This window comes from Puntigrus tetrazona, chromosome 13, assembly GCF_018831695.1.
Source record: "Puntigrus tetrazona isolate hp1 chromosome 13, ASM1883169v1, whole genome shotgun sequence".
NCBI lineage: Eukaryota > Metazoa > Chordata > Actinopteri > Cypriniformes > Cyprinidae > Puntigrus > Puntigrus tetrazona.
The window spans coordinates 6,765,340-6,900,999 of record NC_056711.1 but is presented as its reverse complement, the minus strand read 5'-3'; the positions used below and the strand labels follow the sequence as shown (position 1 = coordinate 6,900,999).

Here is a 135,660-nt window from a genome sequence, read left to right as displayed (position 1 = left end):
TATATAATATTGGACTATATTATTCCAGTCATACAAAGTGTGTTGTCTAAATTATGGCTGGCTGCGGTAATGATGTCTTTCAAAACACAAACTCAATGAACTAGTGTTAGAAAGCATACCATCAACTTAGGCAACATATGAGAAGAGTGACCACGAGGGCAGTAGACGAGGCGAATCAATATGGCAACACATGTGATATATTTAGTGAAGCCATTGTTTATTTTATTTAGGGAACGAATCGAGGATTTTCCAAACAGAGAGGCCCCAGAGATATTTTATCAGGTGTACAGTCCTGCCATGTGGAATACATTAGTACTTTAAAGGAAATGTCTTCATGCAGTATTTTTATTATTATTATTATTATTGTTGTTGTTGTTGTTGTTACAAAGCGAACCATAAACCAACATTAACTTGAGATATAAGGAGCACGCTTTGCACTTGCACTCAAAACGCTCCGCTTTGACTCCTCCACATTAGCTAAGACTCATGATTTATGGAACAGGCTACATTCCAAAAGCTGTAATGACCACAACACTAACGCAACACTTTCAAAAGGCGCGCGTTGCGTTCAAATGCAAAATTATTAAAGCGGTGCACCTGGGAACTCCAGGGTGAGTTTAGTTTTAATCCACTGTGTGAGATGGCCGGGCTTGTGCGGGAGATCCCAGACACTTCAGCGAGTCGACCGACCTACACCGTGCAATCGCAGTGTTAAAACCCCGTTATTGAAGCGCTACAGGTCTGTTTCCAGGCCTCCGATCTTTGCGGTCTGCGTGTGCGTGCGTGCGTGCGTGCGCGCGCTCTCCTCTCGCGCTCCGTCTGCGGGAGCGTGTCTTCAGGCACCGAGAACATGTACAAGTGAGTCGTCTGTTTGACAACAGACCATCGGAGATATTGTTCATTTTAAAGCTACATTTACAGATTTTGGTTAGGATTAGTGATTTTCTGTCCTTTTACAATATCATCTTTTTGTGGTCTCTTTTACTTTCCAATAAGCGGTAGCCTATTAACGTATATGGCGTTGAGCTATTGAGGTTATTAATGTAATGGTAAGACGCAAGTTGCACATAAGCTACTTAATGCTTATAATGTTCACCGAACCAGCACCTAAAACGTTCATTAATTAAATAGAAAATCACTTCTTAAGTCTGTTGCGTAAACGACGTAAACAAATTATTTCACGCACGGCTACTGTACATTAAAACATTTTTAATACAGGCTATGAATTTAAAAGTAATAAGTGCCTTTTAAAAGGAAACTCTGCAGTCTGTACACGCGCTTGAAAGGTCTAAATACACGACATGCGATGAGGATAAACTTTATAGGTCTGTTTTAACAAGAATAGCCATTTAATAAGAAACCAAACATCAGTTTCATTGACCAAGTTCACGAAAGTCATTTAAGATTCCCCACGTGCTCTTCTTCTCACAAAACCTCTCCAGTAGCCCAGTCTGTATCATGGTAGCCACATATAGACTAATCGCAATTATAAACGCGTTGGGTCTGTTGTCAGCCAAAAACCCTTAATCATGACCCACAATGCGTGCCGTCCCGTTAGGTTTTGTTACTTGTCTCCATGTCGTTGAGGCACGTTCACTCATCTACAAAAAAAAATCAGATCATTTCTATATGAAAAGAATAGTCTTCTTCGATTAGGCTACGAATGATTTTGATGTTTAGCTGGGGTTTTTCACGATGTAGGCCCACTTTATTGGGGTCGAGGAACCGTTTTGTATCTGACAGCCGCAGACAAGATAGCCTAAATAAGTTACAGTTCTAGCCTGATACGAAAACACGGGCTCCTTATTAATGCGTTGACTTTTTCTGGCTACTGGTGATTTAAAGGTTTTCGTCCTGTGCTTTCTTCTAGACAAATTCCCAGCGTCGCAAAGAAATAAAACGAGGCGATTCTACAAACAACAACATAAATGCGTTATTATTATTATTATTTTATTTTTATTTATTTCATTTATTATTATTATTATTATTATTATTATTATTATTTATTTATTTATTTATTTATTTATTTATTTTAATGTTTTTGGTTTTGCAATAGTATTGCAATAAAAACGCTGCCATAAAGTTTTCATCACCGTTAACCAAGAGAAATGAGAATAGACGTTTAAATGCGGATGGAAAAGTTTTTAAAACTGCTGTTAAATTTGTAGATGTAGTGGCCTTTCGAGGCAGCAGTTGTTACCCACGCTTTACCTCTGATCCATTGATATTTGTGTGTTTCAGTGAATGGTCCGAGTGGATTCAATGCACTTGACCAAGGCTACAAAAAAAAAATGAATTGAACGCAATCCTGGTCTCACCACGTCGTGAAGTTATCACTAAATTTACTCGAGCGCATTTCTCCAGACCAGGCTCGCTTTTACAATGGAAACTCTCAGGGCTTTCCTTCGTTAATAATAAAATAGTGGATCTAAGATGATATTTAATTTGTAACCTAAATTATTTGAAGGCTGATTATTTTGTAATTGCTCATTAGTCTTGTATATTTATCGCTGTACCTTATGGCAGGACCGCGGGAATCGTGGGGTTGGGGGTCATTCTCCCGTTACAAGGATCGGTTTCAAAAGCAATTTGTGAAACAGGATAGATTGTGTTTGTCGTGACGTCACATTACAGTCCGCGCTATAAATATCTCCCAAAAACCAGCTTCGGTGGCCAGTTGCAACTGGAAACGCAGAGCGTATAAAGCAGAAGCCAGCCCGACTTCGGACCGAAAGACATGTGGCATGTTTCTCGAACTCTAAATAAATCGAAGTGGAACTTTAATCTCCATCGCACTTTTTTTTTAAACGTTAAAAGTGATCTTAGACCATTACGGTGCAATACGTTAGGCGGCATAACTTTATTTTGCACGGCAGTCCAGCCCGTCCGGTGTACTGTAAAACCGCCTTTTAGCAGGATCAGCGGACGTAATTAAAGCTAGTAATTGCAGATTAGAGGTTTTGGGTCATTGGGGTTATTTGATAGGAGGCTGTTTAAAATGACGGGTAATTATTTAACATCACTCGTACGGCGCAGGTTTTTCACCTGGGTTTAAAACCCAGACCTCAATTTCAGAAACCACTGCGAGCATTTGGAAGCTACACCAACTTTTTTTTTTTTTCCTCTTCCTCGCTGTATGATGAATCACGGCGAAGGCCCTCCGTGATTGATCGTTTTCCCCCTGCGTAAGCGTGGCGTTGTTGAACGTTTAAGTTAATGCCGCTTCTGAAACAAGTTATCGCGGCACGGGGTAACCCAGCGGGTCAGAAGGTTCTCAATACAGCGAGTCCCATGGCCCGGATGCTTGTTTGGAAAAGCAAATCGATTAATAGGCCTGGTCCGTGCAAGGTCGAAGTCATAGCCCAACGCTCGCTGTTTGGGGTGAACAGAGATCGCATCTTTCGGCAATATTTGAATACATTAAACAGGCGAGCTTAATGCAGTGCTAAATCAAATCCGTGTCATATTATATAAACAGCTACGTAATTAAATTAAACATATATGCGTGCTTTAAAACCTGGCTAGAAAATATCGCATCGAGTGCATTCGGGTTTTCTAATGCCCTTGCATTTTTTGGTCTTCATTCAGCACGCTAACTGGGCCTTTAAAGTTAATTTAATCTTCTCGACTCAAATAACGTTAACAAATAATAAAAAGTTTCTAAGCCTTTTCCGTTTGGCGAAATATAATTCCCCTTCTTTAAATTCAGATAATTGTCCGGCATTAAATGCAAAACACCAGGCGCATTTGAATCGGCAATGCAAAATTAATAAAGGGGAGCGCGCGGTAACGAGGGGGTGTCCTGTCTTTTGAGGCACGACGGAGGGAGAAAGTGCGCCAAATTTGTTTGCAGCGGATCAAGGCTCACCGCCTTCACTGCACTTTCTTTATCTTAATTCCAACTTGAAAAGATATAATTATCTAGTTTGAACAGGGCTGCTATCAAATCCTTCTTTAGGCAGGGTAGGGAACAGCTCGAGTGGATTGCGGGCTCTGAGCCGCTCGGTGTTGCCCGAGATAGGAGTAATGAAGTTGTGGAGTCCGGAGATACAAAGGGCATTAACCTCATTAGCATGAAACCTTTTCTTCTAACTATTGTGGGACCCTTTCAGCCTTCTAATCCCTCTATTTCAAAGCTGGGTTTGTAATAAAGCTTTTAGGGGTTTTTCAAAGCTAATAGTATTCTCCGCAGATTTTTTTTATTACCGTTATAGTCCACAGACTGTTCAAAAATCCCTTTATATATAGTATGCGCATGTATAGTCCAATGAAAATTTTAACCTTTATCAAACTCCGATTAAAAAGTTTTGGGGACAACACGAAAACGCCCGGCGATGGTTTTTCTTGGGATTTCGAAATATTTAGTCATGCGTGCTATTAAAATACAATGCGATTATATATATATATATATATATATATATATATATATATATATATATATATATATATATATATATATATATATATATTTATGCATGGCGTGCTTTTAAAATACAAGTTAATGCACGTGTTTCACACACGCATATAAAAATCATATTTGCGTTCTGCAGCCCAGCCTATTATTCGTGGCAGGATGGTGCGCTATGATAAAACACAAGAACGGAGAACGAAGGCTAGATGCATTCCAGCCGTCGCCGCCGACAAGATTTTAAACAAAGCTCCTATTTTGCGGCACATTGCAAACCTTCTCTTATCGCGTTGTGAGAGGTAGTCAGATTGTACTAAATTATGTCCAACCAGGCCCCCTTGGATCCACGGATTAACAGATTAAAGTGGACCACTGGGCAATGCATCCCCTTTCCCCCACATATTACTCGTATGATAATTGCCTAAACTGATTTGCACTTTCACAAAAGCTCGCAGGACTCTTTGTAGCTTGAACAGACCAGACGCTGCTCTTCCACCAATGGAAATAAAACTGGTTAACGCCAGTCTATCGGACCGAGCGGCAAATGAGGCAAGGGAGAGAGAAAAAAAAAAAACAAGCACTTCGCTGTGGAAAAAAAAAATCGTTGCAGGCTTTCTATTTTGCGTTACATTTTAACCAGTCCGTTTCCCCGCTACATTCCTGATACGCTCAGATCGATTAGAAATATTCCATTGATATAATAGAGATAATTGCGATGACACCAAAGGAGCACAAATGCCAGAGCAACCCCATACGGCGCTGTCCAATAATCGTTTCCCAAAAAAATAAAATAAAATAAAATAAAATAAAAGGACGCACGCTAAACCACTCTACCGGACAAAACTGTCATTTCGGGTTTTTTCGCAAAGCAAAAAGGCTGTAATTTTATTCTGAGCAACATATTGATAAAACTTTATTGACAAAATATTGACAATTACATACTTCTTGGAAGTATACTTTGTGTTAAAATTGTAGCAAACTTAACACAAACACAAAATTATTTACATTCTTGTAAAAGACGATTTAACATAAACATTAGCTTTTAGTATCTCTATACATGGAATACGCTCAGTGCTTGAAGTTTTGCTGCCTAGGCGGCCGTCAATTCTTGCATTAATCCTTCGAGGCAACTCTTTAGAGGAGGGGCGAGTCCCGATCATATATTCGCACCAAGATTACGGAGTCATGGTAAAGCTTAATTTTTAAGGAATGTCATGGAGAATTTTTCGTTAGAATTACTTTTGCACGTGGTAAACTTGAATAAAGTTTTTTATTTTATTTTATTTATTTTTTTATCATCTGGGTTTTTAATTTGCCTTACTTCTTAAAAAAACACTATAACGCAGCACTGCTACTTCATATTGTTTTCACGATCACTTTAACACGAGAATCATAAATTCAAAGACTGCACACTGTTGTAAAAAAAGAGAGAGAAGCACACAACATTTCTCAGATTAAAAATAGAATCAAAACAAATTTACTTTGAAAAAAAAAAAAGAAGAAGGTCAAATTAATTAATTAACCTACCAAAAAAAAATCGTCGCTCTACCATGCAATTCGAGTTTTACAAAAAAAAAACAAAAAACAGTATATTTTGGTATCTTGATGTGGAAGGTTCACGTCTTGGAAAAATAAAACGAGAGGGGGATACAAAAAAAACACCCCTCAGAAGTGCAAATGTCCTATGCGCATTTGAGCTATGTTTTGTGATAGTGGTGACGAGGTGGTGCGGGTGGTGTGGTGGTGGTGGGGATGGGGGGGCTGCGTGTAATACCTGTCAATCACCTTGCCTTGGCAACGTGAAAATTATTGACAGTCCCTTGTAGTGACAGCAGTGCCACCAACAGGATCTCTCACCCTCAAGCTGCCGATCTCGAAGAATCAAAATGTGATATTGGCTTTCCCCTCTCCCTTCCGTCGGCGCACGGCGTCCTTATCCGTGACATCCTTCAAGCCACGCCGCTGTCCCGGGTTCAAACAGTTTAAGTCTCTCTCTCTTTTTTTTAATCGTCTGAGGTGACGTCGATTTCCTCGGGGCTTCCTTGTTTCGTGGCCAGTCTCCATCGGTTTATGTGATGAGTTCCTTTCTTTTTCTGTTGTGAATCCGAACCTTCCTCCTCCAGTTTCTGGCGCTTGAACTTCGTCCTTCGGTTCTGAAACCAAACTTTTACCTGCGGCGGTGGAGGGGGGGGAAAGACGAAAATAATCAGCGTCGAGCGAGGGCCTTTTCCGCCGAATAAAACGCTTCGAACAAAGAGAGCTGGCCTGACAGGAGGTATCGCTGACGGGCCTCGAGAATAACTAGGGCTGGGAGGACAAAGAAGCGCCAGGTATCTCGCGGGCAATCTAGTCGCGAGAGCATCGGTCGACTTTCATTTAGTTTCCCCGGTCGGCATAAATTAAAACGACATAAAGAATTTAAACGAGGTATTAAATACATATCACTGATAAGTGGGGACGGGGTTGGGGAAGGAAGGCTGGCTGGCGTGCACCTGACCTGTTTACGAACGACAGGTTGCATCCTCGCTATCACTAACCCTGCTGCTCCTTCAGACTCAAACTAGTCCGCGCCAAAGAAGCAGCGTATAATAATAGCGGTGTAACTTCTCCGACATTGTCGCTTATTATCACGGATCAGCGTGTTAGCTGGCCTATTTACAATTCACCCCCTCATTATCGCGTCCCCGCATAAAACCTTTTCTATTAGCACACGTCGGTAAAGTTCAGTCTTTAGCTTAATTCATCACCTTTATCATTCATATCATCCGTAAAGCTCACAGCCGACAACTTGGCAAGTGAGGCACATTTAATGTGCTTTCAGAGAGCTAATTGAAGCATTGAAGTGGCTCGTAGTCCATTTCTCTCTCTCGCTCTTCTGAAAGGCCGGCGTTTAGAAAAGGGCCGGTGCTGTCACCGGGACAATAGGCTCCGACCGGGCCACCGAACGATACGCGCAAATACGATCTTAAATACGGTTAGGGAAATTCGCGGAATCCGCCTCGTTCTTTTAAGCGTCCGTTTAAAACGGTTAACCGGTTAACCGCCGAGCGTTTTCCACAAGAGCCCTCCGCTTGAAACGGAACCGCTCAGCCCTCCTCCAAAAAAAAAAAAAAACCGGGGTGAATTGGAAACGGTGGGTTTAACGTTGCGCTTTTAGAACGACGCGGTTTACGCGCGGGGGTCCCAACAAAACCAAACGCTGAATAGGCACAACAGCAGTGAAATAAAAAATAAATGTTAAAAAAGTGGCCACATCTGTGCAAATAATAATAGGTGCACGTATCGTAAGAGGCCGACGTGCATCGCAGCTACGTATATGCAAATGAAGCGATTAAAGGTTGGGAAATATTTACATGGATAATTGACATTTTAAAAGTTTTTTACCGTTTGTCAAATCGCGTTTTTGTTACGCAAACGTCGCCCGCGCGTTTATATTTCGGGTACAGTCTAACCACAGTATGTAAGCGTTTCGAGGACGGCTGGGTGGTTATTTAGGCCGCGTTATATCCATGGCGGCACGCGGCTCAGCGCGCTAATGAAGACAGGTAAACTCCGTCTTACCTGAGTTTCTGTGAGGCTAAGGCTGTGAGCGAGCTGTTTTCGTTCCGCACCGACGACGTAATGGTTTTTTTCGAAAGCATGTTCAAGCCGCAGTAGCTGTGATGGCGAAAAAGCTGTACGGATCCTTTTGGGCTTTCTCGCCAGCGCATTGTGCAATAGGAAGCTTTCCGGACTCGTTTCGTTTCCTGCAACGAAATTAGTGAAAATTAAAACCCATCGTCTGCCACAATATAAGCAGCCTGCCCTTCATCGGCGTTAGACTTCGTTCAATTTGTTCTCAGCTATTAATTCGACCTCACATTTTAAAACAGTACACAGCATGCAGCATCTTACTAAAATATAATGCACAATAAGGTCACGTCAAACAGAAACAGGGCAGGGCCTATATAAAGATATTTTTCTGTTATCTTTTTTTTTTTTTTTTTTTTTTATAGTTACTCGCCAGTAGCCATAACGTTCCCTGTAGCCAAGTAAACTTTTGTTGCAAATTCAAGTCTGAGACTAAATAATGTTAATTCACATGTGATCATTTAAAACATGATGCCTGTATATTTTTGGCGTTTGTGAATGAAACGCACGGCTGTTTTTATTCCGCGACTGAACTGTGCACGAATTAATTCAATGGCTTTGAGTAGCCCGTCTGTACTAGTGGGGAATACATTTTCATTAGCAGCGTTTCGGGCAGAAACAACAAACGCTTTCCCATAGCGAGTAATATAAAAAGAGCCCGAATTTTTTGCTTTACCGTTTTTACTGACCCGATAGCGTGGCGTGTGTAATAACACGATAGCACCGCACTTATTAACGTTTCTCAGCGTTCGTTTTAGGGTCGCTTTTGCAGCATTGAGGAGCAGGCAAATGCACTTTCAGATAAAGGCGAAATTCGAGAAATTTACGATTTAAAAAAAAAAAAAAAAAAAACAGTCGAACGGAAATTAAAATTACGTTCAGTTAATAAATTATTTCGTCGCTCTCAAGTTTTTTTTCTGGCAACGTGAATGCGTGTAATTCGCAATAAAAGTTTTTCATATATATATATATTTGACTATGTTACGCGGCGATCCATGGATTTTACGTCGATTAATTTCTTTCTATCGGTGTAACGCGTTTACGCTAAACAAATCATCTAAAACCTAAATAATTAATTTAAAATAAAACATCGAATGTAAAAGTCATTAACACTTTATTGATGAGTTTTAATCCATCTTATATATATATATATATATATATATATATATATATATATATATATATATATATATATATATATGTGCATATACGGCATAACTGCACATTCCTTTCTTCCAGCTATTTACTGATAACCGTTGTGTAATGTCAGCAGTCGAAGTGTCTTGTTATTTCGATACAATATAACGGTTATAAACTTTTTTCGATTGCATTCATTTCACATTTTTTTATTTTGCACGAAAGGCGCATTTAACTAATTATCAACGAAAACCCGCCGCGTCCTTGGGCCGTGTGGGCCTTTTTTTTCCCCCTCTCTCTCTCTCTCCCCGGCCGACTGGTCAAAATAGAAGAAAATATCGAGCAGGAACTTACCTTGAAATCTGTGACCCAAGTATCTATATCTATGTATCAACCACGGGTAAAAAGTTGAAGGGTCCCTTTGCTGGCTTGCGAAAAGAGGGTGCGGACTGTGCGAGGACGACAGTGGGTGAGCAGCCAAAGCGTGAGGAGGAGGTACTGAGTGGACTGGGACGGCGGAGTTGGGAGGATGTGAAACAGCCTCAGCGAACACCAAGTCCGGGTTTGAGTAGACGCCCCTGCCGCTGGAATGAAAGCCGTTTAAAAATGGGTTCATCTGGCTCGAGTTTGCATAGCTGAGAGCCGCCGGTCGTATGGGCTCCTCGGATCTCGACGCTGGCAAAGGATTATCCTTCGCTACCAAAGACTCTATGGTGAAACACCTCTTCGGTGTGGGCTGAAACATGGTTCACCGGTCAAGATCCCCCAGTTTAAGTGAAAACGGTGCACGCGTTAGCACTAAAAAATACTCCACACCCAAGACCAAAGTTTTGTCGGCAAGTTAGCGGCGGCTAAAGAAAGGGTAAAAAAATGAGTCAAAAGCGCACAGCTCAACACATCGTGAGAGAGGCGGCCGACTTCTCCAGACAATCCATGAATGTGATCGGTTCCTCACCAGTTGTGCTAGCGATTTGTTAGTTCATGAGCCTAATTAGCTCTGGAGTCACATAAACAGTTTCCTCTGAAGCCTGTAATGGCTTGGTGATTGGTCGCTGCCGCTCGCCTTAAGGTTGAGGGAAGAGTCTTTAAGTGCGTCAATACGAACGAGCACGGAGAGGCGGATTCAAGCAAAACGGAACGGATTCGCCCAGAAACAGAGCTGCGGAGCAATTTACATACGCAGCTGATCCCATTGAGGGACTCGAGGTACTTCGGCGTGTATTTGTGTCGCGCGCGAGGGCATAACGAGGCTTTTTACACGCCGTTGCCGCGGCGCCTCGGCGCTCAATCACCGCGCGTTTAGACGCACGCGCGCGCTCGTTCGCGCCAGGCTGCAAAAAAAAAAAAAAAAAAAAAAAAAAAAGGAAAAAAAGTACAGATTCGGAGCGTCCTTTAAACAAACGACCGTGATCGGTGAAACTCCGTCGGGGCGTAATCAAAACGATAAACTCGTGAACTTTTGAATGTTTTTCTCTCTCCGGGCGAGCGGCGGGCCTGTTTGACGCCCACCTCTGTATTGTCTCTCCACGTTTTCATTTTCTCCGATGGGTCTGTGATTAGTTTAGGGATGAGAGACTCTCTTTCTCTATTGGCCAGGAGACAAGGATGAGGCTTATTAGACACAGACAATATTTTCAGCTCTGTTTGTTTGTCGTATGACTACAAGAGTCTATTACCCTCTAACTGCTCATTAAATTAGCCGAGTTCAATCCCATTATGGGTTGCTAATGTACATACCGCATCTCAAAAGTTCAGGTATGCTCAGAGATCTCCCGGGCTCTGTGATAGGCATTTAAAAAAAAAAAAAAAAAAAAAAAAGGTTTTGTAGCCTGTTTACTTTTGCATACTTTCAGGTACATCTCACACGCTGCAGCATACGCCACGCAATTGCTGAAGGCAGTTTTCCCGGACGCTTAGCGCAGGCTGCACATACAAATGGACAATTTTAGTTACATTTCCGTTATTAAATATACCAGTAAAATACGCACGCACGCAATCCAGCCAATCCATAAAATGCATTCTGTTCTAATTAACGCACGAGACACTAGCACGCGCCTCGTGTCGTTTTAAACCTGGGGTGTGTTTTATTGGCGCTGCAAGTGAACGCGTACGTGCAACTGTTTACAAAATAGGTCCACGTTTATCAGGTTGATTTTGCTCTCGAATCGTTCTGCCCGCAGCTCTCAGCACCCCACATTTGCTGAAATAAATGATCGATATATTAGCTGCTGGTTTAAGGTGCGAACGCATCGTGACAGTAGGTTTAAGTGGTGCACTTTCCGTGGATTACTGCACTGCGTTAAACGGAGGGATTCGTTTTAAATACGATCCTTGCCATAGCTTTTCTTGCATTGACGCGAAGTGCGTTACCAAGTCTTTAATTATTATTATCATTAATAATAATTATAATCATAAATCATAATATATAGGCTGAAGGTATATTTATTATTATTGTTATTTAGCTTGCGTCTAAATTAATAGCAATTTAATAGCAAAAACACTAGCCTTCTTGTTTTGTTCCCTTGCTCAGATATTCAAGTGATTTCTTGATCCCAGGAATTTTCACGCGTATGGCAGACATAGCCTACATTAACTATTATCAATTCAATATTTAATTCGCACGAGGCTCTTTTTCAGCTCTTCTGTGCGGTAAACGTTTATAGGTAGACTGCAATTTGCGCGTTACATATTAAATATTTGTGATCGCGCTTTTGGTAGCCTGATTTTATTTCATTTTTTTTGGTAGCCTAAATTTATTATTATTATTTTTCTGACAGCCTAAAGGTTTTTCTAACTTCATTTTACACGTGCATATCGTTCACGTGTAAACAAGCCACTAGGCTACGTTTAGATTTTTAGACTTTGAAGAAAACGTCTGGCGAGACGAAACAAACCGCTCTCGTATTTCGAGAAGACGCGAGCAAATAAATTGCCATTGTTTTTTTTTTTTTTGTTTTTTTTTTTTAATTTTGTGAATTTGCTAAACGAGGTAGATTACGCAGGTATGTGATTGTTATTTGTGAAGTGAAGAAGAGACCACGGAGCGCCCTGCACGCGCTGGGGTCCGAGCACCGAAGAGTGAGGAGAGTGCGACACCAACCGGTGCTTTTACGAAACGCACTTTTCAGACGGTTCCTGGACGTGCACGGAAAGGAAAAGCGCGATTACCGATTGCTAATTACTTTTTGTTCTCTGCGTTAAATGACTTTAGGCTACTCTCGGGGCACGTTTGCACGTTTTTTTTTTTTTTTTTGGTGTCGAAAACCTTAATCATCGTGGTTCATGATGCCACCTGCATTTAAGTGCTCTTTCTATAGCCCTCCGCGGACAAAGACCGACAAGCTCGAGACGAGCCTCGCCTGTGTGGCGAAAATAGCTTATTAAAATCCCGCAATTAATTTCACTCGATTAAACTCAACGTAAACATTTGCCCCACTTCGCGGGCCCAGAAACTAAACGCGCAAATAGATATAGAAACGCGATCGCAAGGCCAGGAAACAACAGCAGCGACATTAATAGTAATGATAATAATAATAAACGATCGGTTCGTTAACTTTAGTTCCCGCCATTTTCACGTGTCGCGTTTATCTGTGACGGTGTCGAAATTAGAGTTTGAAAATAATAATTTGCTCTGAGCTATAAAATAAAAAGCACTAACGCTTGATCGATACCGGTGTATTGATTTACAGTCTCCCAAGTGATTTTTCTTCGGCGTGAAAGTGAAAAAAAAAAAAAAGACAAAAAGGTCCAAAAGTCGCAGCCCTGGATTCAGAAGACAAAAAGCACATCGAGCTTCATTCGACTATTTATTTTATCCATCCTTCAAAAAAAATGTGTCGGATACGCAATAATTAAGTGGATGGCTTTTGAAAAGATGTTATGAAATGTAACTGACGCCCATGAACAGCTTTTCGAAGAGCTTTGCAATAGAAATGTCAACCGAATTATGTTATATCGTCAAACTGCAGGATTCACAATCGTGTGCTCGGTGTGCAGGGCCTATCAGTTTCAATACGAGAAATTACCTTTCAGAGCTTTTCTTTCCACGCAATAACTCTCGAGCACAAACAGGGCTTCGCGCGGAGCAGTCGAAAGGAATTATTCTGGTATTTATTAAAGACTTTCTACTAGTATGCCGGCATATACCGACGCGGTTTTTGTTTTCTAATTAATTGCATTTTGCTTTTGAATTAAGGCATTTTAAAGCGCGGCAACTGTAGGGTAGTTAGCCAGCTAGTTAGTTCGGAAACCGCACTTGTTGCTGCAAATTAAACGAGCGTTTAGCTCAGTAGGCTGTTCTGTAAACATTCTGTAAGAAATATAACGGAATAAGTTTCCGAATGACGCAACATTCGAATCCCGCCACGAAATTCGATTCCTTAAACTCAAATGAATAAACAGCCTACGAAAAACGAGGCCAACCGGGCGTGTTTTTAGTCGTTTTCTCGTCAAACAATGCCCAAGTCGAGAAAGCCTTTGACTTCAGAGTTTTAATATTTCTTTCTTGCTCCACGTGTTTAAAATACACAGAGGCCGCAAGGCGTAAAAACATAATGCATTAAGCATCAAGCGTGATACACTTTACAAGAAACCATCGCTCAGTATTCAACATTTTTGTTTTATTTAATCTTAATCTTACATACCAACCCAGTTTTGAACGCGGACGTAGTTTTTATAGTTTGCTGCTATAATTGGTATTTAAACATTTGCCTGCAGAAATGCGTTCGAAAATAACTATTAAGAATTAGGCTACATTTAGATCTGCATGAATACATTTACCAAATGTGTGTAAGTAGACTCTGAAACGTTATTTCCAAATTCCAGTGAAATGACTGCAACCGGACTGAACAGGCTATAGGACGACTGGGCGGCAGATGCACACGTTAAAGCGATACGTGCCGTTTAAACGCATACATATATCTAACGCATAAAAGCGGCACCCCTCCAGCTCGAGGTCGGCGTGGTTTACTCACAGTGACCCGTGGTCAAACTTCACAAAGTAGGTCTTAGCAAATATAGGGGTCTAATCTAGTTTGGGAGTTCATAACCTCTTGCGTGGGAATTTGAGGCTCCAATTGCGGGATTATTGGCCTTAATTGTGGATTTTCCACTAGAATGCAACAAAGACCGTTGACATAATTGTTTCTTTCTTCTGGTCTTTTCTGCATAATGATATAATGCGAGCAAAAGTTTATCGCCCTCGCAGCGGGGAGAATCACGATCCAAAAGAAGCCGTTGCATGAAACTAAGAAGTCGCATTGATGAGGTTTACCGAGGATTACCTCTTATCAACGTGTGCGTGTGGTCCTCCTACCCCAGCTAGTTTAACCAAGAGCCGGGACGTCTTTAGAAAAAGGCGTCGCACCACCTAAAACTTCCCTGAAAGAAAAAGACCATCCTGATCGAGTTGGGAGAGACCGGATTATGCCATTGTTATCGTTTTCTTCTAGAGATGGAATCTCGCTATACTGAAACGGCGGCTTTGCTGTCAGAAGCATCTGCGTTTAGTCATATTGCCATGGAACGGAGGGAAAAATAAAAAATAAAAATCACAAAAGACTGCAATGTTTATTTACTAAACCTTTTAATGTATCAATCAGGAGGACCAACAGCAGCGCATTAAACGCTATTGTTTTCTACTAACAAGAGCATAAATTAATAGATTATAGGGATCCAATCAATTGTTCTTGGGTCATTTATGGAGAGAGGCGTCTAAAGCTTCAGAAAACCTTGCTGAGATTTTGGTGACCCCTAGCGAGCAAAGTAAGAGTCTGAAAACTACACAAGTAACCACTGATTCTTGTTCCAGACGGTTTCATTTGACAAAAAGATGTCTTCTGCTGTATAAGAACTGAAATTATGGTTCAGTTTAATGAGCAAACGACTTTATTAATAAAGGTTTTTTTCATATTTCTAGAGGGCATACAACCACAGCATAAGCAGCAACTACAGCATGGACACAGCTGTAAAGATAACCTGATGATTTCATCTCAAAACACCACTCGTTCATGTTCTACAACATCCGCACCTCAAAGAAAAAAAAAAAAAAACTTCTACTTAATTTTGCGTGACCAATTTAATCCTAAGCATGCATAACAAAAAGGAATGAGCTACTTTTCAAATGTAAGTTTTTAAAAAGGGATGAAATATAAATTGCCATGTTTGAAAACCCATTTTAAGTGTTGTAATTCTATGGCAAAGCTTTATGTATTTCATGTTAATGTAAGCAGTGATCTGTACTGATTAGAGAACACATCAAGGCTTAGTACACCATCAAGCAAAAAAAAAAAAAAACTCTGATGCTTTAGCATTAGCGGCGGACAGTGGTCCAGCCATCATCATCCGTCTCGTTCTTGGTCCGGCGCGGGTTTTCCTTATCTTTGTCAGAGCGCCAGGTGCTCTTCTCGCCACCCTCACGCTCCCGGTCACGTGGTCTGGGAGGAGCCTCTCTTTCATCCTTACGCTCTTCCCGTCGTTCTTCACCACCACGACGCCATGAGCCACCTTTGAGTTAAGAAACAGGATGTAAGAAACTGACCTCTAAGAGGCTCCTCAAGCACATTTCATTTCACATTTTCACTTTATACAGACACCTACCAAGTGCCATGGATGCCACTTTAGCCCAGAACTGCTTATTTAGTTTGAAACCAAACCATCAGTAACTTTAACAGTAAAGTTACTGGATCCAACGGAAAAGTTTCAAACTTTGTTGCAATTAAGTATTTGTATCAACAATGCTATGTTAGGGGCACTTTGGAATACTGTGGTATCGGTTCGTTCTTTTAAATGTACTTCTGTGATTGAGCTTTGGATAAGAGCCCAAAAAAAATTTTTTTTACTGTGAATTTACTGTTACATGACCCCACACCATTAAAACAGCTTTATCTGGGCCACTGATACATTACCTTCATCTCAATCAAATCTGTCAGAAGGCTCTGTGTGTGCAAACCTTAATGCAGTCATGTAATGTTTGCTCATTTAAGATGTACAAGGCAGATCATGAGACTAACCTTCATCAAGGTCTCTTTGGGGGGCTCTGAGATCACGGTCGCGGTCTCTGTCATCTCTGCGTTCCCTCACGTCACGGCGTTCACGACGATCATCACGGTCAAAGTCTTCACGACGAGAGTCACGCCAACTGCTCTGCTCCTCACCACCACCACCACCACCACTACCTCCTCCTCCTCCTCTTCTCCAGCCACCCCCTTCTTCCCTGCACATGCACACACATTCACATTAAACTCATGCCAACTGGATGAGCCTAGATAGTACAACCAATAGTAAAAGGGTGGATCTTAAAATTTGGAAAATGTATGCCGTGGAACCTGTTACAAATATTTAATTACACAGGCCTAGCGACCACAAGGGTTTATTAAGGCTTTCAAACAAAACAATCACTGTTTACAAGAAGAAGAAAAAATTAGAATAGAAGGGTTTTTTTGTTTTATGTATGAAAATAAATAAAAATAGGGAGGAAAAAAAAATGCATTAATTCAACACTACTTTAAAATGCAAATTCATGCACTCATACAACCAATTTTAAATCTAGAACACGACAAACATACGTGGCAAGCAACTGCATGGCATAAAATGCGCAGCATTTTACCTGCTCTGAAACCACAAGCCTATAGAATATACAACAGTGTCACGTCTTTACCTTAAAACATGACATGCTCACATAACACTCGCAACAAAAGCCTTCAGACAAAAGAGGAAAATGTTAGAAAAAAAAGGTGTGTTCTATTTTTACCTGGGAGGAGGACGACGATCTCTAAACCGATCTCCTTCTTGACGATCATCTCCCTCGTTCTCATCATCATCGTTGCCTGTTTCACGAGGAGGTCCCCAGCTTTCTTCCCGAGCCTTCTCTCGCTCTCTCCATCCACCTACAAAAAAGTTATATGGGGTAATTGAACGAGTTGAAAAGATGTGCACTGAGTTGATTAACTTTCCACTGATCAAATACAACATAAAAGAGGTAAAAAAAATAAAATAAAAAAATAGTAATTTTCTGCATACATTAGCGAATGATTTCCAACAACGACAGTAATAATTCCTTTTTAACCTTTTATTTTCCATCTGACCTCTGGAACTAAAATGGATTTTATTTTGCTGTTGTACCTTTGAGACCAAATCAATTTCTTAACCGCAATGACACTTTGCTGCACTTAACGAGCTGTGAGTTTAAACTGTCCCATGCTTCAATAACAGATGACTGGATCGCATTGCTTTGTGACAGGAAAATTAGATTCCTTGTGACATGAACCCTTTTAACACATATTTGGCAACATGCCCTCTGCAAGATAGAAACCGATATATCACACAAGCTCGCACCTGGTCTCCCAAGAGGTTTCCAGGGTCTGGAGTCATCTCCACGACGTGGCCCAGAGTCATCCATACCCCTGCGGCTTCCTCTCTCATCATCCCCTCCTCTTCTGGGGCCCCAGTCATCATCTGCCCCACGTCGAGGCGCTCTGGGTTCATCCATGCCTCTGCGAGGTCCACGGTCGTCATCGAAGCCTCTTCTTGGGCCACGGTCGTCATCACCTCGTCTGGGACCACGATCTTCGTCCATTCCACGCCTTGGTGCTCTGTCGTCATCAGCTCTTCGGTGACCTCGGTCATCGTCAAAGCCCCTCCTGGGCCCACGATCATCATCAAAGCCCCGTCTGGGTCCACGGTCATCATCACCTCCTCGGCGCGGACCTCGCTCCTCATCAAAGCCACGACGGAGTCCTCTGTCATCTGAACCACCACGACGAGAACTTTCTCCTCCTCTTCGGAAGGGCATTTCATTGTCACGGTCTTCTCGATCGTTGTCTTCACGGCCTTCACGCCCCTCCTGACGCCAGTCTCTGTGAGAAAAAACAAAAAAAAAAAAGATAATGAATAGCAATTCTCTGTATCTGTTTTTAATCTTTGTCCTTACGAATTGTGTTATCAATTAATGTAAAAACTTGTACCGTTCCCCAACAGTACGTCGCCAGTCTGACTCGCCCTCACCACGCTTCCTCCAGCCTCCTTCTTCCCGTTCACCCCACTCCTGCAAAGATAACGATTCAAATTTAGACCAAGAAATAACAATATCCATTATATATCTGAATTGTTGATAAAACAAATAAATAAACTATATCCTATTTGTCATCATGGTAATATTTTGGGAACTTCATACAGCCTACAATATAACTAGGTTATATGAAGTGGTATGAAAACATAAATTTTCTGCCCCCATTTTAAAGTTTTTTGATCAATTAAAAAGCATTTAATTGAACTGAATCATGCATGAAAGAAAACTTTCACTAGTCTAGACTTCTCGTAATGTATGCATGCGCTCTATAAAAGGTGTTTTTGAATGTTTTTTGCATTCAAATCGCACATTGTTAAAACAATAACAATATCACAGATTTGTTACAATATTCATGCTCTTTTAAACTTTTTACGCAAAGAAGCTATAGAATTAAAGTCAATAATAAATGTGGTCTGAGTTTAATCACACCACAGAAAAATTAACCACCATGCCAAATTTGAATGCTTAAAAAAAGCTAAGTAAATAAAAAGTATCAAAATAATAATAAAAAAAAGCCATCTCTGCTTTCAAATACTGGGGCGTGTCTGCATGCGGTGCTGAATCCACACCCACTCATAGCAAAGCTGCCATCTTTCTCAAGCAGCTTGATCATACAATGTAATGTGACAAAGGCATAGCTAGATAGCAAACTGTAAGATGTTGTATCTAACAGTAATGTCAGTAACTGAATGAACGGACAAACCCCTGATGCTTACACGCTCTAGTTACTGTGTGTGTTCGACTTGAAGCAACACTGCACAGAACTGTGAATTGCTCTCGCAGTAATTTGATATCAAACAAAACATAATGGGTGCTTGCGTCCTATTAGCTCTCATTGTACTGATGTCACACAGCGATCAGTCTGTGCTGCTTCAAGTCGTACACAGCTCTTAGTTTCGCAGGAGGAGCAGTGCTCGGTGGCTCCGTTGTGTCACGAGCTCGGATATAGACACGCCCAATAAATCCTGAGCACGAAAGTGGTGAAACTGTTTAACTCCAACATTAAGTTTTATATAGTTCACAGTCTTTGTAACATGTTTAAGCAATGCTTTTCTAACATTTATAATGCATTTACCAACAATTCTCAAAATTGACTTTACACTGACATTAAGCAGCCCAAAATCAGCATATTGGAAAGATTTCTGAAGGATCATCTGATACTGAAAACCTGAGTAACAATTCAGCTTAGCCATCACCGTAATTAGTTACATTTTTAAAATAATACAGCAAAAAGTAATAATAGGCTATAATAATATTTTCCTGTACTTTTATTTTTTATCAAATAAATACATGAATGTCACTATCGAAAGGTAGTGTACGGTATATAAGCACATTTGAAACAGGGTTCTTGTGATTTACCTTGCTGGGTTTTTCTTCTGGTGCCCTCCTCTCCTCCTCCTTGCGGCGTTCACGCTCCTCAATTTCCTGTTGTCGGGCACGCTGTTTTCTCTCCTGTTCCTCCAGTTTACGCAGGCGCTCTTGGTATTCACGCTCTTCCTCCTCTCTTTGCTCCTGCTCCAAGCGTTCACGCTCTTCCCGCTCTAAAACACACAAAACCAAACACCAATTCAAAAATGAAAAGTGGGGAAAAGATCATACATCAAATAAGATATGAACATTTTCGAAAATGCATTGCATCGAATCACTGTTAACTAAAAACAAACAAGCAGCAAATAAGAACCTTTCTTGAGCTGTTCCTCACGGATTCTCTGGGCCTCCTCTTCTTTCTGAAAATAGAAGGCCTTTCGTCTGTCCTCCTTACGCTGCTTCTTTCTGTCCTCAAGACGTTTCTTTCGCTCCTCGACCAAACGTTCTTGGAACTGCTTGAGTTTTTCCTGCGTGCGTGAGAATTGCTCAAAGCTTAGTTACCTAGACCATCAACATCCTAAACGTCAAGGATTTCATGCTACTATGAAAATGTCATGTATACTAGCTACTGAAAGCAAATCATCTTCAACTGAATAAGTGACACTTGAAACTGAAGTTTTGTTTACCTCATAAATGAAGCTTCGAGCAGCTTTAATTTTGGACAAGAAGTTCTCCTTGTCCTCCATCATCCTTGACATTCTCTGCTTGTGTTCCAGTGCCTTCTCACGCTCCATCTTCATATTGCTGATCTGAGCAACAGACAAAACGCAACAATATTTAGCTTTATTAAAAATATACAACATGGCCTGATTACATTATTCAACATGTCCTTCTTATTTACTCTTTAATAAATTGCTGAATTAAACTATAACCAGACAATGAGCAAGCATGGCCTCAAGAAATACTTTCACTTTAACTGTAGTTTGAAGTATTTTCAAGTACGTGGGGGATTGGATACTTTTTTAGGAAAAAAATTGAAAATTGAACCAGAGGGCAAAGTAAAAATCACATGTAATTCTAACAAGTGCAAAAAGCAGTATACGATTATTACCCTCTCTTCCTCCTGCAGCTCCCATAACTCCATGTCTTTGATGCGCTGTTCCTCGTAGGCTTTCTTGATCAGAGGAATCTCCTCAAGGCGCTTGGCTCTCTCAAAGTAGTCGATCTGGAATATGCATAATAGTATCACTCCAGTGTAATATTCCAATGCCTTATACTCAGCTGCATGGAATTAACCGTAATCATCTGGCATTTAAAACAGTTCACCAACATACTTATATTACACATTCATTAAGTATTTGGTTATTGTAAATAAGATATACCTTCTTTTCCTGGTTTTTGAGACGCTCCTGAAGTTCTTTCTTCTCTTTTTCTAGTTGTTCTACCTGTTTAGCCATGATGAAATCAGGGTCCAGCTCCTCCAGATCCTACAACATAAATTAAATAAAAAAAACCTTTACAACTGATAATGCAGCATACATTTCATTTTCCCAGGTAACTCTTCCAATAAAAGGTTCTAAATGTCCACCTCCTTAACAAGCTCAGTACCTCAATATCGATGTCTTTGAAGGCCTTGGCTCCAAGCTCAGTCTTCTTGATCTGCTCCAGTCGCTCACGCACGGTCTTCTTTTTGATTTGTTCGTGTTCCTGCATGATGCGCTCCTTTTCTCGCTCCTTGGCCTCTTGTCTAAGACGCTCCTCCTCTGCCTTGCGCACCTTCTGTAGCTCTGCCTCCCGTTGCTCCAGCTCCTCTTTCTCCCTCTGGATGTTGAGGCTCTCCAGACGCTCTTTGCGTTCCTCAATGGTTTGTCGCCGAGCAAGGATGCGCTGATGCTCTTTGCGGGCATTCTTTAGGTAGGCTGTGATGGCCTGTTGACTCTGCTCTTCATGTTCTTGCTGTGGGCAAAGTTACAGTTTGTAATGAAACAGAAATAACACTGCCCAGCATGGAGATAACTGATTAAACTTAGCCTGTGTCTTACCATTAAGGAGGCAGGTTTGATGACTTGGATGGCTTTAGCCAAGGAGGATGACATGGCAGTGAGCTGATTCCGTATCTGTTCAGAGGGCATGTTCTGTAGGAACGGACCTACTGGAGAATCTTCTTTAGTAGAATAGTTCAGATCGGAGCCAAAACTCAGCGTTCGAGATGTATGATCAATGCGCACCTGTGTAAATACACAATTATTACATCACTACAAAATTTGACAAAATGTAGAAGTCCATGTAATTAACTACCAAGATGCTTGATTTATAGACTATAGACTAAAAAACTTTTTTTTTGTATACCTGTAGGTCACAGTGTCGTGCTGCATCTACAATTGAGCGCTCCAGTTGGAAAGCATCTACAAATGGCACCAGAGACGCCAATCTGCTGAACTCGATGCTCTGGTAGATCTGAGCCACCTGGAATATTAAAACCAGGAAGACAGAATTTGAAGAACTGTAGAAGACTGAAGCAAGCACAGATTCCCCAAGTAATTATTAGATGGCTGGGATTTGATGATCATGCCAACCTGTTGTAGCAGTCGAAGGATGGTGTTGTTCTGTAAGTGAGGAACATACTGCTGCAGGTCTGATTCTTTCTCAGCTTGGTCCCTCACCCAGTTCAGCACCTATCACAGCAGCAGCAAAAACACAGACGCGGCAAGAATATTGTGTTTTTAGCATGCGTGTTGACATCAAGAACACTGTCACATTAAAGACGGTCAGAATGGTCCAACAAGTGCATCACTTCTTAATTAGATTTATTAGTTATTAGTTATTTATTAGTCAAGGTTTAAGGGATATTCCTCCAAAACTGAAAAATGTGTTTATGGTATTTATTTGCCCAGGACATCCAAGATGTAGTAGACTTTGTTTCCTCAAAAAACAACATTTTTTAACTCAAAATGTTGCAGTCTGTCAGTCATTTAATGGAGGTCAATGGGCACCAAATGCTCCAAAGCTCCAAAAAAACAAAACCACATAAACAGACAAAACCAAATTAAACCCTATAGCTTATGATGATACACTGAGCTGTTAAGACACCAAACGACTGGTCTGTGCAAAAAATGAACAGTATTTATATATATATATTTTTTTTTTACCTCAAACAGTTATTAATGTACCAGTTGTGAATGAGCTGAGGAGAGTCAGAAATTGTAGTGTATAAGAGGTAAAAAAAAATCTAAATACTCTTAGTTTGTATGTTAATTTGGTTTCGTCTGTGTATATATTTTTTGGCTCTCAGAACTTTGGAACGTTTGGAAGCCATTGACTACCATTATATGACAGACTGCAACGGTTTGAGTAAAATGATTGTATTCTACTGAAGAAACAAAGTCACCTACATCTTGTAAGCAGATAAACATCAAATTTATATTTTTGGGTGAACTATCCCTCTTAACTATTATTTTACTGTAGATACATAAATGAATCTTATAAGTGCAGAAGAAAAACTTAAAATCACAAAACAATGTAGCTAATAAATAAAGGGCCATTCACCTTAGTCACTCTTCCACAAAGTTTAAGAGGGTGGAAGTCCACCTCCAACCAGTTGTAGAGCTCTTTGACTTCAGGAACAACATACTGAAGCAAGTTGAACCTCACCTATGACAAAAATGAAATACTCAAGGCTCTCAATCTTTAATAAACTATACATTTAAGAGACTACAAAAATGACTAATTGACAGAATGGCTATTACCATGTCATTGATTAGACTCTGGCGGGTGGGTGGAGACTGAAGACCAAGTAATGTAGCCAGTCTACGGTGTTTCTCCACAATGATGCCATCCATGTCCAACAGCCGAGCGATATCAGTGCGCTCAGGGGTGATGGGAATAGACAAAGTGGCCAACAGCACTCGAGTGGACATCCTGAATAAAAAAAAAAAAAAGGAAAAAGAATTTAGTATTTTAAGAAATGGCTAAATGTAACTAAATGACAGCAAAACAAAAAAAATTCCACATCTAATTCAGAAATAAATAACTCTCATTCAATCTGATGTCTACTGTTATTTAGTGCTCACCTCTGCATCTCTTCTTGGGTGAGGTTCTTGCGCATTTCCCGGGAGAGGTGATAGAGTCTGTGTAGGGTGCAGGCATGGAATAAGGCATTGCCAGACTTCCAGAATACAGTGGACACCTTATTATAGTAGTTAGCCATAAGCTGGGGTTTAGGGGGCTTCTTCGAGAGGGCAAACAGTCCATGGATGTCTTCAACTGCTTTGAATGCTTCCTGCATGGATTAAAAAGAAGGTAAGCAACAAGTAAAACAAATTAAATCATTCATGCTTTCAAAACAAAGCCTGTTGTGCAAAAATATAAAATGTCTTTTTTTTTTCTTCTCACGAATGAATCCCAAAATTTTATTTTATTTCTGTAATCAATAGGGCTGCCCTTGACTAAAGATTCTTCCGATCAACTAGTGGTCATTCATTTTAAGCAATTACTCAACTAATCACAAGTCTATATTATTAATGAACCATATAATTCATAATAATAAACCCTTAATTGTCTATAGCCTATAATCACTCAAGCACACATAAAGCTTGCCACAGCGCAACGGCAGAAGTAATGATTATGAATGCCCCAGGAGAAACAAAAAGGAAGACTGCCTTGACGTTATAATAATTTATTGTTAGGTGTTTTCCGTATTGGCACAGACTCGCTATTTTCACAATGAACGGACGTTTTATATAGATTATTTCATCTGAAACTATGTTTTTGACAGATTTATTTTTCGTGTCTGTGAGGCAAACACAGAATTCAAGCTTACAGAGACCTAGACTGCAGAAAGTGTACCTTCTTTGCTTTCATTATTTTACAAACGCACAATGTTTTGTTGTTATTGTGAGTACATACAAATCAAAGTAGACCTTTCACAGCTTTGAAAGATGTATCACTTTCATATGTATGAACAAAAATGAAGGAGTATTTACGTCAAACTTAAATGATCACTCTGGCGCCTCCATGTAAACTGTCATGCAGTGAGTGCGCTACATTCAGCTTCCACACTCCGCACAAAAACGTCAACAGCACACATTTTTCTAGGTTAATGTTAGAGTGAGCGGCCATGTTACGTTCCTGCTACTTACACGTTTCAGATGACAAGCCACATTTGAGGTCGATGAATGAAACAAACATTTGGATGTCCTGACCGATGTACTGTAATTACCACATAGACCAGTTGTTAATGATTTGTCCGTCATGGACTACGTGACTTCGCCACCTCCTGTGGATTTTTTTTCCCCTACGATTTAAGGCCTGTTTACACCAAGCACGATAACTACAAAAATAATGATCAGGATATAGTTATAAAAATCATTCTCAATTGTAAAGAATAGCAGAGTTCACACCACAGGTATTACAAACAACATTGTTGGAATCACTTTCAGAACCATTTTTTCCAGTTGATGAACGCCACAGAATCCATCTTACTGTGATGAGCTTGAAAATTTAAAGTGGCAGACGCGCATGTGCTTAGAATATACGGTGTGAATGCTATGGTTATCTTTGTAGTTATCGTTCTTGGTGTGAACGGGCGTAAGCGACGAATAAAACTAATCGACCAAGCCTCCTCTGCTTAACTAAAGGATAGTCGACTATTAGGGGGCAGCCCTAGTGATCAATACGCTTGTGTTTTTTGTTTGCATGGAAAACACTTTCGCTGTAAAAAGGTTAAAATTGCAGTCAATATAAATATATTTATGTTATTTCATAAAATATATTTATATAGTCCGTTGTACAGTGGTGCCTAGTATGAAGTGCAGAGACCTGCCACAGCTCCATGCTAATAGCGCTGTCCAGCTGGACCAGACGTGTCTCGAGGTGCATGGACTGGCTCTCAGGATTGTTCAGGTTGATGGCAGTGCTCTGGTTGTGATGCCGTTGGATCTGTCCCAGGTGCATTCGCAGGTTGTCACACAGCTTACGGAATTCTGCTTTACGAGTGTACTGCAGGCAAAACTTGAATGCTGCAAGAGAAAAGTTACATTTCTTGTTAGAAACGTGCGCACAACCAAAGGAATTTACATTTTTGGTATCCTATAACATGATTGCAATGTGTAAATCTTATCTCTACCCGATACTTAAAGTCCCACAAATAAAGGTTTGCGTTATACGAGGTAAACACAGACCTTGCTGAGCAATGTCATGGTAAAGGCGCTCCACTTTGGAGTTATTCCTTAGCAGGTCCAGGCACTGGCGGTACGACTCCCACAAGAACTTGACCCAAGGCGTGAGCAGAAGTCTGTCAGTACGGTCTTGAGTGTCTTCACCACTAACGGCACTCAACAGAACACTGAAGATCGCAGAAAAAAAAAAATACAATAAAATAATTGAAAAGTATTCTGGTAAACACAGTAGGTTATGTCCATGACTAAGAAAGAAACCAAATGTGTGTCAACATTAGGTCTTAAAAAACACTTATTCTGTAAGCATTGTTGTTACGGTTATTACATTTCTGCACCTGAGTACTACTGTTACTGTCTTTATATAGTAATTAATTTTATGTTGTAGGGGGCCTTGAGCTTCCTGTACCTTTCTGGGGTCTGAATGTTGTCCAGATCCTCAATGTCCAGCACCATCTGCTGAGACTCCTCTTTTGCGGTCTCAGTCTTCTCCTCTGCAAGTTTCAGATAAGCACGGACCACATCCTCCAGAGATTTGATGTTCACCTAAAGCACGAGAGGCGTGTCCAAGTCAGTAATTTCATGAGAAAAACAAAAAGAACTTACAATTGAGATCAATTCTACAATAAAGTTACCATGACTTCTAACGTCGTATAAATTTAACCTATGACAACTTTAAAATAACACTGTAAAGTCAGCATAAAAACGACAAAAGCAACAAAACGTTTCATTCATATTGTGACGTTCATCCAAGTGTAACAGATTATTGAAAAAGGAAATACAGGTTTTACAGAAAAATATAGCCTGGCTTTATGCATCAGTCGTTGATTGGATTTTGAGATGCAAGCATTACATTCTAACTTGACATAAGTATGTAAGCAAGCTTTATTTCAATTTTGACATATTGATTAAACGCTCCAACAGGTCAAAACATTCAAAGAATAATAAATAAAAAACAAAAATGTCTCAAACCTGTTGACAGATGTTTTTGTACTGATACAGTCCCTCCTTTGCCAAGTGGCTCTTGCGCAGATCCACGCAGAGCTCCAGGTACTTGAGCATGATAGGCTCGTGTATCTTCTGCCATGTTCGATGTTTTTTGCTCTTGATGACATCGTAGAGCACATCCAAAGCTGGCTGCTTTTTACCAACTTCAAGAAACTCTGAGAAAAGAAACCGAAAGACTGTCATGACCACCACACCTTTGGGAATTCATTCAGGGCATACACAGCATCCAGATGGGACTCATTCCTTGAAAAACGTATCATGTTGCAGTATTTTATCAAATATCAATTTTAAAACAAATGGGTCCTTTACGGCTGGATGTAACATCGAATGAACATAGACAAGAAATCGTGTAACGTTAATCAAAACGTTATGTCAGGTGCGCACCATTTCATTCAGGTTTGGTTTTGTCCAAAATGATACGTATTTGCCTTCCAATCACGAACAAGCAATGCTGTTTTAGCTATAAGGATTTTCTTAATTCATACTGTTAATAAATCGTTAAACTCCGATAGTCTAAGTTGTCACTGCTAAGCTAACGGAATAGAAACGCTTGCTAACACGCATGGTAACGTTAGCATTAACAAAAAAGGTCTCAGTCTTTGTTCCGTTAGCAAGTACGTGGAGTATTAACACTTTATTTCCAATCACGGCCTTTCTTCGAGTACGCTAAAAAAGAGGAATGTACGAAACGGGGATAAAACAGATTTAAAACGCTGCATCATACATGACACACACACACAGGCCCAGCAGCTGTGACATCCGGCCTGCGCGGAACATGGCTACTCCAGCACGCGCCATAGCGAGCTAGCAGCTACAGACCTACGACTACAGCCCGTGAGACGACCACCTACAGCATTCACCCACCGTTTGCCCGCTTAAGAGCGTTCTCCGGTCTCTGGAAATAGGCTGGCATTGTTATGGCTCGCTAGCAGGCAGTTTTCAGATAGTCGAGGCTGTTTTATTGACTCTGCCTGTCCATCCGCGCCGTGACTTCTCGCCGCGCAAGCAAGAAAGGACTAGCGCACGTGAACTGCGCCGGCGAGAAAGACCAGAGTTCCCGTATGTACGCGCTTGCACATGGAAGCGCATATATTTATTTATTTATTTTTATTTATATAACAAATGCATTTTTATCCGTTGGCATTGTTACGGACGGCCTTATTATTTGACGTTTTAATATTTTCAATATTTTGTTCTCCCTCAGAAATTAGCTATAGAATACAAAAAGCCCTATAGTTATAGAGTGGGGGAAGATGAGACTCTTTTTTTTTCTCTTCTTCTTTTACTTATGTGGTCCTCGAGATAAGGGAAAATGAGGCAGCAGAAGTGCAATGCTGTGTGGGACGTTAAGCCAACCATGCTTCCTATCATTTTTTATTATGACAAATGGTTCTAAAGTCATGGCTTTTTATAAAAAAGTGTTCTTATAGCTCAATTTGACCCCGGTTTCACCATCTGGGTGACTCTGATTCAAACCCGTGTGGAATTTTAAAGATATTTTCCCTCTTTCAAAAAAACGTAATAATCAAATTTCATCTTACAAAATTATATTTGTTTCCTCAAAAGATTCTTTGCATGGTAGCTTTTCTGCAGTCTCTAACATTAGGGATCAGAGGTGGAAAGATGTATAGGATGCGATGTAAAGCATCTTCTGCTTCTACCTAATAATTAAACCAGTTGCACAATATCACATTAAAATATCACTTTATACTTCTGAAATTGTCTTATCTTCAGTGCCTTATGGTAGGGCAAGTTAGAGTACTGACTGGAATTAAAAAGTTTAGCTAAATATTGTGCGATTGACACACGACAGTAAATATACAGGGGGTGGCTCAACTTACCCCACTCTCCCCTGTACGTTCTGTCAGTATTGTCCCTCACATTGCTCCAAACGTTTTCCTGATTTTTATTATTCAAATGCAGACTTTTTAAGATGAATGATTCACTTGGATAATATTGGTTGTACGTTTAGTCAGAAAAGATGTCAAATGTGTTATTCACAGGAGACAAAAGGCATGGACGGCACGAATAACGTTTCAATATCACATTGTTAAGTTTTCACAGTGGTTTTACGAAAAAGCAGAGTTCACTTTTTTGTGAAATAATGTTTACAGATTGAGTTTTACTCACGCAAATGTAGAAAAGTTTACCCGAGCTTGAAGTCCTTAGCTTACGCCTTTAAAAAAAAATCAGTGTTGCTTATTTGTGTCTTATACTTACAGGCTCTTGATTAAATTGCTAAAATATTTATATTATTTTTGAATATTCTTAGAATATTTTTTTAATTTTGTGTTTTTACTCTTTGTAAGTTTATTTTTTAATTTATTCTACATTTATGTGTTTATTGTTATTATTATTATTTTATTTTTTAATTATTATTTTTATTTTTAGAATAGGTTTAAATAAGGTTTACAAAAAAGAAGCGTTTTTGCACCAACACACTAGATGTCAGTATGTGTTTGGATATTTTAGTTGAACTTGGAGAAACCCGGAAGAAGCGTGTCGATCACTTGACCAGTAGTGATTCCTACTGTTTTGACAATTTTCGGTTTTACGCGTTTGTCGTTTTTCTCTGTATTTTTTTTTTTCCGTTGCAGCACAAACTCGGAGGAATTGCTGCAACTCAACAGCTCCATTCCATGCACTGATAAGTTAAAATCCGCGTGATAATTGAAAGCGCTTCGTCTTACATGAGAAAACTCGACTGGGACTGGACAACATCAACATCTTTTTTTTTTTTGCAAGAACAACCGTAGCTTCTAACGCTATAATTGTTTTCTGTCCCGGCATATTCGACAATGGCCTGTGTCTGTTGGTGCTGACAGTTGCATGCTCTTTCCAAACTAAATGGTTAGAGGTATTGAAGTGCTAAAAACAGATTAACGTGGTTAAGGAATGGAAAATGGCTACATCTGAGATTATGCTAAGTCTTGGACTAATTGGTAAGATTAAAATCTTTTTATTCTTAGAATATTTTATGTGTTAAAGTGATAGTTTTGTAACATTTTGGAATCATTTACTTCTTATATATATATTTCAAACCTTATTTTCATTCAGTTGGACGCATGACAGCATTATTTGTCAGTCACCATTTACTTTCCTCGTGTTTTAAAATAATGCAGTGAAAGTCAATGGTGACTGAGACTGTCGGTTCCTAAAAGCATTGTGTCTAGCACAAAAAACTTTGCATTTTGTGGTCTGCAGAAGGTCTCCTCAAAATTTGTTCCTTTAATTACAGAATAATGTTTATTTTGTCAGTAACTGCATTCATTCGCCTTACGCAGAGAAGGATGTAAATGCAGACACGCTTTGGGTTTGGTGTTATCCTTCTATCAGTGCTGATCTGCGAGAGGTTCTGTTGAGAAAGTGTTGCCTGCCGTTGAACAACCAGGTGCTGCACACCTTTGTGTTTGGACAGCACTGCCGAACCTGGTACTACATCACCACTGTGGAGGTTCAGGAGCCATCCGCGCTTAAAAAGGTACAAAATCTAAATTCTGCCCTAATAATGCTACTACAGGAATAGTTCAACCAAAAAATGTCATTTTGATATGACCCCCAATAAACTGAAAAAACTGTCAAAATATTTCAGATGGTTTTGAATAAAATCATTCCAGCTTGCTAACTGACCGTTCGATTTCATTCGAAGGTGACGCATTTCTCAGTAGTTATCACAGCTAAGGACTTCAACCCTGAAAAGTACGCTGCGTTCAGTAGAGTTCTGTGCAGGTTTGTTTCATTCAGATACTAAACATTTAGTGCAGCCGCTTAGTGCCTGTGTTGACTTTTCGGAAATCGTTTTTGAGGATATACAATGAGTGTTCGTATGTCTGTGGCTTTGCATCTTCATCACCGTTTTTAATCAGGACGTATACCAAACATGGAAGTCCAGTGAAGATGATGGAGTGCTACATTGCTGTTCTGACCAAAGGGATTTGCCAGAGCGATGAGAACGGCTCCTTCCTTATCAAAGATTATGATATCAGGAAGGCCTACCTGGCCGGATCCTTAAAAGGTGAGTGGTGAACAAGCATTACATACTAACCACAGCAAGAACTGAGCAGCACTTTTAATATCATGGCCATTTGCTTCAGTTGGCTTTATGATCTGTACTTTGGAAGTCCTCCAATAATGTGTCTTGATTCTGTAAAATATATGTATTTTATGCAAATTGATGAGATATTTATTCTTTGTTGTAGATGTTGTGTCACAATTTGGTATGGAGACCATCATCCTGTACACAGCACTAATGTTGAAAAAAAGAGTGGTGGTCTATCACCCCCGGATTGAGGCTCTGCTGGAGTTCACAAGGTAACCACGGAAACGATCACTTAGTTGACATGAAATCAAAATGGACTGATGTTTAATTGTATATTCATGGCCTCAATGTTCTCAATTCATGATTATTTTTCATCCAAACCCCAAATATATATTGTGATGACAAAGCTGAATTTATCTAATCTTCAGCGTCACATTTTAATATCATAATTTACTGCTGAAAGAAACATTATCATGAATGTCGAAAGCAGTTGTGCTGCTTAATATGTTTGTAGTAATATAGGGGGAAAATAGTGGCGGAAACTGCATTTCACATTTAGTTCATTTAAATAGTTTTAAATATCTGACATTTATGTTTTTCAGTAGGGATAAAAAAAGTTGCATTTACTTCATTATACGTCATTATAAGTTGCAACTATTTAAACACAATTTTTAATTCATGCATGCTGATTAAAAGTATTAACTTCCTCAAAGAAAGAAATAATCTCACTGACCCAACACTTTTGAGCAGTATTGCATATGACAATGGCAACACACTAAAACGTTTGTAGTAACAGTGTTTTTCTTTTTAAAACCAGAGGTATTCCCGGATTGGTGTGGCATAGAAAAGACTGGTCCATCCTCCACCCTTTCGTTCACCTGGATGATAATGAGCTGGAGAACCTCAAGCTGTGTACAGGTATGGAGGATTTTCTCCTACACGCAAGCCAGCACTTGCTGATGCCTTTATGAATTTCCATGCTCTTTCTCTGTAGGGTACGTTGCAGGGTTTGTCGATCCCGAAGTCAGAGACAGATCGGATTTGTTTGATGTGTATGTTAATCTTCCAGACAGTGAAATCACCGTGTCACAAAACGCTAAAGGTAGGAGATGCAGTTTTACAAATTCGCTGGGGCTGGGTAGAAATGAGATGTGGATTTTTAAGTCACTGTAACTCGCTGTAATTTGTTTTCAGAGGCGATGGCTATGGGAAAACTTCATAAAGAGATTGGCAACTTCATTGTCCAGGCAGCAGAGGACACTGATCGCACAGATCCACAGGTTATTAAGGTACGAGTAACAACAGTCAAGTATCAGCAACACACAGCTTTAGCACAAGCTACATTTAAAGCATTTCAGCTTACCAAGACTTACAAATCCTACATGTGGTTTTAATCCAGCCCTCTTTTTAAATCTGTCCCCAGGATATTTCGGTAAAAACTAAGGAGATCCTCAGTAACCTGATGTCTCTTGCTGATGAAGCAGATAACTCTAAACTGACTTTGGAGTCTCTGAAGCAGAGGCACTACCCTCCAGCCACTGAAAACTTCCTCTTCCACTTAGCTGCAGCCGAGCAACTCCTGAAGATCTGACCAATCGGTGTATGCAACTGGCACCGATCGGAAAGGAAGAACAGCAACAATCTGTGTATAATTTCAGGGGTAGTGAACAGGGCAAAAGTTATATAAGAACAAAAATATATTTCATAGAAAGATATATAAAATGTAGCTATATAAAACATGATGGCTACACCTCATGAGTGTAAGTATGTTGAATGTAACATTTGTATGTGATAACAGGTTTGAGATAAATAACCTTTTGGTAACATATGGATTTATAATTTTGTCTCTGAAAACATTCCTGAGGTACTAATAATGTTCATAACCTTAATCTGGCATGCTCATAATTGCACATCAGTGTGAAAGGGTTGACTAAAGGACATTTATTTTGAAGGGTCCCATTACATTTCAAATGTAAAAAAAAAAAAAAAAAAAAAAAGTCACTTAAAACCAGTTTTACTTAACTATTGCGTGCCAAAACCTCATCTTAAAGTTGTGATGTTAATTAGTCTCTTCATGTCAGAAATCTTTTTATCTAATATGCTCAAGTGACAAAAGACATTCCCCATGTTAGATGGAAATGTGTTCCCACATTTTGCATTTCTGCAGTGATTGCATTCGTTTAATCTGCTTAATAATGTGACTAACCCTTGTTATCAAGGGGAAACCTTTGTGCCTAAACAGATCATAGAAGATATACTGTATGTGTGCAATATATCCTGAAAAAAAGAGGATGCTTAAACGTTCTTTAACACCATCTTCATCCTTTACATAGACTCATTCCTCAGATACTTTGTTAAATATATATATATATTTATGTGACCAATAAATAAACAAATATGTTATTGTGAGTGGCAACAGGACACAAGCACAGCGTTATTAGCATAACCTGGTAAAATCCACTTCAGTGCAGTGTTTAAAACGTTTTTTTAGCCTGACATGCAGCTATTAAATGAATATGAATTCACAGATCATACAGTTGTACTTCTTTCATTATTTAGCATTAAAGCATTGATTAAGAGCTCAAAAACCCTTCTGAGACAATAGTGTATGCTTTGAACAGGAACATTCCACTTTTTTTTTGGAAATGGGCTCGTTCTACAACTCCCCCAGAGTTAATAAGTTGAGTTTTACCATTCTGGAATCTATTCAGCCGATCTCCTGGTCTGGCGGTAGCACTTTTAGCAACTTAACTCTTCTGTATACTGTGTACGAAAATGACAAGTTGCAATTTTCTAGGCCGTTATGATTAAGAACTCTATTCCCATTCCGCCGTAATCAAGGAAGTTTCCTTTTAAAAAGTGGAGTGGGTTTCTTTAAAACCTAAAATAACCACCTTTTTAAAATGTTGAAATGGCCTGGATTTTAATATACAGTTTTTTTTCCAGTGTCAATAAAAGTCATCATCAAATAGTAAAGTTGGCAATGGCAACGTTACAGTCCTCTGTGGTAAAACAGTTCCCCATTACTGTCAAGTGACTGAAACTCCTCTTCTAAATTCTCCTTCTTTATCTGCAAAAATAAAAAAAACAGATTGGATCTGAATCACTACTGGAGATGGATAATGTGATAAAGTTTTGATTAATGCATTTCCAAAATTAAAATGATTAAGTATGACAACCTGGTTTGTTATGAATGCGTCTTACCTTGCCCAACTGTGGAAAAATACTGAAGGACACGGGAATCATCAAGCCAAAAGTAATGGCAGTACTGATGTACCGAATAGGAGCGATTATTATTGAGTTCCTTTGGACAAACTTTGCCCTGAAACATTAACAGCAGATTTCACTTCCTCGCACTATCAAATCTTTTAAGTAAAATGGAAAGAAATCTGTTTGGACTTTCTACCTTTTAAGAAGAGCCAGCAGTAAAGTGGGAACGGCTGCGGTGGTGCCAAAGAGAGCCGCTCTCGAGAGAGCCGTTTCCTTTATGGCCTGTGACCAACGTAAAAAAATAAAAAAATACATATTTAAACAGTTTAAAGATAAGGAGCTTTGGTGGCATAGGGTTTTATTGCAGTCTCACCTTAGAACCAGCTGCCTTCGAGACTCCAACGGCATTTCCGTTCGAATCAAACACTCGTATTCCATTATCAGCCTCTTCGCTTCTCACCACCATTACACTGAATGCTGCTAGACAGACTAGAAAACCACATGTCTGGTTCAGAACTTTCTTAAAGCCTACAATGCACACTATAGACTGGAATATGTATGAAATGGAGCAGACTTTAGTGTAGATGTATCGTATGCATTTGTTTTCTGGTGTTCTCACCTGAGAGAGGAATAGGCAACAAGGATCTAGAGAAGGTCTCAGCCGCTGCACCAAAACGCTTGAGTATGATCTGAGGAAGAGCCTGAAAAGAGAGCAAATTCTTCACCCTAAAATCTAAAAATAATATTTAAGTAATTTTAGTATTTCCCACTAAACAATTTTATTGCATCACAATAATGGTAATTTGTAGAATATGTCTCGGTTACATTGTTACCTTGCATTATTATTTTTGATACACATCTGAATGGTCCTAAATCAGGGTTTAATTTCTTTAAGATTAATGTAATCGCTCGTTTCTCTCTTTCTATGTTGGGAGGTGTAAAACGGCCCGGACATGAACTTTGAATCTTAACAGGTTTCATGAGATTCTCACACCTGCTGAACAGTACGTCAACAATACACCAAACATAAAACCATCAGACGAAAATGTTTAATGACCAAAAAGCCAGTACTGTGAAAAAAAAAAAAAAAAAAAAAAAGAAAAGCTCTCTTACCCCTGCAAAGGTTGAGTAGGAAACTGTTCCAACGATAAGAATGGACTGCTTCATTGACGTTTTGTTATCCTTAGCAAAGAAAAGTGAAATAATTGTGGTTAAAATAGCCTACCAAGTTACACAAAGCCTGTTGTTTTATATTATTTAAAATGTATTTAATAAAACTACCGTCTACCTTAGTTGCTGTTGTATTTCTGTTAGCATGGGTAAATCCCGTACAGTACGTCTGAAGCAAAAACTACAGCAAAAACTGTTAGTCGACAAGAAAAGACAAGAATGTAGACATCAGTGTAGAATGTACTTACTTGCCAGAACAATGCAGGTTTAATGCCTTTATGGGGCATTAAACTTGCAACAACCTGTTGAAATAAAAACAGATGGGATCTTTCATTTCAGCTTAAAATAATATTCCAAATGTACATCTTCAGCTCCTAATTTAGATTATAAGCACACTTTTATAACTCACCACGGGAGCAGATATAGGCAGCAAGACTGAAAACAAAAAAGAAGTAGACGTGTCATTAGATGGCCAAAATAAAATATTCATCTCACATGAATGCAAACTATGCCACATAAATGGAGAAATACCTCAAATGCATTACTGTACCTTGAGAACTAAACACTGGTGAAATTAAACCTCCAGTATCAGGATGGACTGATGACTAAAAGAGTGTAGAAATATGAATGACAACACAAAAAAAAAGTTTTAGTTTCAAACTACAGCCAAGTCATGACTCAAGGCTTTAACAATGATTGAGATTGAACAAACACATCTATCACGTTTACACAAATGTTTTATCTGAACCTATTTACATTTAGATAATTAAATGATACAATTATAATTAATTTGTGAAAGAATGCAGGGAGATTGCAGTAAAAGCGAACGCCTGAACACTGAACAAAGTAATCCAAAATAATATTCCTTTACTTATGTAGCCTATTTTGTTCCAATGTCCAAAGAATCAGTGACATCTACACATTGTTTGTCATGCTCACTGGAAAAATGTAAATCCATAAAAAAAAACTTACAAGAGACAGTAACCAGGCATTAGCCACCTAGAAAGGGAAATAAAGGGAGACTGTCAAGTTTTCCTATCTGTACTAATGGAAGCAAAGTTAAACGAATTAACAAATAAACACTAAACATATTAAGGAGCCTACGTTTTCCTTGTTTTGTGCATGTCCTTCATTCTGAAGAAGTATCCGGGCCTGCTCAATTTCAGCCTAAAGGAACAAATATTGGGTCTTTTGTTGTTATTTATTAATGTAAACAATGCTATAAGCAAGCAACAAATACGTTTTTTATACTGTGTGGTTCCCGTGATAATGTTAATATGGGCTTTGTATTAGAAGGCTGTACTGGTGAATCATGATATTAATGTGCATAAGTAACTCACCTGTGAAGACAACACAGAAGTGGGGTCAAGAATTCTGAACCAGAGACGCAGTCTGCTCAGAAAAGACTACAAAATTGTGATTTCGTTAATTTATTTGTCGCTGATATCACTTTCATTGATATAAATGAATCAAAACACGATTTTTACTGAGCACGCAAAGACACACAAGTACCTGTCCATTGCTTTGCCAGTACTGTAAGTTGGGGTCCATTTTAGCTTTTCAACGAAGGCTCTACAATCATTACCAGTTCATTATTTTTGTATACTACAAGATTAAATCGTGTAGGTCACGCCGCTGGGACATGCTTGAGCTCTGCTGAGAGCCTGCGACGCTTCCGCGTGTCACGTGCTCAGGCGTTATCCAATCACATTCTAGCACGACCAGCGCGAGAACTTTTTCACTAAAGCAGAAAAGCAAACCGTCTTGACCCGAATCTACCTTTAAAGCAATCCATAGCATGTTTTTAACCTTGTAAAAATTATTGGTGCTACATGTTGCATTGCAGTTGTGTAGCATAAAAATACATAGAAATATGAGAAATAGCCCCGCGTTGTTAATCTAGTATGACATAGGAGAATTGATACAACTTTCAGATTTTCATTTTTTGCGTATTAAGCTGCTCATTTTTGCCGTTAAATAAAGTGCTTTTTACTCCACGTGTGAGTTCCATATCCGCGCAATTTCATACGAGATACAAGATTTATGTATAAAATATATAAAAAAAAAGCATTGTTGCAAATTGCGTGCGCAACGCAATTTATGCAAAAAGAGTGCGCAGCTTTGACGCTCAAGGTATTATTTGCGCATTGCATTGAGCACATTGGCAAGATGGCAGCCACCATCGGCAGACTTCTCGGGACTTCTGTAAGTTTCATTTAACAGTAGCGCTAGTGTCGTTTCTGCTGCCAACGATTATAACGAGGAATAGATTTGATTTGAATTTCCGTGCAGATGCGATTAAGTTTGATTCTGTTAGTCACGGTTTAGTTATCAGACACGATTCGCGGTGTTTAACCTTTAAACTGCTTATATAATGTCCAACTGCCAAACTAATTACCAGCGCGTAAGCAATTGTTACGCATGTTTTGTGCAAATCTTTATTATTAATTAAAGTGATTAACAGTTTGATGTATTTTAATCTAGCGTGAAAAGTAGTCAGTTTCTGTTAGATAAATGTATATAAAACGTCCAATGTCGTAAACATTCGTGCAATGTGACTTTTTTTAATTCGGTGAGCCTTTTAAATCTTGTAGAGTGTGCTTATGGCGCACAGACACGGCGCTGTCTGTTGGATAGCGATAACAAACGCGTGTAACGACTCTTTCGTGCATGTCCCTCCCTTTTACAACAGGCAGGAAGAGCTGCGTTTAATGGAGTGAAAGCCTTGGCCCCTCACAGTGCAGCAGCTATCAGGGCTCCAAAACCCCTTGCTTACATTGCTGCACAAAAAGCTTGCTTCTCTATCAGTAGGTCTAAAAATGGAATTCATTTGATTTTTTTTTTAGGCCTTTAATTAAGTCTAATATCTTTACTAATCCATCATGTGTCTGTAAATATCAGGTGCTGCTAGATGGGCCCCGGCGGTCACTCAGCCAGCCCCTCACTTTAAAGGCACCGCTGTTCTCAACGGAGAGTTCAAAGAGATCAGCCTAGAAGATTTCAAGGGCAAATACCTGGTCATTTTCTTTTACCCACTAGATTTGTAAGCATACTTCTTTTTTAAACATTTTCTTCCCTGTTATGCACATGTACAATTGATTCGTATTGCTAAATCTGCTTGATGCATCTAATTTAGTCGTATTTTAAATTATTCAAAGGAAGTGGATTAGTATAGAACCCTAACAATTTTAAAAATAACTTATCTGAAAGAAACTCTCACCTGAATTGTGGAAATACAGCGTGCGCTCATGCTTAAGATTCAAATAAATATGTATATATTTTATCCCCATTTTAATAACATTTATAAATGCATATTTTGTTAATGCAAATTATCTACAGTAATACAAGTTACTTGTTTTTAACGCTTCTTAATTTCTTCCTACTTGGCAGCACATTTGTTTGCCCCACAGAGATAATCGCTTTCAGTGACAAGGCCAACGAGTTTCGTGATATAAACTGTGATGTAATTGGTGTGTCTGTGGACTCTCACTTCACCCACCTGGCCTGGACCAACACCCCGAGAAAGGTTTGCACTTCAAACAGCTAAAAACCGTTAAAGTGCACATTGCAAATGAACACATTACATGTTGCATTTTCAACACATTCTCAGTTCTCTAAATAGGATCAAGTTATTAGGAAACTAGCAACATAAATGCCCAATTCATAGCAAAATCTTAAGCTCCACGACTAAACTCTAGTTTATCTGTAGAGCGGAGGATTAGGGAAAATCCATATTCCCCTGTTGGCTGACCTCACAAAGCAAGTGTCCCGGGACTATGGGGTCCTGTTGGAAGGTCCTGGAATTGCTTTAAGGTAACAAAGTTGCTGCACTTTTATAAACATGTTCCTATATGTTTTCACGCATTCATATATACATCACGAAATGATGTTTCATGTTCATAGGGGTCTTTTCATTATTGATCCTAACGGAGTGATCCGACACATGAGTGTAAATGACTTGCCGGTTGGACGCTCTGTTGAGGAAACTCTCCGTCTGGTCAAAGCCTTCCAGTTTGTGGAGACCCATGGTGAAGTCTGTCCTGCAAGCTGGACCCCCAAGTCACCCACAGTGAGCGTTTGCTGTTAAACTACCTTACACTTTCTGTTCAGTTGACACGATTCATATGTAAACCAGAAACATAAATGCAAATCTTGCAATGTGTTGTCCAAGTCCAGTGACAGCAGCTTTAGCTTTGAGTTGTTGAGAACTGGTAGTATTTAGCCAGCGGCGAACTTAATAAGCCTGTCATGGCCATAGATGTGAAATATTGTAAGGGTTTGTTGATGTTTTGGCTTTGCATTTGTGTAATTGCCTTTTCTGTTTGTTTTAGATTAAGCCAACTCCGGTTGGCTCAAAGGAATACTTCGAGAAGGTCAACTGAAAACTACTGGTACTGACAGATCAAGCAGATCTTAGCACTTAAATCGAGCAAGCGCATAATCCGTGTCCAAAATGACTATTTATAGACTTATGTATCAGTATGTTGGCAGTTATTAGAGGGGAATTTGTTTTGATTTATGTATTTGTTATGCCGTTTAAATAAAAGCTGCACTATCATGGACTTGTCTTTTTGCCATAGCAGATGTTTTATTCAAAGTGCTTCGACAAGCAAAGAATATTTGACATTTTTATTAAAGATTGTGAGGTCCAATAAATAAGCACAGCAGCTTAAAAAAAGAACTTTTGTAGTAAAGAGGTTGAAGTAAATTTGAGGGCCTACGGGTAAGTTCTCTAAAAGGTGCAACGGTATAAATTCAGATTCTCAACCAAGACCGATCATGTTACTTTGACAAACACACATTATGTTGAAGACAGATGAAGCTGCCATCACACCGTTTGTTTATTCTACTGAAAAGTGCAATCAATTACATACCGATTCGTGTGTAATTCTTGTAGTTCCCATCAAGTACTCGGCTGTCCTTGGGCAGAATATTTAATTGACAACTTTTCCTTCATATATAAACCATGCCTACGTAACCTCAAAAACAATGTTTATTTTTTTTTCTCCTTTTTACAGCAAGTTAATATTGTGTTTAAAATGTCTCTTTAGACTTCACATGGAACATGACATGAAGAACCAGAAATCAATTTTCTTTTAAACTGGGAGGAATGAGGTTTAGAAAAAGGCTTTGCCACTTCTCAAACATTTTTTTTTTTAGTTACATACTGTATTTACACAATGGAACATAAGAAAAATAAGAACAACAGCTTGGTCTAAGTGTGTCTCCACTTAGTCACCATGAAAACATCTAGTAAAGTGTACAATAACTTCACTTTGTACAGTATGTCTGCAAAGATTTAGCATGTGTGCCTAAATTGTGTGACATTCACAATTTTGGTTCAGATCATGGATACAAAAATAAGTACGAGAGACGGCCGTCCGAGACAATGAATAGCCTTTCAACTCTTTAAATAAACCGAACATAAAATAAAAAAAGCTGATGACTAACTCCTCTATGAGCAGCACAAAGTCAATGAAGCACTTATTTTTGAGACCGTTCTACAAGATGCTAATGAACAAGGGTAGCGGTGGGGGTCGCCTAAAGTGTAATGATGCTTAAAAAAACAAATAGAATCTGATCGTATGATTTGGTGAAAAATTCATGCAATATCAGGCAAGATGTAACTGTGCCACCAAGCCCACCCCAACCTTCAAAAAAAAAAAAAAAAAACCTAATGAAAAACCTTAATCTGACTGTCCAAAAACAAAACAAAAAAAGAAAAGACACCCTTTAATAAATCTGTACAACCAAAATACATTTGGGATCTACATCTACAGTTACATTATTAAGGTTATATACATGGCCACCCCCCTCCATATATTATCTTTACGAGCAGACTTCATTCAAACCCAAACAACAACATAAGACTGAACTGGAAAAAGAAATATCACATCACACAACCCATTAAAAACAATCTGCCACCAAACCATCATTTCAGATCATCAGTCTCACTAGAATCTGCTGCGGATAGCGAACTCTGATGTGCCAAGCTCTATCCTGCTCTGGTCTGAAGATCTGAGCTACAGGAAAACAGACGCCCTGAAAAGGTAGAGCTAAAACCTGGCTGTTTCACATCGTGTTGGTTTTATCTATTTATTTATGAATGGGAAAAAAAAAATGGTATTTTGGAATTTCAAACCACATTATGCTTTTGGTGTCATTCATAAGCATGTAAAACAATACTATAACAATGGCATTGTACGACTCTGTAATACAAAACAGACAAGCAAGAGGATGGACGTAAACCCCACTCTCTAATATTCTCATATAATAGAACAAAGGCTCTCCATACACTTTGGCCTCTTCACTGAAGAGAGCTAGACTATTCCATCAATAAAGATCTGTTCAATGGTTTTTAGGTGGGATAGAGTTATAAGAAATAGGAGCAAAGCTGTGGTGTACTTTCTTTCCCCTTTTATCTGCCTTTACTGCCTGCATTTCCTCCGGAAGGAAAAAAAACGAAAAGCAGATTTAAAAAAAAAAAAAAAAAAAAAAAAAAATTATAATAAAATAAAAAGTCCTGTTTATTTCACCTCTCATTTTACCCTTGTATATGCTTCATGCCGCAACTTTTAATTCATTGAGAATGGAAAACTAGATTTTGTACAAGATACCACAATCTCTTCTTGCAAAATAAATGGAGACTTTGTGCCCGCTTCGATCGGGAGGAAGTGTCGGCTGATCCGCAGCGTCACCGCAGAGTTTCTAGTCGATTTTCACATTTGTGTAGATCTTCCTCACAAAGGCACTTGTTCCCATGTAACCCACGGCTCCTAAAAACAAAGAGATTAAGAGAAAACGATAGTTGAAAGTGTCAATCGCCATATAGCATCGTTTATTACTTGGAGAGGGGAATCGCCGTACTAAAGAAGTGATTTTGTTTTCTTCTACTCACCACACATGATTCCCAGAGCAGTACTGAACACAGCCATGTAGCCAAAATAGAACGATGTCTGAAATAAGCCATACATCCTGCACAAAATATGAGTACAAGGACAATTATTGGTATCAGATCCCACATCTACAATATCTAAAAACAAATGAAACTTTACTTTTTAAAATGTACTTTCACAACGTTTGCAAAGTAACTAAGTGATACTTAAAGTACGTTCCTCTCACAGATTATACTATTTATATGTTAGTATTTTTATCATTTAGATCTTGACATTTAAGAGAAAACGTTTTATAGAAAATCACAGCTCAAAATCCTGTAAAATATCTTCGTTATGGAGGAACGCATACATACTGAGTGACTGAGGCTGACTTAATCATTTCAAATTTACAGCATTTATATAAAGACATCTGAGGAAAAGGAACTAAAAACTCACTTTGTTTTGAAGAAATAGTAGTAGAAGGAGTACATGTAAACGTAAACTGCTGTTGATGCTGCAGAGAGAAAGCTTGTCCACTGCCTGAAAAACAACAACAAAAGTTCTAAATGATATTAATCTTAAAACAGTTAATGTCACTCAGTCTCATGATTTTGTCTGGTTATGCTGCATATACCACCCTACAAGACAATTAAATGCCTCTGTGGTCTGACCCCAAGGGAGGATGGATGTGGAAAACAAATTAAACTCCATGAGCAAAACAGCATTATAAATACAATATGGCAAGTAAATGCTCCTTACCATCTGTAGTCTTCTGCGTTGAGAAGAAAGTAGGTACAGACGATGGTAACGCAGACTGTAACAATACACAGGATCACCAGCACCAGCATCATAAACCCATACACATAGTAAATCTTGTACGCCCAAAATGATGTGAAGATGAAGTACCTAAAGGAAGAGAAGAGGCATTTTATTTTCTTATAGATATTCACAGTAATTACGGGTATAAAAATAAATCTAGACCCAATTTACAGACTTACATCTCAATGAATATCGACCCGAATGGAAGGATGCCGCCTAGACATACAATAACCGCTGGCTCCATAAACCTGCCAAAAAGAGAAACAACAATCTAATGTCTATTGACAATTACATTTCACACAGAAAATTAAACAACGACACGATGAATATGGCATGATATCAAGACAACTTGAGCATGTTTGAGGCAGTTTGTGATGTGTGAATAATGAATAAGGTTACCATTTCTTCTCTGGGATGGGTCTGGGTACAGCATTGACCCTACAAGGAAAATTGGGCTGGCCGGAGAGGTTCCTGCCCAGAATTGTCCCCACCAGGTTCAGAGGTAGAATTACAAAGAAACAGATGCAGCACACTGCAACCTGACCGAAGAAATGAGAAACGTAACATTTTAACAGATGAAACGAGTGCTTTATCGAGCAATTAATGCTATTACGTGTAATAACAAGTGGATTAGAAACTAAATAATGATAACAGTGTGTTTACAACCAAATTCTGTGCTCCAAAATAACATATTCAAGTGATTTGTCTTTCCTTGCTTAGCAGTTGATCCAAGTTATAAATCAGTCTGAGATTACATCAGTGTAAATGTAGGCATTTAGGATTCTGTAGGACACTGTATGCATTGTATAAGGCAGATGAGGAACTCACCATGGTGCCGAATGGGATGGCTCTGGAGGCATGGTAGTAGATAGCAATGAAGTTGATGAAGAATGCTGTGCCACACACCATGGCAGGAATCAGAAAAGCTCCTATGAACATCTGCTTTATCCATCTCCTCCCTGTACAAATAACGTAACATTTTAGAGGAAACATAAGAGACTTTTTGTCTTTTCAAGATTTATATTTGTCATTTTATTACTTTTTTCTTTATTCAGATAGGATAGTAGGTCGACAGGAAGCAAAGTGGGATGGGATCGGGAAAAGCCTGTGAGGTTTATGATGGCCAAAGTTCAACAGCACTATGTAGGTTCCCTGCATGAACCCGCAATGTAATGAAACAAGTTGATTTTCCTGATGGATCTCGTATCCAAAAGACGTTTCTGTGTGTGAGGTTACAAAGTATGTTCCTTTTCTATGTGCATCTCTCCAAAATAAACTTAACATGAATACACAACTATGCTACGCATCCTGGTTAGTTGAAAAAAAAAATGTGGGTCTTTTCGGGTCAGTTTGTAAACAGCACATTTATTTCAATTACGCAAGATCCGAGGCAGCTAATACCAAACCCCACTCGTGTCTGAGGCACTCATAGAAGTTCTGGACCCAAACCAGATTTTCAGATCCAATTAGACCTGTGAAATCCTCTATGAACACACTGGGGAGTCACTTAATAGTAGAAACCTGACGTAGTTGAATTGTAATTAAAACCTCACACCATTTCACATACTTCAAAGCAATCAACTGTGTAAAGTGCTATGTAAATAAGCGTGACGTGACTGGAGTGTTGAATTGCAGAGCTGAGTAAACAAATTTACGATAGCTATGATCAGATTCTCAATCTAGTAATTTTTGTTTGTGTTGATTTTGTTATTGAGAGGAAAGTGAGCAGCACATATTTGTATATTCATACAGACGCCCCTCCCAGCAATGTGGACGTCATCAGTATACGGCAGCGAAGTTATTTTGAGTATATCTGGGCCTAAAATGCTTACATTTATAACCTGTGTACAGCCAACATTTTTTTTATTATATTTGGAGCATTCCCTATTGCAACGGTTACATATTATTTTGCATACCTCCTTGTTTTGCATATAGACTTCCACCAAAGTACCCGTTGACTGGAGACGTGGCAGCATAAACAAATATGGCTGTACTCAGCATGGACCCTCTCCTACAGAGACAAGCATAAAATTCCTTTAATAAGTACTTGGGGAAATATGTTGACTACATGTTATATAGGACTTTAAGACCGGTTAAATGTCCAAAAGTGTAGGGTGATTAGGCATAGTAATTTTTGTTACAACTATTAAACAATACACAGGTATAGGCAAACAGTTTATGATTGCCCTGTAAACCATAGGTGAAACTCACTCTGTATACAAGTCCTCAATCATGGCCAAAATGATTACGATGAGGGAAACGGAGAAGATCTGACAGCCAGAGCCAATGAGGGAGGAGAAGATCAGCGGATGGCTGGAGGGCCTGAACACATCACCGTGAACCTGCTTCCATCCGTATTCATCACCAAGATCACGATCCTGATATTGAGATAAAGAAAAACACGATTAAAAAAAAAAGGAAAGATCAAGATGACATCCCTGAGAGAAAAGTAGCATTCATTTATGGGGCTGTTTTCAGAGCTGAAACACATCAGTCACTGTACGGTTGGGCATAAACATTCATCACAGACATGCATAAAATAAAAGGTGAGGGGGTTGGTAAAGCTCATTTAATAATGCATTTTTATAAATGATTACCATGTCATCCATTTCCTCTTCTTTGCTGTATCTGGCATAGTCTTTTCTTAATGTTCTCATCAAGATCATTGAAACAAGACCGACCAGGAAAATCACCATCATGAAAGAGTTAAATATTGAGAACCAGTGAATCTGTCAGGAGCAAAAACACACACACAAAATATATTCAGTGTATCGTTCAGCACATTTTTATCCACTGGGGAAATGTTATCAAACAATGTGGCACTTACTCTGTGTTGAAAGAAGGATGGATCAAGGTACTTGTCAAACCTATCCTCAAATTTCACATCAGATTTCTTCCACTTCACCTTTGAGGATCATCGAAACATTGTAATATTATACATATGGTAGACATCTAAGCAAACGCTGCCTTTTTACACAATAAGCAATAGTTACACATTTTCACCGAGTTCTCTCGCACAATAAGCATTAGACATTTTATGGGCAAACAGTTGTTACAAGTACAGGGAAAAAAGGCAACCTTTACAAAGCTAGATTTTAAGTGACAATATAACTAGTATTAGCAAATATTATCAGGTTTCTGAAGTTTAGGAAAGTTTTACTCACTGAGTATGACATGGGAATTCTTGTGTTTGGCACAAGTTTGACTTTCCCCTCGCTGGTCAGGTTAACATCCACAATTCTATTTCCATTGTGTCCGATCTCTAGCTTTTTGTACGTCCAGAGATAATAGTCCTCACCATTCTCGTCAGCTTCACCAACAATTCCTAAATAATAATCGCACAAAACAACTTTCAATAATGCCAACAGTATATTATCAGTTTAAGTAAACAGGGAATTAAATCATAATAAAATGAAATGAAAACAGACATTGAATAAACAATGATTCGGTTGCATTTCATCAAATGTAATAACATTCTCCGTTTCTGAAATGACTGGAATAACCACTAACATTTTACAATCCAGTCAAACCCTAAGAGATTAGTAGGCCTATGTATATTGTTTCCTCTAGAATTTTATTTTTTTTTATCTAAAAAGCTTCACATTACAGGCACTTCACGTTGTGGTTTTAAGTAAAGAACCCACAGAGACATCTTCAAGCTTTTGAGACAAACTTTCTATTATGCATTTCAGTTTATATGCAATATTTTATATCTATATTCAGACTTGCTTCAAAAATCATTGAATAAGCAAAACAGTCAAAGATGCACCGCAAAAACATACAGCTAGCTCACCTGGCGGTTAAACTCCAGTTTAATTTTCTTGCTATAATCAGATTTTCCTAAATAATTCATGAGCAACTATTGGAACACTTAATGATACTTTTAATACAATGATCACACCAAGGAAGTCACATTTCATTAGTACTGTTCAGTAATAATAACGGTTTATCAAAATGTCCCCTGGAGGCAAACAGCACCTTCAAAATACTTCAATAAACTGATTTCCCTTTCAAGCATTGAAAGGTCTGTTTTTGAGAATTGCATCTTGTTGAGTATTAGGTAATCGTTTAGTAAGATTACCTGAGGTACAAGATCATTTGGATAGACTAAGAAGATGGTCAGTGGAGGACAAGCTTCCAGAAAAATATAAAGGAATTTTGTCTGCTCTTAACAGACCTCAAAAAACTCTGTAAAGCATTTCTGTTACAGCGTCTCTGCTAGGAAGTTTCATTTGCCTAGTGATCAAAGTCTCGAGTGACAACAGTATCCAACGACAATAGAGCAGCAAAGACGACTAAATGTAGGTTCTCACCCCAAGGACTGGAATCCATTGCATCTTGTTGAAGGCGATGGATTGGTGGATAGTGTAAGCTGGGACGCAGCGCAGACACTAATAAAGTTGTTAACCTGCAGAACAGTGGCCCACATCCGGGAACCAAATGCTGCATTTTTTTCTATGCTTTCACTCAACTTCCAGCATTTTGATGACCTTCTCATCAGCCTCAAATGTCTCATAATGGACAAATCAATACTCCTCAGATTCATTCTTGTCGAAAAACCACCAAGAACAGAACGTCCCATAAGACCCTTAATACAAGCCCATGTACGTACAGATTTACTGGTGTTGCCAATTTCTCTTCTCTGAGAAGAATCTCAAGAACACCTCAAATATTAATGTCCAACGCATTCTCATCATCAGTGAGGTGTACAAAGTTAACCGTACCTCTGAGAGCTGTTGGTAACTTTGCTGCTGCACATTCGCACAGACACAATGGGCCCAAACGCAAAGAATGTCATACGCGCCACGGTTTCAATTAAATTTTGGTGAAGGTCATTGATGAGCAAATACCCTTGTCTAGTCTTTTTGATGACAAAAATGATCATCACAATAATGGCCACTATCCAACAACATTACAAAAGCCATATACACCTAGGATGGCTTTGGGGTGAGTAAAACAGAGCAATTTTAATTTCTGGGTGAACGATTTCTTTAAGCAAAAACATGTGGATTCTTAAAAAAATAAAAATAAAATTGTCAGGCAATGATTAATGTGACTTCACTTTTACTCAATAACACCACATACAAAACAAATAAAATCTGTTAACAGACCAATGGCAGGGTTTGGTACACTTAGGAAAGATCAGACTTGCCACCTTGGCATCCCGGTTACTCACCCCAGATGGGAAGGTCATCTATGTACATTTGGTACCAGTAGTGGTTCTTGATAGCGTAGACAAACGCATCTCTTTTAGGTTTGTCAAGTTCAATGTCACAGTATGTTGTCTGCATCACCTCATCTGTAAAAAACAAATCCACATTACATTCTTACAATCGCCAAATAAGCAATAATACTTAATGAGCAACAAAAATGTGAACGAGCTACAAATTTAATTTACGTAGTAGACCAGTATAATATTTGTGCCTTTGCTAAGCTTCATTTGAATAGGTTAACATGATATACATATTAAGGTACAACCATACCTTTGAACTTGATGTCCAGGCCGCTGAACTCCAATTCAACCCCCTGCAGCGCCTCTCCTAACGTCTCATGATAGTGACTAATAGTTTTCTTGGTGCCCACGCAGAATGGTAGGGAGAAGTACTTATAGGTCTCCTGTCGGTTGTGATAAGGGCCCACTGTATTCATCCATAGAACCACCTCCTCTTTATCTGTGTACTGCAAAAGAAAGAGAGCAGTCATCAGCTACCTGTTTCAAATATCGCATCAGCTTCTTTGTGATGTTAATTCAACTCCAGGATGTGACCATTTGAAAGACAAGGTTTTAAACTAAACAGAAACTGGCATGCATCTCGTTCTTAAGCAATTCTTTAAATAGAGCAAACTAGCAATCCTTCCTGAATCCGCGCACACACAGAGCATGCTGTCCAGGGCTCAAGCACACCCATAAAAATTACATCATTGATTCAAGATGAAGTCAGCTGGCAGAAAAGAGATTTTAAATTGAGATTGTGATGCTGCCAATCCCTCAAGCTAAAGCAAAATATAAAATAATCAAGAGACCATCCTTGATTAAAACTGCCTTAAAACTAACAAACTGCTTCAAAAAAAAAAAAACCACCACCACACACACACACACACACAAATACTGGTTAACTTGTTCCAGCATTACACTTCACTTAATACTTTGCATTAAATTCATGCATTCTCCAAGTGGACAGGCATGCTTATTTTATACAATAATGTTTTTAAAAAAGATAAATAGTTATAGATAACTGATTGTATTGCAATTCCTGCCATGCAATACAACATATTTCCAGCGGAGAAAACTCCATGATGCACTACATCAACAACACAGAAGCGTGCCTGTGTTAATTTATCATTACTGACAAAGGAAGATGTATAGATTGTTCATTGATACACATAAAAGCTGCTGCCAAACCAGTTTTTAGAATTCACAGGCTAAAGTACACAGAACCTATGACAGAGATGTTTGGAAGCAATGCTTTTGTAACATTTCTGTGGTTATTGGTATCCTATTGTATGTTTAACAGGTTTCTAATTCATAACGAAGGTCCCTTTTCTCTGGCAAAGAAAACGACATTGGACACAACAGGCCACCCACTAGGTAAAAGCCTAAATGTAACTGATCTAGGGATTTAAACAATTTTGATGCAGAATAAAAGATTTTATTTTGGGGGGTAAATTATTCTATTAATTCTTCCGATTACAAGTCTAAAGAATCACAGGAAAGACTGGGTGTGAACCTGAAAATCAGGTAGTGTTACACCATCCTTTTTGAATCTAAAGGGCAATACAGCAGTGGTGACATTGGATGCACCGGTCTAAATAAAATGAACATGAGAATTAGAGGAAGAGAAGACAACTGCGTGTGTGTATTCATGAAACCTTAAACCTCATCGTGACAGGTTATGAGTGGTACTGAATAATTTCAGCAATATTACGTAAGATATAAAAGGGGCTGCAATAAATTGGAAAGTTTGATCTTAGTAAATACCCATTATCAACTTATCATGCATCATACCACAGTTGAACATATTCTATTCAACAGCGAGAATATACCTGCCAAAACCCAAAACGCTTATGAATATTGGAAGGATTTTAAGACAGGAGAATAGCATTCAAGCGCACCCCAAAATGCTGTCTAAGTAGATCCTGAAACAAATTACATTTGGACACATTAGGGCATTTAAAGTCAAAGAAACAGAAATATCAGCAGATGTTTTCTGTAGAGTATTACATCTGAGTGTAACAGAACTGGAAGCAGGTTACTGAAAAAAGGTGTGGGGCGAGGTTTTGGTTCTATGTATGCTATCTGTTGTTGATTGGATTTTGAGATGTGGGCATTAAACTCATAAATGGAGATATATGAATGTGGGATCCAGTTATGAGATTTAGACTGAACTTTAATTCAGACACCAAAAATTTAAAAAAGAAGAAAAATGCTCAGATCAATTGTTCACAATAACATCTACAACATAAGACCTAAATATGCATTAGGTTCTTTTTAATGTTGAATTCATGCCGCCTTTAAAGTTGTCTCAAATCCAAATCAAACACCCTTATTATCAGGGCTACTGCAGACTGCATTTATATATTTTTTTCTATTTTTAGAGAGTCTAAAAAGCTACAGCAAAAACGTAATTGCTTAACTGTTAGCTGCCTTATAAAATCCCTAATTTTGAACTGTGCTTATGATATTGCTATAAGCGATACCCAGGGCTCTGTCATTGTGCAATTACTGATCTCAGAAATCTTGCGGACTTCAGTTGTACAACTGTACAGCAAGAAACGTTTTTATTAGCTTAGGCAGGCTGGCATATTGACATATTATGATTAAATATCATATACCTAAGAACTGCAAACTACAGAGTCACCGAAATCTCTTCGAACTATCATCCCGTCACAACAGTATATTAAAAACAGCATTCTAGTCGCCTTTACTACAAATGTAACCACCTTTTACAGCGTGTCAGTCAAAAAAGCCTGGAAGAACCGGATATATGTGTGTCCAGACGGACATATTTTAGCTAACAACGATTAGCCGACCCTTCAGAGTAACCTCACACATAAACAAAAGAAACACACAGTACACGAAACACATTGAGAGGTTATGCCTGGAATAGCATTATCCTTCTCGTACATTATAGGAGAAGACGAAACCGATGATTGCGAGCACAGCCCTGCTATCTGCACAACATAATGTAATGGGATAGCCGATGCTAAGCTAGCCACGTAGCTTCTGATGTGCTTAGCATTTCTAACACAGACACGGGACAATGAATCTGTCACCGAGTCCACTGTTTTGGATTTATTTCTGTCCTTTGCTGTCAGACACTTCTGTCGGAGCAACCAGCCTAATATCTAACGTCTCCCGAGACTGCACACACCGAGCACAGAGGGCTTCTCGGCCCGCAGTTTATCTTACCTTGTGGTCGTGTTCATCTGCTCGAACTGGCAGCAATGAACTAAAAACAGTCGTCAGGACAACCACTTCAATCGTCCACCTGCAGAGCCCCATGATTTTCTAGGGAAAATTCTGCGACTGATTTGAGATGGTATCTTTTTTGGGGGGCTATCCCACCTTCCTTCTTCCTGGTTCTATGACAGTGGTTGTCTTAAGATGCACACATACGAGTTTGTCGTAAAACTGTTCAGCGAGCGCTCAGCGCGATTCCCGCGGATTGGTGGGGAAAGGTCACGTGGGCAACGTTGACCTATCGCTGGAGAGAGGGATGAGTGAACGTTGAGGAAGGAAACCCTCCGCTTCGCCACCCATGGCCACGTCATCTGAGCGCAAACAGAAGCGCTGGAAAGGCCGGCTTTTTAGCAGGATGTAAAACCACACTACTTGAGTGTTCATTGATAGAAACTCCAAATAACTGCAGAGGGTTACGCCTAATCAGCAAACGTGTCACAGTTAGTTTAAAACTAAAAAAAAAAACATTACTAATTAAACGTCAATTCATTAAACACCATTGTTATTTAAACTGCTAAAATAAGACTAGCTTAAGTTACATTATTTGTAGGATTTCAGGCTAGGCTCTCTCTCTGTGTGTGTGTGTGTGTGTGTGTGTGTGTGTGTGTGTGTGTGTGTGTGTGTGTGTGTGTGTGTGTGTGTGTGTGTGTGTGTGTGTGTGTGTGTGTGTGTGTGTGTGTGTGTGTGTGTGTGTGTGTGTGGCTTAAGGCTTGAGAATGTGCCTCAGAATATAGCAGTGATCCTCAGAGTTCATGGTTCTCTGGTCTTATATATAGTAATATGGCAAAAAAATTGAATATGTTTTATTTAAAAAAAATCATTAATTACTCCCCCACTAAACCTTGGAACACACATTAAGATATTTTTGCTGAATTCCGAGAGCCCTGAGGCTTAAAAACATAGCAAGGAGATCAATAGAATAATATGTGACATCCGTGGGTCAGTCATAATTTTTACAAAGGTATGAGAATATTTTTTTGTCTTTATTCAACAATTTGTTTTGGAGAATATCTCGTAACGTGCGCTGTTCTGTGTCAGCTGCAGCATACGTGGATGCTCTGGTTGTTTACAGTTTGATCTGAACGTAAACAGCGTGTCTGTGTACATACGTTGCATATGTTGTTTACGTATGTGATACTTTTCAAATGGTGCTTAAAGTGATGCAGAGGAGAAGAATTGCTGAATAAACAGATGTTGGAGCATGTAGATCCCGGACAAGGCTGACCACTTTATTCTCACATTATTTCACAACATTATTCTCTCATTTTCTGTCTATTTATGCATGCTGAAGTCAAATTCTGTTAAATCCACATATAAATTAGAAATATTACACCGCTTAGATATTTTAGGCCTACTTTGCAGGCCAAATGTGTTTGTAAAGCAACCTTGTATAACGCTAAATTATAAATGACTGTAATTAGTTGGCCACACAATAAAAAACCTAGACCATCAAGAAAGTACATCTGGTTTTATTACGCTTTGTAAAATAGGTTTGATTGCGGAATTGTTTACAAATATTACCAAGAAAATAATTTTACCTTAATGTGGGCAGTTCTGTAAAATTTACTTCAGACAATGATTTATATCTAAGAAGTGCATACTGTTTAAAACTACTGAATATTATGGCACTAGTTTTACAGTTGTTTAGCCAGTTATTAGTTGTTGTGTAAATCCTTCTGTGTGTGTATCATGTCATCAGTGACTGCACAAACTTCCTGTAATGAAGAAAATAGGCAATTATTTTTCTTGTCATTATTTAATATTTGTTCTGTCATTTAGGCCCGGTTTCACAGACAGGGCCCAGACTAAACCATGATTAGGTCAGAGTTTAATTAGGACATTTAAGTAATTTTTATGAACATGCTTAGAAATTTATGAACATTAATGGTGAGCATCTTGAGACAAAAGAAAGGCACTGTTTCCTTCAGTTCAAACACTTCAGACTTCAGGATTAGTCTTAAGCCTTGTCTGTGAAACCGGGGGAAAGTGATATACGTCAAACATTAGCAAGATTTTTGAGGGTTTTTTTTCTCAAGAGCCTTCCACATCTTCAATGCATTAAAAAAATCTTTAAAGAAGTAATATTCAGATGAATAAAATATTTTCAGAAGGTGACATCACCTTATGATATCTGGCAAACCAGGATCTTTATATAGACCATTATGAAGATATCCAAGTGATGCATCAAATGGCACAAGCTTGACGCGCTCATCTGAATTTTGAGTCTTTTTTGCAATTCTGTAGATCTGAGAACAAAAAAAAGAAAAGAAATTTAAAGTTACATTTTTTTTTTTTTTTAATAAAGATAGGTTTTGTAATAACAAACCTCTTGAGCTGAGGCAAAGGGCACTAAATGGTCATCTTCAGCATGGAGAATCAAAAGGGGAGTTTGAATTTTTTGCAAACTATCAAAAAAAATCAGAAACGAAATGTTTACAATATATTTACATATTTGACATAACACACTAGCATACTATAATCGTATTTCTTCTCACATAGTTAAATAAATTAATTACCATACGTGTGAATATATTACAATGTGACATACTTCTCATCAGTTGGAAGGTTCAAATCTTTGTTTTTCAGTGGATTGAACAAGAAGTACTGAATGTATGGGAACTTCCAATAAAACTGGAGAAAAGGAAAAAGAGAGATACAAATTTCACCTAAAAATCTCAATTATAGCCTAATGTTCTGATGTTGGAAAGGAATTTTTAAAAAAAATATATATATATATATGTTCTATATATATATATAATGATTTATACCTATAAAAATATTGAACAAAAATAAAATGAATTTGTCAGACCAGTTGTTTTGATTTCACAGATCTCGAACATTGCTTACCCAAGTAAAAGGGTGTTTAGTAAGATTATTAGTTTTCATCCTCGCATTTAGGAATGCGCCTTCGAGTATTATTCCATCAAACTGTTTTCCTGTTAAGGCAAAATACAAACGCATGAGATCCAATGAGACAAACAAGAGCATGCTTGTTTTTAAATCAGTCGGATTCTTACCTTGTTCTAGTAATTTCACTGCAGTAGTACTCACAACACTTTTAAAAAGAATTTATAGTTATATAGTGCATTCTGTAGAAACTGCATTGCTTTTTTTACTTTCCATTAAATTGGTAGCTTTATTGTTTCTAAATAGATTTGAAGTAAACATGTCAAAAGTCAAATGCAAGTGATTTTACACACCCACTGCCAAGCGAGTGACCCCACACACACACCGGGCTGTTTCCACTGCGTGCTTTAACCCAGTGGTACAAGTACATAGCATCAGTAATCAGACCAGGCTCTGTAGGCTCTCCAGTGGAGTCCCCAAAACCTGACGGGTTTTAATGTATTTGATTAAGAAATAGAGAAATCATGCACTGAATATCAAGCTCAAAGAGTATTCCAATGATTACTGGTTACAGTGAAGTCACAACATTTTAACCCACCTCTGTAGTCCATCACCAAAACGTGATAACCAAGAGCACTCAAGACCTGCATGACCAAGACACTGCAGTCACTACCACAGTTCAAGTCCCTAGTCTTTCTTTGTAATAAAATAAGTGAGTTTGCTCACATTTGCAACTCCAATACGATGGGGTGCGGATCTGTTTATTAGGTAGAAAAATTAGAACGTCAAAAAGAAGTAGAAAGTTTTGAAAGCGCATATTTTCAGTATAATGCAAAATTTATAAACATTTTTTTAAGATCACATTGTAAATACAGCCTCCGACATAAGTACCTCCTACACCATATTTACATTTTTAAGTTGATAAATAAAAATAATGGCAGCGTCGCGTTGCGTTTGTCGTCATGAAATGATGTATGACTGTCATTACCAATCAAAATGACTGTTTTGTTTAAATGCAGTGTGTGGACTTTTTACACCGATCTCACGGTAAAACATAATTTACTGGGTTTAATTCATACTGATGACCGAAAATCTGGCAAAATCATGAATTATAGTGCATTTACGTTAGGTTCGAACTCTCATCACGTCTCATAGTTATACTCAATGCTCTAAACAGTAAAAATGTCCTATCTGCAGATAGGGGCGCATTTGTAGTATACGTTGAGATGGGTCGTATTTCAGAGCGTATTGGTTGGAGGGCATGTTGTTTAAATAGAGGAACTAAAAGTTTTAGGCAGTGTAAAGTTCAATGCACAAGTCAGATGACAGTACTCAGAGATAATGCAGATAATGTATACTGTAGGTTACTATAGGTTAGCAGACAAATATATTTTTTCCTATACAAAGAATAAAAGCCCTTAAAATTAAGATAATACAAATTTCTTGCCTGTTACCCCCATTGCCATGGAGGTAGATGAAAACGGGCGATCCGTCCCCCAGAGCACTCTCGTACCAGTCCAGATCTTTCCCCTGTGCCTCCTTCCATCGACGCTCAGGTACAGTGTGCCTAGAAACGTTTATAAAAGAAGGAGGAAAAAAATAAGATATTGAAAACCTGAATATTTATCTTGTTTTTTGTGTATGTGTGTCTTAAAACTAACCATACGCCCACTTTCACCCCCTCTTCGGGTTTGAGGTAGATATTTATAGTGTGATTGAGCCCTATATCTGAAGGCCGGCTCAGGTCAATAGAGTCTTGAGAAACACACAAATGAAATTAGGAAAAATTCATAAATTGTAGATGGCATCACATCAATATTTGGAACAAAAAATATTGTATACCAGAGAAAACATGCAGAAGAAGTGCTACTGATACAGAGAGGATGCAGAGAGAAAGAAGTGCCATTTTAGTCCAAGTACGTTTCCACTGGGATCACAAAAACAGAATTTTAAAGCTATCTTCACAGTGTCTACTTTTCACAATCAACTACATTTAATAAAACATCACTGTTAGACATTGCCTGATATTGATGCTTTTAATTTTTATGCAGTTGTTATGCAGCTGTCGACTGCAATGAATTACTTTCAAAGAAGTCAATGCAAACTTGCCTTGCATGCCTGTTTAAGTCCTTAGGTTTCTGACCGGTTGGTTGCAATCCTCCTGCAGAATGAAATTTTCTTTCAGATTTATTGATTCTTTTCGTAACTTTTGAAGAGCAGTGGAAGCTTTCTTCCTATTTACTTTGCACACAACTTGGTTAAGAACTGACAAACAAACGTGGATGGGTGTGAAGAGCAAAGGGCATGGACTGAGCTTATGTGCACACTTTTTTTTCCACTCTAGAATTCGCTACATCATTTTGGTGTGGTGTATGAGTACATATTGCTCCTGATATGCTTTATTTCTAAGATCAGTTAAGATAGTATAGTTTTTTTGTAATTGTTTTAAGCAATGTATTTCATGGAGAAAGACACATTTTACAGATCTGTGGCATTGACAGCACATTATTACATTTTACATTTTTGAAGCTCAATTTTTGAAAAAAAAAAAAAAAAAAATAAATTTGGTTCCAGGAAAATGTTTAGTTTTTGGCTCTCATAACCAGATTAACTAGAACCAGAAGTGTGCAATCTATTGTTGATTTTGTCTTCACTGGTCAAGGAAAACGGCACATTTTCATTCTTTCTTTCTTCCACAAGCCTCTTTTACACCTATTCACATCTTCAGTGAACTTCAGTATTCATCATGATTTGGAATAATAATAACTTTCTCAGATAGTGTCTAACATTACTATATTCACAAATACCTGTACATTGACTTAACATTAAAAATAGAGTTGCATTTTGTTATTATTTAAACATGTTTAAATTTGCTTCTACAGAGATAGATTTGTTTGCTGGCATTTAATATCTGACATGACATCTTAAGGTTTTCTTTATAATTTTACAGACTTATATGACAACCTTATTCTCAAAAATTTGATGAGGTAAAGTTCTTTTTACTATTCAAGACATCCTTATTTTTCATTGTAATTTAATGGTTTTCCACACTAAGATGCTTTGAGCAGCAACGTTTTATACAGAACCAGTTATAGATGAAATCTGCTTTTTTTTTTTAAATAGGCCAAATGTTTTTTTTTCCTTTTAGCTTTTAAGCCTACATGCAACATTGTGCTGACTTCAAAAGTGGACTTTAGACTTTAGACAGTAAAACGAACTAGGTGTTGAAAACATGCTCATGAATTATAACAGGTGTGTCAATTATAACATTTCTAAGCATTGTGACACTGTAATAGACTTTTTCTCATACAGTAATACAAATCTCTTTTTATTGTATTTAACATTAAAAATGTCATTTACATCTAGAAAGAAATTCATTTTACAAATATTAATGAGAATGGGAATTTGGAGGAAAAACATCAGACATTACAATGTTTTATTCAAGAAATGCATACTGTTTAAAACACCAGTTGTATAAAAAGCTATTTAGCTGGCTATTAGTTGGTGTGTAAATCTCTCTCTCTCATGTCATCAGTGACTGCACAAACTCCCTGTAATAAAGAAAATATGCATTTATTCTGGTATTATTCAACATGAGCAAGAACAGCCTACTCATACAGTTGTTTTTTTCTCTAAAGCCATTTTTAGAATTATATGAGCAACATTTAGATGCACAAATATTTTAAAAGAGTAAAATCACCTTATGATATCTGGCAAAGCAGGGTCTTTATATAGACCATTATGAAGGTATCCAAGCGATCCATCAAATGGGACCAGTCTGACCCGCTTATCCGAGTTCTGGGCCTTTTTTGCAATTCTGTAGTTCTGAGCCAGAAAAAATAGAATGTATTCCCCAATCATTTTTTTATGAGGTAAATCAACTTTCATATAAACAAACCTCTTGAGCTGTGGCAAGGGGCACTAAATGGTCATCTTCAGCATGGAGGATCAAGAGGGGAGTTCTAAGTTTCTGCAAACTATCAACCAAAAAAGGTTATAATATTGTAGTATATAACATATTGTAACACCGTAATGTAACATGATTTAGTGAAACAATATCACATACTTATCTTGAGTAGGAAAGAACAAAAAGTTGTTTTTAAGTGGATTAAAAAGGAAGAACTGGATGTAGGGGAACTTCCAATAAAACTGGAGAAAAAAGTAAAGGAAAAGAGATACAAATAAGGCTTATAAGTACCAAACTATGATTAACTACCCATATTTTTGTGTTTACATAGCTTGTCCTGTAAATTAACTTTACATTTTGCACAGTTAAATGAAATGGTCAGATTTTAAGTAAATTTAGCTTTGTGGGAAAATCCAGATTACAATGTTTTGATGTCTCAAAGGTACCTAATAAATAATACCTAATAAAATATCTAAAACAAATACAATTTTAAAGATCCTTAATATTACTTACCCAAGTAAACGGGTGTTCAAAAGATTGATTGTTTGTAAACTGTATATTTCCGAATGCACCCTCGAGTATTATTCCATCAAACTGCTCTCCTGTCAACAAGAAAAGAGTAAAGAGAGAAAAGCAGTCAAGAAAACTATGTGAAGTTACTACGCCCTACAATGACAACTCTTAAAGTCAAACATAAAAAGCGAGAAAGCAACGAAGAGCCACTGAGACAAACAACAGCATGCTTGTTTTAAAACCAGCTGAATTTTTACCTTGCTCCAGTAGTTTCACTGCAGTGTTAGTTGTAACACTATTGAAAAAAAGGCATGCTGTACAAACTATAGAATATTTAGTATACATTTTTTTTCTAATACATTTGTAGCAAAAGTCGTTTACACACCCACTGCCAAGCGAGTGACCCCACACACACACCGGGCTGTTTCCACTGCGTGCTTTAACCCAGTGGTACAAGTACATAGCATCAGTAATCAGACCAGGCTCTGTAGGCTCTCCGGTGGAGTCCCCAAAACCTGACGGGTTTTAATGTATTTGATTAAGAAATAGAGAAATCATGCACTGAATATCAAGCTCAAAGAGTATTCCAATGATTACTGGTTACAGTGAAGTCACAACATTTTAACCCACCTCTGTAGTCCATCACCAAAACGTGATAACCAAGAGCACTCAAGACCTGCATGACCAAGACACTTCAGTCACTACCACACTTCAAGTCCCTAGTCTTTCTTCACAATGAAATAAGTGAGTTTGCTCACATTTGCAACTCCAATACGATGGGGTGCGGATCTGTTTATTGAAGGTTCAAAACGTAGCAGTTGTGCAATCATCAAGAAAAACCAAAGCAGATTAATTATTTAGTATATGGAATTTACATTATATAAAAATCTTATTCCAGGTAAACAGATTCGTAATAATGTGGTATTGTAGGTTCCCTGCCTGTTACCCCCATTGCCATGGAGGTAGATGAAAACGGGCGATCCGTCCCCCAGAGCACTCTCGTACCAGTCCAGATCTTTCCCCTGTGCCTCCTTCCATCGATGCTCAGGTACAGTGTGCCTAGAAGGATATATTGAAAAATGAATAGTCATTGTCTTGTTTTTGTGTGTACATGTGTGACGTGTAATGTAGATGTTTTAAAACTAACCACACGCCCACGTTCACTCCCTCCTCGGGCGTAAGGTACATGTTTATAGTGTGATTGAGCCCTATATCTGAAGGTCGGCTCAGGTCAATAGAGTCTGGAAAAATACAAATGAAGTTAAGCAAAATACTTAAACTATAGATGACAACACTTTTTTTATGCAACAAAACAAAAAAAAGTTATATACCAGAGAAGAGATGTAGAAGAAATGGTACTGATACAGAGAGGACGCAGAGAGAAAGTGCTATTTTAGTCCAAGTCCATTTCCACTTGGATCTTAAGAAAGAAGGGCTTTTTTAAAAACCGCACTTTTTAAATAATTTTCATAATTTCACAATTTAAATGTTCTTCTCTTCTACAACCAACTACATTTGAGACATGAAATTGACATTTCCTGATACTGTGGTTCGTTTTATTGAAAAAAAGTCAATAAAACATGTTTGACTTGCCTTGCATGCGCATTTAAATCCTTAGGTTTCTGGCCAGACTGTTGCAGTCTTCCAGCAGACTGATTTTTTCTGTCAGATTTAACTGTTTTGCGCTTCATATTAAAGAGCACGGAGCACTTAGTTTACTCTTCACAACAAAAATCACGGAAGTGTACAAAGAGCAAAGAACACGGACTGGGCATTTACAGCTCTCATTTCTGCATATCGAGGAAACATTTGAGAAAAACGTCAAGCTGAACTTTTATTATATATTTTAAGAGTTCGAGAACCTGTTACATCACTTCCTGCCTGTGAAGTCGCCGAGGAAACAAACCATCTATTTGTCGTGAAATGGGTTATGGCTTGATGCCTATCAGAGAAACGCTGTGAGTTAGTGGTTTTGTAAATGAGCAACTTCAGTAGGCTAACATCTCTGCTTTAATCACTGGTCGTTTTCATATAACAACCCATGCAAATCACACGCACGTGGTCACGCGCTAAATTCAAAATTACTCTCTGATTCTACGGACACAGTTTTGATTGATGGCCGCTTAACATTTAGCATTCACAGCGACAGTTAAACACGCTTTACGGTCGCCATGGATACTTTGGATATATGTAACGTGACATCTAACGGACAGGTTTTTTTGTATAGCGTTAGGCGATAACATAAAAGTAATGAGTTGAAAAAAGATACTCACTTTCACGTTTTAAAATAGTTCTCGTTTTTATTATCCCAGCCAGTTATCCTTATTTGCTATTTTCATTAAATTCGTTTTCAATCGTTTTTCTTACGCAAAGATGCTTCGAAGAACAAGAACAGCAAAGGTTTATACAGAACCGGCCACAGATGATGAATCCGATGACATGTGAGTTGTTTTGCTTTGTTTGCTCAAGCTAACACTTTTTTTTAATGATTAGCTTACAAGGTTAAGATACAAAACTGTATACAGTAAAGCAGACTCTGTTTTGGTTAGTGTTGAAAATATACTTGTGAATTATAACCATTGTGTCAAACTCTTTAACCTCAAAACGTTTCTAGCAGTGGATCCCACAATAGTAGCTTCGTGAATGCTGGGTGAAATAAAACTGGTTTCTTGGTACAGGACAGGTCAACAAAAAGACGCCGATGACAGTGAGGAGTTAGAAGAATGGTTACCAAAGTCAAATGAGGGCAAAACTACAGGAAGGCGTCAGAGGGGGAACGATGAAACCGGCGAAAAGAAAAAAGTGACCAAGAGGGTGGCCAAACCTAAAGAGCCAAAACCTAAAGCAGAAAGGAAGCCCAGAGCTGCACGGGTTCCCAGAGCGAAGGAGAAGACTAATACAGAGCAACAAGCTGAGGATGCGGTTCAAGCGAAGCCCGAGTTACAGCAGCATGTGACGGTCAAAGAAGAGGCAAGTTGTAATGCTTGTGATTTTTACTGTGATATACATTTTTTTTTTACTTATTCGCAGTTCTACATCTATATAGCACTCCACTGTATATATCTATTGTTAATGTATGTAAATATCCATTGTACATACTCTTGTAAATTTGTCTATACATATCCTGTATATCCTGTTTGTACATAACCCTCTGTAAATTGTTTATACATGCCTAACTGTAAGTTTCCCTTTCATAGACAATAGCAACCTGTGTATTATGCTCTTAACACATTCACCTGTAATTTAATTTATTCATATTTATCTCCTGTACATATTACCTATATGTGCACTTGTAATTTATATTTATACCTATATCCGGCACTTGCTGCTTATTGCACTCCTGGTTAGACCTAAACTGCATTTCGTTACCTTTTAGTTGTACATGTGTAATGACAATAAAGTTGAATCTAATCTAATATAGTTTTTCCAAGTAATTAAAATCAGCAATAGTAATTACCCCGTAATAAGTGTACTGTAAGCTGCTTTTTTAAATGACCACTTCTTACTAAATGACTACAGGTGTATCCACCCTGACTGACGTCAGCAGTTCAAAAACATTTCACCAACGTATCCGGATCTTACATTGTGTACTCAAACCATTTATTTGATTTTTAACCCTTTTGTTTTATTTTAGAGGTTGTCCGTTAACTTGAGCGGTGATGCGCCTGATGAGTGCCCCTCATCCAGTCAGCATTTCCCCAAGGTGAAAAAAGAGGAGCCGGATGACAGCTTCACCTTTGATGAACCCGCTCAGAAGAAGCAGAAGACCACAGACTCAGCCCAGGGAAGACCGATAAAACTCAGATCGGCCAATTCCTGTGCGGAGGACTTACAGACGAATTGGGATCCCATTCAGGTGAACTATTACTTTCTGAGATGGTGTTTTTGAAATTGTAGGTAATGTTCTGAAGATCCGTTGCATTGTTAAATCTATTATTATTGTCTATTTAAGCTGCTTTAGTGTTTTCCGGTATGCTTGGTGCTAGTTGGTCAATTGCAGCATTCTACAGGGAAATATAAATAGGCAGCAGCTATTTGCAGTTATAGTGTAAATAGTTATAGGGACTATTTACACTAAGCGCAAAAAGCAATAGATATTACTTACACTAAATGCAAATAGCAATTAGATGCTATTTACACCAGGCGAAAATAGCATGTTTTCTTAGCAATAGATGCTATTTACATGAAGCAAAAATGGCTTCTTTTTACACTGTCCAAATAGCTATAGATTCTATTTAAACTATATTAAAATAAGAGGATTTTCTGCTATTTATACTGCTTATTGCAAATAGCACCAGTTATTGTAGTACATTATAAACAAGTATGAAACAATTGCTTACTGAGTGCAAATTTCACTTCATATTATTAAATGAATGCCACCTGATTGGGACAAGAAAGCCCTCCCTACCCAGTACTTTATTTTCTTCTCTTGGATTATTTCCTTCATTTAAAAAAAAAATAAAATAAAAAAAGATTTTTTACATGTGATTTGAAAAGGGAGAAAAAATGCTTGCCAAAATGCAGATTCAAACCTGGGTTGGTCACTTCAAAATAAGTACAACACACGTTTTGCCATCTGCGCCACTGGAGCAGACCACTGGAGCAGACAACCGGGTTTTGTTTAATGTTGATTTGAACACTCCCTGTGACAGTCACACATCAAAAAAATGAATCGCTGTTGTACTTCAATTGTAAGTCGCTTTGGAAAAGCGTCTGCAAAAGTTAGTGTAAATAGCCTCTGCCAACAAGGTGGGATATTAGTGTAAATAAACACTCTGATGTAAGCATATATGCGTCAAAGATGAGGCGTTACATTTTGTGGTCCTCATTAAATTAAATTGAAGTAATTTTATATACTTTGAAAGTACATTAAATATTTAAAATAACTTTAAAGAACATTAAAACATAGCGACTGGTAAAGAATTAAATTGGTAAAAAAAAAATATATATTTTTGGTATATGAACTATGAAATATGTACAATATGAAAGAATGACATTGCGTCTTTGGTAAATCATGGTAGCTTCAGCATTATTTTGTGTCATTACTTTCTGAATGAATCAACTGTTTAAGTGATTCAGTTCAGTCACAATGACTCACTTATTTACAGTGGCTTCCCGCCACCTACTTGCGGTTTTTATTTCACATTCAGAGTATTTTGTATTATTATTTAAATAATTTCAAATATCAGTATTCAAAAAACAATGAACACTGGCTTGATAAAGGTAAAATGCCCATAAATTTTAATAATCAGTTAAAACTTAGTGGAAAAAATACATTTCAGTGTGATCAGTATACAGAATATGAAGAATATCACAAACTTTAGGATACCACGGCAGTCCTTAAGATGCCAGCACAATCATTTTTATCGTTATAAAATATTGTCTAATTATCGTTGTCACTAAAATCGCAGAAAATATTTTTTGTCTATATCTCACCCCTAATATAACTATATTATTGAAACTTAAATTTTGGTAATATCGTATTTATTTTTTATTTTTTTGCCCAGAAAACGAATTAAACCGGTCACGTTCGAATATCCCGTGTAGGTCCTTGCTGAGAAGTCTGGCGTGGAGCAGTGGGTGTGTGCAAACATCGTACAGCTTTTCCAGGAGGAGAACACCATTCCCTTCATGGTGCGCTATAGAAAAGAGCTGATCAACCATATGGATGCCGATGCTGTTCGAGATGTGCAGCTCACTCTTGAAGAGTTGCGGTAAGACGCTGGAAGTGCACTGCAACAAAAAAGGAGAAAAGAAAGGAAATAATGCTTTAGTTGATATAGTTTTAATATTTAAAACTGTTTATATATTCAAGGAAAGAAGTTGTGTATTTCTTTTTTTTTATTCCTGCTGGATATATATATTTTTTTATTTAACCATTTTACAGAAACTGTTTGATTTTATTTATACAGAGTATTTTTTTGCAGTTAGTTAAAATGTTTTTAGTAGTTTACTGTCTCCAGTGGCACCAAAAGCATTGTGATATTTTAATGTGGTTATTATTTATTCTTTTTATAGCTGGAATTACCTTAATTAGACTGCTATAACCAAATGTGAGCAATAGATGGCAGCAGAGATCAAGTCTTGTATGTTCTTGTAAAAGGTGCTTCAGAGAGGATTAAATGACAAAATTAACTAATTTCCTGTTTTGAAAATTCAGCTTTGCCGTCACAGAACTTAATTACTTTCTTTGAAAATTTTATTAGAAAACGATTACTGTTTTTATTGTATTTGTGATAAAGTAAATGCGGTCTTGTTGAACATAAGAGACTTCATTTAAAAACATTACAAATTCTTATCTTAACTTTTGAACAGTAGTGTAATGGTGATTAAACAGACATAATTTTTCTCAGCATAAAGTGAAAAGCAAACAGGATCCACACTGTAGTAACACAAGTACACAGATTTAATTTTATTTATGATTCTTAGGTCGGTGGCAAAGAAGATCAGATCTGTCTCTCAGACACTAAAGAAGGAGGGGGTTCTCACTTCAGAGCTGGAAATGGTTCTAAAAAACTGCACAACTGCTGATGAAATAGACCATGTGGTAAGAACGGAGCAGAATCAGCTTCTATTATTAAAAAACATTGACCATTTGTTGAGTTTTTGACTGTGAGTGACCTAATAATAAAACTGAGTGAAATATATAAATATGTTTGTTTTGTTTTCTTTAGTATGCTCCCTATAAAAAGGGCAGTAAGTTGTCCAAGGCCCGGCGAGCTAAGGAGCTAGGACTGGAACCAGTTGCACTGACTCTTCTTCAGGAGCCTCAGAAAATGGACCTGCAATCTTCGATCCAGCCCAACACTAAAGGTATCAGCGCTCTGAATACTTAAAGCAACCCGCCTGTTGTGATCATTCTCTGGGGATTCGTCCTGGCCAGGATTTTTAAATTGCCTAAAATAACCTGGTTTTGGCTGTTTGTGATCGTTGCATGACATCTAAATACAGCAAGAATGAGTTGAAAGCATAAGGAGCTGTCTGCTCTGCTCTCTATAGTTCTTGCAGTACTTAGATGTCATATAACAATCTATCTGCACAGCACATACAGCCAAAACCTGTTTAGGCAATTAAGAAATCCCACACAGGACTTTTCTCTAGAAAATGGCATGTCTATTCACTTTATTGTACAGCGGCATTCAAAACTCGGTGTCCTCTGAGGTGTAACATTATTGATGCATCGTTACTTCCATGTATTGTTTAATGTATGTTTTACATCGCAGTCTTAATTACTAAATAAAATGAAAGATTGATAAAACATCGAGTCAGTAGAGGGCAGCAAAGTACTTTTGTTTTTTTGTGTTGTTGGCTGCTTATGCTTTATGGGTTGACATATGAAGGCAGTATTGTGACATGTTTGTCTAGGTATTTCTCTCGTTTATATGCAGTCCTGTGCATGATGTTTATCCACATCTATACTATTATCTACATCTATCTACATCAATACTATCTACTTCTAAAAACAAGTGACAACTTGCAACTGTTCCACACTTTCCATAAAAAAAGCGGTTAAGGAAGGGCCACTGATGACTGTGAATGATGCTTTGTGACGTTTCAGCTGTTTTGTTCGCTGTCCGTAGGGTTGTCGACCCCAGATGAGGTGGCCACAGGTGTGCAGGAGATCCTGGCAGATATGATTGCAAAGGACAAAGAGACTCTCACCTATGTACAGTCACTGTGAGACGCTGATCATCACTCTTTTGTCCCGCTATCCAGTCCCTTTTAATTATCATCTTTCTATTATCAGTTTGTTCTGTTGTTGTTGATGTGGATCTCTTAATCGTGACTCCGCATGTATGTTCGTTCTCAGGTGTGACAGGAGTGTGGTGACCATTCACTCGTCAGTGTCTAAAACAGCCCTGAAAGAACAGCAGCCCCAGCAGGGCAATCAGAAGAGCAAACCGAAAGACATTGCCAAGTTTAGCCTGTATGTTGACTTCACCTGTGATGTTCAGCGCATCCAGCACCATCAGGTATGGTCTCTTGTGGCTTACAAGTTTCACTCTACTGACAGGGCACTTTCAGATCTCTAAACTTGTATTTGTATCTTTTTTTTTTTTTTGTAAATGAAAGATTGGAATATCATATGCGTTGATATTGTTTTCTTGCTCTCTAATATTACAAATTCCACAAAAGCCTTTCCCACAGTAATTTGTTGAAACTGCTATTTCATTCATCTGCATTAAAATGATGATTTTTTTATTTTATTTTTAACACTTTTTTTTTTTAAAATTTAGGTTTTACATAAAATATTTGTTTTATTCCACCTTTATTTTAAAAAAAGGTAATTTTTTAAATAGTTTTAGGTTTAGTTAACAAAATAACAAAACTAACTAATATACACTAATGGTGTGCTGCACTGCTATTAAAAAAATCATGATCAGTGATTAATCTGAAATCTGAATCTTTATCGGAATTAAAATATTGGTACGCAGGACTTGAAATGCAGTGACTGCTTATTTTACATTAACTACACGACCAATATTTTGAACAACCTTGTCTAAGGTTAAATTTCTAATGATCTGAAAGCTGGAGCTAATTTTTAAAGATTAATATAAACTGAATTGTGCATACGTATGAATTTCTTTGAAAAACAAAAGATGCAATCGATTGGAGCTAACAAGTGTCCAGCATACACGTGAATATCTTCAATACTGTGCATCTCAGCATGAAGAAGCTGAATTGTAATGTCATTTCGCTACATAATCGCTACATAATTCCCACTCTTGTTATTTAATTTTGATGATTATTGTAAAATAGTTATAATAAATGAGTAGGTGTTTTTCAAACCTTTGACAGCTAGTGTATATGGACAAAGTCCACACACACACACACACACACCGACAGTGTTGTGCCATATACACAGGTCCTCGTGCCACTTTTCAAAGCTCTTCTGTCAGTGCTGTTTAACTGTATGTGTTTGTGTCAGTGGTGTCCCCTTCCCCCTCTCTCACTTCACGGGTACCCGCTTACTCAGAGTTGGTTGTGGGCCACATGTCACAGTGACTCTGTCATCCTTTTCTCCCTCTATTCATCTCTCTCACCCCTTTCCCTGTCCCCCAGTCATTCCCGATCTCCCCCTCTTAACATATGTGACACGTCCCCGTCCACGTGCCTGTGGATTAGAGACTGGGATTGACAGACACTGCTTCATGATGACAGCCGCTCATGGGCTCTGTGAGGAAGGAGGGGAATAGGGGTGCGAGGGTGAGAGGGAGAGAGACAAAGAGCGAAAGACGGCCCGAATGAGTGAGTGAATGAGTGGCAGCGAGATCTCCTGTGAAGCATACAGTTTACCCGTTGTTAATCGGCTGACGTGGATTGTCAGTGAGTGTTAATTTGAGTTTGCCGTGACCTGTGAGCTGTCACACTCCGGCTAAAATGAACCTTTTCGTGGTTTTGCTAGAGAAGAGCGTGGAATGTATTTTGACAGGAGGCATGTGTATGCACACATACTTGCTTGTTTAATTTAACACATTACTTGTGAGAGTGTATTAAGGACAGATGTGTGTGTGTGTGTGTGTGTGGGTTCCATATGTTCTTATAAGAAGGGTGAACCAGTTGGTAAAAGCTTTTGTTGGTCTTAGTGACTCCAGATTACATTTATCCGTAAATTAGGCAGTATTTACACATTTTCCCCCCCAAATTAATGATCAAACTGTTTACACTAGCTGTGTAATTGGCTGTTGTAAAATATGTTTTTTGCATGGCATTTTGGTAGATGAACCATGAAAAGGCTAAAGAAGCTTGCAGGAGAAGTATAACTTGAAAGTGATTTTTAAATACATGGTATATTGATGTATATTTATATTTTGGTTGAAAATGATTTAGCTTAAAGTATTTGTTTTATCAAATATTTATTTTAATAGACAATTTAGAATTTTTTGCATATTAAACTTGTGCTTCTGTACATCTCACCATAGCCATCTTGATTAATTATTTGCATTCTTTTATTTCTGTGGCCACTTGACTGTATTTTTGAACATTTACAACTAACAAGCCTACTTTTGTACTTTTTTTTTTTTTTTTTTTTCCTGGTTGATATGTCATTTTGTAAAACATAAAAAAATGTGTTGTTATTTTCCCTATGATTTCATCAGTCATAACCATGCTGTAAAGATACATTTCCATAGTCCAAACTATTTTTTTTTTTTTAAGTTCGTTAAGAGGAATGCAAATTTAATTGACTTTTTTTTACTCTAAAAGTGCAGCTGAAAAATCTACAAATTGGCAGTGAGTAACAAATAAAATCTGTTCTTGCTTTCTGCTTGTTTGAGCTCGTGACAGATTGACTACAATATAATCAGCGCTAAACATCAAATGGTTTTGTAAAACAAAGCTGCCCTTGCTAAAGAAAGAGATCATATTTATTTTGTATGCAGAATGATCGTTGGTGTAGTCTGAGCCCCATGTTGTGTATGTTTGTTTTTCTGTACATGCAAAAATAGGAAGTGAAAAGTTCATCCATTCTTTCTGTTTTTGTAGAGGCCATCCTCTATCGCTCTGTTCTATAGCAATGTGGTTGAATTTATTTGGAGAAAAAATATTGAATCAGAATAGCTCAGTCTTTAAAATAATACTCATTTCTGTCGCTTACATTCCTCATATTTTTCCAATTATGATTTCATTGTTATTGAGTAACAAGATATGTTGAATATTTAGACTAAACTTTTCCCCCTCCTCTGTTTTTAAAATGTCGTGTCCTGGACTGTTAAGTCTGAAATTTGACACCAAACCCCCCCAAAAAACTTATTTTCTAATTTTTGGGTGTTCAATTTAATCTTTAATTTTATTCATGTATTTTTGTTTATTTATTACCTGCCTTTTCTTTGCTGTATGTGACAAACATAAATCGTAAAACTGGCTGTGTGAATTTTTTTAATTTATTATTGACGCCTGTTTAGAATCAGAATCACTTTATTGCCAGGTATGTTTGCACATACGAGGAATTTGTTTTAGTGACAAAAACTCTACAGTGCAACACGATAACAAGACAAGACAGATATAAAGAGAATTATGTACAACATACAAAAAAATAAAATAAAATGTGCAACACAGCAAATATAAAAATATAGAAAAAAAAATATATATATATATATAGGTTTATTGGTAAAAATTGGTCCTCTGCTAATCTACAAAGCTATTCTTGCATGTAATTGCAGGATATGTTTGTTTCTTCTCGATGGTAATTTCACTCATGGCATGATTCAGACCAGTCTAATATATGCATTAATAGATGTGCATTAACAACACAAGGCCAAGACACAGGGAGTGGAGAAAAGTTTGATATTTGTTTTGACATTTCCCTCATCTCGTGCAAAACTTCAAATGCGATAAACATCGCATGAGAAAACCCAAGTAAACAGCCGCCTTGGGGTGCTGAAATGCCAAAATACGGAAATATAATTTTCATCATATTTCTGGCTGCATTAATTCACGTCTTGATCAGGCCATTAGCTGTTTGAGCGGTGCAGAGGGGGCGGTTGCCTGCTCCGCGGTGGGGTGTGTGTTTTGTGTAGGGGGTTGGTGGCATTTGTCAGCTCTGTTCTTACGCTTGGAGTCCAGATTGATGGGTCATCTTTTTCCTCTTGTTTCCTTTCAAAAGGTTTTCCTCAGAAAAGGTCAGATACTTAAAACTATTTGCTTCACAGCATGTCACTTTCCCTTAGAGGGCCGGTAAGGGAAAAGTGAGAGAGGCACGGAGCTCTTCGGTGCGACCACGGGTGCGTCCGGGTGCGCACTGACCAGTTTTAGGAGAGAACGGGAGGGGGTGGTACCGGCGGTGCGCTACCGTGCCTCGCCTTGTGTCGGCTGTCTCTACAGGTTACTCTCTTGTTTCAGACGTTAGCCATTAACCGTGGGGAGAATCTGAAGATTCTGACAGTGAAGGTCAACATCCCCGACAGAGTGAAGAATGACTTCTGTAGGTGGTGCATCAACGTCAGGTCAGCACACACCCACAATGCCCACACATGCACCACACCTCATCTCTCTCTCTCTCTCTATCTCTCCTCTGGTCTCGTCCGGTGCTGTCGCCGGTTTCATGGGCTATGAGTTGGCTACTGATATTTACACTGCCTGCTGCAGGTTTTGATGTCGATGTAGCTCTTTCCACAGTGCCACAGACCCTATTGCTTAAAAAAAAAAAATCATAAAATGCATGTAAATATTTAAAATATTAAAAAAGGAACGCTTTATTTAGTGTTTATATTTTATCTACATATATAAATTATTACATTTTATAGTCAAGGTCTTCTTGCAAGTAATGTAATAAATATAAATTTGCTACGTGAACATTTATAAAAATATATAGTCACACTTTCAGGTCTAATTCTCACTATTAACAATCCATTACCTATGACTTTTGTCTCAGTAAGCTCCTAATTTCTTGCTTATTAATAGTTAGTAAAATGTAGGATTAGTGGTGTAGAACATGATCATGCAGAATATGTGCTTTATAAGTACTAATAAACGACCAATATGATAATGATATGCATGCTAATAAGCAACTAGTTTATAGTGGGAATTGGTCCCTATACTATAAGGCAATCAAATATACTTTATTTGAATTGTAATGCAACATATCATAATGAATAAGAGGAAATTAATTTCACTTAATTTCAATTATTTTACATTTTTATACTGTAGGTCAAAAGTTTTTTGTTACAAAGATTTTCTTATGTTTTTGAAAGAAGTGCCTAATGCTCACCAAGGCTGCATTTTTTTTTTTTTAAATAACAGCAATAAACTAGTTATAGTTGTAATATGTTACAAATGACCACTTTCACTTTAATGAAATAAATACAGCCTTGGTGCATGCCCTTTATACATATTCAAAATGCATTAAAAAAATCCACGATCAATTATTACAAGCTTTTGGAGTTTTAAGTTATTGCGCCAGAATAGAGTTTTCATTAAATGAAATAAAAATGAAAAGCACCTTGTTTTTAAAAAGATAATTAGTTGTCCACTTCAGTACTTAAACATTTCAACTTTCAGCTAATTATTTTCATGTAGTTATTATTTAATCACAATCTCAGATTTCAAAGTACGTATTAGTGTAAAAAGCTAAAGCAGTTATCTACATATAGATGTAGAGAAATAGAGCACACTTTCTTTGAAAAAACGAAAAATGTTTATTTTATTGAAATCCTGCTCATATGTCACTTGCATAATAATTCGTAACACAGCTCATGAGTGCGTATGACTGCTGTATGACTTACAGGTGGAGGCCACAGGGATTCGCACGGCCAGAATTAATGACGATTTTGAAGAATGCTGTTGAAGATTCCTACAGGAGATTCATTCTGCCCTTTCTCAGTCGAGGCTACAGGTTCGTTCTTGCTGGATAGTTAAGTTTCTTTTAACATGTTCTTTCTATATAATTTATTTTCTTCTTGTCCCAGGACTAAGTTGACTGCTAGTGCAGAAAAAGAGTCCATCGCCATGTTTGTTCGAAATCTGCGTCAGCGCCTTCTGATGTGTCCGGTGCGTGGGAGAGTCATCATGGGAGTGGACCCAGGGTTTCACCACGGCTGCAAAATAGCGATCCTGTCCCCCACCAGTAAGTGAACCGGGTTAAATGTGGAATGCACTTTGAATAAATGCTAAGTATATGTCTATATCCACATCCAAAAACCGTATGAAAGGTTCATTTGCTAAAACAGGTTTAACGGTTTTCAAAAATCACGTTTTTGTGCATTCCAGTTAAGCTCGTTCTTTTTTTTTTTTGAAAAAGAGATATCAGTTTTTGCGAATAAACAATATTTATTGAAAATAAACTTCGTATCTATATGTGACCCTGGACCTCAAAACCAGTCATAAGTAGCACATGTGTATTTGTAGCAATAGCCAGCAATACACACAGTGGGTCAAAATGATAGATTTTTCTTTTATGGCAGAAATCATAAGTATATTAAGTAAAAAACATGAAGATATTTTCTACAAATAGCTAAGGACTTTTATACAAATAGCTAAGGACTTCATTTGGACAACTTTAAAGGTGATTTTCTCCTTATTACGTTTTTATTTGTACCCTTAGATTCCAGGGTCAAAATATGTGCTATCCTAACGAAACATACATCAATAGAAAGCTTGTTTTTATTCCTTTATCACTTATTTAAATCTCAGTTACTAAAACTTAAAACTATAGACAACTAAAAATCAAAATCAAAAAGAAAGATAAATAAAAACAGTGCTTTTTGTCTTAATGTTTTAGTGTAATATTGAAGAAGTATTTGTATTATAATACTGTACAACTGTTCAATAATTTGGTATTTTTCAAGTTTTTCTTTTTACTGTCAACTAATGAAAGTGTCTTTTAGAAATGTATACCGTAGTTATTGTAAATTTGAGCTGATGTCTTAAAATTTTGTAAGAAACCAAATATAGGCTAAGGTTGAAGTAGACTACCATAGTCTTAGTGAACTTTTGAGAATGATCAATTGTAATAATTTTTAGTTTTCTTTAAATTTATTTTTAAAGTTGATGAAGCAGAGTGTCTGATTGGCAGGTGTGATGTGAATGCCCGTTGTGCCTCTCGGTGGGAGGAGCGGCACGCTGTGCCCTGTGTGTGCCCTGCGTCCAGGCGACTGATCGGCCTGGCGGGTGTGTGTCAGGTGGCATTGCCATGTTTTGCCCTCTGCCCCGCAGCAGCACCACATGCAGACCCAGCTTGACTGTGACAGGTCTGTGGGTGTGGAGTCACATGACCTGCCGGGCTCTTGAGGTGTCTATTGCAATTAGACTGTCTCTCTCAGGCTGACAGAAAACTGCAGCCGTATTGTCTAAAAGGAGAGAGGTACAAGGTGACGAGTGCAGAAAAATCAAACAGGAAAAAAATGGGGGTCCGCTGCATCTTCGTGATGATAATGTATTGTTAAGTTGATGCCCAGATAAGATGTAGTCGCGTACGTCTCTGCTGTCCTGACATATCTTCTTCTTTTTTTTCTTTCCTGAGGTCAGATTCTGCACACAGATGTGGTGTACCTCCACGGTCCTGCTAAACACAAAGAAGCAGAAAAACTGCGCCATCTCATGTTAAAACACAGGTATTGCAACGATACGTTTTTATGCTTAAGGCTGCATTTATTGAATCAAAATGCAGTAAAAACAGTTTACACAGTTATTGCAGTTTAAAAGGGCTCTTTTCTATTGAAATATATTTTACGTTTTCATTTATTCTTGTGATTCAAAGCTAAATTTGTTGTTTTAGCTACCAGTATTTTTTCTTTCTTAATATTTTTGGGTATACACCACCGTTAAAAAGTTTGGGCTAAGGATGTTTAAGAGAATAATGAAATTATATTTTTATTTAGCAAAATTGGTCAAAAGTAACTAATTTTTGTAGCATTGTTAATTCTCTATGCTGCATCTTTAAAAAAAAAAAAAAAAAAAAGGAATGAAAAGGAACTACTCCTGCAATTTTATATACTTTGCCAGCACAATAAATTACACTTTAAAATATATTTCAGGTGGAAAGGAGTTATTTTACATTGTAATAATATTGTACAATGTTACTGAAATAAATGTGGCCTTGGTGAGCATAAGAAACATCTTTTAAAAAGCTCTTTATAAAAAAAGTTAGTATTTGTATTGCGTTATATTTGAGTTTTTTCCCCCCACAGCTGTCAAACAATTGTAATTGGAAATGGCAAAGCGTGCAGGGAGACTGAGGCCTTCTTTACGGATCTAATTAAACGTCACTTCTTCAAGCCCCTCGATGTGTCCTACTGGTATGACATTTCCCTTTTTTATAATACAAAGCAGATCAGTGAGCAGTACAGCAGATGTTGTTCTTCTGAGAGCTGCTCAGCGGTTGTTAGCCCCGGTGTAGAGAAGAAAACGGCATTTGTTTTAGGTCACATCAGGCTGCTGTACAGTCTTAGTGCAATTGCAGCTTGAAATTTGAAAATGTTTCATCAATAAACTCCACTAAGAGCAAAAAATAGCAACTGTCAAGCAAGGTACGCAGAAAAGGAGCAAAGGAAATGGTGCCGGTCTGGAATGTGTTACTCTTGCGGGTTTTAAATGGTATCTGGAGCTTGTTTGACTGTCTCTAATTAAAAACAAATATTTCTCACCGTCCTTCAAACCAAACCAGTCCGATGTGTTCTCATCCAACCCAAATAAAGACTAGATCTGGGATTGTCTTTCTCTCCATCTAGCTAGACTCGTGTTTGTTGACTTTTGGTTCTGACTGGAGAGCTGCCCAGAACCGCTCTGAAGTGGCCGTTTATGGCGTATACTGATGGCGGTTTTCATTACAGCTCTCCGCATCCCTCAGCGCAACTCAGATGGGTTGCCAGGTCTGCCTCAGTAGTTCTCAGCAAAGCATGATGTGTCAAAATTGACATCCAAGGCGCTCCACAAGTGGATCCATTTCAACCTCCATCCTAAAATGAAAGAGGAAGGTTTGAGATCTCCACACTGGCAGTGCAACATCGACTGCCCCGCCAGGGTGTGCCAGACAGTTTGAACTCTGTTTCCTGTCGTGGTAGTCGCAGCCAATTATTTGACGAAACGGGGTGCTAGTTGAAATAAATTACACCTATAATGTTGCATTCTTAAATATTCCCTTAAGTGGAGAAATGGATATGCTAACCTTACTTGAGTGAAATGCTCGCATAAATATCAAGTGGTTACATTTTATATTAAAGTATTTTTTTCACATTTTACAAATACAAAGTGGTGGAGTATGGTTTAACATAAATGGTCAAACAAATATCCAAAAAGAAGTTAGTTAAAAGGGGGATATAATACTTTTTATGTTACTTTAATTTATTTAAAGTTTTATCCACTTATTAAAATTGTCCACATATAGAAAAAAACAATCGGATATTTAAATAATTTAGATCTTATGTCAAGTTTTCATCACCATGTCAGGTTTTTGTCTCATCCTTTTCTGTTGTTGTTGTTGTTTTTATATACACTCTTACAGAATAATTCTGTTGAACATTAGCAAACTTACAGAGATCTGACTGACATTTGTGCATTGTACACTGCAATATAAAAGTTTTGGTTTTTAAGTGTTTTAGACTTTTTAATGATTTTTAAAAAGAAAAAAGCAGCAATATTGTGAAATGATTGCATTATAAATTAATTTTTTATTTTTATATATTTTAATACGCCATTTATTACTGTGATGGCAGAGCAGCTATTTCTTCATTTTTCAGTATCACATGATCCTTCAGAAATCATTCTAATTTACTGACTTGTTGCTAAAGAAAAATAGATAAATTTTTATTAGTTATTCTGAAGTTCATTATTATTACTATTATTATTTTACAATTTAATGCATCTTAAATTGTAAAATAATATATTTTAAATAAAATTATAATAAAAAAAAATTCTGGAGTGATAGTTTAGTTTTGTGGAGTGATAGTGTGGATGTGTTTTTGGGTTTATGTGTGTTTGGAAATGTGTAACTACGCATTTGTTTTCCAACACATCATTCCCTTTTAAAAGTTCATCTCCACAGTGCACTTTGTACATCACTAGTCAATTAAAGCAGCAGCTTCATTTGCACCGTCTGCTATCTGTCTCCCTACTCTTCAGCTTGTTCAGACATAAAACATCATCCGTTGCCCCATCTACCATCACTTGCTCCCTTCCTTCCGTTCCGACGTCCCCGCTAGCCGTCTCCTTTCCTTTCTTTCGCCTGACTGCTTCAGAGGAATGACAGGCAGTGCCGGCAGACTGTATGCGGTAATGAGCCTGCGGGATGAGCCTGCTTCTCTTCGTTTAAATGAAGAGACTTTAGCCTGTTGAGTTGGTGGGGTTGTTCCTTGAGAAATGAGGGATAAACACTAACCTCTTGACATTTTCTTTTGGTTCTTTCTATAATAAGGCTTTTTTGGGTGAGGACCTCAATGTTATTTTAAAGAAATTGTGTGCAAGAGTTAAGTTACTGTGCCTATAAAACATTAGCTTATCCACGTCGTTTTTAACATAAGAAAGGGTGCACTTGGATGTGCAAGACCTCCAGTGTCACATTTTAGTTGCACATTATTATTATTATTTTATTTGTCTTGCATATTTAATAAAAGCTCTATTTAGCTAAATAAGGGGGATACAATTTGTTATATTCATTAGATTGAGTATTAATTAGATTTTCAGATAATATTATGTGAAATATTTAATAAAATAATACTAGCTCTCCACATTCAGTGACCACCTACGAATATGTGTTTTGCTTTATATGTTTTAGCTAGTTTGTGTAGCTAGTCTAATGCTTTTGTGTTTTCCATGTTCTGTTTATTTCCGTAAATCAATTCAAAAGTGTTAAGTGTTACATCATGCAGCTAAGAGTTGCCCCCTTCTTGAACTTTGTAGTTGTGTGCCCTAGTTCAGTCTGCTCCGATATATTAGCTGTGAGATTTACTCCATGTTTTAAAGCTCCCCTCTGGAACCCTTCCGTGGCGCCCTCCTCTGGCACAGCGCTCTTTACAGTCAGGCGCTTATTAAAACTGATTTTAAGTATGAGTAAAGGTAGAGATAATTAGCTTTGAACTTGAGGAGGGAGATTCTTAGAATACAATCTTTGGCTGTATGTGTTTTTATCAGTGTTGTTGTCTGCACAGTACAGTTTTTACTTCTCATGACTAATACGTGCTCAAAGGGCCACTGCCATGAATCAAATCCAAGATGACCCAATAAAAGTTGACCTCACGCTACTGGAAGAAACCATTGGTGCTCTGGTCATGGATTTGTCATGGTTGTGTTGTACAGATTTGGGTTAGGGGTTCAGTACACATTCTGTGCCGTTGATATTTGTTCATAAAATGTTTAGAGCCACTGCACTCTTTTTAAGTGAGTGTGCTTTGTTCATCATGTATTATAAATTGTTTAAGGTGCTGCTCTGACTCTGGTCGTTGCTGTTGCTTGGCCCTGACTTTGCCTTTCGCCCCTGAAGGACAAAATGACATGTATCTTGCTTAACGAGGGAGCCTGTAGTGTTCCTGACTGTCAGGACAGTGATCCTGATACTGAGCTATGGCTACGGACTGATTGGACAGCTCTGTCAGTTCTTAAGGTTGAAGACAGCGGCAGTGACCACCCCTCTCCCCTCAGGCTGGCTCTCTGCCACCAGCCGGCCAGTCTCTGGTCATTAGAATCACTTTACAGGGGAACACAGAATTACAGGAGCTCTCTCCTCTATCCCTTTTTATTTTTCCTTCAGTACACACACTGTTGCTGGGATCCGTTGTTAAGCTCCAGTCTCAAGAGGAAAGAAACGGTCAATTTAGATAAATTTATTATGTTATTATTACTTCACTTTGCTAGGAGCGAGCTGGCTGTTTTGTAATACAGATATGGGCACATATAGGAAATATGTAAATAAATGAAAATATAATAATAATAATAGTAATAAAAGCTTATGTAGTATTAATATTCGTCATTAGTAGCAGTATTACAGCTATTAGTATAATTAGTATTTTTACTATTTATTTCTTTCATTTTAACTTCATCAGGAGCAAGCTGGCTGTAAAGGGCATTTCTTGAATTACACATATGGGCATATATAAGAAATAAATATTTAAATAATAATAAAAAACATATATACTACTACTACTACTACTACTACTACTAATTAGACCTGTCACAATAATTAATGCATCGACTTATATCACACAATATATGTACATGACCTCAATAATTTTTGATAATTTTATGCAACATAATTTTATTAACTTAAATGATATATTTATGTTTTTATTTCATATATGCCCGTGTATGATTTAATACATGCCCTTTACAGCCAAAGTGCTCCTGGTAAAGTGAAATCACTTTTTGCTGCAAGGTCTTGGATGACTAGAGTTTTGCATCAAGGAAGTTTGTCCTTTGAGGAGGATTCTGGGTAGGGTGATTAGGACAGTGAGGAACGAGGAGGAATATTTGCCAGTCACAGGCCCATGGCTAATGGCTCACTAAGGGATAGATGTCCGCATCACAGAGGACAGCCAGAACCAGTGGCTCCGTGAGCAACTGTCTTGAGCCCCCTAATTTTGATTGACTGCTGTTAATATATTTAAATTTACGTTAATGTGTGCGCTTGTTTGACAATGACGTGTCTTTTATTGATGTCATTGTGTCATCTTATATTTACTGTTAAAATTGTCTCAGCATTAAAGAGTAAAGCATTCAAGATTTCAAGTGAGTATCTCTGATCTACAACACATCCATTCCAAATATTTACAATAGTTTTTTTTTTTAGTTATTTAGTTATTGAATCAAAAATACAGTTAAATCATTATACTGTGAAATATTACAAATTAAAAAAAAGCCTTCTATTTTAATATATTATTAATGTTTATTCCTGTGATTGCAAAGCTAAATTGTCAACAGTCCTCTGTACAACATATTTCAGGAATATTTTTCTGCCCCAGAAAAAACTTTATTATACATAACAGCATTTTTAAATAATCTTTTGTAGCATAAACGTGCACTTTACTGTCACTTTTGATCAGTTTAATGCATCCTTGCAGCAAGAAAGTATTACTTTTCTTTTTATAATAACATGGAACTATTACATGTTACAAAAACCTCTTTTTGGCATCTATGGTGTGAGTACATCAGACATGCTAGCTTACTATGAATACTTTCTTGCATTTAACAAAGTTTCCAGAAGAACGGAGATGAATACTGCAGTGTCACTCCCGATCCGGCTAGTGCTGATTGATCCGTGGCAGCCAAGCATGAGATCAAGCATGCGGGCCGCTAGAAAGTTTTCATTGCCTTAAACCCAGATGCCAAATCCCCATTTGTCAATTTCTAATCTAATGGTCTCTTGTGATGTCAGAACAACTGGAAGCAATCCCCACCAGTGAAGTTTTTAACATGCTGCACATTTCATGCCTCATTTACTTGTGTTTGGCCGTTTTAGGTCGTAGTTTATAGCCCTTGGAGTACAGAAAAAGAAAATGCAAGCAACATCAAAACATGGAAACCTCAATTCCACGTCTGCATATGTGAAGTAGGTTTCCAGTGAAACTGAAAATTAGGATATGGAAACCTCTGGGATATCCTTTTTATGGGCTGCACTTGCGTGTTTTGAATTTCTAGTTCCAGTCCACAGTGTAAACCATCAAATCTCTACAATATTCTCGGTCAAGTTTCTTGGGTTTAAGGCTTGGACACCAACATGTATTCTAAACCTGCATGTTTTACTGCACTCTGCACCAGAAAACATCCAATAACCTGGCCCCTGCTGCTCTTTGGGTGTTTAAGGCAGGAAGGGCAGTCGAGGGGGTGATGAACATCTGCCACCAGTTTGACGTGAGTGGCTGTGAGGTTTTGCTCTTTTCAGAGTTGTCTGGTGGCGGCAGCAGATTGAATGTGCTGTTAACTGCGCCTCCACACACTTCCTCAGGCACAGATCCTGAGACTGACGGCCTTTGACACCTGCCATTTTAGCCCTTTTCTAGGCAAAAAAATGTCACAGTGTTTAGACTCGGCATTAGCCTGATATCTGATGATTGTTTTTTCTGTTTTGGGAGTCCCATCGGTCAGCCGGCTCTGAGTAATTGGCCAACATAGTTATTTTATTTCCCAATAAGAATGACCTTTTTTGTTTCTGCTAACATGGAAGGAAAAGTAAACTTTGCATGTTAGATAGATATGTGGTAATGTACTTGTATTAAATAGTTATAAAACATATAGTATTTTGCTCTTATTCTGTATGTCCTTTTAAATGTTTCCATTTAAATAAATGTAACTTATTTATGTATATAGATAGTTTTTCACATCTACCATCTCTAGGTTTGTGGTCATTAAGTAACTTTTATTGTACTTCAGTCTTCGAGTAAATGCAGGCTTTATGAGCATATTTTTTCTTTAAATCTTAGCAAACCCAGACGTATAGTGTAAATATTTTTTTCAGTTTAATAACATTTATCTTGCGTATGATGAATGCATAATAAGTCTATTCACATCGTAACAATAATTGAGTTTCACGTTTTTGCCAGATTGTATCAGAAAACTTTTAATGACATTCTTAAGTGGTGGTTTTTTTTTTTGTTGACATCTTAGCATTTTTCAAATCGCATTTTTGTAATGTTTTTTTCCATCATAAAATACAAAAATACATTTTACTCTTGTCAAGTAAAAAAAAAAACATGAACCGTATTGCTAGTTCACCTAATAACTTACAGAAAAACACATTCATTCTGTGCAATGTTGAATTGCCCTTACTTTGTTTTTCTAAACTGAACCAGTATTATCAAGAACAGTGGACTTCTATCCACTGCTGTGATGATTTCTCTTCACCCTGCAGGCAGATCTGAAGAATGCAATTAATTAGAACATGTGTTTAGGGGGCTAGTATCAAATTATGTATCCATCTCTTGGTGTTACCCACTGGTCATGGACAACGAAAGGGGGAGATGGACCAGCCTGGAGGAAGATGACAAATACAGAGAATACCACCGGTACTTACAGTTAGAGGGGCCCCAGCCGTGACTTTGCCCAAAGACTCTCACAGAGACATGATAGTCCCCAAAGTGTGAGCGTATTTGGGTGTGAGTAACTGAGTGAGTGACTGTCAGAGCTCAAGGGTCATCAAGTCATCTGCTGCACTCGCAGGCAGCTTTTGTCTTTGTTCTTGCGTCTTGGTGTCCACTCGGACTGGGCCTTCTGCTGCCTGCCCTTTTGCAAGTTCAGCTGTGCCCTTAATGAAGAGAAGTGGATGGTGTATGTGATGTGTATCCATGTCAGAATGGTTCAGGGCTTGTACCCATTACCCTCGCAGCCTTTCTGATTTATTTAAACATGATAGGTTCCACTCTTTCTCAGTGTCCAATACCTGCTCTCCTTTTTGCTGGTGGAAAGAATTGAGAAACTACAATTACTTAAGTACAGCCCTAGACGAGAGAAATGAAATACCACCACATGATGCTGCTGCTGCTGATAATATTAATATATTTAATTTAAATATTTATTTTATATTACAAACATCATAAAGTTGTCATCATATTAATTATAATATTTAAAATAGTTTGTTCTTGTAGTAAAAAACAACAATATGGTGCGTTTCTTTGTAGTGAAAGGTGTTTGTACTTTTTGGCAATGCATTGTCTCTTTGCACATGATAACTGGTCTGTAAGAAACATTTAGAAAGCTTTCCGTGCTTTATTCATAAATAATTTAATAAATAACAATGACTTTATTTTGGATATTTGTTTTATTCATCATAAATGCTTCGTGAGTTAATATATTTATCGTTTCTAGTTATGCAGTTGTTTTATTTGAACGTTTATCAGTGTTGGCATGTGTTTCTGTCTTAATTAGTTAATAATCCTACTAATAACCTGCTCCACCTTGACCCCTAGGTCATATGCCAGGGCTCGTTAGTACCATCATCATGGCTATGTGTCAGCTGTGGGAGGGGGAGGGAGGAGGGAGAAGGGTCTGGGAAAACGAGGACACCAGTCAAACTGGAGGTCTGTGTCACAAAGCCTCTGCATCCTGTCACGAGTATGATGACACTAATTGGCAAAGTTATCCAAGGAGCCCTTAGGCACCAATAGAGAGGCAGCAAATGTAATGGAGGCTACAGTGGTGATCTGCCCTAATTTGTAGGGTCATTCTGTAACGGTGGTGATAATCATGTGCAGAGGACATTTATCCCTGCTGATGTTTTCAGAGAGAGGTCAGTGTAATTAACAAGCAGACAGTTGAGAAGGAAAAAACTCATACATGGTTTTTTTATCATTTAAATAAAATTTATTTTGTTTGTTAAATTTCATGATATTATGATAATAATGTAATTTAAATAAATGCATTATTATTATTGTTAATTTTTTTATTATTATTACTGTTGTTGTTTTTAAAAGTTGATTGCAGTGGTAAATGTAGTACATTTCCCAACAGGAGCCTTTAACATCTATTCTTTGTCAAAAATGCTATAGCGACAAACACGTTTGACATTGTATCCTCTAGATGGCAGTATTGACCCATGATTTCAGTTATTCCTTGACCTGTTTGATCAGCAGAACATTGTATTACACACATCATTTTATGTAATATAATAAAAATAAATAAATAAAAACTTAGTTTTGTTTTTTATTATTATTATTATTATTAATAATAATAATAATAATAATAATACTTAGTAATGCATTTGTAGTTTAATGAATAAAGAGATCTGGGCTAGTTCAGAGATAACCTTACCGCTGTATATATAACAGAAATCACCTTTGAGTCTATGTGGAGGACACCTTATCACCAGCTCCTCTTCCAGTGAGACTGGCTTTGCAATCAGTATACTATAATACTTTGAGTGGCAAGCAGCACAATACACATGCTTGTGAAACTGTGTTGAGACAGACTAGTTGACAAATCTAGCTGACCCCTAGTTAAGGGGATTTATCTATTTATTCGCAACTATATGCACTCCAGGGAGTACTTGAAAAGATGTCAGTGCTTCGCTAAATCTGAAAAATAATAATAAATTAAAAAAAAAGAGCGAAGATTATACATTTCTAAAATGTTTAGTAAGTAGATTTTAAACAACTAATAGAGTAATATAATTTTTTGCAGAACTAAAAAGTCCTTAGTATATGTGTAGTTTACTTTTTTTGTCATTAGCTTAAGAACAAAGTCTTAATTTAACAGAAATGGCTGTTTATTTTCCATTGAAAACAGAGCTCTAGCTAAACTCCGGTTCCTGCTGTATCGACTACAAGCTTTCTATGGAAATGTATTTAAATTGATTCTTTGGTCTGTCGCCTCGTAGACATACTGAGGGAGCTTCATAAGTTCACTGGGGTCTTCGTGAGGTTACCACTCTGATTATCTTGGAAATATGCTTCAGAGTGTCTCTGTTGTTTCAGTATAACAGATGAAGCGGGAGCGTCCATCTACAGTGTGAGTCCTGAGGCTGTTAAAGAGATGCCTGACATGGATCCCAACTTGAGAAGTGCAGGTGATTTACATATTCCTTCTTTTTATGCTTTCAGAACTGGTGACTGATCATAATGTTATTTTTTTATTATTATTTTTTTTGAATGTCAGATGCCTAATTTGAGAGAACACCTTATATGTACTTAATGTAGTTAAATGATTATGAATGAGACAAAAACTAAATCTAGAATCAAGGATTCAGTCTTTTTTTTTTTTTTTTAAGTAACCTGTTGATATGGCTGTCAGCAGATTTAAAAAAATATATAAATAAGCAGATAAATTAAATAATAATATATATATATAATATATATATATATATATATATATATATATATATATTAGTGAAAGTGCTAACAGTCTTAAAAAATAATAATAATAAAAAGTTTCAGCAAGTATTATTGAAAAAAGTTGAACGTTTCTATTAAAAAATTAAATATTATACAAATTATTAAAAATAGAAAGACTACAAATATAATAATACAATGAAATAAACACATTTGTCAAAATGTAAAAAAGACTAAAATAAGATATAAATGTTGTTATTGACTCATATTATTCTTGTTATTGACAAGATTGAGATCTTGTTTTTTTTTTGTTTTTTTATTTTGCTAACGTACAACTTTGTACACATGAATGTAAAAGCCTTTATATTTTCCAATGCCAAGAATCCAAGTCTCTAGTCGCACTGGCCTTAACTGTCAGTCTAGCTCCCACTCAACCAGACCTTTACTTGCCGTTTCAGTCAACCCTGTCCTCTTAGTCTGAAACAGACTCCATGTTTCCTTTAGTCAACAGTCATCTCCAGTTGTCAATACGTGGATTTCAGAAGCAGTGACAGTACCTTTGGAAATAGTCTTTCACAGTCTATCAAACCATTTCGATTCACTTCTCTCTGTATCTGTCTTACCCATTAGATATTTTTCTGTGAAACAGAACTTTCTGTAAAAAGGTTTGCCTGTGTTTAGACCACACAAGCACCCTCTCTAGTCTTCCAAAAATAAAAAAGCAAGGCGAAAAGTTTGGAAATCGCTCAAACGTTCTCAAAAACAGGATCTGAGAATTATACCAGACTTCCTCTATAAAAGCAGTAAATCAGTATGGGATTAATCATAAATTTTCCTCTGGTCAAGTGCAAGAGCAAACTAGGGAGCTATATTTATCGCTTTTATGAAAGGCGTAAGAAATCGGACTGTCCATTGTGGGATGTGCATGTAGAGTTTTGTGTTTCATGCATTAACACTGCTACATTACTAGCACATACATAATTCAATAATGTATTTTTTTATTGGGTTGTTAATTCATTAGTATTTCAGAATTGGATGTTTGGTTGTTTTTTTTAATTATGATATATCCTGCAAAACACTTCCTGCTCTGACCCACAAAGGTGCTCATGCTTTGAGGACAGTTTTTAAAGAGGTGATGGGCTCTGTGTAAAGATCAAGGTGGATGAGTGCTGGCTGAAGTGGGTGACTGTGGAAGGAGGTTTTGAGGTGGCTTTCTGGAGCGTGATCGCCAAGCCTCACTCGCTGCGTCTCCACATTGAACTCTGTGGGAAATTGCTGCCTGTGATAATATTTGGAAAGGGATGGAGTTTCAGCTCGGGCCTTGTACAGCGCACACAAAAGCACTTCTCTCCACTCTCTGTAATGCGGAGGTTGTGCTTGGGCAGAAAACCACGCAGTGTCTCACATTCTGTCTTGTGTTTCTGTCTGAGTCGCTCTCTTTCTCACTCTGACTCGCGCGCATATGGTCAGGGTAAAGACGAAAATCTGACTTTCATTTGCTGACCTTCAACAAGACTAGATAAAGCTAATGGAACAAGTGCTCCAAACTGCTTATGTTCATTTCATTTTATAATATTGTGTTTGGCTGGGCACATTTCCTGGGATAACTTAGATTCAAGTTTTTCTGAATTGGGTTTTTATTTGCCTTTAATTGAGTTCTTATTTGACCAGACCTTTCTTAGTTGGCCCATGCTTTTGCCTGTCTTTGACAATTTACTAGGAAAAGCGGATTCATAAGTGACACTTGCTTATGAATCCGCTTTTCCTAGTAAATTGTCTATTACTGAGCCCGTTTTTCTTTCTCTCTGACAAATATAATGGCATATTCATCTGTAGCTTGGTCTGTAAAATAATCTTGTCATGTTCACAGTTTTTGTTGATTTATTTCAGCCTTAATTGAGCTGTTTTTGGTTTATTGTAAATTTTTAAAGCATTTGAAATGAAAATGTAAAGGTCAGACAGAATGTGAATAATAACAATGACTTTAACAGTAATAATTGGAAACAGTAATATTTGTATTTGAATAAGAATGTGCACATATTTAACCATATGTGTTCTCATTTACTCTAGTAGTAACTTTGTATGAAAGCTACACCACAGGATTAAACAAACAAACAAATATATAAAAGTAACTGCACATTTTTATCCAAGAACTGACTTTTTTCTCACAGTTCTGAGATTTAAGTTCTGTATGTAAAAAAAAAAAAAAAAAAAAAAAAAAAAAAAAAAAAAAATATATATATATATATATATATATATATATATATATATATATATATATATATATATATATATATATATATATATATAAATTATTAGTTTGTGATCCAAAAAGTCACAATTACCTTTTTATTTTATTCTGTGGTCGAAACGGACTTCCGTAGTTGTGTGCTGCAAACCGATGATATTTCAGTAAATGCAAATCTTGTTTATTAATATAATCTGTTAAACTGTTGCATGATTTAAATAGTCTCTCATTTGCATAGATCTATGCTCACATGAGCCTAATTTATTCTTAATTAAGTCTGTGGGTTTATTAAAGTGTAAATATTGTTGTTCTCTTGAGACATTCATTATTATATTTGAGCGGTAACTACACGTAATGGTGAGATGATTTCTTCTTGTTTTGTTTTCCTTGTCCTCAGTGTCCATTGGGAGGCGTGTTCAGGACCCTTTAGCGGAACTCATTAAGATCGACCCCAAACACATCGGTATCGGAACTTATCAGGTGAATCACATGACATTCAGTCTCATTAGAAAGTAGTTTAGTGCATCTCATCTTTAAAACCATGCTAATAATTGGCTGTTAGTTTGTTATACAAGTGGTTTTACTTCAGTAATGTTTATTGTGTCTTTATTAAACACTGCCAACGGTTGAGTGTCCTCTCACATAATACTGTGTACATGATGTTGTGTCTGGCTCTGCTCAGTGAAATGTTCAAAGTAATTGTAGGCGCATTCCCAACTTTCTAAGCCAGGCTCTGATTTTTAGTTTTGAGTAATAGCAGTTTCAAACAGAAGTCAGCTGGACTAGAGAGCTAATCCTGTCTCTGACTGTTTGCTTTTGCAGTCTCATATTATGAGTAATCCATTTTTCTCCTGAAATTAATTCTACTATGATTCCCAGTAGCATCATATGTTGACTCAAGGCTGGGCCTGATTTGTATTTTTTCCTTCTCGCTCTTACTTTTCATCTTTCTATTTTTCACTAGCTTTTCTTTGGTACTTGATTTCTCTCTCCTGCCCTCTGCTGCCTTTTCTTTAACATCGAGGCTATGCAGAACCTTTTGTAGAAATATTTTTTTATTTACACTCTACAAGTTTGCACAAAGATATTAGGCAACACAACACTTTAGCATTTTCAGTGATATGTTTTTGAACACCAGATCAGCGTATTGGAACGATTTCTGAAGGAAAATGTGACACTGTGGACTGCTTTGCCGTCACAGTAATTAATTACATTTAAACAGAAAATGGTTATTTTGGAGTAATATTTCACAATATTTTTTTTTTTACTGTATTTTTGATTAAATGCGGTATTGATGTGCATAAAAAACATAAAGAATTCATACTCCTCCCAGAGTGTTAAATAAAGTTTGGTGAATCATAAAAAAAAAGCTCTAAGCTAAAATGTAATTATTTGTTAAATCTAGAATTGGGCAATTTAGATCATTAAAGGTAATCGTGAACGTAGTCCACTGCAAACTTGGAGCCATTTTCCAAATAAGTAGAGGAAAGAACCTCTTTAGTCTTTGCAAAAGGATCAATATCGCATATCACATGCTTCTCACTGCCAACTTTTTGACCCAAAAAACATGTGCACATGTGCTGATGCACACAGGTTTAGGTTAGCAGAGTATCAGGGTCACCCTGCCTTGCCCCTGCACAGTGTGTGTGTTGTCTAGTGTGCATCACAGCGACCCCCTGCACGTCTGTCAGCACTTAGCGTTTATTTACCCTGCCACATAATCTGAGCAACACATGATGCCTCTCCACTGCATTGACATGCTGAGTGATAAGTGTGTTGTGTGTGTGTGTGTGTGTGTGTGTGTGTGTGTGAGAGAGAGAGGGGTTTACAGTATCTATATATATATATGTGTGTGCGTGTGTGTGTGTGTGTTTAATAGACAAAACGACTGGATCATGTATCTTATTTCTTAACCTTGAGTATCTCAAGTAGGGCTATAAGCACTATAAGGGGGTGCTATTGTATACTCACTTTTCTTAACTTTGAAAATGAGGTTAGAGAATATATAATTACATGTTTTGAGTGAGGGGGGTGTGTGTTTTACCTGTAAATTGTAGAGTAAAGTTTGCCTTTAGTGTTTATCTTAGTTTAGAACTCACTATTATTTAGTTATTATTGTTTAGTTATTTTTTAATATATAGAATATAATTTAGCAACACACAAAACCAACAGAGAAAATGTAAATAGATTAAATGTGATCAATATGGTACAGATGCAGTCAGTGTATATCTCCAAATAAAATGTAAAAAGTTATGCAAGTAAAAAAATATTTGGTAACGCATTTGTATAGAGGCCGATTCTTACTATTAACTAGTTGCTTATTGGCTTGACTATTAATAACATATTAGCTGTTTACTAGTACTTATAAATATTTTGCATGGCCATACTCTACAGTTACAATTACCTTACTAACTATTAATAAGCAGCAAATTAGTTTATTGACGCAATATTCAAAGTTAATGGTTTGTTAATATTAACAGTTGGACTAATTCTATTAAAAAAATGTATTGTATAAAATACAGTAATGAAGTGGGTGGAAGCTTTTGCTGCTGAGCTGAATTTGAATCACTCTGTCACATTGATATCACTTTTGATTGCACACCGCCCTCTATTGTTTTTTGTGTTGTCCTGACATTCCATTTAGTCAAAGTGGGTGGGACCTCTAAAGTTTAGGTTTATATAGTTAACTGTCAATCACTGAGACATAGGTGGAGAGTGTTCAGGTTTCCCAACTGCTTAAAGGTCCCAGAGGGCACATTTTACCATTTTACCCAGCTGTGAGAGAAAACACAGTACACACCCCCGGATATTAAGGAAACTGTCACTCTCCTTGATGCACCAAACATTTAAACCAGCAATAAACCCTTTATTTATTATTTATTTAGCCATTCTTTATTACAACATTATGGTAATCATTGTTTATAAAAGTTTTTTTTTCTGAACGCCAGCAGAAATATGCATACGTTAGATTGAACGTTAATTTTGAATTACAAAAGATGTGACATTTTGAAAGTTTGTTCACACAAGGACCACTATTGATCACACAGATGAGGCTTTAGTATGTAGTCTTGTTTTCACACTGTTTATTGCATGTTCAGAATGCCAATAAACAATTAACAAAGTTTTCGATGAAGGTTTAGAAGGTTACGTAGCGAAAAAGCACCAGTGATGTCACTCCTGAAGGCTTTCTCTATTTAATGGGCCTGCTGAGACTGTTCCCTCAGGGTAAAACGGAAGAGAGTGAATGGTATTGACTGACAGGAGGATGATTGACGATGATTGATAGCCGAGTCCATTTTCGCGTGGGAAAAAGGAAAAGTTATGCGCTCTGCTGAACAACTTTTTTCATTCGGATCATGTCTGAGCTGTGTTTTTGCATGATAAATCTTTTACTTTATATGACTTTTAATTCATTTTCTCTCCTGGGTGAAGTCTGCAAGAAATAATTTGTTTTATTTAATTTTTTTCTCTTATGGCTGTTCACATTTGTAGCAAACCTCTGAAAGAAGACTGACACTAGTGTTGTTTCTCATGACTTTAGTGGGTGAGTCTAGTAGTGCAGTGTGCGTGGGTGCAGCTCTCATGTTCTGTTTGACAGGTGTTTACTGACTCCAGACCTGGTCTCCAGGCTTCACCTGAGGTAAAGGAAAGATGGAGCAGAGTGTAGGTGAGAGAAGTGTCAGAATTAGTCGTTAAAATGTCAGCCCACTGCCAGGAAACTGCATCATCTGATTTGCTGCCAGAATGTGGAGGAAGGCAAGCTTCGAAATAATTCTTATGAAAAGTCATGGATATTTCTGTAGTGAATATGTATTCATTTTTTAGATCCGTGTTTTACGCTAAAATATTTCATTGACTAAATTTCGAGCTTGACTAGAGATCTATTCACTTTTTTGTAGTAAATTCTTTAATTACATTCAGGTTTACACACAAACCAGAATCATGAAAATGTTTTAGAAATGTCCTAGAAAATTCAGTTATGGATTCAGTGATGAATATACAGTACTGTTTGTTTGCTTGTTATCTAGTTATTTTTAATTAAGCTTGCATTAAGTTTATCAAAAGTGACATTATATACCTGTATAATGTTACAATAGTTTCAAACGTATATTTTTTGACTCTCTATTTAATAATCATTTCTGACAAATATAAAAAAAAAACTTGTTAAAAATGTTAATACAAATATTATAAAATAAAACATAGCTTGCATAATACAGGCTCTTAAAAACTTCTAATTTTTAAATGTTAATATGTCTATAATAAGTGCTTTAGTTAATTGATATGAATTGCTTGCTGATGAATAGGAACACAGTACAGTCAGTACCTAAATGTATAATTACATTGTAACTGTGACGCGTTAAAAAGGATGATTTAATATAACTATCCCACTTCATATTAGGTGGCCTAAACTAATATGTACTTTTAAAGTAATAATTTGGTACAATGCACTTATTGTGTACAAAAATACCTATATATAATTACATCTGTAATTATTTTCTGTAATTACATTTATATTTACGCTGTTGACTTTACACCTTGACCCACCATTAACCTACCCATACCACCAAACCTGTCCCTAACCTTATCCGTATCCTACCTCAATAGCAGCAAAAGTGTTTTTGCAATAAAATATGTGTTACATTGTACTTATATTTCGATGCGAGTACATAGTAATTAAGGCCACTTAATATAAAGTGTGACAAACATAACTTCTGCTCTTTCAGTCTTCATCATTTCTACCTTACTGTCAAGACGTCTTTAGCCATTTTCTGATGCCTTGTTTGGAACTTTTGTCTTTTGCCGAAAACTTAGGTCTCTGGTTACGCAGGAGGCAGAGGTTTGGGAGGTATGTAAAGGGATCTCCCCAGTCAAACATCTTTGTGTGTTCAGCTCTCTCTGGGAAGTGTGTTTTCAGAGCCTGCAGCTGGTTATATCTGCAGTGGGTCATGAGGGCGGGGAATGGAGAGAAGAACTGATTGACATCTCAGAGTGGCAGCTTTTCGTTAAAAAAAAAGAAAAAAAAAACCCTGTTAACTGGGCTGAGCGTGGACAGACACACTTTGTTCTGGCGCTGGGGCCTATCCAAGCCAAACAGGACCTCGCACCTGAATTTAATCCCGTGGTTTGTGTGAGCCTGTGTGTTTTTGTGCATACGTGTGTGCTCCGCTAGGCCTGGTGAGGCAATGTAATTGCGTATTTGTATTACCGCTGGTTTGTCCCCTGCTTTATACCTGGCACGTCGGGGTCCAGGATATGTGTCTGTTCAAACACAGGGCAGGTTTGAAAACTGTGTGAACTCCCACCACATTTCTTTACCTATTCCCCAATGCTTTAATTGAGTTTTGGTTGTTTTGTCTTCAGGGTTACCACACCGCTAAGCCATGTCAGGGCTCAGCTGTCAGCCACTCTTCCTACTGTGAGCGAGGACCAGAGAGGGAGGCTCGTGTGCGTTTGAAGACAGATGGAAAGCTTAAAATCGGCTTTAGGCAAGCTTGGTCTTTCTCAGGCCCTGCTGGAGATGTTGGTTTGATTCTTAACGTATGCTCTACCAGATGCAGCTCAGTTTTACACTCGCTAATCGAAATGGTTATGCAGTCTTACATATATCCAGTAGGATTGACAGGAGATTGGATACATGAAAGCTGAAGCCTTTTTCAGCAGCTACTAGTGGAAACATTCAACGTGTCTAGGTTGATATCTCAAATATGACCGCAACAATTCTAGCCCATGTTTACTTTCTTGTTCAGCTTTTTTCAATTCATCTGTAGTGATTGAAGTGTTTTTGAAGGGATAGTTGGTGCAGAAATGAAAATTCTTTTATTATTTGCTGACCCATATGCAGTGTTGTGGCCTAGCTAGTTGTAATGTAATGTAATTGCTAAATAAATGTAACTGTAATATGTTATAGTTACTAAGAAAAATTGTAACAATTACAAAATGACAAATGCTTATTTGATAACTAGGAAAGTCATACATCGCTTGTCTTATTGCCCTTCGAAAATTACATCCAAAAATGACACACTATGATATCTTATCAGAATTTTTTTTTCTGAACTGTTTATTCTGAGTTGTTACAGAAAAAAGTGGCAGTAGCTCACTGAGTACAACCAGTTGACGTCATTGACACAATGTACTGAGCACATAAAATAATGGGGCCCCCATAGTTCAGAAACGTTTGTTGATTTTTATTTTATTTATTTTTTTAAATGTCATATCTTTCATGGGTTTCTATTACATATTTTAGTACTTAGTTTACATTATATTAAGCTATAAATGTCCTGACACCCAGGGATTCCTTTTAAATAGGAAAAATATTGAAACTCTTCAGTCATTTTTGAATGCCATGCTGTTCTAATTGGATTCAATGATCTACGCTAAGCTAAGCTAAGTGCTATCGCCAGTCCCGGAGATCAGTTAAATAGATACCAAAACAGTAAAACTTAATGTTTTAAAAGAATGAGCCTATTTCCAAAAAAAGCGAGGTGTTCACTTTAAGGATGTTACAGTCATGCAGCCGAAACTGCCCAAACTGATGTCACCAGAGAAGACCTGTTTTTTTTAGAGGGAAGGAGCATTTGCAGATTTGGATTTAAGATTCTGAAGGCAAACTTTTTTTTTTTTTTTTTTTTTGCGGATTGACTTGCACAGATTCATTGTTCACCACAAATATAGCAATGGACTTTTTTATGTGGACTTTAACTTGGAATCTGTAACAAATTACATTTACAAAGTAACCTTCCCAACACTACCCTTATGTAATTCTTTTCATCTGCATCTGTTTTGAAGAATGTTGGTACCCAAACTGTTTTGATGACCATTGACATCTATTGTATGGACAATAAAAAATCTTTTTGAAAATTATTTGTTTCACAGAAGAAAGTCATACTGGTTTGGAATGACATGAAGTTTGGTAATTGATGCCAGAATTTTCATTTTTGGATTAACTATCATTTTAATTCTCTCTCTACTGCCCCTCCATTGCCATATGGCCCGACAGTCAATACAGATCATTTACCATTCTCTTGTTCAATCATATACCATTCATTTGATTTTTTTTTTTTCTTCTGCCTATATGTGAGCACTAATATTGCAGTGGTGGCGTCTCGTACCCTAGCACATATCTTCCTGGAACAGCCTTTAAAAATAGATCTGGGGGGGTCGTGATGATTGATGGCTTTCTAATGAGTGAGCATTCCATCAGCAGAGCTCCAAACTGCCCGCAGGCGACACTTTTTGGGTGTCTTCCTCTATCAGCCTGCTCAAGGACTGTGAGAATTTTCACTCCATCCGCGCTCAAGGCAGTTTATACAGTCGACCGGCTGCCAAGTACTCAAAAGCTAACCTTAGGGTTTGGGAGCAGCTACATGGGAACCTGTCCACACACTTCTCAGGTTGCATCCGGCTATTATGCGGGAGCAGGTTTTTGTACGTTAAAAATAAAGAGTTGTTTGTTGTGAAAAGTACCTCGAGCGTGCACTGATTTATTGATTATCAGCAGGCTGTCAGTGATCGTAGCATTATAATCTGTTTGTGTACAATAGTAAATGCGTTGATAAGTCTGATGAGTGACTGTTTTGAAATCACCTATAAGCATCATGTGGGAAAATGGCATTAAACAGTTTGAGTAAACGAGGATCATTATGAATGATTGGGCCGCCGTTGAATATCTCAGCTTCTGCCTTCAGGCTCCAATGTTTATTGTTTAGTTTTCATGTTTCATTTCAGCACATGCGTTCCAGTAGTGTACATATATTTCTCACCTCTCTAAGGTTACAAAGGAAATGTGTGAGAGATTTTGACAGAAAATTACAGCCAGTGGTGCGAGCCCACATGAAGGCGGTTTTTGAGCAATAAATATTTTTGGAGGTCTAATATTACAGTTGTTTTTCCAGCATTTGTGTATCACTGACTAGATTTAGGAGGTGATACTAAAATAACATTCATTTTTTTGATTATTGGCAAGTTGCAGTGAACCGCAATAACCACTAGAGGCGATATTACTAAAGAGTGCAGGATTTCTGAAAGCTTCAAGACAGATCTCTTTTTTTTTTTTTTTACACTCACACTTACTCCCAGGGGGATGTCTAGTGCTGAGATCTCAATGCTGCTACTGTTTCTTTAAAATCATTACTATGAAAACTCAAAGTTTAAGAAAATGCACAACATAGTGCAGTGTTATTATGATAACTTAAAGATATTTGCAAAGTGTGGTGTTTTTTGTTGTTGTTTTTTTTTTACCTCCAGTCCATGATGAACGATTATCTGTCTTTGTTCGGATAAGATTTCTCCATTGTATACGTCTAGACAGTATATGTTATCACACAGATGTCCTTGTTCCAGTGGCAGTCATCCGGATCCTGTCAGATCTAAACGATCTTCTGCTTTTTGATATAACCTGCATAGCTCAGCCCATTCACTGCATAGCAGTCATTCAATATCTGTCATCCTTAACCCACTGAGATGTTGCCATTGTGCTGGTCTCATCCATTTCTATTTATCTTCATTCAGTCATATCTAATAAGACACTATTCCATCACCCTGTTTGACAGTGAAAACTGAGCATTAAAACACCATCTCCACTGCACTGCAATACATATATATGAGGTACCCTACCAGGAGGAGCCCTAATTGAATTTCATTGAATTTTACTTTTTTATTTTGTTAATGAAGAACTGAGCAATTAATCCTCAATCCCACTGCACTGTATTGTATTTTATTTTACCTGTTTATTTAATGTAACCCATGCACAAAATTCTTTCAGCCATCAAACAAGATGAAAGTCTGATCATCCCATAACTTCTCTTATCACACCTTTTCTTTGAGTGTTTTGGTCCTTGTTCTCGACGGACATGTGTTTTGTGGACAAACAGGAAGATCTGCTAATGAGTTTACAAGATCAGATTTCTCTAGGCAACAACATTTGTTTTGAGGGTGATTCTTTTTCTCTTTCTTTTTTTTTAATAGAACATCTGCTTCTCAGACCGCTTTGACGTTCTCCATGTTTTTGGCCGCAATTTCACAGTCCAAAAGCACTGCATTTTATTACATTGGAAAACAGTTCTTTAGCAAGCACATTGCATTGCTCTGCATTTAATGTGAAACATGATTGCCATGGAAGGATATTAACAGTCTGAACATCCACCATATATGTATTTTCTAAACATGCTTAGTTATAGAATAAGGTTCTCTACACTGTTTTATGTTTTCTATTCTTCATTACCAGTTAAATTGGCCTCATGATGAAGCACGTTGATTTGTAACATGTCCCAGAAGGATTCAAACGAAAGACATTGGGATAAAGTATCCTGATCCACACCATCTCAGACCCACTTCTTACTTTTTTACCCATTGGTTGTGTAATTTCAAACACTAACACTCTCTGAAAGTAAACCGCTATGTCCAAATATGAGGGAAATATATCGTCTGTGTCTTTGTTTATTATTTCTGCCTGTTCTTGTGTTAGTGTGTGACTCTGTGTATTCGTGTGTGCACAAGGGAGGTTCATTGTGTATATGGAGTTAGCTATAAGAGGCCCGTGGGCTTCTCGGTCTGTTTAATATACTGAATTTGTATTCACACAAACACAATGACACACTAGTGCATGCAAAGACAACTTGAGAGCATTAGATCTTACTCACACTGTAAATTTACACAGAAAAGTACACAGAACAGGCAATACATGTCGTACACTCACAAACCACCATAAACTGTCATTGCTGTTGGGTTTTCCCCCTAATTAAAAAGAAAATTAGAGAACACAGTCTTTTGACCTCTTGAAGTTTCTCATCATCCTTTTACAACCATAAACGGGCTGGTGTTTCAGAAGTCACATGCTCAGCAATTCATCAAAAGAGCTTTGAATCCATTTATGTCGTAGATTGAGTCAGTTTGAGTAGTTTAGCTACATTTGTTTTCTAAGGTGTTGAACTTCCATCACGTGTATTGCTATAAATTGTTTTATTTTAAATTGTAATAATTGTTGTACTTATTGTGTATCATGTTTTGGTGGTCTGTGGGCTAAGGTATAGGAGTGAGGTCAACAGGATAATTGCAGATCGACAGAAATTAATTGCAGATGTGAATACAGTAAGGTGTTTTAAATACAAGTACAATGTAAAAACATGCACGTACACAATAAGTATAACAATTGCACTACTTGTTTTTGCTCATTAATTTCACTCTGATGTATACTGTAGCCATTTTCCTCCACTGAAAAAGATTGACATTACCTTACATTACCTTTTTTCGCAATTGTGAATCTATGTTTTGCATTTTGCAGAATATATCAGTAACCAACCTAGAATTTGACTTTATAACTCAGAATTGCTAGTTTATATCTCACAATTCCAAGAAAAAAAATTGAGAGAAATTTGAATTGAGAGAAAATAAAATTGTGAGAAATCACAATTTTTTAAATGTATAAATATTTTGTATATTTTCATTTAGGTGTGGAAATTGGCTTCCGTAGATGTATGAAGAGAAAATCTATTGCAACTACCATTTCATTGTAGTAAAATTTAAGTCAAATTATCTGGGTTTTTTTTTTTATCCAAGCCACTATAGTGAACTGTAACTAGTACATGAAAATGAACATGAAAAGTGGAGGTGGTGTTCGTTGTAATGAGTTCCTCCAAATGAAGAATTGCACATTCTTCTTAGCAGGTCTCAAGCACTGGTATAACTTCTTCCATATGGATACTGGTCCCAATGCAAGACAGACAAAGGCTTGTCAGAATTCCCTGCTTGCTCCTAATTTTGGTCAGTTTTGAATTTGGCCTTGTGGTTTTCTTTGCTTTGAATTCCATCTCCATTTTAGAAAACCGCCTCCAAAGTGTGAAAAGTTCGGCTGGATTAACTTTATCAATTCCCTGCACTTAATGGAAAACCCCTGTGAGAGGACTTTGAAGTGTCACAGATGCTTTCCAATGAAAACAGCCTCAGACCTTCTCTCCGCGTCTCTTGAGGCACAGCAATCCACTGGCTGCCTTTTTATTCAGCCGTCTCTTTTTTCCCCCTCAGACCAGCATGAACACCGCAAAGTATTTAGGGTTACCGTTTGATTGCCAATGACACAACGTTGGCCTTGCGAAGCGGCTTGTTTTTGGAAAGTGACTGAGACAGCATGATTTGTTGCTGAGATATCTAATAGATGTAGACTTTCTTGACATTTCGAAAGACACGGAGTAGAACTTTTACCGTTGTAATTATTTTCAAAGTAACCGTAGCGATTTAGTGAACTCTTAATATACGTCAAAATTGCGATTGAATCAAGTCAACATACTAGAAAAAACATCTTCAAGGTGTTTGATTTCGTTTTCAGAGCCCAGGTCAAGAACAGAGCTCTTCCTTTTCCTTTCTTGCACAAACACTCGTTCTAAGACTATGGTCACTCTTTCCAGCACGACGTGTCACAGAGTTTGCTGAGGGCAGCGCTGGATGGGGTGGTGCAGGAGTGTGTGAGCTTCGTGGGAGTGGACATCAACATCTGTTCAGAGACGCTGATGAGGTAGAGGCCAAATACTTTCCAGCAGGAGTCACAACATGGCAACTTCTCACTCGCCTCCCCGTTATTGCTTAGCGCTCTGTTTAGTCTGACACCCTACACGTCGCTCACACACACACACACACACACACACACACACACACACACACACTCTCACTCAGAGACGCATGCACCGTAACATCTTTTCACATCCCCACTACACACAAACATTGTGATCTACATACACAAACATTGCCGCCCGCTAACATATACACAAATTGAGATATATAGCCTCGAATATTAGTCACATAAACTTACAGAAACACAGAAATGTACACATTCATTACATCCACTCGCTCTGCCTAATACCTTGTAGGATTTCGTGAGTAATTGCAAATTGTTTGCACTACGGAAAACAGCGATTTGGTATAATATATTTCCGGAATACAATCAGGATCATGTCTACATGCCTCTAGATGTGCCTTTCGAAATGTTAGCTTTCATTTACACAGCTTATTCTTCTTCTTTTTTTTTTTTTTTTTTTTTTTTTTAAACCTTCGTTCATTGCTACTAGTATAAACAAGTTAAAAAAATGTTTTGATGAAAGCGGATATACTTTCATGTTTTGTCAATGCATTCATTCAGATACATAGCATTAGAATGAAATGCGTACATTTCACAAAGATCAGATTTCTATATTTAACTCTTTAGGATTATGCCTTTGACTTATGGTGTACTTAGACTCCCATACATCACTATACTGAGCTGGAAAGCCGTGTGATCCCATTAACTTGCAGGGTTAAATGCTCATGAGGTAGGCTGGGATCAGGTCATCTGTTTACCTGACTTTAAATGAGCTCTCAGTACCAGAGCTCCAGACGACGTGTTCGTGGCTCCAGTGTTATTCACCCCTTATTTATAAGTGATGACATATAATGTTTACATAGCTGTTTTTAGGGTAGCTGCCACTTCGAATTGCCCATACCGTCTCACAAAAAAAAAATGGTCTCAGTGCCTTTCTGTTTTGTATGGAAAGGTCAAAAAGATTATGAGATCTTAGGCAGCCGTTTGGTAATTCTGCTGGAAAATGTTTTCAATATTCTACTAATATCGGACTTGTTGTTTGTGAATATGTACGGATTACATAAGTATGAAAAGGAATTTCCATGGCCTAGGGTGGATTTTTAAAGCGAAGGGTGTCCAGGGTGTATGGTTAATGCTGGGAATTGACATATAAAGCAATGGCTTCCAAAAACAAATGGCAATCGAACCTTTGGGAAGATGTGAGTGATTAATTTTAGGTTTTTTTATTTAACTGAATAACTCTTATATTGGACTGAAGCATCACATAAATCTTAAATTGCGACGAGAAGTTTCAGTAAAGCATAAGGTGTATTTAAGAATCACATTTCAGAGAACAACAGCAAAACTTGCTAGCATAGTTATAAAAACTGAAACATGTAGAAAACATAAAAAAACATTTTTAATCATGTTTGTTTTGATTGCTCTTTTTATGGTGAAGAAGCAATTTACTATGACTTTTGCCTCCAAAAACTGATTTGCTGATTATTGTTGGTTAGTAAGGCAGTTGTTTAATTTAGGTATCGAGTAGGATTAAATACGTTGAATATGTTCATGCAGATTATGTGCTCTATAAGTACTAATAAACAGCCAATATGTTAATAACAGGCATGATAATATGCAACTAGTTAATAGTGAAGATTGTGTCCCTCTACTAAAGTGTTACCGATTTCCTTTTTTAAAATGGGGTGTTTTGTTTTGTCAGACACATAGCAGGTCTGAATGCGGGGCGAGCACGCAGCATTATGGAGTGGAAAGGAAAGAACGGGCCTTTTCTCAACAGAGAGCAGCTGAAACTGGTCAAAGGCCTCGGTCCTAAGAGCTTCCAGCAGTGTGCCGGCTTCATCAGGATCAACCCCGAGACAGTACGCAGGTACACGTCCAAATCACTCCACTTCTACAGTTTTTCACCAAGCTGCCCTTATATCATGCATGGCTAAGTGGAATAAGATTTGTTGTCCCCTTAATCTAAAAACATTGGTGCATTATTTTTATCATATCATATCATTTTATCTAAGAGGTCAGTGTAAATTTATGTGAATTATGTCAGTATCTTAAGCAGTAGTAATTGTGAGCTTTGCCTCCAAAAATACATTTACAATTGTTTAAATCATATCAATGAATTTTTAAATTAATGATAATTTTATTCATAATAGTGATTATTACTATTAATGTCATAGGGTCTATTAAATATTGAAAAACTTTTAAGGAAGTTTTATAATGCATTAGGATATCATCAAATATATTTTATTTCTTGTAAATGCAATTAAAAAGTGGCACATGAAAATGAAGAAGAAACATTTACAATTTACAGGTCACATATCACATAAAAACGTCACATAATCACGTAAAAGCTGATTTATAATTCAGACATTTTACCCTCCTTGCTTTTCTAATTGTGCTTGCAGTGTAAGCAGTGTCTGTTCTGGAGGGAATGAAGACCTCAATGTTCCTCTGAAACAGACAGCTGAGAAGAAAAAAGTCAAAGGCTCTCGGAGCACTCTTAACCAGTTTAACCCACTGGACCAAACCTGCATCCATCCCGAATCCTACAGCATCGCCTTGAGGTGAGAACAGAGCGTGGCAATACGCTATCACATTACTGCACTACTGCAGATGATCATTGGATCTGCTAAGGATTGACCCAAGTGGTAACAAGTGTTTACCTCAAGTGGGAGCATCTGGTCCTGTGTTGCTCAGTGTGAGAGTTGTGCGAGCTGCTGGCGCTCATATGAAAAGCACATTCAGCGTGTGCTCAGCACTCTCTGGCAGTGAATGACGCTCTCCCCGCAGCTGTGCTGCTCAAGTCTGTTTAGACTACTCCAATCTGACACTTGTGCCTGTTGCTTCCAGAAGATGTGCGCACGGATGCCCTGTGGTTTGAATGTGCTTGCGTGCATGACAGCTGCAAGTTAAATCAAAATCAGTGTGTGCATGTGAAAGAGGTTTTTGAAAATTGAATATGAACCGTGGGCAAGGCATCCGAATGCTGTGGAATTTGGAGGATTTATTGGTGAATGGCAACTATAATTTAGGAACAAGACATTCATTCACTGCCTATTACTCACTTTTTCATTTCCTTCATAGCTGATGTCGTACTTTGGCTTCAGTCGTAGCACAGTGTGTGTACTTGTGCAATTACACTTCAATTTGTGCCTTTGCATGTATATGTGCAGTTGTGTACAAACATCTGAGACCACATTGAAAATTTGGATTTTTTTTTTTAGCAGTTAAACCTGGAAATGTTGCAAAACAAAGTTGCAAAAAAATATTTCTAAAGTAAAACAAAGAAAGTTATGACTTATTCAGTGAAATACTGATGAATTTGTGCTATTTGAAGAATTAATTTGCAACTTTTCAGAATTTTTATTTTATTTTTTTCCCAATGCCGTTGGGTTTTTTTATAAAACATTTAAAATACAGCTAACTAACACAATAAAACATAATAAAAACACACAAAATAAAAAAAAATAGTTGCAATGAAACTTCATTTGTTGGTAAGAATTTTATATTGAATATGAATTTGATAATGTATATCATAAATTAAATAAATTAAAATGACTATTTAATAGAATAAAAATAATATAAATATGTATTATATATATATAAATATAAATTAGAATTAAAATGGATGGATGGATAGATAGATAGATACTTTGTAATTTGCAAGTTATTTTTTTTTCCACTGGTGGTCTGAGACTGTAGACCCCTCTCTGTAGGCATGTGTGAATTGTATGTGTGTCCATCCTCTCCTTCTTTGCCTGATCTCTCATCAGAGGCGCCTTTTAGGGTCATAGGTCTAATAAAGCCACTTAGGGGCATGGAGTGGGGGAATAATCACCCTGTCATATCCTCCCTCCTCTCCTCTCCTTCTGTTTGTTTTCATTTCTCTCCGTTAGGCTTCATTTCCGACTAAACCAGGCAGAAAAGCCTCCCTTGCAGTCTCCTGTATTATCACCATTCTCTATCGTTACCAAATGCTGCGCTAATGGAAGTTGCTCCACTCCAATTGTCATCATGAGCCCAGGCATATTTTTCTTGGAGTAACAGGATTTGATTAAACATGGCCACCAGCAGTGCTGAGTTGGTAATGTAGCACCCAGCTAATGTAGCGGACTTAAACAAGGGTTTCTAGGGGGCTTGGGAGGAATTCTGGGTATTGCTAATAAAATGTATCAAATATGTTGCGAGCTTCAGCCAGGGCTGCAATCATAAGGCTAATGATGCGAGCAGAACCGTCTGAGCGATGTCTTTATAATGATGATGACAAGCTTGACGTATTCCCAACAATCTGTAACCCATTTATGCATCGGGTTCATCACTCTTGTCCTCTGTTTCACCAGCTCATTCTCTTTCCCTTTGCAAGTTATTGGAAAGGCCTTTTCACTTCCTCTCTCAATCTCATTCATATAAATGCAGCGGTTAATGAGAATAGAAATGAAATGGAAAAACGCCCCCTCATTTCATCGGTGACTGGTTTGCTCTTAATATTTGGGAAGTCTGGACAGGAGGTGGCTTAAATCAGTCACACGTTGTGCTTGTGAAAACATGCAGCTTGTCTCCCTCCATTTCGTGTGCGATTTCGTTGCACGTCGGGCGCTTTGCGAAGCGTGGGCCGGTGGACGGTAATGGCGGATCATGTTGCTCTAATGTGATGAACTTGATACCCTTAGCCCCACCACTTCCCACTCATACACACACAAATACGCATACACAATATGTAGCTCTGACCCCCTGATGGACCATCTCTAGTATTTAAGTATTAGCTGTGAAACAAAGGTTGATGTTAGCGCTTATAGGAACCTCCTACCAAAATAAACTTTCACTTGACCAGTTTTTGTGCCGTGCCATTTTATTATAGCCAATAACTGATAGTGCTTTCTTTGTTCTTCGGTCATTTGCAGGAGCATGTAAGAGAATGTAGTGATTAACCAAGATATTTAAAACATTAAATGTTGTGTAAATACTACAAGTCTTGTAGGCTACTAAATAATCCAGTGGCAATAACTGTATGGGGTGTGTTTCCCCTACAACGACGTGACTTAACTGATTAACTAATAGTATGTTGGATAAATTAACCAACTAGTCTTGAATTTGACCAATTTCCAAAAAATCAATCATCAAAGTGTTTCCATTTTGGATTGGCCAACGTCTCATCCCTCAAGGTAATAATTTAACTCAAAAGTTTTTCCAAGATGCCAAAACATTTCACAACCTCTGATGGGGGGAAGAAAAATATGGTTTGTGTTTTCTATATTAACTTAATATTACATTTTAAACTATGGTAACTGTTTCAGTGCTGTGTTTGCTAATTGCTTAGTTTTGTTTTATTACAAAACCAGCAGCTGAAGTCTGTTGCAGACATAGATATTCATACACAAAATATATTCTTGAGTTCTCATGTCCCAGCTTTGACTATTCCAATATGGTGGTGGACTTGCTGCTTGCAGCTCTTAAAAGAATATATATATATGTGTGTGTGTGTGTGTGTGTGTGTAAATATAGAATAGAACAATATAGGACTGTTAATGAAATATTCACAACAATTATGGAGAGCAATGTAACTGAAATGTTTCCAGACCCAGAAATATAGCGTGAACATCTGTAAAACAGAGAACAACATTGGTTCAGCTGTAATTTTATGAAGCTTTTGAGGAATTTATGCGAAAAAAAAAAAAAAAAACAACTTCAACAATTCTTCTCTAAATAATGCCGGAATATGTGATGAGGAGAAGAATTGTTGAATAAAACCGTTTGAGGGTGAGTAATAAATGACATTTAATGCACTAACATTATTACCGTATTGCATAGTCATGTAGAAAAAATATGATATTTTTGCAGCTCCAGTGCAGATGTATAGAAATATTTCACTTGAATATAAAACATCCTGTCATTATTTGATTGTCCTCATGACCACAATATGATTTCTTAGGGTTCCGATGTATAGTGTCTTTTGTATCTGCGTGGCATCCGTTACTTATTTGCCCTGTGTGTTAGCGTCAGTAATTGTGATAGTTTATTTACATGACTTTGTTTTTTGCCCTGCCCCCAGACATATAATTCAACTATCATTTGACTATCGCCAAGATTTGAAAATAGCCATGTGACTTTCCTTTGTGGAACACAAAAGATATTTTGAAAAATATAATGGCTACTTTTTTTCTTTCTTTTTTTTTTCTTTTTTTATGAAAGTAAATGGGTAAATGACAAAAAAGCACCATAAAAGTGCTTTATATGACTGCTGTACTATGTTCCAAGTCATTGGGTTTGTGTGAGGACTGGACCACTGAAAATCTTGCTTTCTGACACCTTTAAATCACCTGTGCTGTTGTTAGATATATTTCATCAGGTTTAAGGTAAATTATGAGTAAATATGAGTAATTTTCTGTCTTTAACAACCAAGAAAAGCGCACAACCATTCAGACATTATGAGCATTGCCAAGTCTGAGGAAGTGAACAGCTCTTCATCATTTTCAGTGCAGCATTAGTAACTCATTTTTCTCAGTCACTGAATCATCGAAGGGTTGATATCAAATATCTTACATTCATTGATGATAACGAATTAACTTCAGGGTTACTGCTAAGGGGACCACACAGTAAAGCAGCCTCACTGTGTCTGGATAGCCTCTATCTGTAGGCCCACCCAGTAGCTTACGATGTGTGGAACAGAGGCCTCCTCCACAACGCTCCTCGGCGGAGCTGCTTTTCATTATGCCCGAAGGATATGGCCGACTCCGCTCTTCTGGATCCAAAGGAGCAGGAGCACTGGTACCCCCTAAACGCTAACACACCAGAGGGTAATATAAGCCCAGCTGAGACCCCCTCCAGAAACCTGAGCCCTTGGACCAATCGCCTGCCACCGCCACACTCACACTGTAGCTGTTCATAAATCACTCAGAGCTCAGCTCTGCAACCTCCTCTCTCTCTCTCTCTCTCCATCTCTGTTCTGTCCTTGTGCCAACTCTGGCACTCCAGAGGGACAGCTGGAGGGAAGCACAGTGTCCCTGACCGACATCACGGAAATCTGTGCAGGACCAGTGGAGGAGGAGGATGATGAGTAGTTGCCATTGGGCAAAATGAGTGCTTGAGTAATTTGTTGAAATTGGTAGAAGTACAGGGCACAGGTATATGTGTGAAAGTCATTTACAAGCAGGTGTTGTCAAGACACTAAGCTATTTTCCGCTGGATTTTATTTATTTATTTTTATCATTAACATTCACCATATGGTGAGCTAATGTGAAATGGAATTTTTGGTAATTTGTTTGCAGCTGATCATTGTTAATCTGGTAATACTTTACAGTAAGGTTTAATTTGTTAATGTTACTTAATGGATTATTATAATTGTATTATATGTAATATATTGTTAAATACATGAACTAATACATCTTTAACTTTTAAACTTGTATTACGATTTTTTTAAAAACAAATATGAATTAACAATAAACTATGGTATATTTTAAAAAGCCGTAAAAAGCGCTTAAAGGATAGTTTAAAATTCTGTCATTCGTTACTCACCCTCATGAAAGGTGTAATAAAATATTTTGTTAAAAGTATTGTGAACAGCTTGTTCATTATTATTTTTAAGAAGCTGAAGATTAATATAAAGTGTTACTATTAATTATGGAGTATTACATAATCTATACTAGTGGTGCTTAACCCTGTTTCTGGAGATATATCTACCTGCAGAGTTCAGTTCCAACCCTGCTTCAGCACACCTGTCTGTAATTACTTGAAGATCAGGGTTGATCAGGATTGGAGCTGTAGCTCTAGAGTCTCTGATGCTCACTCTCGCTGTACAGAACAGAAGCCGAGAGGGATGATACTGCGACCGTACTGGAGACATCTTCCAACTGAACCATAGCGCAGGTTTATTTAAAAAAGTCCCTATGTTTGTCAGTATATAGATTTCAAGAAAAAACACTAAAAAGGGCTGAAAGTTGCAGAATTTAGTGCTAAAGTGGCGCAGGTGTGTGTGAGATGCAGGGGCGGTGGATATTTGTGGCTGGGTTCACGTTCTACAGCTTCAGTTTTAGAACTTTCATGCCGTTCCTAACTACAGTGCAGCAGTGAAAAGAGACACCTTTTTAAACTTTTAAGATGTTGTTTAAATGGCATACACTGGTATTGTTTAAGAAAAATGAACAACGGTTTATTTGAGGACTTAACAACCATCTCAATGCTTTAAATTCAACTTTGCCATTACAGGAATAAATATATATATTTTTTAAATATATAGAAAAAGTTCAATTGTAATAATATTTCACACTATTAATATTTGCACTGTATTTTCGATCAAATAAATGCAGCCTTGTTGAACATAATAGACTTATTTCATGAACATTGCAAAATTTTTACCATTTGACCATTAGTGCTATTCTTGCAGTGCAAGCTACAGAACATGCAGAGTGTCACTTGAATGTCTCGGTTGTGCTGTTCTTTCATCGAATCTTTTACTTAAGAGACAAGCTGGAATTCATCCGCAGTGTGTGCGTGCGTGTCTGTTACTCTTTGCATTTTCATCACCTCATAACTCAAAGGCCCAACAGAGTCTATGATTATTTTTTTGTTTCACTAGATCTGGTGCAGCTCTAGAACTGTTAAGGTGTTTCACTGTGAGCATGAAAGGCTGCTCATGACATTGCACTTCTGTGTTTATAGCTCAGTATTGGAAATGTCTGGGTTTGGGTTTGTCCTTAGTAGGTTTAACTCTGTGTTAAACGGTGTTTGTGTGATAAGTATGATAACTTGAATTATGCAGCTTGTTGAGGAATGTTGTTACTTCTCACCTGTCTCATGCCAAAATAGGAGTGCATGAGAAGGGGTTAAACTAAAAAGCCACCTGAGTAAATTTATTTTTAATAAATGAGTGGATTATTCAGACTATGCTCATACATATGAATCTCTGGCTAAAATGATGTAGGATCTGTTTGTTGTCAATGTTTGGAGACACACAGTGTAAAATTACACTGTACCAGCATCCGTCCTGTTAAGCGTGCACTTTTTCAGAAGAGGGCATGGAGAAGCAATGATCAGTATGTAAGCGAATTAGTGCTGTGTATCTGTTTGGGAGCTCCGACAGTGTGAAATTGTCTGGGTGCATACAATAGAGTAAGTGTGAGTAGATGTGCCTGTCACTGTTGCTGTCAAGCCCTCTGTCTTCAGCAGGAAATGGGTGGGGCTTGTACCCACCTGCCCTGTCAGTCACACCAAGGACAGCTGCGCTGGCGTCAGGCTGTCACGGCGACGGCCATCCATCAGCAAACTGGCTCAGCAGGTCCGCCCCCTCCTCTTGCCAAAACTCACATTCCAGTAATGCCCAGGACCCCAGCATTCCACAGCCACCTCTGGACAGCTTGACCCTCTGATACAGGCTTGTTGCACGCTCCAGGACACGTGTGTGTTCCCGTAGAGATTATATCACTCATTTGCACTGTGCTCTGATGAAAGAACTATATTTAGGCACTAACTTAAGGATTTTATAAGGCAAGGAATTATGTACTGACCTATCTTCATTCTGTTATATGTACATTTAAAGCAACTTATATGGTATGATGTAACTTTATTACATTTAGATTTTGTTTTAGCAAAATAGTATTGAATTTAGATTTTTCGAGCAATTTTCACTTATTCCTTTTGAACCACCGATAAAATTGGTTTTCAGTATTTAAACCATTAGTGTTGCCTGTAGTGTTTTTAAATAAACACATGCCCAAACTTAAAACAAAACTCCAAACCGAGGAATGTGGCATTAAAAATGGATTCAATTTGCACTATATGTCCCTAACAGACCTGTGCTATGCAGTACAATATAAAGCTGAAGATTAACCATTGTCTCAGTGTTACAGTTCATGATCACATCATGAATATAAAGGCTCATCCCGAGCCAGAGCTTATGGCCTCTGCCAAGTAATAGGCCAAGTCTGGATCTTTTTTGCTGCCTTTGTTTGCTCTATGTTCCTGCTTCACTGCTCAAGCCTCAGCGCTAACCTTTTCCTTTTATGTATGGCGCTCACAAGGCGGTTAGATTTATGGAGGGAGACAGAGTCTTCATCTCTGGGACTCTAGAAATCAAGATTTAGGGCATAATTAGTCTCACCTCCCCTCCCCTATCTACCTCCTCTCCCAGTCTTTGCTCTCCTCCACTCAGTGTGTCAGCCTTCAGGCTCCTCGCTGGTGTCAGGGGAGTTCCTCCACGTGCACTGGGCTCTGAGAAGAGCTATTAAAAAGCCATTCATTAAGACACCACCTCCCATGGTCCTCAACAGACCTCACTGCCTTAACGCAGCAGCTGAAAGTGAATGTGTTTGCATTTGAAGTGTTTCTGATCAAGATTAAAAAGTTTATATAATGTTTTATATGAAATGACCTTAAAAACTTTATTTCTTCACTTGTCAAGAAAGTAACCGCATGTTCTTGCTCTCTTCATTTAGGTTTTTGTCTCAAATAGGGGGCAGTTTGGATCAGATGGGTAGCGCTGCGCTCAGGCAGAGTATTGAGAGCAGTGTTAAGAGCAGAGGTCTAGATGTCTTGGCCAAATCTCTGGACACCACACCTGAGACTCTTCAGCTCATTGTGGATGGCCTCACTCAGCCACCTGGCTTTGACATTCGTCAGGGTAAGAGTCTATCTATGACAGTGGTTTTCACACCCTGGGTCGCTAGATTGATTTGAGAATCAGCGGCAGAATCAAATTTGTACCAAACATTCAACATCGTAACAAATCACAGACATATCTGTTGATCTCTGTAACTCAGAAGGCAACCAAATGAGTTGTAGTCAGTTAGAATCCACACACCGCTCATAACGTGTGTGTTCTCGTTCAGTCCAGACTTCTGGAAGCTTGCACATTCTCTCATTATAATGAACAAAGTGTAGAGGTAAATTAAATAAGAGATTAACTGTGCCGTGTATACAGATTCATTGATTATAGCTGAATTTTCTGAGATCGCGATAAACTGAAATAAGAGAGAGCTTTTCAGTTATTAAGGAAGTCCTCTTTTTGCGCTTTCTTTGCTGTGTTCTCCATTCATAATTTGAATAAGTGTTTTGTTTTTCATACTTGTAAGGGGACCAATTGCAGTGTACTTTTCAAAGGGAGTAACATCAGGATATTCTCTCAAAATCACATTGACTGATTTTGTGATAAACATAGCTATGGACTGAATAAAATATAGTATTTCAAAATAGCACACTCACTAACTTCAGAAGCAATTTCATCGATGTTTTTTTGATTTTGTAGCAGCATGCTTCCTGAGCTTTATGGTGGGACTCACAAGTGGTCTATGGCATAGTAGTCTGTCTTTGTCTCTCAAACAGAGATATATATATATATATATATATATATATATATATAGTTTAAAAAGAAAATGTAGGGTCGCTCTTAAAAAAAAGTAAGATAAAAAACACTATGATCTATGATTTGCCCAACTTTGTGTCTGAAGATTTATGCAAGGCTCATGGATAAAGATTGCTCACTGACCCAGGTTACTTAGCATAACTCTGTCACTTTGCTATTTTGGGCCAGTGCTGTTCCCACAATCATATTCCTTGATTTTGTTAATTTTCTTGAAAACTGTTTATTATGTTTAAGTTCTTACATCATCATTGTTTAGCAGAAGTGTTTATAGATTTATAGCTGTGTTTCTCAGCTTGATGCAAACTGCAAAAGAAAAATACATTTCCAAAGATGAAATTGCATCATTTTTTTTGGTGTTGGTTCCAGTGAAAATCACAACTACTGACTTTGGAAAAAATCCTTGTTGATGAGTCATTTTTTGACTCATCAAAGGGTACATTTAACCAGATTACAAACTGTTTATCAGAAGTTTAGCTAACTAGTTGGACAACTTTTTATGCTTTTCAAGTTGTACTGTATTTATTTGTGCGTTCTCTTTTATATGAGTTGAGGTTTAGGCTTTTTTTTTTTGTTTTTTTTTGCATGTTCTCCATAAAATAGTTTTTGCATGAATTCATACAATGGGAAACACTTAGTTTGCCCCAATGCAAACTATCTTTTAGCATTAAAAAATACTGTCAGGATTAGCACTGAAAAGATGTGAAAAAAATAATGATTTTTCTGGATTTTTGTGGCTGAAAATATTGAAAGTGCATTTGCAGTAGAAGAAAAGAACTTGTTGAATGAAGCCCTTATTTTTTTTGCACACACAGAGTGTTCTTGTATTTTTGTAGAATTAAGGCCAATTTTGTGCTTAATACCTTTAATACCTATCAAGATAAACTAAGGTCTTTCGGGTTTGAAATAACATGACTGTGAGTAATTAATGACAGAATTGTAATTTTGGGGTGAACCAACTCTTTAATTTGAGCATTGTCAGTACATGACCTCCTGTACTTATTGGTGTTTTGCAGAAATGCATAATAAAAACCCAACTCAAACTATAGGTAATCTCAGTAAAATGCATTTATGTGAGGAAACGACTGTTCAAGCTATTATGCACACAGATAATATTGGCTTTTGGAGATTTATTTAATGGAAACGAGAATCTTGGACATTGTCCTATAAATATCTCCTTTTGTATTCCACAAAAGAAGGTAGATCATACGTTTGTCAAATTTGTCAGGCGGTAATGCAAAATTTAAATTTTTTTGTTGTTTTAAGAAATAGATATGTAAGATAACTCTACACAACTTAGACAGGTTAATGCAAACTAAGTGCATAGACGTTTTCGATTTTCTATAATGTGGTTCGGACTGTAGCCTGCGGCTAGGTTTTGAAATCAGTTTAGCACAGCACAAACCAAAGTATCAAAGTTCTTTCTCAACATGGCTGCTGCACAGATCATAGACAATGCTGGCATCTCATACTCTTTTCCTCCCTCCCATCTAACGATTCTCCTCCCGTCTCCCCTGAGTCCGTCTCTTGTCTGTGAGATGACTGGGCGGCGCTCCAGGCTTTTGAAGTCTTGCCGCGTAATTTGGGGGAAGACCCACATTATTAAAGCAGACCTGCCGACAGATATATCATTAATGAGTGAGAAAGCTGCGTAAAGAGGAAAGCAGAGTAGCCTTGATCCCAGCGCTAAAATCCCCCAGTGACTCTCCCAAGTGAATAAAAACGACTAAACAACAAACGCCTCTTCTGGTTTTAATGTTAAGTTCAGACATCTGAGAAGACATTGTTTTCCTTCTGCGGGTGTTGATAGTAAATGTTATGTTTCATTAAAGGTGACAGGATTATAATTGAGATGAATGTCTTAACGTGTTTTCAGGGTTGGGGAGCAGAGTTCATTATATGCAGAGAAAGGTTTTCTTTGAGAACGGGATTGGGGTTTATTTCCACAATGCTCATCGAAGTTGAATTATGACTTTTGTGGAGGAAAAAAGTCTATTTGTAGGTTTTTATAGAAATGGGTTCATCTGAACATGCCACAAAGTAAATTGCACATCTGAATAAAGTGTTTATAACCATAATCGATCAAGATCATTAGCAGAGATGGTCGTGCACTAGATAGGACACTAGTTTTTCATCAGAAGGCTGCAAGCTTACTTCCCCTGGTTGGAAGCCTGATGGGTTCTGCTCTGTAGCCAGCTGTATAAATAACTGCCATGTGAGCGGTGCTCTAGGTAAGGTGTCCCGGATAAGAATAATCAGAGATGAATGTTTCCTGGACTGCAGAGCCTGCTGAGAGGCCATGTTTATATAAAAAGCACCTCCCAAAGAAAATCGCCCCAAAAAACAGACAAAATGGACTCGGAAAGAAGCGGTTTGAGAGGACTGGTAATTCTATTTGTTTTAAACCATTAACTGAATCTTGTTTCTGATGTCTAGCTTTGGAGTTCTTGGATAAGGAGGACGGTGCTTAAGACTTGAAGGGAATGAGGCTAATGTCGGTCTTAGACATTGCAAAAAGACAAAAAAAAGCTGATTTAAACAAAAAGCCATTTAAACATTCTCTTTCCATCTTTGTTTTTAATGGTGCAGTCACATTTACCATTGCTTGGCGAAAATTGACCAATTCCATTAATTTCTGTATCCAAGCATGTGTTTTGCGTGAGGCTGAAAAGGTTCCTCACACAAATTTATCATAAATTGCAATGTAAAATTGTTTGCCCATGAAATTTCATTAATGTGACTTTACCTTTAACCTAATTATTTTCTTCTTTATTGTCCTCAATAGATTTTGAGCAGGCAGATTTCAAGCGGGAAATTGTATCTATGAATGACCTACACAATGGAATGGTGGTAACAGGCCGTGTAACAAACACTGCTTTATTTGGAGCCTTTGTGGACATTGGAGTCGGACATTCTGGTCTCATCCCGAAGCGTTTCATCACTCCGGATAAGCTTCCTCTTGACCAGCGCCGAAGAAGCCTATCTCTTGGCCCAGGTGAGCGGGTAGAAGTACGGGTCATAAATCTGGAACTTCAGAGAAATCGGATCACTTTGGACCTTATTAGGGTTCTCAGATAGGAACTATTGATTAAAAATTTCTGTAGTTAAGTCTACTTTACAACTCATTTGACAAAAGTTAATATCTTTTGTTCTTTTTCAAATATGCTGTTTATGTTCTGTTCAACATTTGACCTGCTGTTACTGTAGTTTTCATAACTTCAATAAAATAGATATCTTGCTCTGTGAAACAAGATTATAATTGAAATGAATCTCTTTATCTTTCCCAAATTTGATCATTCTTGTTGCAAGTAAAGCTTTTCCTAAAATAACGTCAGTTACATATCATATTCTTAGCAAATTATTTAAATACCATCTGAAGAATATGTACTTATTTTAGGCATAATAAGATGATAATCGTATATGTATACATGTGTGTGTATAATAATGGATGCAATTATATGCAAAACTTAATGCAGTTAATATTAATACTTAAAAAATAATGATACTTATGCAGTATTATTTCTGTAACACACTGTTACTGTAGTGTTAGTCCGGTTCAGTAAGGTTATGTCTCCTCCAGAAGGCATTTCAGAGGCTTGTGATCCAGACACTAACTGGGTGCTGTTGCTATGGACTGCTCAGGATGCAGTCACAGACGTTACGCTACCAAACTCAGGCCTGTTTGATTGACAGCCAGTTATCAGGCTGAGAAAGGGGGCTTGTAAAAGCAGCTGCCACACTGCAATATGACTAGAGGCCGTGGGGGAAAAACGAAACCTAATTATCCCAGACTAGCCACGTGCTAATGAGCCACTTCAAAATTAATCCCACGCTCCCTCGTCTCTATTATCTAATCTGTTTGTGTTTATATGACACAAATTAAAAAAATGGATAAATAAGAAACCTGAGGTGCCCTGAGCGCTTAAAACAAACCACAGGGACCGAATTCCAAATGAGTGTGTGATATTTGCATTGGGGACGTTGCTTTGTATTACAGAGAAGTTTCATCAGAACTCAGCTGCAGCGGAAGGATTGAAGCCTCATTGTATGATCAAGTGTGGAGGATTTCACATTGCCTTTATTCAATAATTCTGCAGTAATAAGCCAAATTTTTTGACTCGAGCTGCTGAAATTATTGCTTAGATGGATGGTATCTCTTTTTAATTTTTTTAATGTCTTGTTAGTATGCATTTTGCAAGCTCTGTTTGTCTGAAGCCTTAAATAGAATTATCTGCTGTTTTTGATCAAGTTTAAAGCCATTCATTTTTTTCTCACACAAAGATGCTTTGCTCTGCTGTTAAAGGGGTCTCACCAAGAAAGGCTGATCTCACCATGGAACAGCTGGTCTTTAACACTGACTATATGGCCATGTGTGTGCAACTCTTATCTTATGTACAGACTTCACCAGACTTTCTCGGATTTTATCAGAACTGCATACAAAAGTCAGATAAAGAACACGTGTGTGGATTTATGTGCACGTGCTGTATTTAATTTTTGAAAACATTTTTCAATCTTTACCGTTACTTGTTTTTTCATTAGCTGAATTAAGAAAAGCACAGGGCTTAGATGCGATTTAAACATCTGGTCCATCCACGCAATGTCTTTGGCGAATGGGTTTTAAAACTGGCGGTTTATGATGTGATGAAAGCAGAAACACAACTGTACCAAGTCCGCATACATGGGAGTGAATCCCCAAAATCACTGCTTCTCAACCAGGGAGCCAGGGCCCACTAGAGGGCCTCAGTAAATGTTTAATTGGGCCTCAAGATGGCTTAAAGTCAGACAAAAAACTATTAAAAAAACCTAAGACGATTAAAAACCAAACTATTGCTTTTCATTTAAGAACCAGGATTCTTGCAACAAGAAGTCTCAGAAAACATAAATATGAGTAAGTATAATTTCTAGACCTTGCAAACTCATGCAGAAGAAATAAACTTTGTGCTTGGATTTAAGGGATTCTAGACTGCCATTGCTTCAGTGTTTTAAGGGTCGTCTAATTGTCCATGCAGGAGAATGAGGCAGATTTAAATGGACGTGTCAAAGAGACACTCGCTGTTAAACTGCGTATAACAGCTCCTCCAGCCAAGAGCAGAACACTTCTCTCCTTTACAGTAAATCAAAGACACGTCCCACAACTTCCACACTTGGAAGAGTGTTCCAACTGCACCCACTGCTGCCGTCATCAAAAACAAGCAAATGAACATACCACTAATGTGCCTGGACACTGAACTTCATGATTGAATCATTGAAAGCCTGTTCTGTACGCTTGTAAAAGCTTCGTATTAGTTGTGTGGATTTCCCATGAAGCCAATATTGCGGTATGGTTGCAGTAAAATCTAATTAGCCTACCATCCTACAGAAGAAAAACACTATGAGTGGAACTGGAATTTTACTGCAAAAGTACTTTGTGTAGCCCAAGAGGAGTGAGTTTATATGTCCCTTTAGAGAGTTCAATACGTTCCCACTGTTAGTTTTTGCACAGGTTTCAATCACTCCGTTGGGAGAGAGAGATGGTTTGTGCTTGTCTAGTTTTGGAAATTAGGGTGAATATGGTGCCTTTCAAGGGTATTAGGTTTTACCGTGTTAAGAGTGTTGACAGTGAGAATTAATATAATAAAATAAGATATTACCATAAATCTATATTATATGTTTTTGAAAGTCTCATATTATGCTAGCACAAATACAGTAAAAATAGTAATATTGTGACTATTAAAATAGTAATTGTAATATATTACAATTTACAATAACACTTCTATTTTAAAACGTTTTGTAATTTACATGATTTCACATGGTCTTTCAGAATTTTTAATATTAAAATTTTTTTTTTTTTTTACTATTATCACAGGTGAAACCATTATTTTCAGAATTCTATAATGAATGGAAAGAACAGTATTTTTAAATTATTATTTTTTGTAACAATGTAAAGTCTTTACTGTTACTTTTGAATATAATACAAAAATGCGTTGCATACATTGTAATACAAAATACATCATGTGCTTTGGTCACACAGACTATTTAAACAACTTCATTCTCTCAGACCCAGTTTGTCCTCATCAGCTCTTCTCTGAATGCCTAAGGGCAGGCGAATGGCTGTTTGCATTAGGCTGCACCTTGTCAACAGAGCTTATAAAAGCTGTTGTCCTCAAATGAGAGTGATATCAAAACCTCAGTGCAAGCATTGGATTATCAGGCCCATGGGGAGCCCCTCTCTCCCCCGAGCCCCCCCCTGCCCTCCAACCCTCCTGAAAGTCATCTCACTCCCTCTTTGGCGGCCATTAGACTAACTGTGTTACCCAGTCTGCGTATCCCCTGCAGCCCCTCAGCTCATCTCCACTAAGTGGATAATGTCTTTAGACTGATTATGAGAGTGAAGGATGCTATTGAGATGGGGCCCTGCAGCACTGAGTCCTTTACAGGCCAAATATTTTCACAGCGGTCCAGGTGTTTCGCTCTCAGAAAGGGGAGGGCTACAACAGGGGGCTCACTAACATGATTGGCACACATGTGAGGAGAGACATTTCACTTAGAAGGGTGACTTAAGGCTGTAGTTCACCCCCAAAATGTTTGGTATGACAGATGTATTACAGTTTATGTCCAATGGCCAATGTCCTCATAATTCAAAAGGCTTAAATAATATACCAAATAGTGTTTTTTTTTTATTTAAAATCGAAAAAGTTTCCTGTAAGGGGTAGGGTTAAGTGTAGGGTTGGTGTAGGGCAATAACGCATACAGTTTGTACAGTATAAAAACCATTACGCCTATGGAGAGTCCCCATAAACCACAAATGTGTGTGTGTGTGTGTGTCTGTTTCTGTGTTTGTGTTTGAGTGTGTGTGTGTGTGTGTGTGTGTGCGCATACACAATAACATGCTCACTAAATCATTTTGAGCTAAACAATCCCTTTAACAGAAAACAAATTAAAGCTTGTTTAAAGTTTGGTTGATTCAGTCTTTTTGACCTTTGGTACTATTTACCAGACAGGCTCTTTCCTTCTAGTACCACATTTCTGTGAAATCCCCCATCAGAAATGTTAGTGGACTCAGTAGACCTCTTCCTTTTCTTGGGTCATCAGCAAGGGCCCCTTGCTTGCTGTGATTGACAGGCTTGAGTAGGAAGTTGTGTTTCCACTCACCCTCACCTTACTGGTCCCCTCATATGAGAAGCCTTTATCAGTGAGACTTTCTGTAGACCTTCTGACTTTTTCACAGCTCTCATCTCATATGCATGTTTCATATCCACGGATCATATTCACCCACCGGAAGGAAAAAGGGGTACACGGGAGGGGGAAAACCCTGTAATGGCCAGAGAAACATACAATACTTCCGTACATGCAGTCTTGCGGCTATAAATCTGCCAAAAAAAATAAATAAAAAATAAAAGACCAACCTGAACTGTTTGATACAGATGAGACATTTTTCTTAAGCAGCAAATCAGCATGATTTTTAAATGATTCCTGAAAGATCATGTGTCAGTTTAGCTTTGCTATCATGGGACTAAATTACATTTACATTTACGATGTTAAGAAAGTTAACGGTTACTATAAATTGTAATAAGATTTCACAATGCTTACTGTTTTCATTTTGATCCTATAAACACTATTAACAAAGCATTGACTAAATTTACTATTGACTAAATTTAAAAAAAAATCTAAATAAAAGTTAGTATTATTAGTTAATAAGGTAGTTGTTACGTTTAGGTATTAGATCAGAGTAAGGATGTAGAACGTGGTTATGCAGAATAAGTGCTTTATGAATACTTAAAACAGCCAATATGTTAAAGGAAAGGTAATTAACAACTAGTTTAGTATATGGATTATTTCTTACTACAGAGTGTTAATGATACTACTTCTCACCAACCCCAAACTTTTGAATGACAATGCGTTTCTTGTTACACAGTAGCTTTCGTCATTTACCATTATGTAAGTACTTAAAAGATTTATGATTTAATAATCAAGATCAAAAAGAACATGTATGTTGTTTAATATGAAATCTTTTTAATGGCCTCAGAACATCAAAAAATTACAATCGCAAACAAATTTATATTCATCACTACATTCTAAAATGATCGTTCAGCACTTCGTAATTTCCTAAAAGACCGATTTGAGACCTGATTTATGTTGATTTATTAAAGTTATAACATTGTGCAAGATTACTTGGTGTACTATTCAAATGACATTGTTTAATAAGTCCCCTGTAGCCAGTGAAGTTCACAGTAAGGGGTGGTAATGATGGGGGAGGACATGTCCTGACGTGTCTCTGAGCCGCTGATGGCTGCTGCCAGGACATGAGACCTGCTGAGTAATTACCTTTCATTTAGGATATCCAGCTTCTAAACAATGAGGAGTAATAATACCTTATCAATGTCAGACTGACTTGTCACATTATGACAGATTTACTGTTAAAACAATACCACTGGCGCTCGAAAGCAGACCTGCTCTGAGACGAGCCGTCTGCGCTCTACATATGGTCCGTTTCCAGCGACGCTGCTACATCACACTGCACACTCCCGTCCGTGTCACGCATCCACAAAACCTTGTAATGCACTGTTCTCAAACCAAAATAAGTCTTAAGCATTTCTGACTGTTTAATTTTAAGCATGAGAACCGAATGAAAGCTCTTTGACACCCATAATAAACTCCAATGTGAGCCATTTTTATTGAAACTGGATGCTGTTTTCTTAACGCTTTGGGAAGCTTTTAGAATGATTTGTTGATTTATATCTGTGAAGGACATTTTAATAAAAATACTGTTTGAATTCTTAGTGTGGGTGTGTTTGTGGGCGGTGTCCGTTTCTCTGGGCGTTCATTTAGAGAAGTAGGAAGGAAGGAGGTTGTCCATTAACTGTAGTGCTACTTGGCCCCAACACCTTTAAGACAGCTGATGACAATCTATTTTTCCCAATGGCCAGCAGTTCAGGAACAAGAGGAGACAAGCCTGTCATCAAGAGCTTTCAGTCATTTTAGCAATTAGCAGTGCAACTGGCTCAGGAAAGTGGTTTTTCCAATGAAAGTGTTGGCACTTTTGCTGTGTCAAATAGATGCAAGATGTCTGTTTTAGGCAAAGTTTTCTTGACTTTCAAAGCAAGTGGCATCAATGCTACAAAAATGTGACCCCGTACCACAAAACCAGTCATTAGGTTCAATATATAGAATTTTGAATGGATTTTGAATATAGAATGGATTATATGAAGGCTGAAATAAATGTTTAAATAACGTATGGTCTGTTTGGATAGGGCAATATTTGGCCAAGATTGAAAATCTGGAATCTCAGGGTGCAAAATCGATCATTTGACCCAGATAATGTATTGTTGACCGTTCTACCTTAAACTGGTTTTGTGGTCCAGGGTCACATATGTACTTGTAACATATATTGTTATGCTAAAATCCGTTTTGATAATGAAACAATCTATGTCTTGTATGGCCTGTGAGTAAGTATACGTTCACCACATTTTCATTTTTGAGTAAACTACTCCTTAAACTGCAATCCCAAAGGGCCTTTCAGGCATAATATAACATTTTTGTGGGGATCAGAGGTGTGATAATTCATGCTGACCCCTGTGGCAATAAACCTCATACTCTGCAAGTCCAAACACACTTCAGGTCTACTAGTTGTTATCTATGTTGTACTTTTTAATAAGAAATTCCCAGACTTTGAGTTTTGCAGTATTTACAGATTTGTTGGCTTATCTGTTGATTCACAGCCAGATGTTGGGCTCTCAGTATTCTCAAAAAATCCCACAGTGCATTACAGGCAGGCACAAACTTCCATCCAGTTTGTCAATGAGGCGTATGTTTCTGTGTGTACTTGTTGTGTTTGAAAAAGCATATGAAGTTTAGTTTTTCCATGTAAACATATACCCCTATAACCGGTTGGCATGTTTAAAATGACTAGTTTTTCAAAATGTTTTCAGATTTGAAAAGCTGTATGTCCCAGCTTTTAGTCCTGAAAAATAATTGGCGACACTTTAGAAAACTATGACTTTTCCCTCACTAAAAATTACTAATTTGCTGCTTATTAATAGTCTGTAAGGTAGTTATTAAGTCTAGATATTGGGTATGATTAGGGATGTAGAATAAGGCCTTAATTACTACTAATGGCTAATATTCTAGTAATGTGCATGCTAATAAGCAACTAATAAGTGTAACTGTAAAAATAAAGTGTTACCAAATAATTTATATAAACATTAAAAAAAGATAATTTTTTTAAACTTTTTGACATTGAGTAATGAGTTATTTAAATTTCTATCTGTCTCGGTGACAAAGATTCTTCTATTTGCTTCTGTCTGTGTCCGCCTATACCGTGCCTTGTTCCATCAACGTGGCCAACAAATTACAACTTCACAAACTCCACCTAACACTCAGCATGTATGATGCCCATGCTCCCCAAGACAGAAAACAGAGGCCAGACGTTCCTAGGCCAGGGAGCCGTCAACAGAGCTCTGAGTGAGCCAGAGTTTTACACTAAGCGCGTATAGCTGATTTTGTCTCGGGCCAAGCACAACACTGTAATTTTTCTTAAAAGCATGACAAGTTCAAAAGCTAAAGCCGTAGGCTGAGTCATTGGGGCCTTTTCACAAGGGCCAATATTAAGATATTAAGACGCAACAGCAGGAGGTTTGAAGCAGTACACTGCCAAAGCCTGTGTACTGACAATCAGGATCCAAATCAACCATTCACGTTACAGTGGTGTAACTGTATAAACTCAATTTGCTATCGAAAGACAGTAATTTATATATAAACAATCTTGTATTAAGATATAACACGACGGAACAGTTTTTAAACACTATCCATTATGGACTGTAAATGGTTACTGAGAATAGATCACACACTAACAGACTTTCAAATGAGACTCATACAGAAACACACACCTCATTGTTAGAAGATGTCTGACAAGTGTGTCCCACTTGACGGATTTAAGGTCAGAAACTAAAGACTCTTCATCACACACTATGTAATTTTGCTATCAGTTCAAATGTGCAAACTGATTCTGGGTTGAAGAGAAACGTTTAAACCTAGTCTTAGAGTTAAAATGCTAAATATTGTTTGTGTTGCATTTTAGGAACTTGCTATATCGCACAGAATTGAAAACCACTTTAAAACAGGGTCGACTTTTAAATTGTCACGTTTTAACAGCGGCTTATATGCCTCGTCTGCAACATCGTGAAACTGGCTAAACTGCTTATCAAACATGGCCTCCATTAAACCTTAGCGCAGAGACCGCGTCTGTTAAACCCGTGTGACGCACAAAGAGCGTGAACGGGGCAATACCGACGAGAGCATCTGTGTGCGAAGAAGGCGATCGGAGCTTAAAGATAAGACGTGAAGCACAAATTACAGAGAAACACAAATAACGCTGCAGCAAGTGTGTGTACACCGTAGAGACTGTGGCGTGACTGCTGAACGTTCACACAGCAGGTGTTCAGTGAAGATACCTCAGTTTACAAACGTGAGTTCAGTTGTAGAATGCTGTTGTCAGTTTTGTAAAGAATGTCACTCTATAAAGCGTATTTTATGGAGATTACTCACTCACAAAATAAAATTCACATAGAACGTTCCTATGTGAGAATTGAAGCCTTGATCTTGGTTTTGCTAGCACTATACTGCACCGACTGGCTCTGGTGGGTGTTAGATTCGTTGTTTATATCCATCAGTGCAGTGCTTAAACCTACTGACTCTCTGGCTTTCATTTCCTCATTATTTCCTAGTCTTTCATCATGACATATACTGTTGCAAGATGTATCTACATTGGTGTGTATCAGTGTTGCTTCCCCATAACTTTTGAGATTTTTTTTTTCAAAAGTTTAGGGACAAATATAGCAACTTCTTGGACAAACCTTCTCATCTTGCCTACTGATCTATTTTCATCTTTATATAGATCATTATGATGTGATCTAGTAACATTTAGCTACCACTTTTAGCTATGTGCAGTTGAAAGCAATTGGCAACACTGGTTTGTATATTTCTTTGATATTTAAAAAAAAAAAGCCTTTTTATTAAAATAGCCAAGGCCCCAGCTGTTATAAGAGGACCTTATAAGAGGATAGTGTATAAGATTTATTAGTAAACTGTAATCAGGCTTAAGAAGTACATTTATAAGTATTAGAAGTAATCAGGCTGAAGAAATACAGTTTTTGTGGGGAAAAAGAGCACAAACAATAAAAATGAGTGCTGTCAAAAGATTAATCATGGTGTATTTACATGTATATATTTACATTATTATTTTACAGATAAATATATTTAATAACTTAAAACTTCACTTAAATATATACATGCATGGGTGTGTAAAATATACACAGTGCACACATTTAAATAAAAAACTTGACAGCGCTAAAAAAAATATGCAAAAACAAGTTGTTTTACAGAGACAAGAATTGATTTTTTCAAAGAGACATATGTAGTATAGTTTTTTCCTCCCCAACATTTTACCATTTATCGCACATTCTTTTTTATTATTTTTTTAAAAATGACTTTTTATTCATTTTTCCCACAGAAAACATGCAATTTTAGTTGGTCCTGCAGAGAACAGGTTTCTCAAGCTTTAAACATGCACATGACATCTGAGATGAAAACAAATAACATATCGCTGCATATAATATTTAATGTTGGGTAATTTGTTTATCTCATGACTATTTCCAGATGTTTTTGTTTGTCCTTTTGATTCCGGTGAAATGGCAAAGAATACCAAGGAGTTTATTTTCCTTGGAGTACTACATGACAGGATTAAGGACTGTGTTCAAATATTGAAATCGGTACGAGACGGTTCAGGGGAATGAAGGTCTCTATTTAAGCAAATTTTCATAAACGCAAAGAACAAACAAGGCTTTCATTTCATTAAATATAATTTCAGCCCTCGCTCTTGGCGAAGTGGATGATGCGCAGACGAAATATAAACTGTAATATGAGATATTGATCTCTGATTGTTTTTCACATGAGTAGAATCTGTTTGGTGTGTGAGACTATGTAAACGCTCTTCGTGTTCAGTGTAGAGCACTTTAGTACTGTATGTCAGAGCTTTATTCAGGAGCCCATAATTTCCTGCATTTCCCTTTGCTACTTCGCTGGAGACACAGCTGGCCTAGTCTGACGTGCATCTCAGCCATTGTTTCTGCAAGGGATCAGCTCCCAGCTGAACTCACATCCTGCCTGAGAAGGAAGCAAAAGGGACAACACAAGAATGTGCGCGCACATGACTTTTCTTCCAGAGTTTAATGAAACCTAATGAAGATGAAATTTAGTGCAAAGTGGGTTTGACTGTTCAGTTTAGGCACATGGCTGTTAGCACTCCTTTCAAGCAACGGACTGGCTCAGAATTTGTTTGCATCACCTATTTGGAAGCAACATAGAAGTCTGGATTTTGCCATAGACGAGATTGTACGTGGAATTGATTTCAAAGTCAGATCTTATATCTGGTCCAAATTTGTGAGACGAACAATGACAAAACGCTATGCACCAGAAGGCTGCTTTTTTGTTTGCTGGAAAAGCGTGGAAAGTGACCCCCAGGTGTTCAGTGCTCTACAGACTTTTGAACAAGAGTTCAAAATGAGCATGTTTCTCCCATGGCTTCCAGTACAAACAAGAGCTGAATTTTGGCAGTTTCCACCGTGCTTTGCTGATACGCAGCTGTTAATTGTCCTATAAGGGACCTGGTGAAATCTGCATACTGTGTGGTGAGTAGGTGTGCGGTCCTGCTTCTTGCGATAGTACAGGCCTTCTTCCTTAAGTCTGAATAGCACTTCTTGGCACACGTGGGATCAGGTATAATGATGTCTTTGGCTGCCGTTTCACTGTAAATGAACTCAAAGCGCTTGTGTTTATGAGCGAACGGGCTGCTTGGGGACAGATCAGAAGCAGGCCCATAGCTTAAGCTAGAGTTACGTTATATATTTAGTCAACTGAGCTCATATTTTCAACTAAAATTATATGGAAAGGAATGTCAAAACCGACCGAGCGGTGTAGGATCCAACTGAAGAATTGAGCCTAGTGATGATAAGAACTGGAGGACCTCTGAGGAATTTTGCAGACTTAAAATATAAAGTGCGGCATATCTGAGTTGTGTCAAGATTCGTGTAATGAGGGAAACTCTGTATGTAGCGGTGTAGAATACGCTGTAATTTTCCAGATCAGGCCGTTGCTATTTTTCTTCGTTTTTTGAAAGGTATATTTTTGCTAAAATAACAAGAGAGAGCAGCAGATTTGAGTCTTATTTCTAATAGTCTAGATTAATGTTTTGTGGACCCTCGTGAAGAAACCGTGGCGTTTACAAAAAGTGTGCGAGCTGGAGAGAGAGGTGGAGTGAAAAAAGTGAGAAAGGAAAAAGACAAAAAAAAAAAAAAAAAAAAGAATCGGGGAAAGAGAGAGGGGCGGTTTTTGTCATCAAATCTCCAAAAGCCTCAGTTCTGCATTAGACTCATGGAAAACTACTTAGAACTCCAGACGTGCTAGTCTTGCCAGAATCAGCTTCCATTCCAAAAGGAATTAATATTAATATTAGAGAGAGTCGACCCTGACATGTGCAATTTAGGCCAGAACCCGTATAAATCTATCCCAGAAGCCCTCGCTTCCGGTTGGCCAAGACCTGGAAAGCTGGAACTTTGAGAGCTGAGCGTCTGAAATATCCATCGGCCAATTATCTCCCTTGCCCTGCTCGGGCTCAGAGCTCCATAAAAACTCGTCTGAGATGGACTCTGAGGCATTTCTGTTCCTCTTGTGGATAGGGCTCTGTGCCTCGTATCCCCTCTGACAAGCACTTAAATGTGAAGGACAAAAAGAATTCTGCAGTTCATCTATCACCTGTTACAGATTTGGGCTGTAGCTGAGAAGTAATAGTGTAGTGTTACCCACAGCTAGAAACAGATCCGGGAAGTATATTACTGATACGTTCCTACATTCCTGATACCCACCTAAAGTGGTTCAGCATCTGGTTAGACGCATATACTATATAATTTTATATATTGTTCGGAATTGAATTGAGTTCATGAGTTTGAATTTCAATTAAATTGGCCGCACTCCAAATGACGTTGAATTGAATCTAGAAATGGAAAATTCTGGTTTCGAATAAGAAAATGGTCAAGACAAGGTTCCTTGATAAAAGCTGTGTGTATACATGTGTGTGTATGTATGTATATATAATATATAATATAATGTAGTATGTATGTGTGTGTGTGTGTGTGTGTGTGTATTTAGTGCTGCCAAACGACTAATCGCCGGTTACATAACATACGGGTGTATACTGTGTATATTATGTTTATATAAACACACACATGCATATGAACATGTATATATTATATGAATATAAATAAATCAGCTTTTGTCAAGCAATCATTTCAACGACACACATTGCAGTTTTATTGTAAAATTCAAGTTTAGTTCAGATTCTTGAACCGACTTTCAACTGCAATTTCAATTTCACTCATTTAGCCATTATTTGCTATAGTGCATCCTTAAATCCTCCAAGACTTCACACAGTTAGCGACTCGTCCTTTATGATACTACGCTAGAAGAGATGAAAGACATATTATTTCCGTGCAATGGGTGGTTAGTAAGTAATTCGCTGTGGAGTCAATGAATCGCTTATTGTAGACTCCCATGAGAGATCTTAGAAATGGAACATCTAGCTGTTGGAATTACAGTTAAAGGATCCATTTCTACTAGAGTGTTATGAGAATCTGAGTTTCATTTCCAGATTTATCGAACTTAATAGATAATATTCTGAACTTAATACTACATCTACAAAATGACCTGACTGAGCCACCAATGTTAGTAATTCCTGAGCTCGGTCAGGACCCTACTGTTCTCGGGCCCGCTTCCACAGCTTCTCAGCAGGTTCAGTGTGTAGCCAATGCTAATATTCTCTGCACCTGTGTAATATGTGCTAGAGATCTGACTGCTTAAGTTAGCCGTGTCTGTCATGCTAGCTGTTTTCATCTTGCCGTTCATTTATTTCTCTTTGCCTCTGGCATGCAACCGCCTGTGATGGAGAGAGGCTGAGGGTGTTAATGTTTTTTTTCTTTCGCGCAGCAGAACTGGCTCGCAGGGAGAGGGTTGTCCGCCTTAAAAGTCAAATTGACTAAGTATGACAAAGTGAATCAAGTGAGCTAATATTTGAACTTTTTTGAGCCGTGATGGATTGAGTGTCCAACAACTGAGAAATATCTTCATAATATTTACTCAAATACTCCAGGAAATGAATGCCTCCAAATGGCAGTTTCAATTTACACCCTCTAAAAACTTTCCTTTGCTCCCACACGCTCTTCCCTTTACATCACATTTTCTTTATATCGTTGTACTTTTTACATGAAAGGAGATGCTAGATTATGGGAAATGCCTAAACAAAAGTATAGACGAGGCGTCTGAAAGAGTGCACAGTAAACACTCTTTCAACGTCAAATAAAATAACATCAAATGCATTAAAATGTCTTTGCGCTAATTTAAATTAATTTGTATTTTGTTGTAAATGGTTTTCGCCATGGCATTGAATAGCTGTTTTTTTTTTGTAATCAATGTGTTGTCTGCTCGATCATTTAATTCTGTAAGAATTATTGGAAGAAAAAATTATAATAGAAATACGATACTAAATAATATCAAACTAACATGTGGCCAAACGAACGATAAACGGTAATCTCTCATAAACCAGGTAAATGACCTGCAGTATGGCATTGTGCTGTGTACTGAGTTTTAGTCCAAAACGCTGTTGTTTTTGCATTGTGCTGTGAACTATGAGCTCTTATACAGCTTGTAGTGATCCTTGTTTAGGCTCAGGGCAGAGGAACGGATCTGAGCAGAAATGAAGTGGTTTAACTGAACGTGTAACCTTGAGAGTCCGGGTAGAATTACAGGTGTACTTCCTTTCCCAGGCTCAGAAGAGGGAGTGTAAATCTTTGTGGCCGAGGAGAGATGCAGCCAGGCCTGCTATTGTCATACACACATTCACACACAATGAGTCGGGCAGGTGAGCGAACGGGGCTTGAGATTTGGCGCGAGTGTGGGAGAAAGAAAGAGAAGTGAAACCAGAGGCGCCTTGCTGAGAAGCCCACCTGGGGATGGAGCGGCGTTCAGACTTATTCAGGTGTGAGGAGGGGTGTGTTGCCTCACCTCACACACACACACACACACACACACACACACACAGACACATGATACTTCCTCTGGTCCCACATCCCAGCATGCCTCATTTCACATGAACACCATCTTGCCAAAACATCAATGCACTGATTAGCTCTACTCTGACGTATGCATTTATAGTTAAAGATATTATTTGGCAAGCTCTTAAAGGGATAGTTTTCACAAAAATGAAAATGCTGTCATCAATTATTCAGCCTTGTTTGACATTTCTGCGACACTAAAGTAGGTTTTTGGAAGATTATTTTAGATTCATACTAGAATAACTAGCATATTAAAAAGTTATTTTAGATATTATAAATAAGTTTTACTTCAGATTTATTTTGAATGGAACTCTGAATGTATTTGATCAAAAATGCAATAGAAAGTTCGTGTTTACATTATGTGTGTGTGTACTGTGTATATTCTGTATACATAAGTAGACATGCATGTAAATATTTAAGAAAATATTTATATAAACTATTTATAATATTATAAATTATATATGTAAATATCTTTAAAATATATACATGTAACATATGTGATTGCATTTATATATACACGATAAAGACATATATTTTAATATACTAATATATACAAATTGTTACATATATACATATACACACACATATATATATATATATATATATTTATATATATATATATATATATATATATATATATATATATATATATATATATATATATATTTAAATTGTAATATTTTACACTGTTTTTGGTGAGCAAGTCTTCTTTTAGAAGAAATCATAATTATTCTGAAGTTTTCTGTAACTCAGTGCCGGTAATTGCTTTAACATGCTTTATCTCTTATTCTGAGATCACAAAACTGGTAAACTGGGTATCTTTTTTATTCATACTATTTGCATAAAAAGCACATAATAATGCTTTATACACATGCTCCACCAAGCCAAACCCTTTGTGACCATCTTCTGGCTGCTGTTTGCAGTCTTTATGTGGATTGATTTCAGCAGCAACGTGATTATCCTCATCACTTTAGCGTCCACAGCCTCTGCGAGGCAGCCTCTCGTTTCTCAGTGCTGCAACCCTACACCAATATAGCTAGAGTTTATTTCACCCGTTTATTTTTACTAGCAAATCTCTTCCTTCTCCATTCCTCCCACTCGTTAGCCTTCCATTGTTGGAGAGGAAGAAAGGAGAGGATGAGAGTTTGCTAAACACGTGTGCTGTTGGAAAAGTATTCTGGCATCGCTCTCAAACTCTAGTTTTCATCCTTGCCAGGCATGCTGCCACTAAAACACAGCAAGACATTGAATTATTTTAAATGATTGTATAAATTACGCTTTACAAGTTTTTAAGTTGCTGTCGTCTTAGTTCAAATTACGCAGTTGGCCTGTATAAGTCCTTTATATAAAATCTCCAATCGCAGGCTTTTAAAAAATATTCTTCATTGTGTAAAATATCCCAAACATTTCATTTATATTTTTTCCTGAAAATGGCCCGATCTGGTGCAATCTGTGCATTTTTATTACATTTTTATTACATTATACATAATAACTACATTATTACACTGCTGAATATGCTCAAATGGATTGTAATTTGATTAAATTTAATCAAACGACATTTTTAATTTAAATAACATTCTGAAGTCAGTAATATTTTTAAAAAAAATGGTTTTATTCAGCAGGGATACAGTCTTCTGATTAAAAGTGACTGTAAAGGCAAGTATAACGTTACACATATTTCTATTTTAAACAACAACAACAACAACAAAAAATCTATTAAATTGTATTAATTTGACATTTTTATGAATTAAATATTCGGTTTTCCACAAAAATATTAATAAGAAGGAGGTTTAAGGTTTAATATAGAACAAATTCTTGAAAATGCAGTCATGCTTGTCTATAGTCCGGAGTCCACTATTAATTTACTCTTAACTACAACTTTTGCTAAAGTCAGCTTCTAATTTGTTAGCAAGGTAGTTGTTAAATTTAGGTATGTGATAAGGGATGTAATTATATGGTTATAAATCACATATTAATGTCTTATTCTGCATAAGTATTAATAAAGCCAACATCCTAGTAATAAGCGACTAGTTGGTCCCTATACTAAAGGTTTGCTGTGTAACCAGTAGAGGGAGATCAGTCTCTGGGGAGTTCAACAATAGCACCAAACACACTGTATGTGCTAAAGCAAGACATGTCATTTAAAGGTCACTTGTCCTTCGCTAAACAAGAGGCCTTTGAGAAAATAAGTTGTAAAAACAGGTTGCTGGAGGTCAGCGCGAACATGTGTTTGGCAACTCGATGTCCTGTCGGGCACCTGAAAGACGGCATGAGAGAGGTGTGATGCTTCCTGTGTAAGAGTGTGTTCAGACTTGACTGTTCTGGCAGCTTCTCTCTTCGGCTTGGATGAACTCTTGCTGACATTAGTCGGAGTGTAATGTCTACTATGACTACATCCATATTCACCACACACACACACACACACACACACACACACACAGGGTGACCGGCTGAACGCAGGTGAGAGGAAAGCCTGAAGGTGTGAAGGTTGAAAGTTTTCCGTAAAGTTGAAAGAAGCAACAGATTTTAATTAGACAAAGCCAGCAAAGCCAGCAAGACCTGTTAGACGCAACTGTCACTGTTCAGGAACAAGGACATGAGACAGTGTGTTTCTTTTGTGTCAAACCAAATCGTTTAGAGACACATGTACGTCTGGAAACGCAGATTTGTACAATGAGGGTACTGTATATGTGTGTGTGTACATGCTCTTCTCGGGTTTCCCAGTCAAATTATTTAAACCCGGTGTCTGTTTCATAGCAAGTGACAATGTCTACACCAGATGAATAATAATGTCTTTGTCTGGCTTGTAAATATGTGCTGTATCTGAGCGTTCAAATATGTCTTGGAATAAATGATTGGCGTATTAAATGTTTTCGTTGAACTCGCACAATGGCAACGTAATGTTTTGAGTGCAGAAAAAAACGGCTTATCGAATTACCTTGCCATATGTCTGTGGCAAAAATTTCACTCGGGATTAGAAGCACTTGAGGATCTCTGAGTTTAAAGAGGCTACGAGAGCTTTTAGGCTCTCGATTTAAGGGTGCTGACAGGCCGTGTGTTGGAGTGGTTAATGACTACCTGTTCAGGTGAGAACGGCACGTAGAGCGAAACCAGTCTGAAGACTCTGTCACTGACAAGGGAGGATGGGCAGAGGCTGATAGGCCAGAACTTCCCCTGAAAGACAAGGTAAACAGCAGGCTTGGGATGACAGCAGAGGAATGCGAAAAATCCACTTTAATGGATCCCTCAGCGTTCCGCGGGGCAGGTCAGCAAGTGAGAATAGAGAGGTAAAAGTGACGGGCTGAGCTTTTGGAAGAGCTGGACAGAAGAAAGGGAGGACAGAGGGGTGTGATGAGAGACTGGCGGCCTGTCAAACGCATCTACGGACGTAGGCGGGGAAGGAGGGAGCCGCTGGATATACCAGAGACGGGACTCTCTCTACACAGTTACTTATTGTTCAAAGGGAAACAGCTTTCAGTAGACCTTTCGCACACAGTCATGCTCGCTTTGCGCTGCTGACAGATTTATCTTGGAGGACGTTAGCGAAAGGCTTAAGCTTTTGAACTCCGCTGTTGCGCCAAAAATATTACTCAACTGTGGCATTACATCATTAAGACTTTGTATTTTTAGGTGGTTGCAATGACTATGTTGGCAACTTGTTTAGGAACGCATTACAAAAAAAAGCGTGCTTGAATTTAGCATGAACCTGCTTATATTTTCGCTTATTATGTAAAGACTTAATGCGATTTAAATTTGGCACGAGGATAACGGCCTCATTCTGTGATGTACTTTAAACATGTCCGTAATTTCTGTGTAATTCTGATAGACTGAGGGAATTGAAATGCAGTTTAAGGTGGTTCATGCAGTTTGATTTCACTCAAATGTTGGAAACCTTGGTTGCATTTCGAACAAATCTGCTATCGGTGAAATGTAATTGCATTTCTGCCTGACCACCACAGGATACCCCATGTTAATGGGGTGTTAATGGGTTTCTTTATTGCTAGCGTAATACCTGTGGCCTTTTTTTGCTTAGTGACACTTTAAAGAGACAAAGTGTTACTATTAGCTGCTAATTCTTAAATTACATAGATAACAGAGCAAGACTTATATTTGATGGGTTTACAGAGTAATTGGTGTAACTGGTTTGGGTTTCTATGACCTTTGACCTTTGCCCGCAGAGGCTAAGATGCACCTGCAAGTGTGTGTCACGACCCATGTAACCTCGGTCACATAAGCCTCCCTTTAGCAGATACCCGTGAAGACAGCAGATGGATACTATATATCTTGCTCTATCTATAACGCCATACAATGAAAGCAAACTCAAGTGTATAGTTGACTCAAAAATAGAAATGCTGTTCTAATTTACTCTCGTGACATTGAAACCCCCCCTTCCTTTTTTGTTTTAAAGATGTTTAAAAGGATGTTTATGCTGCTAACTTTCAATGATAGTTAATCGTAGCCAATGGAGGCCATACAGTGCATTTTATTCAGAGTCATCTAAATACATAAGATAGATTTGTACCGTGAAAAAAATAACATTTGCTAAAAAACGTCGCTACTCTCACCTTTAAAACATGTCATTTGAAAGTTGATTTTCATAATGTGGGCAAAGTAATAAATGCCATAATTCTGACATTCTGAGGAATTTATTACTATTGTTTCTATTTATAACTATTCCTCACATATAAAAACATGAAGCACAACCCAAAAGATGCATTATCATTTAGAAAACCAGCAAAAGACAAAACAGTGAAAATGACTTTGATGAATGAGCAGGTGAGGAGGTTATTTTCTGCGAGGTGGTATTTATGGCGTGAGTGTTTGTGTGATGGATGAGGGGACGTAAAGAGAGAGTATTAGTTGATGTTTCCATGTGTGTGAGTGTTTGTGCGAGTATGGAGTGAGAGAGAGAGAGAAGCGAGATGTGGAAGTTGATGTTCCTTTCCCTCAGGGATGTGACATCCCTGCAGAGGAACAAAACCAACGCGGTATTAGTAACAGGATACGCCGCTAGCGCAAACTGGAAACTTGTACCTCCTTATCTAGAGGGCAAGTGAGTCGCTTTGTATCGTTTTCCCATACATACCTGATCCACCCGATAAGGTCCTGTTTGTGTCTGTGAGCTCTCAATTTACAAAAAAAATTCCCCAACGATCAACCAGCACAAGGAAACAATACGACTTTTTAGACTTCTACAGATAATAACAACTCTTTCAATCAATAGAATTGAAATGGTTATCAATACCAGTTAATTGAAACTTTAATTATGATTGTACAACTAATACAATTAAATGACATGTCAAATTTACAATAATTCAAATGTGTTTCTTTACAGCTGTTTGTGAACATTAATTTGTGTGTGTGTGTGTGTGTGTGTGTGTGTGTGTGTGTGTGTGTGTGTGTTTATCAAGGCTGTGCCAGTGTTTCATTGAATTCCCTATATTTCTGTATGTTCAGTATGTCTTGATTTCCATTTTTGTGTGCATGTTTGTACCTCAAATAGACTATTTGTCATTTGTTATTTGAGCCTTTTTTCACAGACGAATGGTACAAAGGAAAAATCTTTTGAGTTTTATTTAAATTACAATACATTTGCCAGTTCTCTTTGTGTTCACTTCATGAATACTTTATTTTCCTTAAATAATAAAAATCAAGCCTTTGATGAAAGTATCATTAAAATATCTTAATTTATAATCTATAAACAAATAAAAATGTAATATTATAAGAGTTTTGGTGTAATTTCCTGTTATTTGCACTATGACTTTGCACCAAGCAGTGAAGCTGTTTTATTAAAACATTTTTAAGTTATAGTGCATTATTAGTACCTTGACATAAACACGCTCATCAGAAAAATGATTGTATGTTTGAATTTGTTTTTTTTTCCAGACAAAAAATTAACATCATGTCCCAAATTCTGTGATATGCTGAAATTATATTAGCTCAAGGTCTTTAATGTTAAGCTTAGGGTGGATGCTGCTATAGATTATGATAATAGCAACCAGACATTAGCAGGGAAAGTCTGTGGTGAGACACAAATTAAGACACAATTGAGAGCTCTATTTGTTACCTTGCCTTAGGTTATACTGCTCAACATGACATCTCTGTTCATCCTTTCTCGTCAGCTCTTTCTCTCTCGCTCACCGCCTTCGTCCGTTTCTGTTTCACACCGAGTTCCGAAGAGTTTTAGGTTGCTTGTTTTTCACCTTTTTTCCCGAAAAAGTAAGGCGATCCGATCCGCCTTTCGCTTTTTTTCCCCCCAGAACAATTGCAGAAGGTCTGTGCAAGTGCAGACGGTGAAGCGAGACAAAGAAAGAGTTCAGGGCTCACAGGCTCATCTGTAAAATCTCCCTTCTCTGGAGGATGTCCATCTGCCTGGTATCTGGTTGCAGAATGGAGACACAAATTTAGTATTTCACTTAAAGTTAATGGTAAATGTGTGGTTGGTCCAACCTGCCCCTGAATTCAAGACCTTTTTCCTCTCGCCCCAAGCCCTGGGGTGCGTTTTGGTAATTACTTTGTTGCGGTTCAGTGTAATTTCAGCGCTTTGTCACGTATCATTCACAACTCTTCAGTTTGTCCGTGCCTGAGGATATCATGCATTTGTACATGCTTAGCTTCAGTGGAAAGGGAGGTTTTGTTGTTTGTGTAGTGATTTTCATCAATGATAAGCTCCATGCTGTGGTTCTGTATGAAATTACTGGTACAATGTAGCAGTGTTTATGTAAATAGAGATTAGATATATTCCTCATTTAGACAAATATCCATAATGTTTGTCTCTTGACACACGGTCCAAGACTGTAGTCAGTATAGTGCCACATCTAATTTTTTGAACAGGAAGAAAAACAAAGTTAAGTGAGATAGATGTGCGTTGCGATCACTGGATGTTACTGTTGTTTAACAACATGCAGATTGTTTAACTGACAAAACATCTTTCACAGAGAGAGAGAGAGAGAGAAAAACAACTTTATGTAGACAAAATCTTCTGTAACACTTAGCTTTTTATTTTTATCTTACCTAGTTGCTTAATAACATGCACATTACTAGATTATTTGTCATTTATTAGTGCTAATTAAGCACATATCGTACATCCCTAATTCTACGTAATATACCTAAACTACCTTACTAACAATTTATAAGCGGTGTTCCCTATTCTAAAGTGTTACCAAACCTTCAAAGTACAATTTAAAAAAATGATGTTGTCTTGTTTTCAATTGAATGTGGTGTCTAACCCGATTGAGGTCTAAGGAAGAATTATTTCTGGTTACCCAAATAATCTTTCAGTGAACAGAACTATATATATATATATATATATATATATATATATATATATATATATATATATATATATATATATATATATATATATATATATATATATATATAAATGATTCCTGAAACATGCTTTTAAATCCTGTTCTGAATCAAATGATTTGCAATACATGAACCTATTTGAGCACTGCAACACAATGGTTTAATGGACTCTGAATTGCAATAAGCACTGTTGATACATTTTCTGTTGAATTAAAAACATTTCATGACATGACATTTATTTGCCAAAAAACAATTATTTATCATGTGCCTTGTTAAAAAATAAAAAATAAATCTAAAATGAAATTTAAAAAAGAACCTTTTTTACTATAAAGAACATATATCTTTATAATGGAAAAAGTAAAGCGTATATATGTTTGTGTGTGTGTGTGTGTGTGTGTGTGTGTGTATGTGTGTGAGTGTACAAATATAAATACAAATATGCATCTTTCTTTCTATTTTATGTAAATACAAAAAACATAAACTTAGTAACCATAATATTTTTTGCTGCCAAAAAAAGCACCTATAGTTTATCATTAGATTTTTTTCAAACATTACATAAAAAAAAAAAGTCTTTGTCATCTTTGTCTTCACTCTCAACACTCGCTCGACCTTTTTTTTTTCTCCTTTGAGAAACATTGTCCATATGATGCATGTTCAGCTGGCGTAGAATGTTCTTTAAATCTGAGCACTTTTAAAGGGAGCGTGAGATTGATTTCTTGACTCCAGTCGGCAGTGTTTATATCCAGTGCAGCCCATTCCCTACGCAGTGGCTGTGCGTGGAGGCATAGATTTAGAAAGGCTAAATGGCAGTACTCTGTAAGTGAATGAAGCAGTGGTTAGCATCATGATAAAATATAAGACCCTTCTGGCCAGCTTGCAGGCAACATAGACAGACGGCCATGACTCATTGCTACTGGAGCCAACCTGTCTGCAAAAGTACTCAGAACCTGGACCCTGGGTCAGACGCCCCCCTCTGCCTTCTCCTCTGTCCCCCAGCTGCTGGCCCTTGACAGGACTACAGGCGGCCCCATACATGGGGGTGTTATATGGGCTGTTTGATCGCCCCTATTTTCATTTTGTGTGTGTGTGAAACGGAAAGTGGGTGTGAGAAAGATACCTGATGTAATTTGCTCCATAATCGCCTGTCTCCTGTTTTCTCCTTCTTCACCTATAGTTTAATAACAAAGGTCTGAATATTTTTAAGGCCCTTTCTCCTGGGCTCTTCAGTAGAAGGGTGTTGGGTCACAAACCATCATGCAGTCGTTAGTAATGTTTCTATTTTAAAACACAGCTATAAAAAGCATGTATATTTTCTTACAGCTAAAACAAATAGACTTCAGTTGCCGAGAAGTCTTTATCTATCAATAAACAGTGAACAGTTTTTTTTTTTATTATTATTATCTGGAACTACTCTTGCAAGCAATAGATGCTTTTTTTTTCCCTGGAAAGCAATTGAGAGCAGTCTGCTGTTATTTTATTAATCAGTCTTCAATCAAACTATTAGGAACCTGTTCATTATCTAACAGTATCTCTGTCTGTTTAATTTGCTTAACCAAAGTAATTTAGGTGGAAAGCAATATCGCATTCAGGGCAGTGTTTTATTTCACTATCCAGGGCAGCGTCTCCATTTCAACTGCTGAAATAACACTCATAGGATGTTAATAAAATTTTACTTTATTCTGGTTTAATTTGGATGACTGTTGGATTTTAAACCATTGCTTATGCATTGACAAATGTGGCCAGATTTTCATAATTGGACAAGAGAGAAAAGTCAGTAACTTAGGAGTAGTAAATCAAAAATGCTAGAGACCAAGGCTAGTTGTAAACTTTTCATGCCAGAGAATTTTTTTCAGGCTATGTCAATTTCTGTATTGGCCCATACTGTACCTTAAAATCTTGGTTAAAGTCATGGCTAATTTGGCACTGAACTGTTTTTGCCGCTGTTACTGTCCAGAAAAAGGTTGCATGAAGACGTTTTTTATTTAAAATAATAAAGCAGATATTTAATAATTGTTGGCTGTCATACTTATATGAGAGTAACAATAACGTCCATCTGAGTAGCTGCATCAGCTGTATACTTTCAGTTAAGAAGCAGAGCTAATTAAGGATCCCAAAGGCGGCCGTCAAAATGTGGTTTCAGCCACCGAGTGCCAAAATCTCTCTTTACCCTGCATTAGAAATTCCAGCCTGGAAAATCTGAACATAATCCGAAAACATGAAAAGGAAATGAGTGTGAATGTGAGACGGTGAATAAACAGGCTTGGTATATTTCCATAGGGTTCTGCATTGCT

The 135,660-nt window shown here is 37.6% G+C and overlaps 9 protein-coding genes across 16 annotated transcripts; 3 read left to right on the top strand and 6 right to left on the bottom strand.

The window, feature by feature from the left end:
* Positions 1 to 5,296: 5,296 nt before the first annotated feature.
* Positions 5,297 to 10,487, bottom strand: emx2 (empty spiracles homeobox 2). 2 transcript variants are annotated; one of them, XM_043254683.1, is made up of 3 exons: positions 9,530 to 10,474; positions 7,970 to 8,154; positions 6,271 to 6,579 (listed from the first exon to the last, which is right to left on the bottom strand). In XM_043254683.1, the coding sequence occupies exons 1-3, from the start codon at positions 9,918 to 9,920 to the stop codon at positions 6,412 to 6,414; spliced, it is 744 nt and encodes a 247-aa protein (XP_043110618.1). In that variant the 5' UTR covers positions 9,921 to 10,474; the 3' UTR covers positions 6,271 to 6,411. The 2 variants fall into 2 exon arrangements, with proteins under 2 accessions (XP_043110619.1, XP_043110618.1); XM_043254684.1 differs by lacking the exon at positions 7,970 to 8,154 and having other exon boundaries at positions 5,297 to 6,579; positions 9,530 to 10,487.
* A 4,551-nt stretch (positions 10,488 to 15,038) lies between these two features.
* eif3s10 (eukaryotic translation initiation factor 3, subunit 10 (theta)) lies at positions 15,039 to 27,766 on the bottom strand. 2 transcript variants are annotated; one of them, XM_043255490.1, is made up of 22 exons: positions 27,596 to 27,766; positions 26,696 to 26,886; positions 26,133 to 26,269; positions 25,730 to 25,893; positions 25,368 to 25,567; positions 23,621 to 23,829; positions 23,297 to 23,468; positions 23,097 to 23,201; positions 22,127 to 22,225; positions 21,900 to 22,016; positions 21,593 to 21,778; positions 21,159 to 21,506; positions 20,933 to 21,037; positions 20,662 to 20,775; positions 20,237 to 20,359; positions 19,924 to 20,077; positions 19,602 to 19,783; positions 18,139 to 18,218; positions 17,510 to 18,030; positions 16,926 to 17,061; positions 16,186 to 16,388; positions 15,039 to 15,679 (listed from the first exon to the last, which is right to left on the bottom strand). In XM_043255490.1, exons 1-22 carry the CDS (start codon positions 27,642 to 27,644, stop codon positions 15,486 to 15,488), a joined length of 3,789 nt encoding a protein of 1,262 aa, XP_043111425.1. In that variant the 5' UTR covers positions 27,645 to 27,766; the 3' UTR covers positions 15,039 to 15,485. The 2 variants fall into 2 exon arrangements, with proteins under 2 accessions (XP_043111425.1, XP_043111426.1); XM_043255491.1 differs by lacking the exons at positions 15,039 to 15,679; positions 16,186 to 16,388 and adding an exon at positions 16,542 to 16,572.
* Positions 27,767 to 29,195: 1,429 nt separating this feature from the next.
* On the top strand, positions 29,196 to 33,302 carry dennd10 (DENN domain containing 10). Of its 2 annotated transcripts, none has more exons than XM_043255493.1 (9): positions 29,196 to 29,673; positions 30,016 to 30,212; positions 30,381 to 30,460; positions 30,598 to 30,746; positions 30,931 to 31,042; positions 31,588 to 31,688; positions 31,765 to 31,872; positions 31,965 to 32,059; positions 32,194 to 33,302. In XM_043255493.1, the coding sequence occupies exons 1-9, from the start codon at positions 29,634 to 29,636 to the stop codon at positions 32,359 to 32,361; spliced, it is 1,050 nt and encodes a 349-aa protein (XP_043111428.1). In that variant the 5' UTR covers positions 29,196 to 29,633; the 3' UTR covers positions 32,362 to 33,302. The 2 variants fall into 2 exon arrangements, with proteins under 2 accessions (XP_043111428.1, XP_043111429.1); XM_043255494.1 differs by having other exon boundaries at positions 29,198 to 29,673; positions 30,068 to 30,212.
* A 363-nt stretch (positions 33,303 to 33,665) lies between these two features.
* On the bottom strand, positions 33,666 to 36,854 carry sfxn4 (sideroflexin 4). The gene is made up of 14 exons (XM_043255495.1): positions 36,663 to 36,854; positions 36,491 to 36,556; positions 36,255 to 36,317; positions 36,123 to 36,149; positions 35,701 to 35,755; positions 35,560 to 35,585; positions 35,399 to 35,452; positions 35,269 to 35,331; positions 35,094 to 35,162; positions 34,600 to 34,681; positions 34,354 to 34,469; positions 34,177 to 34,262; positions 33,975 to 34,092; positions 33,666 to 33,840 (listed from the first exon to the last, which is right to left on the bottom strand). Exons 1-14 carry the CDS (start codon positions 36,699 to 36,701, stop codon positions 33,763 to 33,765), a joined length of 942 nt encoding a protein of 313 aa, XP_043111430.1. The 5' UTR covers positions 36,702 to 36,854; the 3' UTR covers positions 33,666 to 33,762.
* A 348-nt stretch (positions 36,855 to 37,202) lies between these two features.
* prdx3 (peroxiredoxin 3) lies at positions 37,203 to 39,712 on the top strand. The gene is made up of 7 exons (XM_043255496.1): positions 37,203 to 37,355; positions 37,843 to 37,957; positions 38,052 to 38,193; positions 38,541 to 38,676; positions 38,860 to 38,963; positions 39,054 to 39,219; positions 39,482 to 39,712. Exons 1-7 carry the CDS (start codon positions 37,251 to 37,253, stop codon positions 39,530 to 39,532), a joined length of 819 nt encoding a protein of 272 aa, XP_043111431.1. The 5' UTR covers positions 37,203 to 37,250; the 3' UTR covers positions 39,533 to 39,712.
* Positions 39,713 to 40,125: 413 nt separating this feature from the next.
* Positions 40,126 to 51,465, bottom strand: tm9sf3 (transmembrane 9 superfamily member 3). Its single transcript, XM_043255492.1, has 15 exons — positions 51,255 to 51,465; positions 48,328 to 48,523; positions 48,021 to 48,143; positions 46,009 to 46,169; positions 45,672 to 45,749; positions 45,442 to 45,573; positions 45,056 to 45,222; positions 44,761 to 44,855; positions 43,673 to 43,803; positions 43,244 to 43,383; positions 43,024 to 43,092; positions 42,785 to 42,931; positions 42,482 to 42,565; positions 42,049 to 42,125; positions 40,126 to 41,926 (listed from the first exon to the last, which is right to left on the bottom strand). Exons 1-15 carry the CDS (start codon positions 51,345 to 51,347, stop codon positions 41,859 to 41,861), a joined length of 1,761 nt encoding a protein of 586 aa, XP_043111427.1. The 5' UTR covers positions 51,348 to 51,465; the 3' UTR covers positions 40,126 to 41,858.
* Positions 51,466 to 52,756: 1,291 nt separating this feature from the next.
* On the bottom strand, positions 52,757 to 56,268 carry LOC122356807 (lysophosphatidylserine lipase ABHD12-like). The gene is made up of 13 exons (XM_043255875.1): positions 56,236 to 56,268; positions 55,995 to 56,079; positions 55,814 to 55,907; positions 55,600 to 55,719; positions 54,879 to 54,909; positions 54,751 to 54,796; positions 54,506 to 54,635; positions 54,323 to 54,360; positions 54,153 to 54,241; positions 53,854 to 53,936; positions 53,632 to 53,710; positions 53,427 to 53,551; positions 52,757 to 53,020 (listed from the first exon to the last, which is right to left on the bottom strand). Exons 1-13 carry the CDS (start codon positions 56,266 to 56,268, stop codon positions 52,993 to 52,995), a joined length of 981 nt encoding a protein of 326 aa, XP_043111810.1. The 3' UTR covers positions 52,757 to 52,992.
* A 1,191-nt stretch (positions 56,269 to 57,459) lies between these two features.
* On the bottom strand, positions 57,460 to 60,403 carry LOC122356727 (lysophosphatidylserine lipase ABHD12-like). Of its 3 annotated transcripts, none has more exons than XM_043255743.1 (13): positions 60,166 to 60,403; positions 59,904 to 60,007; positions 59,720 to 59,813; positions 59,512 to 59,631; positions 59,331 to 59,361; positions 59,203 to 59,248; positions 58,958 to 59,087; positions 58,830 to 58,867; positions 58,573 to 58,661; positions 58,219 to 58,301; positions 58,051 to 58,129; positions 57,853 to 57,977; positions 57,460 to 57,703 (listed from the first exon to the last, which is right to left on the bottom strand). In XM_043255743.1, the coding sequence occupies exons 1-13, from the start codon at positions 60,261 to 60,263 to the stop codon at positions 57,676 to 57,678; spliced, it is 1,065 nt and encodes a 354-aa protein (XP_043111678.1). In that variant the 5' UTR covers positions 60,264 to 60,403; the 3' UTR covers positions 57,460 to 57,675. The 3 variants fall into 3 exon arrangements, with proteins under 3 accessions (XP_043111678.1, XP_043111679.1, XP_043111680.1); XM_043255744.1 differs by having other exon boundaries at positions 59,904 to 59,992; positions 60,166 to 60,397; XM_043255745.1 differs by lacking the exon at positions 59,904 to 60,007 and having other exon boundaries at positions 60,166 to 60,313.
* A 35-nt stretch (positions 60,404 to 60,438) lies between these two features.
* srbd1 (S1 RNA binding domain 1) lies at positions 60,439 to 112,168 on the top strand. 3 transcript variants are annotated; one of them, XM_043255739.1, is made up of 21 exons: positions 60,439 to 60,530; positions 60,946 to 61,013; positions 61,251 to 61,542; positions 62,207 to 62,428; positions 64,120 to 64,286; positions 65,002 to 65,119; positions 65,247 to 65,385; positions 66,153 to 66,249; positions 66,383 to 66,545; positions 70,414 to 70,517; positions 71,798 to 71,905; positions 71,979 to 72,136; positions 73,532 to 73,622; positions 74,199 to 74,306; positions 83,403 to 83,494; positions 86,402 to 86,484; positions 97,404 to 97,510; positions 99,273 to 99,440; positions 99,976 to 100,134; positions 107,998 to 108,182; positions 111,706 to 112,168. In XM_043255739.1, the coding sequence occupies exons 2-21, from the start codon at positions 60,946 to 60,948 to the stop codon at positions 111,996 to 111,998; spliced, it is 2,922 nt and encodes a 973-aa protein (XP_043111674.1). In that variant the 5' UTR covers positions 60,439 to 60,530; the 3' UTR covers positions 111,999 to 112,168. The 3 variants fall into 3 exon arrangements, with proteins under 3 accessions (XP_043111674.1, XP_043111676.1, XP_043111675.1); XM_043255741.1 differs by lacking the exon at positions 107,998 to 108,182 and having other exon boundaries at positions 111,706 to 111,847; XM_043255740.1 differs by lacking the exon at positions 60,439 to 60,530 and having other exon boundaries at positions 60,537 to 61,013.
* Positions 112,169 to 135,660: the final 23,492 nt, after the last annotated feature.

Excerpts from the sequence above, each read along its gene's own strand:
- emx2 (XM_043254683.1), bottom strand. The coding sequence starts at position 9,920 with ATGTTTCAGCCCACACCGAAGAGGTGTTTCACCATAGAGTCTTTGGTA. Across the intron at positions 8,155-9,529 it reads CTTGGGTCACAGATTTCAAG|GAAACGAAACGAGTCCGGAA; the intron begins GTAAGTTCCTGC and ends ATTTCGTTGCAG. Across the intron at positions 6,580-7,969 it reads TTAGCCTCACAGAAACTCAG|GTAAAAGTTTGGTTTCAGAA; the intron begins GTAAGACGGAGT and ends CCACCGCCGCAG.
- eif3s10 (XM_043255490.1), bottom strand. The coding sequence starts at position 27,644 with ATGCCAGCCTATTTCCAGAGACCGGAGAACGCTCTTAAGCGGGCAAAC. Across the intron at positions 26,270-26,695 it reads ACAAAAACATCTGTCAACAG|GTGAACATCAAATCTCTGGA; the intron begins GTTTGAGACATT and ends CTCGTGCTTTAG. Across the intron at positions 20,776-20,932 it reads TCAAAAACCAGGAAAAGAAG|ATCGACTACTTTGAGAGAGC; the intron begins GTATATCTTATT and ends TGCATATTCCAG.
- dennd10 (XM_043255493.1), top strand. The coding sequence starts at position 29,634 with ATGGCTACATCTGAGATTATGCTAAGTCTTGGACTAATTG. Across the intron at positions 31,043-31,587 it reads GCTCTGCTGGAGTTCACAAG|AGGTATTCCCGGATTGGTGT; the intron begins GTAACCACGGAA and ends TTTTAAAACCAG. Across the intron at positions 31,873-31,964 it reads CGTGTCACAAAACGCTAAAG|AGGCGATGGCTATGGGAAAA; the intron begins GTAGGAGATGCA and ends ATTTGTTTTCAG.
- sfxn4 (XM_043255495.1), bottom strand. The coding sequence starts at position 36,701 with ATGGACCCCAACTTACAGTACTGGCAAAGCAATGGACAG. Across the intron at positions 36,318-36,490 it reads CTTCTGTGTTGTCTTCACAG|GCTGAAATTGAGCAGGCCCG; the intron begins GTGAGTTACTTA and ends TTGTTCCTTTAG. Across the intron at positions 34,093-34,176 it reads CTGCTGGCTCTTCTTAAAAG|GGCAAAGTTTGTCCAAAGGA; the intron begins GTAGAAAGTCCA and ends TTAATGTTTCAG.
- prdx3 (XM_043255496.1), top strand. The coding sequence starts at position 37,251 with ATGCAAAAAGAGTGCGCAGCTTTGACGCTCAAGGTATTATTTGCGCAT. Across the intron at positions 38,677-38,859 it reads GGACCAACACCCCGAGAAAG|AGCGGAGGATTAGGGAAAAT; the intron begins GTTTGCACTTCA and ends GTTTATCTGTAG. Across the intron at positions 39,220-39,481 it reads GGACCCCCAAGTCACCCACA|ATTAAGCCAACTCCGGTTGG; the intron begins GTGAGCGTTTGC and ends TGTTTGTTTTAG.
- tm9sf3 (XM_043255492.1), bottom strand. The coding sequence starts at position 51,347 with ATGGGGCTCTGCAGGTGGACGATTGAAGTGGTTGTCCTGACGACTGTT. Across the intron at positions 48,524-51,254 it reads CAGATGAACACGACCACAAG|TACACAGATAAAGAGGAGGT; the intron begins GTAAGATAAACT and ends TTTCTTTTGCAG. Across the intron at positions 45,223-45,441 it reads AAGAGGAAATGGATGACATG|GATCGTGATCTTGGTGATGA; the intron begins GTAATCATTTAT and ends TCTCAATATCAG.
- LOC122356807 (XM_043255875.1), bottom strand. The coding sequence starts at position 56,268 with ATGCAAGGCAAGTTTGCATTGACTTCTTTGAAA. Across the intron at positions 55,720-55,813 it reads GGGGTGAAAGTGGGCGTATG|GCACACTGTACCTGAGCGTC; the intron begins GTTAGTTTTAAG and ends AAACGTTTCTAG. Across the intron at positions 53,552-53,631 it reads CCTTTGCCTCAGCTCAAGAG|ATCTACAGAATTGCAAAAAA; the intron begins GTTTGTTATTAC and ends TTTTGTTCTCAG.
- LOC122356727 (XM_043255743.1), bottom strand. The coding sequence starts at position 60,263 with ATGAAGCGCAAAACAGTTAAATCTGACAGAAAAAATCAGTCTGCTGGA. Across the intron at positions 59,088-59,202 it reads TTTGGTGATGGACTACAGAG|GTTTTGGGGACTCCACCGGA; the intron begins GTGGGTTAAAAT and ends AAAACCCGTCAG. Across the intron at positions 58,662-58,829 it reads AGTGAAACTACTGGAGCAAG|GAGAGCAGTTTGATGGAATA; the intron begins GTAAAAATTCAG and ends TCTTGTTGACAG.
- srbd1 (XM_043255739.1), top strand. The coding sequence starts at position 60,946 with ATGCTTCGAAGAACAAGAACAGCAAAGGTTTATACAGAACCGGCCACA. Across the intron at positions 65,386-66,152 it reads GATCCAGCCCAACACTAAAG|GGTTGTCGACCCCAGATGAG; the intron begins GTATCAGCGCTC and ends CGCTGTCCGTAG. Across the intron at positions 97,511-99,272 it reads TGTTCAGAGACGCTGATGAG|ACACATAGCAGGTCTGAATG; the intron begins GTAGAGGCCAAA and ends TTGTTTTGTCAG.